At 38.1% G+C, this 144,179-nt stretch overlaps 2 protein-coding genes across 3 annotated transcripts; one reads left to right on the top strand and one right to left on the bottom strand.

Annotated features, from left to right (window-relative positions):
* The first annotated feature begins 40,253 nt into the window (after positions 1–40,253).
* trmt9b (tRNA methyltransferase 9B) lies at positions 40,254–80,243 on the top strand. Its single transcript, XM_039745770.1, has 4 exons — positions 40,254–40,536; positions 68,512–68,714; positions 68,815–68,988; positions 76,835–80,243. Exons 2-4 carry the CDS (start codon positions 68,561–68,563, stop codon positions 77,857–77,859), a joined length of 1,353 nt encoding a protein of 450 aa, XP_039601704.1. The 5' UTR covers positions 40,254–40,536; positions 68,512–68,560; the 3' UTR covers positions 77,860–80,243.
* A 7,923-nt stretch (positions 80,244–88,166) lies between these two features.
* On the bottom strand, positions 88,167–108,771 carry rfc3 (replication factor C (activator 1) 3). 2 transcript variants are annotated; one of them, XM_039745768.1, is made up of 9 exons: positions 108,535–108,771; positions 107,724–107,861; positions 104,340–104,407; positions 96,936–97,033; positions 94,099–94,280; positions 92,895–93,031; positions 91,385–91,483; positions 90,156–90,225; positions 88,167–88,732 (listed from the first exon to the last, which is right to left on the bottom strand). In XM_039745768.1, exons 1-9 carry the CDS (start codon positions 108,619–108,621, stop codon positions 88,541–88,543), a joined length of 1,071 nt encoding a protein of 356 aa, XP_039601702.1. In that variant the 5' UTR covers positions 108,622–108,771; the 3' UTR covers positions 88,167–88,540. The 2 variants fall into 2 exon arrangements, with proteins under 2 accessions (XP_039601702.1, XP_039601703.1); XM_039745769.1 differs by having other exon boundaries at positions 107,724–107,815; positions 108,535–108,620.
* Between the last annotated feature and the right edge of the window lie 35,408 nt (positions 108,772–144,179).

The following is a 144,179-nucleotide window of genomic DNA, read 5'->3' as shown; positions in this document are numbered from 1 at the left end:
AGGCATGTAGGAGGGAATATAGTTCTATGATTCACGTCTGGCTGACCTTCAGATGGTTTTCCAGGAAAGCCCCAAGCCCAGTCCAGTTATTTTTGTATCACTCCTTGTATATTAAATGAAAACCCCATAGCCTACAGAACAACAACAATCAGACAGACCTCCTCTTTCCCCTGCGGCAGGGGTCCTCAATCCCAGTCCTGGAGAGCCGCAGTGGCTGCAGGTTTTTGTTCTGACCTGGTTGCTTAATTAGAAAGCAATTCTTGCCAATAAAGCACTAACAAGCTATGAAATTAAATTAACTCTGCTATGTCAGGTCATTCTCATATCCTAGATTTTCTTTCCCTTTCTATCATGCAAATGATTTGAAGGCTAAAATGGACGAGTAATTCTCAGTCCTTCACTTTTTTCTCTTCATTTTTCTTCCAAGTATTTAATTAAACCCAATAGTGCAGATAAATACACACAGGTGTAAATGTAAATAAGCTAAATGGAGAAATGCTGCTCTCTCTTGTCATTTGCATGTTATTGATAATAAGGAGTAATTAAAATAGCTGTTTAAGACAAAATTAAGCAATAAGGGCTCAAAATCACTAAAGTGAAGCAGAAGTGTTACTTTAGCAATAAGTGCTTTTTATTGAGAAACTGGGTTGGAGCAAAAACCTGCAGCCACTGCGGCTCTCCAGGACCGTGATTGAGGACCCCTGCCCTACGGCAATACAATTGTAACGTAACAAAGACCCACAACAATAAACACTAAAGACAATGTCCTAATACAGTCCAATACAGCAAAAGCAGGTGAAATGGTGTGGTGTGACATTCCCAAGAACAGCTTCCATAGTAAATGAGTGAAACAGTCCTACAGGTAGTCCTGAGCGGCGAGGGGTGAGATTTGCAGGAGCGCTCCTTTTGAAAACGCACAACTATACAATCTATACACACGACAGGCAGGCACAAGAGAGACAGTCCATTCATCCTAATGGGAAACAATCTAGGGCACGATTAACTTTTCAGACGAGACGTTGGATGGGATACAAAAAAACACAGATCTCCTGTTGCTCCACCAGGCCCCCCTTTTCAACTTTCCCACTGGCCTCTTTCATCCCCAGCAGTCCCTTCTTCCATTGCAGTCTACCTATATGGGTAATCTCCCTTGAGCTGCTGGGAAATGGAGTTCTTCCCTTCTTTTGTAGCACTGCTACAACAATATGCAAGCTTTCTAGGCAACTCAGGCCCCTTCTTCAGGCAAGATTTAATCGAAAGCTTTCATATTGTAATCTTTCCAGTTAACCAATAAAAAGTGTCATTTTGCTTAACTTCTCACTGCATCCATAATGGCTAACATGGTACAACACCCTAGTACTAATATCTGTTAGTAATCAGTTTGAGCATAAGAGCTTAGTTTTAACAACCATTGGCACAAGTGAACAAAGCTGAAATACACCAATGACCTCAAGGCAGGAACCAACCCTGAACATGGTGCCAGCCATTCACAGGGCACATTCAGGCACACAAATCAGAGAAAGAGTCAATTTAGAGTTGCCGGTCAACTGTAAAATGGGGCAAGAAGGGCATCAGGCAAATTCATTTGTGTTTTGCATTGCATAAAATGCAGTATTTTAAAACATTCTAATTTCATATGGAGCTGGTGAGTGGCAATGTACTGCATGTTTGTTAGTCATGCCAATTAGAATTTCCCTGTATTGTGTACCTGTGACAATATGACTACTTGTACTACTACAGATGCAAACACAAAATCAAGTAGGAAGTGCAGAAACAGGAAAGAAATGCAAGTGTGCAAAAAATAGAAAATTCTGTGCGAAGAATTAATTAATGTGTGCAGAAATTGAAGTGCTTTTTTTGCACACACATAGAAGATAAGAAATTTGACAAATGACAGGAGACCATACAGTGCATCAAGCCCCTCTGTTTGGCTAACAGCTAAGCAGTCCCAAATCTAATAAAGATTCTTCTAAAAGATTGTCAAGGTTTCTCCTTTAACTCCATGTCACGGTGGTTTTTCCCAGATTCCCACATATCTTTGAAAAAAGAAGAGCTTCCTGGTTTCAGTCCTAAATGTACTTCCCCTTAATTTCCACTAATGTCCCTAAGTACTGTACATGATTCACTGTTAAGTTAAAAGAAATCTGCAGGATCGACTTTATCAACACCTTTGAGGTTTTCAAAGAACAGGTTTAGGTCCCCTCTGTGCAAGACTAAACAGGTTTAATTCTCTGAGTCTGTCAGAGTAGGACATGTCCTTAACTGCCAGGGTGCTCTTCAACTGCTGCTATGCCCTTTTTTTTTTGTAACATGGTGACCAGGATTGTGTGAAATACTCACTAGAACATGAAATAGTCTGAGCATAATGTCCCTTGATTTATATTCAATTTTACAATGACGGCACTAGTGACTGCAGGCAGAAATGTTGCAAGTATTCCAGAATATCTTTTTTGACATTTTGGCATACCATCTATTTTTATTATTAGTTTTACCATTTTGTTTTTGACTGGCACTGCTCTTTTGTATATTTGGGAGCTGGAAGTGGCCATTTTATTTATGTTTGTCACCGAGTTCATCCCCTACCTGTAAAAGATGGTGGCACAGTACTATCAGCATTTCTCCAGTTTTGATGTCACTACACTGGTTGCCTGTGTCTTTCAGGATTGACTTTAAAATTCTGCTTATGGTTTATAAAGCCTTAAATAATCTCGCGCCATCTTATATATCGGAATGCCTGACACGTTATATTCCAAATCGTAACCTTAGATCTTCAAATGAGTGTCTCCTTATAATTCCAAAAGCTAAACTTAAAAGAAGTGGTGAGGCGGCCTTCTGCTGTTATGCACATAAAATCTGGAATAGCCTGCCAATAGGAATTCGCCAGGCAAATACAGTAGAGCACTTTAAAACACTGCTGAAAACACATTACTTTAACATGGCCTTTTTATAACTTCACTTTAACTTAATACTGATACTCTGTATGTTCAATTCATCATAATAACTATTCACAGTGGCTCCAAAATCCGTACTGACCCCTACTCTCTCTTCTGTTTCTTTTTCCGGTTTCTTTGTGGTGGCCCTGCGGCACCACCACCTACTCAAAGCATCATGATGCACCAACATTGATGGACTGAAAGCCAGAAGTCTACGTGACCATCATCATCAGGGGCCTCATGTATAAACGGTGCGTACGCACAGAAATGTTGCGTAAGAACTTTTCCACGTTCAAATCGCGATGTATAAAACCTACACTTGGCGTAAAGCCACGCACTTTTCCATGGTACCTCATGCCTTGTCGTACGCAAGTTCTCCGCTCGGTTTTGCAAACTGGCGGCACCCAGCGTCAAAGCAATGGTACTGTTCTTGTGTGATTACTCATTATTTTCATGACGCGGCTTTATAAATACACAGAAACTAACCGCATATTGTTTATTAGTGTAATGCATCTGATTGTAATTAACTTCGTAACAATATAATGGTCAGGGAACAGCCATAGTATTCCAAATACCATAACTGCTTTAGCGTTGTTACTCTCACTTCTTCTTCTTCTTCTTCTTCTTCTTCTTCTTCTTCTTCTTCTTTCAGCTCCTCCCGTTAGGAGTTGCCACAGCGGATCATCTTTTTCCATATTACTCTCACTGCACGACTCGGAGTATTTATATCACTGTATCTGAGTGTGAATCACAGCAGCAGCTGATCGGAAGAAATTATCGGTATACAGCTTTAAGGACACGCTACCTCAGCCACTGCAAAATGTTTTAAAGCCTTTCCTGTACGGACCTCACGGTTCAGAAACAGTTTAATCCCAAGAACTTTAAATGCACTCAATCAATTGCTCCTTGTAGAACGGTTTGTACTTATAAGTACAATCACCCCACTGTAAACTTGCACTAGAGTTATAATATCTCACAACCTGCCACTTTATAAAGCGTATTTACATATGATGACGATATCATTTTTAAGGTGAAATGCAGCAAAATATGTTTGTTAAATTATACACATAAAACTTTAACTTCATTTAAATAATCTATATTCTTCACTGGGAGTGTCGTGAAGGATAGAATAATTAAACATGTACTACGAAGATATTTCAATGTTCTTTAAGCGTTTTGAAGAATCGGCTAAGCTTACAGATGGCTTAACGTCTATTACAGAGCTGATTGTATGGCGATCGGTTACTTGGGGAAAGAAAAGCAAGGACTCTTGGGCGCGCCAATATATATTGAATATAAAACAGAAAGAAAATAACAACACAGCTAAAAACGCAGCGACAAATTTCGACAAAAGATAAATGCTTGTCATGAGCACGAGGCTCATGAAACACATGTTTAATAATGTGCTTTAGCTCCTATCATCATGAAAATGACATCACGTATACATCTCAGTATTTTAGTTATTCAGAGAGCTGTAATATCACAAATGTAATGGACTCTGTGTCCAGTTGGAGGAAGAGAGCCAGTTTAAGAAGCAAGTAGTGATTCACACACATAGATCACATACGAGTAGAAGATCAAATACAAAACAAAGCATTTAACGTGCTACTTTAATTACGATGTAATTTTGAGAAACTGGTTAATTAAACGATTTTAAGATGAAGTTTATAATGTTCTACTAAATGACAAAATAAACTACGTGATTAAAGTGGAAAATTCGAGATTAAAGTTGACATTTCGTGCTTTTTCCCCACCGTGTGCCTTTTTTCTCTGTACCCTAATAAACTTTCATATGACACTCAGACAGTGGGCTTACAACTCTTCTTTTCACGGCAACTTTGATATGTGACTTCTTTTTTATTTCCGGCACTGTGCGATTTTGTGAATGTGAGCTTTCAAGTTTCTCCAACACGCTATGTCACTCGATCAACTTCATTTTGTTGATTATACCACGGTTTATTTGAACAAATAGTATGTTTTTCCTTTGCCTCCACTTGGTATTCGCTGAAATTCTTATATTTTTTTAAAATGTGGAAGAGAATGTGAGGAGGTGATGGAAGGAAATTCTTATATTTTCCCCGTGCTTTTCCCATTGTCTTTTCACAGAAGGCTGCGCTTAAGGGCGATTTATATTGATTTGCATATTCAAATAGGCGTAATTCTGGGAGGATTTGGGGCGTTACAAAATGCGCGTGCACGAGCGTTAGTTTTCACGCTGATCGGGATTTATGTAACGAAAGAGCGTGGAAGTTAGATGCGCACAGATTCCTGCATCTGGATTTTTCTGTGCGTAAGCACATTTCGGCTTTTGTGTTTACGCCATGTTATAGTGCGAGTTCTACGCACGGCGTTATACATGAGGCCCCAGGTCCTTCCATGAAAACCCTAAATACAAAGAGGACTGTTTGACTTATGTTAGGTAGATTGCCCAGAGGGGACTGGGCGGTCTCTTGGTCTGGAACCCCTACAGATTTTATTTTTTTCTCCAGCCTTTGGAATTTTTTTTGTTTTTTCTGTCCACCCTGGCCATCGGACCTTACTTATTCTATGTTAATTAATGTTGACTTGTGTTTATTTTTTATTGTGTCTTCTGCTTCTCTATTCATTTTGTAAAGCACTTTGAGCTACATTTTTTTTGTATGAATATGTGCTATATAAATAAATGTTGATTGATTGATTGATTGATCTGCATTTAGATTTGGAAAAATAAACCAAATGACAGCTCAAGTTTTATTTTCATATTAGAGCCTGTTTTTTAAGCAGAGCTTTTGAACTTTACTGAAGGCATTTTCAACTTTCATTTATAAATTTAATTTTTGGTTTCCCTGGTAAAAACAAAAAAGCACCAATTTACACTTCATTTAAGTGCACTTTCCATTTAAAAGTGTGCTATTTTCAAGCACTAATTTTGCACTTAGTGTGCTAATGGTATATTATCAGTGTAACTAAATATATACCTAAATACATCTAAGTGTTTTTGAATGTGCTATTTTGAGAAACCATTAGGATGTGCCTAAATATGCTTAACACACTTTTTTTATTATTTCTGTAATTTCATAAATGTACTTTGTTTCCACTTGGAATATACAGTATTTAAATCCACCTTTCACATACGTTTTAATACATTTATGACATATAAGAAATAGATTTATATTTCAATCAAAATGCAAGGATAATACATTAAAAGCAAATTTGTGATATATTTGAAATGCATTTACAACTCAAAAATCGCACACTCTGGTATATTATGGAAGCATGGTTAGTGTACTTAAATTAAGTGTACTTCATTGTATTTTTTTCCAGGTCTCTGCCAATACGTGTAAGTAAGTGCAGAAAAGTGGTCTGCAGTTTATGCTCGGAACATATGGACCAAATAAGAATCAAACCAACTGCTCTGTTATAACACTTTATTTTATGATTTGAATTACATTTCAAGCATTCAGACAGACTGTGACAAACACTTGTGTCCAAATGGACCTCAATGAAAAATTGTCATCAAAAAAACTGAAAGCTATTTGCTACATTGCAAAAAAAATGACTTATTCACACAATTTAACAATTTAGCCAACTTACTGTATCTTTTTACTTGACTCAGTTAATTTGTCTAAACCAGAATTGTAAAGTTTATGCATCATTCTATAATTTTTTGAAACAAGTAGACTTTGACTCAAACACATTGACTCAACTGTATAGTTCTAGTAATTTGGGCTTCACAGCCACTATTGTGAAAACATGTTAGTTTAAGCATTTTTTATGTTTTCCCAACATACAGTATAACACAGTTATTTTTCTTAACTTTAACCTTTAGGTTTAGCAAACATAATAAAGTGTGTATTTCCAATATGCCTTGGTAAACTTAAACTATACTACTTTAATGATTTAAACATAAAACAAAATAACTTTGGTCTGGTTTAATTGAACAAGTTTTATTTTTAAAACAAATACAATGTCTTCTTCGTCTTCTTTCAGCTGCTCCCATAAGAAGTTGCCACAGCAGATCATCTTCTTCCATATCTTTCCATCCTCTGCATCTTGTTCTGTTACACCCATCACCTGCATGACCTCTCTCGACACATCCATAAACCTTCTCTTAGGCCTTCCTCTATTCCTCTTCCCTGGCAGCTCTATCCTTAGCATCCTTCTCCCAATATACCCAGCATCTCTCCTCTGCATATGTCCAAACCAATGCAATCTCACCTCTCTGACTTTGTCTCCAAACCTGAGCTGACCCTCTAATGTACTCATTTCTAATTCGGTCCATCCTTGTCACACCCAGTGCAAATGTTAACATCTTTAAGTCAGTAACGTCCAACTCTGTCTCCTGTTTTTCGGTCAGTGCCACCGTCTCCAACTCATATAACATAGCTGGTCTCACTACCATCTTCTACACCGTCCCTTTCTCTCTTGCTTGTACCCGTTTATCACACAACACTGACACTCTTCTCCACCCATTCCCCCTTTCCTGTACTCTCTTCCTTACCTCTCTTTTACAATCCCTGTTACTCTGTACTGTTGTTCCCAAATATTTAAACTCATCCTCCTTCGTCAACTCTACTCCCTGCATCCTCACCATTCCACTGACCTCCCTCTCATTTACACACATGTATTCTGTCTTGTTCCTACTGACCTTCATTCCTCTACTCTCTAGAGCATATTTCCACCTCTCCAGGGTCTCCTCAACCTGCTCCCTACTATTGCCACAGATCACAATATCATCTGCAAACATCATAGTCCACGGGGACTCCTGTCTAATCTCGTCTGTCAACCTTTTCACCATTACAAATAAGAAAGGGCTCAGAGCCGATTCCTGATGTAATCTCACCTCTACCTTGAATGCATCTGTCACTCCTACCACAGACTTCACCACTATCACACTTCCCTCGTACATATCCTGTACAACTCTTACTTACTCCTTTGCCACTCCCGACTTCCTCATACAATACCACAACTCCTCTCGAGACACCCTGTCATATGCTTTCTCCAGGCCCACAAAGACACAATGCAACTCCTTCTGGCCTTCTCTATACTTCTCCATCAACACTCTCAGAGCAAACATTGCATCTGTGGTGCTCTTTCTCGGCATGAAACCATACTGCTGCTCACTAATCATCACCTCACTTTTTAACCTAGCTTACACTACCCTTTCCTATAACTTCATGCTGTGGCTCATCAATATTATCCCTCTGTAGTTACTACAGCTCTGCACATCCCCTTATTCATAAAATTTGGTATCATCACACTTCTCCTCTCCTCAGGCATCATCTCACTTTTCAAGATTGCATTAAACAATCTGGTTAGAAACACCGCTGCCATCTCTCCTAAACACCTCCATGCTTCCACAGGTATGTCATCTGGACCAATAACCTTTTCATTTTTCATCTTCTTCATAGCTGTCCTTACTTCCTCCTTGCACTTCCTGATTTACTATCACCACATCATCCAACCTCCTCTCTCTCTTTCATTCTCTTCATTTATCAATCTCTCAAAGTACTCTTAATAATAATTATTTGCATTTATATAGCGCTTTTCTCACTACTCAAAGCACTCAGCAATTGCTGGTTAGGGGCCTTGCTAAAAGGGCCCAACAGAGCAGAGTCCCTATTGGCATTCCATCTCCTCAACACACTCTCCTTGAAAGTGGATTCCTGTCAACTTTACTGTATACATCTCTCTGACTATCCCACTTCTTCTTAACCAACCTCTTCCTCTGTATACTCGACTGTACTTATCCATTCCACCCCCAGGTTTCTTTGTTTCTCTCTGTCCAGATGTCATGCCAAGCACCCTTCTAGCTGTCTCCCTTACCACTTCTCTTGTAGCTGCCCAGCTACCTGGTAACTCTTCACTGGCACTCAGTGCCTGTCTTACCTCCTCTCTGAAATCAACCTTTACAATCTTCCTTTTTCAACTTCCACCATTTAATCCTTGGCTCTGCATTCACTCTCCTCCTCTTCTTTATATCCAACATCATCCTACAGACCACCATCCTATGCTGCCTAACAATGTTTCTTTCCCCTGCCCCTTCTTTGCAGTCTCCAATCTCCTTCAGACTGACGCTCCTTCATAGGATATAATCTGCCTGTATGCATCTTCCTCCATTCTTGTACGTCACCCTATGTTCCTCCTTCTTCTTAAAAAAAGTATTCACCACAGCCATGTCCATCCTTTTCTCAAAATCCACTATCATCTGATCTTCTTCATTTCTCTCCTTGACACCATACCTACACATCAGCTCCTCATCCCCTTCGTTCCCTTCACCAACACGTCCATTGAAATCTGCTCCCATCACCCCTCTCTCTGTCAGTTGGGTACACTCTCCACCACTTTATTCAACTCTCGGTAAAAATCTTCTTTCTCTTCCATCGCACACCCAACTTGCACGGCATATGCGCTAACAGCATTCATCATCACACCTTTGATTTCCAGCTTCATAATCATCACTCTGTCTGACACTCTTCTCACCTCCAAAATACTTTTTACATACTGTTCCTTCAGACTAATCCCTACCCCAGTTTTCCTCCCATCCACACCATGACAGAACAATTTGAACACACTTCCAATACATTTGGCTTTACTCCACTGCCATTTGGTCTCTTGCACACACAATATGTCAACCTTCCTTCTCTCCATCATATCAGCTAACTCACACCCTTTACCAGTCATATTGTCAACATTCAATGTTCCTACCATCACTTCCACTCTCTTTATTGTCCTCTTCTCCCCCTCCCCTGGCGGCCCACAGGATTTACACAAAAATTACATTAAGACCAACTAAACTATTATAATGAAAGGATTTTAAAGTGACACCCTTAATCTAAACAAGATACGAATCCAAAGGGAATAAATACTAATCATAATTGAACTACAGGGCATGAACATTACATTGTGGATAAGCATAAACTGCTGTGCTGTAAGGTGAATTATGCCGCATACAAGCATTAGGTTACATGAGACAGTGGATGTTTGGACTCTCAAGGTGTGTTTTTGATTGCTTTTTCCAAAGTGAGTGGCATCCTCGATAATTTCAGGTTGCATATCGTTAAAACAACAACTAAGATATTATTGTAGACATATCGAACATTCAGTTTTAACTAGACATGAAAGAATATCTTAGTAAATGGACACACAGAATATAATATGGTTCTAGATCTGCATATGGATTGGTGAATGTATCTGACGACAGAATCAACATCACAAGTATTTAGTATTTTCAAAGGTGAATGACTATATAGAATTCTTAGTTAAACAATTATGGGGCTATGATTTACACAGCCCATCATGTGAAATCCAACATTTTGAAACATAACCTCCAATTACACCAAGAAGACAGCCATCTCTTCTAACAAAAATGATGTTTTTGAACTGAAACTTGCAACCTTGTCTTGAATCTGGGAGGTGGTTATTATTATAAATATGTTTTCATCCACCCCCGTGTTTTTTTTTTATTGATGGAAAATAAGTAAAAATTTGATCACAAAAGAGAGAAATCATTTAGCTTTAAAAGCTGCTATTCACTGGTAGATATTAAGCACTACCTTGATAATTAATAATTAATAATGCTGCAGGAAAATGTTATGACAGACATAATATTTTTGACATAGACATTATTTCAAAATAAATTATAAGTAATATTATGTAATTTAATAATACAGCAAATATTATATGTTTCTCGAAAAAAATACCAAAATAGCAATTTACAAAGTAAACATTCCGTGTTTGGGTTTCCTTTGGAGGTTTGTGCTGATTTAATTAAAGGAATATTCAACCCAAAAATGTTATGTATGTAGTTTGTAGAGATGTCTAAGGAATTTTTTAATGTCATATTTACATGCAACAACTGCAGCCAATATAAAAACACCCACGAAATAATTGTTTGTCACAATTGGCTCCTGTTCTATCAGAAATGTTGCATTAAATTAATATTTGTTCTCGACCGTCAGTACAGTTACATATACAAAAAATATCATTTGTGGGTGGATTGTTTCTTTTAAAGAGGTTAACCAACAGAATTGTTGACAGGTTGAAGTAGTTTAACGAGGATCAAATAAACCAGCAAGCAAGACAAAACTAAAAGAAACTGAGAAAGGGATGCTAACAGTAAAGACTTCTTGAAGGCACCATTTGGCTTTCTCTAACACTAAAGATAATGTGATTGACAGAAAACAAAGAAAAAAAAAGTCCCAGAACACTGCCTGTTTATGGATAATCTTACAATGCTGTTAAGTTAATGCAAACCATACGCCTTCATATGACTAGCAAGCATACCTTCTGAAATTATGAAGATGGTTCTCAAAAAAAAATACATTTCCACTGAAATCATGACATTTGGATTAACAGTAAGACACAACAAGGAAATGAGGGCACTGTAATGAAAGGCCAAAAAGAAAAAGAAAACCCTTTCAACCATCATACACTCCCAGCCCTGTGAATGTTACAATGGAAGAAAAAAGCTAAAATGGGAGAGGGATTCCATTGTAAATCATCAAAAGGGGACAACAGTTCATTAAAGTGCTAAAATCATGGGTGTAGTTTAAGGGGGTACTGTCCCCCACCCCCAAAAAATGCACTACTTTAATAAAATATAAAGGTTACTTTTTTCTTCCGAACTCTTTTTACTTTTTTCAGACCACAGCTAACGCAAATAGGTAATAATCCATGAATATGGTAATTAAATCCATCCTTCTCTATACAACTTTCCCTTGTGTGTTGCCTACCCCTACCCTTAAACCTTTCTACCCTTTTCTTTTTTTTACTGATCACTCATAATTTAACATTGTTTTTTATCAGTATGCTGCTGCTGGAGTATGTGGATTTCCCCTTGGTATTAATAGAGTATCTATCTATCTATCTATCTATCTAAACAGAGAAACATTCTGTATTATTTCAATTACAAAATTTAGCTTGAGAGAATTACAGTTCAACTTGTATGTTTTGTATACAGGTTTTTCCTCTTTTACATGTCTGATAGCTGCTCCTGTCAGCAAACAGATCCCCAGTAATCGGTGTGAGTTATTTAAATCGCCACAGAGTAGCATGCACATACTCACAGGTCATATTTAAATGTGCCACCTTTACAAACAGAAGTGCACCTATGTTATGCCATACACAACACTGTGACAAAATATTCAATACAAATGTCTTTTTGATGAAACAAATTAAAAATGACTCGGCTTTCCCATCAGGTTCTAAGTCTGCTTATCGAGACAGGGTTACAAAGAATCTGGAATCTCAATGAGCAAGCATTAGGTGCAATGAGAGAACAATCACTGGTCAGGGCACCAGCCCATCACAGAGTGAATACACCCACACGCATATCATTGGCAACTTTAGCATTGCCAATCCAAGTAACCTGCATGTCTTTCCAAACAGTTAAGTTAATCTTATAACGCCCTAAATGTTCCGTCATGCGTACATCTTCGAAAATAAGCAGACAACCTTAAAAATAAAAGTAATTTTCTATCATTTCAATTTCATTAATGCTACTTGTGTACTTTTTTGTCATTTCAAAGTTTTAAGTATGTTCTTGTAGGTGAGATTTAGGTTATATTGTAATTTTTTATTACAAGCAATTTATCATATTTGACTTGGGGTAAAATGTAAATCTTTAACAATACAGTTGTGACTCATAGGTAATATGTAATATAATTAGATTTAAGTACAAAATTAAAAAGAAATTAAAAAAAAAAGTATCACATTACAAAAGTTATTCATGCACACAAGATTGTCCTACATTAATTTAACATTAAATGAGTTAGTTTCAGGATGGCATGGTGGTGTAGTGGTAGCACTGCTGCCTTGCAGTAAGGAGACCTGGGTTCACTTCATGGGCGTGGAGTTTGCATGTTCTCCCCATGTCTGTGTGAGTTTCATCCCACTGTCCAAAGACATTTAGGTTAGGTGCTTTGGTCATCCTAAATTGTCCCTAGTGTGTGCTTGGTGTGTGTTCCCTGTGGTGGACTGGTGCCCTGCCTGGGGTTTGTTCCTGCTTTGAGCCCTGTGTTGGCTCCAGCAGACCCCCGCGACCCTGTGTTAGGATATAGCGAATTGGAAAATGACTGACTTATTTAGTTTTAACCATATATGTAAAGAAATGAACAATACATATTCATTGACTTAAATATATTTCTAATTTTTGTCACTTCTCAATATTATTTTGTTTTGGTAGACCATCATTTATCCACTTTTTCAGGTGTGACCCTGTAAGTTAGCAGTAGTCCATCACCATACTGACATCCCAAAGTCCCTGGTACCTTTTCTTTCCATGTTCCTGACATCCTGTTGGAATCTTTCACCCTGCTCTTCTGAGATTTACAGGGAATATTTCCAAATGAAAATCTAAAAGCAATCTTTGAGAGTCATATTGCAACCCAATTCCTTAAACTTAATTATTATGTTTGTCACAATGTCTTTATAATTTGAATCTTTATTGTTTACTAAAAAAAATTCAAAAATACTTCCTTGAATAATACCCAAGCCTTTCATTCTAGGTCATTCATTCATCACACTATCAAATTCTGTACCAGAGATCGGTTTTCTAATCTCAGGTCCAGTAAGAATGCCTCTTTCAATTCAGCATCAGACAAACCCAGAAAGATTTGGTACAAATATAATAAAACAGGCTCCATCTTGTCATAGGGTTTTGATAAACTCTTTTATGAAACCACGCTTAATTTGAAGCTCTTCTAGCAGCACTTTATCTGGATCCCCCGATGATGTTTTTGACATCAAGCTGTAGCTTTTGTTCTAACTGGCCATTCCTTCTGAATCCAATGTCAATTCTTGACCCTGCTGTTCCAGTTACAGAGAAAACTTTGGAAATTTGTATGTCCTGACTGCTGCCTGTTCATCACCATTTTAAATTCCTGCTATATTCTAACCTAACTTTCAGATAAAATAATTGTTTTGCTTTAAACATTGATTTTAATATGAGAAAATATTAAATTCAACAAATTATCATTAAGACAAAATGTTAATATTTAATTAATTATAGTGCAAAAACGATAGCAACAACTATAACAACTAAAAAATGTGTTTTGTGAAGAAATGTTACTTGAAGGAGAAAACTTTTTTTGATTTTGAATTTGGCACCCAAAAACAATAATCACATGAAATAAAACAAATTTTCAGTATATAACAGTTGTAAGAGATCAGACAGACCATAAGAAACAGTTCGGGCACTACTCTGGTGACCGTGTATATTTGAAGTTAAAACAGCTAAGAAAAACATGCAATAATTGTGGTGACGTCTTTTTAGATGCAAGTTCTCAACTGAACCGATTCCAAGATGGTGCATCGCCCGGTTGTATGTCCTTCTGGCAGGAAGAAGCGGGTCCAGGACACCAAAAGTGACATCAGTGGTGTTATAGCTGTCATTCTTCCAGTCTGCAAAGGGAGGAAGAGAAAAGGCATTGCCACACAGTGCCAACTTCTGAAGTGGTGGGGAATTACAATCAGAGCCATTAAGGAGTCCCCAGTATGCATGCACATGTCATAGTGAATTATTTTTTATGGGTCATCTCCCACTACGCCAGACCAAATGTCAATCTTTGCCCATGTCTAAAATGGAGGTAAATTTACAAAATGAGGCAGCTGAATATGAAGCAAATTTAGATCCTTTATTGATACTATCTGGACGTCCATATGTAGGTTAGAGCTGAAGGCCAAATCTTAATATTAGTACAGGAAGAACCATTAATTGTCATGGCTGAGAGTTCAAAGAGCTATAATTTATTAAAAAGAAAATTACCACAGATTTAGGGATGAAGAATCACCCACTATCCATTGAGAGGCCAGAGCCCGTTTGTCCACGAAAAAAAACATTCGGCTGGAGAAAGCAGAAAGAAAGTAAAGAGAGATCCAGGAAGATGCATATATGAGGAAAAAGTGGAATGTTCATGAGAACAGCTAAGGAAAAAGACAAATAACAGTATGGAGGAATGATAGAACAACTTCAGGCATTATAGGGTTTATGGGGTCATTATTGTCACATGTACAAAGTAGAGTGAAATTCTTACTTGCATGCAACACGTCACCACTTTCTGGTGCCATAATTAAAGAGTATAACTGCTAACATGCACTTCAGAGGAGGCCATCCACCTGAAGCTAAGCATGTTCAGGCCCGGCCAATACTTGGATAGGAGACCATCTGGGAAAAGCTTGCATTGCTGCTGGAAGAGGTGTTGGTGAGGCCAGCAGGGAGCTCTTACCCTGTGGTCTGAATGTGGATCCCAATGCGTCAGTGTAGTGATGGGGACACTGTGCTGTGAAAATGGGAGCCATCCTTCAGATAAGACATAAAACCAAGGCACTGACTTGGCAACCTTTGTAAAGAGTAGGGTGTATTCCGATGTCCAGGCTGAATTGCCCAACACAGCCTGTTCACTCCCTGTCTCTAAATGGTCATCTATCTCATCACTTCACCACCTAACAACTAATGTGTGGTAAGTATACTGGTGCAAAAATGGCTGCCATCGTATCATCCAGGTGGATGCTACACATTAGTGGTGGCTGAAGTCACTCCCCAGTCACTGAAGTTCTTTGAGTAGTGAAAAAAATGCTATATAAATGTAAATAATAATAAGAAGAAGAATTTCTGTCTTCCTTACCTTAAATAATTATGTGGCCTTGAAATATCTAAAGGTTATGTGCAAAATCTCAACATTGAAACATTAATGAACAGAATTTAAAAGTAACTATAGAGAACAAAGAAATAAGAACACAATGTTGTTTAGCATTGTAAAGTACCAGGATATAAATCTGAATGTCTGGACATTAGGAGTGCAATAGAGAAACCACAATCACTTCAAAAGCAGTTAAAGTAGCAGAGAAAATCAATGATTGGTAAATAATGAAGGATGAATACACTTCAGATAATTAAATGCAGAAAAACAATTTTAAAATGAAAGGCATAAATTAAGTAAGAAGATGCCATTATTTGATCCAGCAGATACCACAGAATCGCCTGAAAATGATCCAGACTGACGTATAGTGCAGCAATATACCATAAACATCGAAAGGACCTGACAAGAAATTAAAGCAGAGTAGAAATCACACCGGTAAAAGGAAAGAGTCCTGAGGGCACCACAGCAAGTGTGACAATCGGAATAAATCTGCAATTGTCCTTCTTTCTGGACATCACAGAGCAAGCAACTTAACTAAAATATAAAGCTCCTGACCACCCTCCCAATTTTGAAGTGGCCATTGTTATTCCAGTGGTGTAAATTGACAGCAATTCAAATCACGGGAGACTAAACTCAGATACTCAAGACTGTTTGTGCCAAAATTAAATGCAATCCAACATGTTAAATACATTGAAATGTAATGTATATTCACTGCATTTGATTTTGGCATGGTTTAATTGTGTCAGGATTAAAAAACATATCAATCAAATGATCGATTGCTTTTATGACAGCACACGGTTTTCTTGTCAGTTTAAAATAAAGAAGTGTATTGCATTTTAATTCATGTCTGTAGATTGTGTGTCCTAACTAAAAGTAAAACAGACTTATTTTGTTTCTCTTAGTGGCCACTCCAAGTGTATTGCATTTTGATTGAAGACCACGCAGTAATCATGCCAATACTGAAAGTAATCAAATGACCAATCAGGACTAAAAGGTGGGGCAAAGGGCATCAACATTTGAGGTGAGAGGCATTGCGCTCCTAAACATATCTCTCTTCTGCCAGTGAGCATAGATTTCATCTGGCTAGACTGTGGAATATTTAATGATACAGCAAAAAGTATGTTTTATTAATTATTCCATAGTCTACACTGAAAAAACCTATGCTTACCGGCAGAACAGAAAAATGTTTTAGGTCTAGCTGAAAAAGTTTACTCTTATGGTAAGTTGTCTAGAATTACTTACAGTAATTTATTATATTTCTTAAATTAAGCAGTTAGGTTAAATTTTCGAGGTGTGGGTTGTTAGTGGTTTTTATCGAAATATTGAATACTAGCTTTGTAAGCCCGTGTTGTAAAAAGCCTGGGGTCCTAGAAACTATTGAAATCGTGAGAAAAAAAAATTGAAATGAAGAGATGTCAGGTAATTGAATGGAACTACTCTGGGCATCTCTCTCCTAGGAGGTGTATTTTTGCCAACGTCCTTACATCGCTTGTGCGTTAGCGGCTAAGCAACTTTGTCTTTCTTCTGAGGCTTTGTTTTGCTGATGTGCTCACCAAGATTGTGTATTAGCACCTAAGCAAGCTCTTACCTTAACTCCACTGCTCACTTCCGGGCTGGACAGACAAACATACACACTTCCACGCGTAGATGTTTATATATAAGATACTGAAATATTTGCTAGTGTCACCAAGCTTGGATTCTTCATAGCTTTTTATGCATGCCCTTTGTGATAGCCAGATATTTTTCTGTTCTTTCAACATGCAAGATAATGAAATCTTCATTTAGATCACCAACTTCCACCTGTTCAGTGAGACTGCGGATCCCTTCCCTAATCTACTGTTGACACCCCCTTTTCATCTTTTGATGCTGATTCGTCATTTGATTACAATTAGCTCTGGAGCGATTAATGTGTGGTCTTGAATCAAAATGCAGTACACTTGGATCAACCGCTAAGCAAAAGGCAATTTGTTTGATTTGTTTTTAGTTATGACACACAATCCATGGACATGAATTGAAATGCAATACACATTTCAATTGCAATTAAAATTGTGTGCCATAGTGACAATCAATATTTTGGTCAATATGTTTCTAATTATGATATGATAAAACGGTATCAAACTTAAATGCACCACGTGGATTTAAATTAAATTGCATTTAATTTTGGCACAAATAACCTTTCATACAAATCAAGCATGCATCAAGTCAATTTTAGAATTGATTTAATTAACTACAGAGTGACAAAGTGAAGCAGAGGTCAGACAAAGTGTAGCCAGTATTGAGTCAAGCAGGACTCAGCTCTAGATGAAGTGTCATTCAGCTACATTTAAGCATACCACCACAGTCAACATGAATTAATATTTGTTACTCAGCCTTGGAATGCAGAAAGAAACCGCAGCACCAAAGAATGTCCAGAGACAAAGGAAGAATGTGAACAATCCACACAGGCAGGTCCGGAGCAGGCTATGACCCCAGGACATCGGATGCATGGAAGAGGAGCACTGACCACTGACTACACGACCAAATTTCCCCAAAAATATCTGAAATTCATCCTCCAACCTGCTATATCCTAACTACAGGGTCACAGACAATCTCAGCCAACACAGGGCGCAAAGCAGGAAACAGACCCCGGGCAGGGCACCAGCCCCCCGCAGGACGCGCACACACCAAGGACAATTTAGAATCACCAATCCACCTAACCTGCATGTCTTTGGACTGTGGGAGGAAACCCAAGCAGACACAGGGAGAACATGCAAACTCCACCCAGGGAGGACCTGGGTAGCGAACCCGGGTCTCCTAACTGCTAGGCAGCAGCACTACCCACTGCACCACCATGCCACTCCTATCTGAAATTAGCCATAGCAAAATTTTGTTTGCTTTACAGTGCTTTTATATTGATCTGTCCTCATAATTATTCTTATTTGAAACAGGGGAATCAGGTAGAAGACATGTCAAATCAGGGATGTGTAGAAATGCTTGTAAACAGAAGGTTCAGTTGCATTTTATACTTTTGTTTGATATCCATCTTTTTCTATCAAATTCCGACTATTTGAGTGTTTACCACATATGCCTTCACTGTGCCACTACTTGTGGGAGGCTGTGTACACCTACGAGATGTGCCATTGATATCACAAACCAGGACCTTGTTCAGCAATAAATACAGATGGCAGATGTACACAGGTCTAAGTGATATGCCTCTAGCAAATCATGTTTTGACCTCATTTACAACCTGTTTGACAGATAGATAGATAGATAGATAGATAGATAGATAGATAGATAGATAGATAGATAGATAGATAGATAGATAGATAGATAGATTATTTGAACTTTATTTGTCCCCAAGGGGAAATTTGGCTTTTACAGAAGCTCTTTAATAAATAAAAGCATAACTAAATAAATAATCGCACACACTTCTGTCTGAACACACACCAGATGATGATAATAATAATAATTCTTTACATTTATATAGTGCTTTTCTCACTTCTCAAAGCGCACTCCACATAGACCTAGGACGTAAACCCACAATCTCCTTATTGACTATAAAGCAAGAAAATTAAAAAGAAAGAAAAGTTCTGACTTGGCTGTCACAGTCCCAGTGAGGCAATATGCAGATGTATTGCTGCTGGTATAATGTTAGCATTAGCATGATAAAGCTGGACCTGAAAAGCATAGCTGGAAAGCCAAAACATTGTATCCTTCATATGCCATTTCATTAAAACACAAGAAGGGAATATTACAATTTTTAGGAGCAATTTGTTTTTATTTTTGTGTGCAATCATCTTCTTTAGCTACACTGTTTGTTAATTTAAGTATATAAAATGGGTGCTGATTAACTAATTAGATTCTCATTCAAAGTTATTTGTGCACACTGCAAAGTAAGAATTAAAAAGGGTCATTACTTTTTTTTTATTTTTTTTTTTTTTTTCACATAATACAAGAAAAAAAACCCTGCATTTTTGATTTTACCCTGTGAACATCTCCAAGCACTTTATGTCCTAGATTCTCTCTGGCCTAAGGACACACTGATGGCTTGTTGCCTTGGTGACTCCAGCTTTCTTAGTTGCCTTAGTAACAACAGTATAATCTGTTTTTTTCAGACTTTACCTCTCTGTAGCAGAAGTAGTAATTTTACATGACAGGCGGTAACTTTGAAGTCACTCAAAATGAGTTTCTTGGAAAAATATTGATTAGGAAGCAGCTAGAGACTGTGCTCTGTTCCATGCATTTTGAACAGCAGCACCATATCTCCATCTGGCAGAAGAACAAAGGCATGTACAAGGCAACTTTACTCATTGTGGGAAAGTGTCCATAATTTGTACTCATCAAATTTAATGTTATGTGGCTCTTTAGTGTTATTAATATGAATTTAAAATATGGGATTAAATGATAAAAATAATCACAATAATCAAATAAATAAAAATCACAATCCCTCAGGTAATAACTAATGTGAAGAAAGAGCAGGTAAGTAAACCTAAATGGCCAGCAGAAGGCAACATAAGCCTTGCACATGTTTTGTACTGCTGCATAGTAAAGACAAATACTGCAGTGTTATGGAGACATGCTGTTGTAAATTAAAATATCTTACTGAAACTTCCTCAAAAGTGCTAAACAAATACAGTAGACCCCTTCACCGCATACTTTATTTTTTACTAAAAACTTGTTTTCAAAAATGTTTGCAAGTTTATTAAAAATCAAAAACTGAAATATCTCACTCACATAAATTTTCAAATCCTTAATTCAGGACTTTGTAGAAGCCCCTCTGGTTGGCACTTCAGCATCGGATCTTCTTGGGTAAGTCTCTACAAGCTTTGCACTAATGAATTTGGGCAGGTTACCCCATTCTTCCTGGCAGATCCTTTCAAGCTCCTCTAGATAGGATGGGAAGCATCTGTAAACTGCCATCTTCATGTGTGTTCTATGGGGATTTTCACCCTGGGCTTTGTCAGAGGGGAACATTTTTTGTATAATGGGTGATTTGTTTTCTTTTTCTCTTAGGCACAAAATACATGTAGTAGGAAGTCAAGCAAAATGACAACTTTTATTGGTTAACGTAAAAGATTACCTGTGGTGGGCTGGCACCCTGCCTGGGGTTTGTTACCTGCCTTGTGCCCTGTGTTGGCTGGGATGGGGTCCAGTAGACACCCGTGACCCTGTAGTTAGGATGTAGTGGGTTGCATAATGGATGGATGGATGGAAAAAGATTACAATATGCAAGCTTTCAAAGCAACTCAGGCCTGAGAAAGGGGCCCTAGTTGCCTCGAAAGCTTGCATATTGTAATCTTTTTAGTTAGCCAATAAAAGGTGCCATTTTGCTTGACTTCTCACTACATTCATAATGGCTAAAACGGTACAACACTCTAGTACTGCAAAAAATACAAAGAATATTAAATTTAATGGCAAGTAGGTAAAAGGGCAATTGGTACCCATTGCTGGGACTGGGTTGAGAAGTTGGAAGGCAAATTTCCTGGCTAATCTGATTACTGATTATTGTTATGGCTGTCTACAGGATATAGGTATTTGCTGTCTTGCAAAAGAATCACTGCTTTGAAGTTTGAACTGTTTAAATATCCAAACAACGCAAAATTGTGATAACAGAACTGCTCCTTCTTTAGAAAATGTTTGTACTTACCTGACTTAGAAATGAACATGTCTGGGATATTGGTTTCTAATCAGCATGTGTGTACTCATTGATAGTTGGTAACAATCCGTTTTGTTAACGTGTTTACATTATTTGTTAAGCCCAGGAAATTTGGATGTGCCATTGTTTAATCCATCGTCATGTTGATCTAGGCAGGGACTGAAGGAGATTTAAACTTCTGGGCAGGAGAAGGCAGGGGTGAGGGACGGTCCACTGAGAATGCTGGCAAGACACTCACACAGACCACAGGGTCAAAAAGCCAGTCTCAGGTACGTGGCTGGTATGACGTGAGGCACAAGTACAGCAAGACTTACCTCCAGGGCGAAAGAGACAGCTCCACAAGATGATGGTGGTTGTGAGTCCAGCGAGGAGAGAGGAGAGCTGCATGAAAGGACTGAGCAAAGCTGGCGGATGAGAAGTGAGGTATGTCTAGGTCACAGCAACACAAGGAGTCCAGAGTGGGGAAAAAAAAGAATGATGAAGAGACGCTGGCAGGAATTCAATGATTTGACATAACTTCTGTTGGGAAACGAGCGTCCGGTGAGCAGAGTGCATCCGTGGATAGTTGGGCGATTAATTGTTGGGGTAACACAGTGCGCAAACTGGACTCTGTACCACTAAAGGTTGTACCCTCCACTTCATGTTTTTAATGGACTTTTAGAGTGTGGACTGTGTGCTTTCCTGTTTTGAAAATGGTTTCCATCCCTGATATCGTTGGATTTTTATGTTCATTTATCTTTTTAATGTGCTTTATATTGTCTTGTGTAATAGAAGTTACTGTTGCTTTTCCTGAAATTTCTGCTGTGTCTTTCATTGTGTGTTTACTCACCGCCCAATTTAAAGAAACCTGTACGCTATTATCGGTAAATTATCAGTTATTATCGTAGTCGGATATTTAAACGGTGTGTATGTTAGATTACCTGTAATTGTGACCTGAAACCTGTCACAGCTGGGCCACTTAAGCACAATCAGAGACGTGTCCTCACGCCACTCCAGCACTGTCTTGGGCTGTACGCTTTGGATCTTTGCCATAATGAAAGATGAATCATCTCCCCAGTCTAAAATAATGACATTCTGGATCAGGTTTTCTTCATGGATCTCTCTATTTGGACTGCATTCATCCTTCCCTCAATTCTGACCTGTCTCTCTGTCCATGCCACTGAGAAGAAGCCTCTTAGCATGATGCTGTCGTCACCATGCTTCACTGTAGGGGTGGTATTAGGCAGGTGATGTGCAATGCCTGGTCGTGGCCAGACTTGGATCTTGAAGTTCTGTTCAGCAGCAAACTACACCACGTTAGGTCAGTTTTCCTCTGGTTCAGTCCTGGGGGTCAGCTATGACTACGGGTTTTTGTTCCAACCAGTTTTACAACCATTGACTTATTTTAGGAAAAGAGTTTGTTTTATGAGTTAATGTTCAATTGGCTCCCTTAACTGCAATCTCACACCTAGGCAAACGACACTGAATGGCTGCATCTACTCATAGGTAGCATGCTCAGCAGTAAATAACAGCTAAATAATATGAATATTAGGAAGAGCTGACTGAAAATTGTGATGACGAAAATCTAAAAACCAAGATAAAGCAAACACATTAAATTATTTCTAATGCATCCTGCATACCAGTAAAAAATTAGCAAACCCAGTTGTGTTATTTGTGAATTGACAACAAAATATAGAAAAAGGGAAATAGCGTCTCACTTAATTAAAACGAGAGTTCAATTAAAAACAGAAGTTGGTTGAGATGAAAACCTGCAGCTGTAGAGGGCTCTCAGGACCGATCTTGCAAACCATCATAGCAGACTGGCTCCTTTGTCATTTGTGTCTCTTTTGTTAATTGGCAGTTGGTTAAAAAACAAGAAGCAACTAAAAACAGAGAAGTAAAAGAAGCAATGAGGTGTTTGGGTATCTTTACAAGTGAGGTCATTAAAAAAAAAGAAAGTCAAGACACTTGCTTAAGCAATAATTGGCTGTGAATTAAGGAAGTGGGTTGGAACTAAACAAGCAGTCACTGCAGTCTACGAGCAGCCTGCTGTAACAGATGGTCTGGCATGTGCCTGTAATACCAGTAAGACAGTTATTTTCAAGTTGTTATCAAGTATGATTTATTAATTTTTGTTTTGCTTTGCTCACTTAGCATTAGATTTCTGTGCTTTTGAGATATTCTGTTTGATGATTTTGAAGGCAAGATATTCAGTTCTTGCATTTATTCCTTGCAATAGTGTGTGGTTTAGAGGTTTATAATTTATATTTTATCATTTCCACTATCATTTTGGCTTTGAAGGGCATCACTGCTAGATCATGGACTACCTGACCAACAGACTGCATTTTATGAGGCGGAGGGACTGTGTGTCAGAAATGGTGGTCTGTAATATTGGAGCACATCAGGGAACTGTCCTGTCTCCCTTCCTGTTTACCCTCAACTCAACAGACTTCCAGCACAATACCAGCATTTGCCATCTACAGAAAATTTCAGATGACTCCTCCATCATAGGCTGTATTAATAATGGAGACACATCAGAGTACAGGAAGGCTGTTGAGGACTTTGTTCTGTTGTGCTGTTTCCGATAGGCGGTGATAGCTCCCTAGTTTGAATAAGTTCTTTTGTAATTGCGGGGTTTTAAGTAACCGAAAACTATATAGATATGATATTAAAAGGCAATATCCCTCCCATAGTGATACGCCGGTAAAAATCACATAAGAGAAAATAACTTAGCTTTCTTTACTGACAATTTACGCTGCATTAGAGATGGAGGAAGCCATAGCAAGACAATACTTTTATCAAGGTGGGATCTCGGTGTATACAGTCTGCCATTTTCCATTGCTGCGCTGGAAAGGTTTTTAGGACGGATGTCGATATCACCCATTCATCTGTCAGCTTCGAAGTGTTTGACTGCTGTCCAAGTCTTTTTATACTGTTTTCTTCACGTGCAGGCCCTTACTTTGTTTCCAAACAAGGGAAGGAGAGGATTCCATTTCAATCTCTAACTCACACTACCTTTCACTCTTTTTCTGAGAAGTTGAGTGAGAGATCCTTTTGAAGATAGTGGAAGAAACGTGTTGCTGGTAAGTTAAATTTAGAGTGCAATTGTTCATAGGATGCAAAAATATTGTCTATGTACAGATCTCTACAGTAAGTGATTTAATCCCGAATGTTTTCCAGGCATTAAAACTGTGTAGGTTTGAGAGGGTGGGTAAAGGTGGTTCTCGTGCAGAGGTGCCACAGATAAAAGATTCTCTATCTTAAAATACTTCCTACATTGGTTCCATATTCTGATTGAGTGAAGCACCATTGGGTTGTTAGTATATTGGCAATGACTTGCATTTATTGAGGTACAAAGCAAGGAATATAAAGAAGTACAGCAAGATTTTATTTCTATTGCGGACCAAGCCTGTGTATGTTCATTTATTTCTGTCCATGTCCAGGTTTTTATAGCTTGTATGTTTGCTGCCCAGTAATAAATCTGAAAGTTAGGTAGAGCCATGCCACCTTCCGCCTTAGGACTTTGTAGGGTCGCCCTTTGGATAGGTGGATGTTTTGAATTCCAAATAAATTAGGTTATGGTTGAATCTAATTTCTTAAAAAATTATTTATTGATGTATATTGGAATGTTTTGAAATTCATCTTAACAATGTTAATTCTTCCAGCTAAAGTGAGGTGAAGGGTACAATATATTTTATCGCAGTGTGTCTATTGGACTATACATATACTTTGTTTGTCTATGTTTTCTATTATGTCCATTTGTTGTGGTATAATGCGCACTTGTCTTATGTTCGTACATTAAGCCTGGAGACAAGCAATTTCATTCAGCTATGCACTTCTTGTTGTATGGTCTGAGTGACTATAAATAAACAAATGAATAAAATAAAATAAAATTTTAAAAAATGGTATGTTAGTTTTCAATTCTTCTGCGTGTGTGTTATGATGACAGACAATTTTGCTCTACATTAGAGTCATAGTTACGTTTGTAACTCATACTTTTTTTTATTTTAACTAAGAGGGAATGAAATGAAAAAGTATTTTAGCACATCTCATTTATTATAAATGCAATATATTACTTACTTCAGTTCAAACGGATTGGTCTCAGTCAAATTCGCTTAGACGTTTCTGATTTTTTTAGTTCTTTTTTTTACATCTGAGCCAGAGATTGAGAACATTCTCATTGTTTCTAATATCATTCCCACACAAATAAAGAAAGCCTTCAAGAAAAACCAGTTGTATTTGTGCTGAGCGTATAAAAGACAGTATCCGCTTACTCACTTTCTTTTTGTATGCCCTTAAACTGCTGTCATCTGAGGTAATGATGCTTTTTCAGTAATCCTGCTTTTTCATCCAGGATATTGTTAGACACTCCTAGATGCAGAGCACTGAAAGCATGATAAAACATTCATATGTCTGTTTTCACAAAATGATCAATAAAAGGAAACACTGCAGTAGCCCTGCTTAGGAAAATGAATTTAAATTGAGCAGAACAGGCATGCAGATAAAGTGAAAGATAAACTGAAGAGCCATTCAGGCAGCCAAAACTAGTTTGATTTATAAGACACACCACTAGTGAGGTGCTAAATCAGACTAAACCAGAGCTATCTTTGTCCCAGAAAGTAAATCTTTATTTAATAACTTTTTAAAGGGTTGACATGGTGGTGCAGTAGTAGCACAGACCTGGGTCCATGTCTTCCCTGTGTAGAGTTTGCATGTTCTCCCCTTGTCTGCGTGGGTTTCCACTGACTGCTCTGTTTTCCTCCCACTGTCCAAAGACATGCCAGTTTGGTGAACTGACTAAACTGATCCTGGTGTGTGTGTGTGTGTGCTGGGTTTGTTCCTGCCTTGTGTCTCATGCTAGCTGGGATGTGCTACACTCAAAGCAATCAAACCCATATCTGGATTAAGTAGGTTATAAAGTGAAATTACATTTTTTTTAAAGAGAATGTGTGTCAACAATATGTTTTACAGGCACCACAAATTGACATGCTTAATCCACCAGTGTGCAATTACTGTATTCAAAAATTAGCATAAGCCTAATGCACCCTTCCAGTAATTTATTTAAGTCAGATTTAGGGTAGACGGAGCCACAGCCTATCTGACAGCACTGGGCACAAGGCAAGAACAATTACAGATTGGGTGCTAGTACAACACTCATACCCAAATGGGTGAACTTAAAACTTACAATTAACCTAACATACAAGAGAAAGTAGGGTGAAATGACACCTTTTCCTTGCCTGATGAAGGGGCCTTAAGCTGCCTTGAAAGCTTGCAATTGTAATCTTTTCAGTTAGCCAATAAAAGGTGTCATTTCACCCTACTTTCTCCTGTATTAATCTATGGCTAACACGGTACAACATTCTACTTCTAACATGCAAGTCAGAGTACACTGAAAAACAACCAGACAAGCTCCACCAACAGAGGGAATCTCATCTGGAAGCAAATTAATTTGAAATAGTCCTTTCAACTCAAGAGATTAACTGAATTGACAATGAACAATAATTAGAAGTACTGAAATGCTGATCTGTCACAGTTCCAGTGTCCTAGGTTTGAATCCCGGGCTGAGCACTGTCTATGTCTAGCTTGGCTCCCTTGTTTGCACTTTTCTTTTCTCTCTGTATCTCATGACTCAAATTGATTAGATTGGCTATTCTAAATCGGCACAGTGTGGGTGAAATTATGGGTGAGAGTTTGTACGAATGTGGCCTATGCTTGACTGGTATACCAGCTGGGGTTATTTTTACATATGACAAGATGCAGATTGGAATAGCTAAGTCCCCTGTGCAAAAACCACTGCTGCGTCCTTGTCAGATGAGCGTACCCTATCTTTGTTTGTTTTTTGCACAACAACACAGAAACAGACAGATGATATGGTTCCATGCCACCAGACTTGCAGTGTTTTACCTCTTGCCTGGTAAGTTGTTAATGTATATACATACCTTTAACCTAATTTATAACTAAAAGACCCTATTTTGAAAACAATAATAATACCAATAATTGCATGAAAACAATTACACTCTCAATCAGTTTGCACTGCTCATTCAGCTTGTACCTCCACCTTCATCGCTTTTTATGTCTTAACTGCTCGGCCATGGTTATCTGATACCAATGATCATTCTGTAGCTAAGCTACTTGTATTGTTTTGCTGTTACATTTGTTGTATGAAGTTTCACAGTATTGTCTACTAGATTTGGCAGAGGTAGGAAATTTATGCATGGACCTTCTGAGTCAGAAACGTAAAAATAACAATAGAAATAATAAATCACCTGCACCAATATGTGGGTGCTAGCACAGCTGCTGCACATATGAGTGTCACCATTCTAGATATTCATTTCCTCATTGGTGATGTCAACTTGATAATGACCTGGTACAAAAAGATGTCTGACTGACAAGTGGTTGCCAGGGGATAAGACGGCAATGTGAATGTACAGGACAGCCTGTAAATGACCTCCAACAGTGATAGGGGACAACATTCATAGGCCAAGCACATGTACTGGATAACCGTGAAGTACAATAAGCAGAGATGTCATTACATGTGACAGAGAGACAAAAAGAGAAAAGAGCCATCTAAGTATAACACTGAAAAAAGTGTGATGATTCACACTTAATATTTTCAATCTGAACCAATATCATTCTTTTTAGCTTATTGATCCCACAATTTTTAAGTTGAGGCAAATCATTTAGAGTGATTGGGTGCAATTCACTTGTTTTTTTTACTGAAGTAAATCTATTTTTTAAGTTGTTCTTCTTTTTTGGCAGTTGGAAAGCCATCAAACTGGAAAGTTCGACCGAAAGAATATAAAAACGGCCCCACAAACACAGCACATGAACAACCTAAAATATTAAGTTAAATGAAATAGGATTTTTACGTTTATTCCCTCCACCATAACTTAATTTGGTACAAACAAATTTGATTGAGATCTGAAACCAAATATTTCAAGCTGCAACACTAAATGACTAATCTTAAGTTGCTTGAAAGAGAAAATTTACGTTGAATGAACAACATCAATGTTATACTTTTTTCAGTGAGTAGGATTATGCACAATTCCTTTGGGGTGCTAGAAAGAGGTGACCCAGAAGTAGCCAGAGATGTCTGTATTTTTGCCAAGTGATAGAATATGGCTAGTGATTACAGGCAAGAGGTCATAAGACCTCCTTTCTAACAGTTGTTTAGCCTGTCATTGCTAGATAACGCAGGTTTCCCAGTCAAAGGTGAGTCCAGTGAGCACCAGTCCATTACGCTCCAGCCTAGGTGATAAGGAGCAGCACACAGTCATATACTTTTAAAAATGGGCCAATGACAGGATGCATTTCAGAAATGGTCCAGTATGTCTAACCCTCACCTATTCTGTTTGTTTTCTCGGTACCCAAATGTGGCAATTGGTGCCACGGCCCACCTGCCAAGTTGTTTGCCTGCCTATGGTAAAGTCATCCCTGATGGAGGATCACAGGAATCATGGGAAAGAGGGGTCCTTTCATCGGAGCAACGTTTCAGCCGTGGCATGGCCAAATGGGGAGGCAGCTAGATGGATGAGGTCTCCAGGACTCTAAAAATATCCAAACCTAATTATGTCATATCATCTACTGTTAAACCGTACTTCTAAAATTTTTATTATTATGCTGTCTTAAGGAATTGTTCTGTTCTGTGTATTGTGTTGTATTGACCCCCTACTTTTGACACCCACTGCACGCCCAACCTACCTGGAAAGGGGTCTCTCTTTGAACTGCCTTTCCCGAGGTTTCTTCCATTTTTCCCTACAAGGTTTTATTGGGAGTTTTTCCTTGTCTTCTCAGAGAGTCAAGGCTGGGGGCTGTCAAAGGCAGGGCCTGTTAAAGCCCATTGCGGCACTTCCTGTGTGATTTTGGGCTATACAAAAATAAACTGTATTGTATTGTATTGTATTATGTTGACAAAAGAGAACAAAAGCAGGCCTGTTCCTAATCTAGCAAATGATTCTGCAGCTTGGGTGGAAATGAAGGAGGTATGAAGTCACAATACAAGAAAAACTTAATTTTAGTGTAAAGTTGGGATTCAAGAGAATGGTCGATTCAGTGCTGCTTTTAGATTGACCTATTCACCCTATCATTGTATTGCGGGGAATTTGGATATTGGGGAGGCTATGAACTGCTTAGGCAGGCCCAGAGTTGTATATGTGAGTTTTCCTAATAATTTCACTTCTGGGCAAAGAATTTCGCTGTGAATGTGCTCCTTCCTGTAACATTGGACAATACTGTTAATTACTGTAATGTGTTTATTTCTACAGTTTCCATTGCTATTCACAGTTAATTTCCTGTTGAAGCTAGTGGTGACCTATTTGTAATAAAATTACAAGTAAAATGAAGCATGATGACAAGAACCTTCAAATTTGCCTTCATTCTTTTCTTATTTCTCATTTGCTTTGATATCTTGCTATGCTGATTCAACATGATCCGACTGTATCTTATGTAATTCCATGGCATTCCCTCTGCTTGATGGCTGACATGTCTACAATAATTTTAATTGAAATTCAGATTCAAAGCAATTTACTGCCAGTAAGTCAACCATACAGGAATTGGTCTTGGCATCAGTGGTGTAATGTAAAATACTGGAGAATATAAACTACAGGCAACTACTAGCACCAGTAGTGTGTTAGGATTACAATACTAGGATCAAGTTCTCAGCATATGTCAATGACAATTAGGATGTGGTATCAAAGGTGGTGGGCTACACATATGTGTGTATAAAGGAGTTCAATGGCTAAAGGAAAACAGGAAATGTTCTGCGGTCTAAGTAACAATGAACTGGTACTGTCTATGGGATGGCAGACTAATTCCTAATTTCTGGATCTATTTAGCCAAATACAGCATTTAGTGGAGACCTACCTTATTCTAGCATCATCAGATGTAAAGCAGGAATTAATCTTAGATGGGTTGCCAATCCATTGAAGCAAAGACATTCCCAACTTCAAGGCAGTAACAAACCCTTGAGCAAATATTTTGGATGTAAGAATAAACCAGATTACCAGGGAGCATAAAAAGAAATGCTTTTTAGTTACTAAAATGTTTGTAGTGTGTCATCACTTGGAATGACAGAGACATAGCAACTGGACAGACTCATAGACAGACACTCAGGCATTTATTCTATTATTAAGGGAGAAATTTCTCTAGATCATCATTTTAAGGTGGGTTAATAATGATAATAATCTGAAATCAAGACAAGGACAGCTATTCAATTCATTTAAATATTTAAGCCCTGTTACAGTATGTATAGCCAAAGGAAGCACTCAGTTTGTTTAATTTGTGATTCCATTCTCATTTACTGCCTTTGCAGCAACACTCACCTTGTATCGAGGGGAGGAGAATCAGGGCAAAATTATCATCACAGGTTTATCCCCATTCTTACTTTTTAAAAGGGAAGTCTTTCTGTCAAACTGCAAGAGACAAAATTTTATTTTAGGAGCAGATCATTTCTTGAAATTGCTTCTTTACCAACCCCTGGGCTACGCACTAGCCGCTTCGCAGCTCTGCCGCTCGCATATGGGGAAGTGGCTGTACAATTTAAACAGCTTGTTATTTTCATAGGAATTGTTACAAATCCATAATAGAAATAACTATTTTACATTACAGCGAGAAATTAACCATAGTAAAAAAATAGTAAAACGTAATTGAAATTGAAAGAAAATTATGTTTCATGTTGCGTTAGAGGTATTCATTGCATTATACATTTTCGTTCTGTTTGGCTTTGAAATTAACACACAAATACTTTTTAAACTTTTACTATACAACTTCAGTAAAACAATATTTAGAATACATTTTACAATATCACATTGAATTTTGATTTTGTGTTTGGACTTACATCATGATAATGCATCGTAAAACTGCCAGTGAGTCAATATTGTTTCTTTCTCTCTAATAAATAAACCGACTTTTTCGATTGTTTGTCCCTGTGATTTTTTAATTGTCATAGCAAAAGCTATTCTAACGGGAAACTGTAAACGTTTTAATATGAATGGCATATCAAGATCTCTTTTGGTGTCTAATGTTATCCGCGGAAGATGTACTATATAACCTTTCTTGTCGGCAGTTAAAATTTTACATGTTAGAATTGTTCAATCAATATTGAATACAACTAATCTTGCCCTATTGGATAGCCTTTCACCCATACGTAAATTATACAATAACATTATGATACATCCTGCTTTCAACAGTAATTGGGTCGGTGGAAGACCGTACGGTATTTTTTGTAGATATTCTACGGGATATTGTAAGTTGATGTTTTCATCTTCCACACCATCACCACCAACTGTTTCAGCAGAGTCTATTGATACACATTTAACCAATTTGCAGTGTAACTGATCATCATTTGTCGCATTAATTCGTTTGACTTCATCATTTCTCGGTACTAGGATTGCCCATGTACTCATTTCTTCTTTTGATAACCCTTTGCGATGAAATTCTTCAATAAGATTTGGACATAATAAGTCCTCTTTTATTGAGAACTTAAATTGAGGAAAACGTAAAAATGTATAAGAGCTGAGAGTGCAGGAATTGTGTCTGACAAAAGCATTCACACGAATGAGAGGTGAGAGGACCATGGGCGTTGGCGTGGGCCATTAACCGGAAATGGTTGAAAGGAGGGCGGGACCCCCTCTACCAACTTGAAAACTTCTCTTGGAAATAGTCTTATCTTGTCTCAGGTTTCCCAAGCACCTTTAATGCAGTTGTCTGTAAAAAACCTTATACTTTACAAATAAAGATTGACTGGTTAAAATCTAAACGTTACAATCATCATCTTTTTACAGTTCACAGTTTCTTCTTGGTAATCTATAAATACAAACAGACTAAAAAAGTAGGAAAACCAAAATAAGAATGCAATTTCAAAAATTAAGATGATGCATACCACAACTTGACTCTAAGCAGGGTCAGAATGTGTATAGGATTTCAAAGCTCATTGAAAATTTTACAAAAAGCTAATACCCTCTTTAGATGATGACCCACCCAACTTAACAAAAAAATCATGTAATAGATGGTGTGGGGATATCAGGTCAGAGAAGTGAGTTTTCTGTCCATGTTAGCATGACTTGGGCTAAGGAGTTCCCCACTAACTAGTCTTTGGGGCTCAACATTTTCTATAATGCCTTAGAACTTTGGGATTCCAGGGACACCATGCCATGGTTATTGTTATATTAGGTGAGAGTAGAGAGTAACAGAAAGAAGTTGTTGTAACCCTGTTATTTTGAAAGTTGTTGTAACCCTGTTATTTTGAAAGTGTGTTTTTAATGCATGCATGCTTAATTTTTTTCTCAAAGTCTAAGTCATATAGAGATGGGGCTAAAATACAGTTATTCGAATTTTGAACTTGCGTAAAAAGAAGAGTCTCTGTGGTCCTATAATCTGGTCAAGACTATACATTGCATTGACTTACTTCCTTGTGATGCAAGTAGCCTCAAATTACTAATAAACAGAGAAGAATTTTCTGGAAAACAATTGGATATGTGTTATTAATCGATATGTACATTAATCATAAGAAAGTGCATCAATTAAAAATTCTGAAACATATTTTGAGAAAGTTTCTTTGAATGGCCAAGGGGAATGACTTCCAGGTGCCTTCAAATAACACCTCTAATGACATGGGAAGTGTGGTTGAACCATTAGCTATATTATTTCTGACATTCTTTTCCACTGAGGATATTATTCAGAGATGTGTAACAAGTCAAAGTAAAAAAAAACCAAAATTAATCAAAAAAGAAATTAACTGAGTGAAGTCACTATGCCTAAGTTTCTATTTTACATAAAAAATCCTCCAAACCAGGATGTCTATAAAACCATTCTGTCATTAAGTGGGTGAACGCTTGATAGGCAATGACAGGTGCAATAACATACACTCAAAATTGGACAGAGACTGTCATACTTATTAATCTTTCCCATAGGACAAGGTCCATCAGGCAGCCCCTTATTGGGTGCCACAAAAAGGGGTAATATGGTGAACAAATGTGGTGAAAGGTCGGTACCCATTAGCTAAATCTGACATGCCCAGCGATTTTCAATCATTTAAATTGACATGGTCCGGTGACATGATCAGCAACTGCAGTCAGCAAGTATGACACACCTCATGACTAAGTCACATAATGTGATATCAAGTTTAAGTGACAAGTCACATAAGTGACATTAGAAAACATGCCTCTTTGCTAACCATCTTGAGCATATACAGTACAGCTGCAAAACATGTCAACCAGCTCCCCTTTTTTAGCAAGTTAGTTTCTATCTAGCATAGTGTTATGATTTCCATCCATCCATTGTCTAACCCGCTGAATCCGAATAGGGTCATGGGGGTCTGCTGGAGCCAATCCCAGCCAACACAGGGCAGGAACCAATCCTGGGCAGGGTGCCAACCCACTGCAGGACACACACAAACACACTAGGGCCAATTTAGAATCGCCAATCCACCTAACCTGCATGTCTTTGGATTGTGGGAGGAAACCCATGCAGACACTGGGAGAACATGCAAACTCCACGCAGGGAGGACCCGGGAAGTGAACCCGGGTCTCCTAACTGCGAGGCAGCAGCGCTACCACTGCGCCACCGTGCCACCCGTGTTATGATTTGTATTTTTTAAAAACTGATTTCTCTTTGTATACATTTTTCCAAATTTGAGAAGGTGGTTGTAGGGGTTTTGTTACACAGAGAACTGAATGTATATTTACTTCTGGTTTCTATGAAGATTTACCATTTCACTAAGTCATTTTCTATTTTCATTATGTTTTTGTAGTTACTGCAATGACAGTTTGTTTCTCAAATAGGCACTGCCGCTTTGTGGGTTTGTTGCCTAGATGTGACGGTTGGTCATTGTGGGCATAGACTCAGAGGTAGAATGATTGTATCAAAATAGATAATTGACTACCACACCCAAGACTATGGATATTGTGAAAGAACTTTGGCTTTGCAACTTTTTCTGCTTATAATTTTGAGCTTTTGCTAATTTGCTTTGTTTATAAATTGATTCTTGGTTAGTGTTTTGGTTTACACCAATTTTTCACCTGGTCTGTTCAAAATATTAGCACACTTGTGGCCTGCCTTTCACAGAACATCTATGGAGTAACTGCAATAGTAACCTTCTTCTCTCTACTTTAAAATTTTGTTCTCCATCATTTGTTAATTTTGAATTTTTCTGCTAATTGCTTAAGTACTGTATATTTTATGTTTATTGATTTTTGCAGGCCAAGAAGATGTCACTTTGCTTGACCAATAACAAATGATTCGGCACATTTTAGTTTATACATTTAATTTACCTCTGAAACACATAACACCTTAATGTGATGCATTCAGGCTGCCAATTACTTTCACTAAATCTGAGTTAGAGGGAAGCAACTACCCCTATGGGCAGAGTTCAAGTACCCTAATGGAGGTCATTGTGAGATTGACAAATGAATTGTTATAGTTGCTCCGATTTTGCTAATATTGTAGAGGAATGTAATAATAAAGCAGGAAGTAAGTCCTTCAGGGTAGATCTTTCTTTACACGTTACACTTCATTCCTCTTCCTCACCAGTGGAGAGGTGTTTTTGGCAGTAACTGTCAGTAGATGCAAAGGATAGGAGATCCCTCTGTATGTTTGCTGGGCTCACACTCCTTGATAGTTGAGAATATTAACAATGAAGTGTACAATGAGTACCTCAGACTAGAACCATTGCTTCTCTGCAATATGATGGGCCAATTCAAGAGTCTGGGGCAAGAAATGAAGATGATCCCTAGACACCTCTCTTAGGAGGTACATGAGACTTGTTCTACTGGGAAAGTATCTGGGGAAAGGCCCTAAAGAAATTATATCTCTCAGCTGGTTGGGGAGCACCTGGGATTTCTCCAGAAGTAGTGGATAATGTTGCTGACAACACCATCATCTATTGTCAGATGCAGTGTCGGTCAAAGTGTCCCTCACCGGGATAAGCAAACACAGAGCAAAGAGAAGCTAAAGAGAAAGAGTAGATGAGTGTTTTTCATTATTATCAGTTAATAATCAGGGTGTTCATTAACTCATTTGATTTGGATTTTAGCTGATTTTCATCCTCTGTAATGTTTTTCACTGTGTTCTACAGTATAAAGACTGCCTTCTGTAAATCATTTGCACTTCTCTTTATCTGGCCTCTTTATTTTGTCTCAACATTGATTTATACCGGTGGCACAATACCCATTTGGTTACTAATGCTTCCTAACAGTGCTCAGGCTTGATTTTTGGCTGAATAACAATTATTACATTATTATATTATTATCACTAAGATTACAACCTGCCTGAAGAAGGGGCCTCAGTTGCCTCGAATGCCTGATATTGTAATCTTATTAGTTAGCCAATAAAAGGTGTCATTTTGCTTGACTTCTCAAAGCATCCACCGCGGCTAACATAGTACAACACCCTACTACTACAGCTGAGTAACAGTCAAATATTCAAAGATCACATAAACTCCAGCGGCTCCAAGTACCTACCAAGGACAAGCAGTTAGGATGAGTGGTAAATATAATGTGAACTGTTTTCATGTAGCAGCAGATATAAGGCAAGAAACACTTATGGATGATGTGCCAGGTCACCACAAACACACATACATGACAGGGAGGTTAAGGGCGGTTAGTAAAAGTTATAGCAGGTCCTGGCATTGTTGAAGGAAAAAACAGACTGAAAACATACAAGTGCCATCAAAAAGGTAGGTGTTTAGGAGATCAAACAGGCACTGGGAGGTGGCACTGCTACTTTTCAAGACACTTTTTTGTGAATTTAGCTTTTGAACAGTACAAGTGCAGATTATGCCTAAAATGATTCTGTGAATGTATGGTTGTTTTTGACCTCATGAATTGTTTATAAGAAGAAACTGGATCCGTAAACTTTTCACCATTCTTTTGGTTGAGAACACACTGAGGATCTTAGATAAAGTATATTGTAACTCAGTCATGCAATCAAGGAGACATACTAATGATCAGAGTTTTGGTAATTATGTTAAGTGCTTTCAGCATGTGGCCATTGGAACAATTAAGACTACTTAACTTCAAAAAAGACATAAATAATATTTGTATGGAATCCACGTGCTGCTACAGTGCTTTACTATAATGAATAAAATAAAATGAATAACTTGTAGCCTGAGGTACTCTAGCAGGTTGGGAGCATGCACTGATTACAGGTGGTTTTGAAAATCTAATTAGACTGAGGTGAATTTTACACTTGGCTTTCAATTAAATCGGCATTACAGTGACCAAGTGTTAATTTAAATCCAGATATTAATGTTATAAGACCTTATGTATATATGGACTAAAGTTTTACATGACTTGTAAGGAAACATTATTGAAGTCAGTGTAGTCTACTGGCTAAAATATTAAATCATAAAAAATAAAGCTGGCTAGCATTTAGTGTTCTAGTTAGAAACAATTATATACTTTAAGTAATTATATTTATGATTTGTAATTGACTTTCAATAAAAGCATCAGAATAATAAGAATCATAAAAGCAAATATTTGGAATTCTGAACAAATTTTTGCAAAATTCTATATAGAAACTGCATATTTATTTAATGTATAAAATGCATACGATGCAAGAAATAAAAAATACTGACCATAAATACAGGGGAAATCTTATATATAAACGTCAACGCGTGGAAGTGTGTGTGTGTCTCTATGGCCCAGAAGTGAGAGTTAGAGTCGTGCTACGGTCTCCACCTCCAAAGATACACAAGCGAGGCCAGCACATCAGCAAAATGAAACATCTGTAGAGAGAGTCACTCGCTAGAAATGTGGGGAGCACATCAGCAAAACAGTGTTCCTTTTAATTTTCCTCCCGCTGCTAAAACACAAGCGAGGCAAGCATGTTGGCAAAATGAAACCTCCAAAGAAAGACAGTCGCTTAGCCACTAATGTGCAAAAAATGCAAGCAAAACAAAACCTCCTAGGATAGAGATGCCCAGAGTAGTTCCTTTCAATTACCTCACATCTCTACATTTCCATTTTTTTTCTGATGATTTCAATAGTTTCTAGGACCCCATGCTTTTTACACCCTCTCATCTCAGGTTATTAATATAATCCTTTAGGTTAGTTGCTTTCAGTCAAGGTCCTAGAGGACCACTGTGATGTCAAGAGTTTTTCTGGGATCCCCAAAACTGAAGATGTAGTCCTGGTTCAGGTTTTTTCCAATGAATTTCTTAACTCAATGTCAATCTTGTTATTACCTGAACTACTTGTTTAATTATACATCTGGCTTTTCTTGTTTGCTGTCAAGGAAAATTAATAATGATATGACTTTTATTTTCTGAGGCTCAGAAGGTCACTTCCTGCTGCAATGACATTAAAGGTATAGGGATCTCTTAATTTCCAGTATTTTTGTCCAAATTTAAATTCACTTGGCTGCCAAGCATTTTGAGTTGTTTGTTTTTTAGACTTTTAAAATTTTTGTAACAATCCAAGATACGGCAAAGAAGGACTGACACATGGGCACAAGCAAATATATGGCTGAAATAGTTTTTATTGTCAAATAATGCAAAGAGTACCCGACACGTGTTTCGCCCTAATTCTGGGCTCATCAGGCGTACACACTCAATGCACTCCCTCTCGGAAATCGAAACTATTTCAACCATTCTATGATCTACTTCTCGCAACTGAAAGAGGGCACCGTGGCGGACTTTAGCCGACTTGCTGACCAACCACAAGCGTTACCTGGAAGGTAACCACCCACACAGTCAGATTGTGATTCAGACTACGAATGCCTTGAATATATACAGTATATATATATATAATACAGTGGTACCTCATTATACGTCCGCTTTGGAATAAGTCCAGCTTGGTATAAGTCCTGTTTGGATGCGAAAAATTTTGCTTGGTATACGACCTTTGTTTGGAATACGACTCGTGTGCTAGAACACCGCGCGCTACCCTCGTTTACCTCTCTCGAGACAAAGCCACGACTGCCCACGAGTGTCAGTACGCCAGTTGCTAGCATTCAGTGAACAACTCGCGCTATAACTCTATGTGAAGTTTCACGTGATTTTGTGTTTTTTCGCGTAAATTTGAATTGATTGTTGAAAAGTATGAAGGTGGCATGCGTATCCGGGACTTGGCTGCTGCATGCCGAGGACGACGGTATCTATGATTGTGAAAAACAAAGACGTTATTAAAAAGTAAAGTGAGGTTAAATTTTCATTTATTTCATCTTAATTGCTTTTGTATTTATGTATTTTAGTATTAAGCAGTGTTTAAATATATTTTATACAACCCCATCAATGTATAATATTCCAATAACAATAGGATTTTTTTTCATGGGAACGGATTAATCATTTTCCCTTTATTTCTTATGGGAAAGATTTGTTTGGTATACGTCCTGTTTGGTATAAGTCCAAGGATCTGGAACGGATTAAGGACGTATACCACGGTACCACTGTATTTCTTTGACTATGTTTCATCATTATGATACATTTTGTGTTTATATTGCACTAGCAAAATACTCGCTTCGCAGCGGCGAAGTACTGCCTTAAAATTTTTATTAAGAAGAAAAGTAAACCTTTTTAAACTGAGGGAAAATATACCAATAATTATTTTTTACGGATCTCTTTGTATACCACATTGTCAGTTCTGCCCTCCAGTTGTAATATGACCAAGCTGTGCGCTGAGCTTACTCTTGAGCATGCAACGTACAGTTGGCCATGTGAAAAGCAATCTTGCCTCAAATCAATGGCAACCTTTTGTAGGGTCTGTCCCTGAGACTTATTAATTGTCATTGCGAAACAGAGCCTTACTGGAAATGGGAGGCTTTTGAATTGAAATGGGAGATCAGAGGGTATAATGGGGATGCGAGGAATATAAACTCTCTCCCCTGAGCCACTGCCAGTAAAAATAGTTGCCTTAATTAGGTTCTTTTGCAGACACATGACCTGAAGTCTCGTTCTGTTACAAATTTTCGGTGGCTTTAAGTTTCTCAGTAACATTATTGGTGCCCCAGCCTTCAAAATTAGATTATGCTCAGGAGTGCTTGGAGGATTCAGAGTGTGGAGAAACTCTACCGGATAGTGCACCATATCTTCCACTTCTACAACTGAATCCACAGACTGATATGTTTTCGGTTGTGAAGGTAGTTCTTGAAGTAAACTGTGGTTTATAGTCGTAGTCATGTCATTTCTTGGTGTCAGGATAGCTCTCTCCCTCAACCATGACACGTCATTTTCATTGGAAAGTTCAATATAGTGGCTGACATTGGCATCATACCACCGAAATAAGTACGTACATCGGTTTCGGTTGCCGCAGAGAAGCCGCCTATCAAATTTCGTGAAGATGGGGCCATAAATAAGAAAGTTTAACATGGTGGACGTTGTCGACCGTTATGACTGTTATGCGTAGAATTTTCTAAATGAAACCTGCTTAACTTTTGTAAAAAAGCTGTAAGGAATGAGTCTGCCAAATTTCAGTCTTCTACCTACACGGGAAGTTGGAGTATTAGTGATGAGTGAGTCAGTGAGGGCTTTGCCTTTTATTAGTATAGATTATTTTTTTCATAGTTTATTTGCAAGTATATTTAATGGCACGCTGGGCCTCATAAATGGAATTGGGTTTTGTAAGAATAACTGAAGAAATGAAAAAAAACCGCAAAAACCTTAACTTTGGGTGACCCACTACTCTGAGTTGGGTTAGCCTAAGCATAGTTAAAACTGTTACTGTATGTTATATAGGAAAAACGTCAGCCACTGTGGTCCCCCTAATTTAGGAAGAAACAAGCTTTGAATCAATTTCGGTGTCGGGCTTGCTGTAATAATAATGTTCCAGTAAAGCTGGGCATACTGGAAAAATGATTGTATAAGAACAGTTGCAATGAAAGAAAATGTAATAACTCGTTCAAAAAAGGAAAAGTAAAATAACAAGTTGTGATCCTGCCTGGCGCTTGAACTGCCTAACCTGTCCAACAGCTCGAACTGGAAGGAATGTTCAACTTTTACATTAGGTCTGAAGCCTTCGTTCCTCACGCAGCTAGACGAGGCCATTTGCGCGTCTCCGGCGATCTGCAAGCGAGTCAAGTGGCCTCGGGGGTTTGTGCGCGCGTCACGTGACCGCGCGGCGTTGACGTTGCCCGCCTGGCGGATGCTCACTCGCTCGCAGAGACTAGTCAGCCTTCTGCGGCCACACAAAAGACACTAAGGGGGACAATGAGGGCAAAGAAATATGGTTGTTCACAGCTGCTGTACTGTAAACAAAGCGTGGAGTAGAAGTTACGGTTTTGTCTTTTTTGTTTTGATGACTTTTGAACGGCGCTAGTATTTTTTGCAAAACCCAGCAATTAATTAAAAAAAAAGATGGATGGACCCTATAATTGGACAAGCAAGCGATTAGCGACAACGACAAAGACTTTACGCAGAGAGTGGCTCGTAGTATGTACAGTAAGTGCAGAGTTTTATAACATGCAATTAAAACTGCAGAAAGTATCCTTTTTGTTCGCATATTTTTTTGGTAACAGCGCGACTGACTAATCAGGAGTTATTATGACGTGTAATTTGTGAAAAAACAAGTTATTAGAAGCCTATGTACCCCTTAAATTAATGACAGACTCGAGCTTTACGAGAAAGCAGAGTTATCTGATAAAACGATTTGTCTCTGAATACTTGAGCACATAAAAAGAATTACAAATGTACTTTTCGGTAATTCAGTCCGTTTTTTTTTATTGTGTTTTACCAGATAGGCATGTGCAAAAGTATTCTGACCTCCTCCAGTAAAGTTTCTGACGGCAGCTGTGCACTTTTGTTATGAAAAAAAAAAAATAAAAATAGAAAAGTAAAGTGTAAGGTAAAAATAAGCCAACCTGAGCGAATCCCTTCTGTGTTGTTGGGGATCGCGCTGCTCAGAAATGGTTAAAAGTGGACGCGTTTCGGGCGTCTCATAGCAACTAAGAGATAAGCGGAAAACAGGCCCGATTTACAGGGGACTCTAATTAAAAGTTATAAAAGTGTTTTCCTCCAGTGTTTATTTCTATGATTTTTGGAAAGATATCCATAAAAACTTAAAATGATCATGTTGTCATGGGCTTTTGTGGAAATACAGCCTTCTTTGCGAAGCTCCGCCCATTACACTACATCTATTCCTTGGTGTATTTGCATTTTAATGAATCACTCAATTCAGCGTATTTACTGCATTAAGAACAAGCTCAGGCTCGCACAGCTACTAACAGTTGGGTAAACAGGTTTAACTTGTATACTGTCTACGTTTTTTTTGTAATTGTTAAATACACATATTCTTCAGTTTGTGGGAAACTGACCTGTGTGTGTGTTTTCCATAATTTGGTATCCATTTCTTATTGTTACTCCCCAAAATTAAATTTTTAAAATATTACGTTTGTACTTAAGTTTAAGTACATTTCATACATCAAAGAACTAGAGTCAGAATTATAAGATATACAGTGGTGTGAAAAACTATTTGCCCCCTTCCTGATTTCTTATTCTTTTGCATGTTTGTCACACAAAATGTTTCTGATCATCAAACACATTTAACCATTAGTCAAATATAACATAAGTAAACACAGAATGCAGTTTTTAAATGATGGTTTTATTATTTAGGAGAAAAAAATCCAAACCTACATGGCCCTGTGTGAAAAAGTAATTGCCCCCTGAACCTAATAACTGGTTGGGCCACCCTTAGCAGCAATAACTGCAATCAAGCGTTTGCGATAACTTGCAATGAGTCTTTTACAGCGCTCTGGAGGAATTTTGGCCCACTCATCTTTGCAGAATTGTTGTAATTCAGCTTTATTTGAGGGTTTTCTAGCATGAACCTCCTTTTTAAGGTCATGCCATAGCATCTCAATTGGATTCAGGTCAGGACTTTGACTAGGCCACTCCAAAGTCTTCATTTTGTTTTTCTTCAGCCATTCAGAGGTGGATTTGCTGGTGTGTTTTGGGTCATTGTCCTGTTGCAGCACCCAAGATCGCTTCAGCTTGAGTTGACAAACAGATGGCCGGACATTCTCCTTCAGGATTTTTTGGTAGACAGTAGAATTCATGGTTCCATCTATCACAGCAAGCCTTCCAGGTCCTGAAGCAGCAAAACAACCCCAGACCATCACACTACCACCACCATATTTTACTGTTGGTATGATGTTCTTTTTCTGAAATGCTGTGTTCCTTTTACACCAGATGTAACGGACATTTGCCTTCCAAAAGTTCAACTTTTGTCTCATCAGTCCACAAGGTATTTTCCCAAAAGTCTTGGCAATCATTGAGATGTTTCTTAGCAAAATTGAGACGAGCCCTAATGTTCTTTTGCTTAACAGTGGTTTGCGCCTTGGAAATCTGCCATGCAGGCCGTTTTTGCCCAGTCTCTTTCTTATGGTGGAGTCGTGAACACTTACCTTAATTGAGGCAAGTGAGGCCTGCAGTTCTTTAGACGCTGTCCTGGGGTCTTTGTGACCTCTCGGATGAGTCGCCTCTGCGCTCTTGGGGTAATTTTGGTCGTCCGCCACTCCTGGGAAGGTTCACCACTGTTCCATGTTTTTGCCATTTGTGGATAATGGCTCTCACTGTGGTTCGCTGGAGTCCCAAAGCTTTAGAAATGGCTTTATAACCTTTACCAGACTGATAGATCTCAATTACTTCTGTTCTCATTTGTTCCTGAATTTCTTTGGATCTTGGCATGATGTCTATCTTTTGAGGTGCTTTTGGTCTACTTCTCTGTGTCAGGCAGCTCCTATTTAAGTGATTTCTTGATTGAAACAGGTGTGGCAGTAATCAGGCCTGGGGTGGCTATGGAAATTGAACTCGGGTGTGATACACCACAGTTAGGTTATTTTTGAACAAGGGGGCAATTACTTTTTCACACAAGGTCATGTAGGTTTGGATTTTTTTCTCCCTAAATAATAAAACACGTCATTTAAAAACTGCATTTTGTGTTTACTTGTGTTATATTTGACTAATGGTTACATGTGTTTGATGATCAGAAACATTTTGTGTGACAAACATGCAAAAGAATAAGAAATCAGGAAGGGGGCAAATAGTTTTTCACACCACTGTAAATCTATAGTGTTTTGGATTCATTTGAGCTAACACAAAGGAAGAACATCAAGAAGTATGAATAAACTAGTTTTATAAAATGAAAACAGTTGCCAGATCCGGTTACTAGGAGATAAAAACAGCAAGCTTTTGCCTTTCCTGCCCGTCCCCAGACTATAGTGGGTTTGATATTAGAACATTAGAACACTCTAGACGAGAACAGGACATTCAGCCCAACAAAGCTCGCCAGTCCTATCCACTTGTTTCCTCCAAGAAAACATCAAGTCGAGTTTTGAAAGTCCCTAACGTCTTACTGTCTACCACACTACTTGGTAACTTATTCCAAGTGTCTATCGTTCTTTGTGTAAAGAAAAACTTCCTAATGTTTGTGCGAAATTTACCCTTAACAAGTTTCCAACTGTGTCCCCGTGTTCTTGATGAACTCATTTTAAAATACAAGTCTCGATCCACTGTACTAATTCCCTTCATAATTTTAAACACTTCAATCATGTCACCTCTTAATCTTCTTTTGCTTAAACTGTAAAGGCTCAGATCTTTTAATCTTTCCTCATAATTCAACCCCTGTAGTCCTGGAATCAGCCTAGTCACTCTTCTCTGGACCTTTTCTAGCGCTGCTATGTCCTTTTTGTAGCCTGGAGACCAAAACCGCACCCAGTACTCCAGATGAGGCCTCACCAGTGCATTATAAAGTTTGAGCAGAACCTCCTTGGACTTATACTCCACACATCAGAGCGCTATATAACCTAACATCCTGTTAGCCTTCATAATGGCTTCTGAACACTGTTTGGAAGTTGATAGCTTAGAGTCCACTATGACTCCTAAATCCTTCTCATAAGGTGTACTCTCGATTTTCTGACCGCCCTTTGTGTATTCAAACCTAACATTTTTACTTCCTATGTGTAATACTTTACATTTACTGACATTAAATTTCATCTGCCACAAATCTGCCCAAGCCTGTATGCTATCCAAGTCCTTCTGTAATGATATAACGGATTCCAAATTATCTGCTAATCCACCTACCTTGGTATCATCTGCCACCTTAACCAGCTTGTTACTTATATTCCTATCTAAATCATTTATATATATATATATATATATATATATTAAGCCCTAGCACTGACCCCTGTGGATCACCACTCTTAACATCGGCCAGTTCTGATGAGGTTTCTTGCACCATCACCCTCTGCTTCCTGTGTTTCAGCCAATTCTGCACCCATCTAAAAACATCACCCTGAACTCCCACTTCTTTTAACTTGATGCCCAACCTCTCATGTGGCACCTTATCAAATGCTTTCTGAAAGTCCAGATAAATAATATCATAAGCTCCACTTTGATCGTATGCTTTTGTTGCAACCTCATAGAATTCCAACATGTTAGTAAAACACGACCTCTCTCTTCTGAACCCATGCTGACTGTTCAGAATAACTCCTGTCCTTGCCATGTGTTGTGTCTGTGAAACTTCATGAGTCAATTGAACTTATGCTTGTTTAAGCATTTCGGACATGCACCAGTATGAGGCATATTCTCTTCCTAATAGTGCTTTTGCTTGCTTTTTTAAACTTTTAAACTTTTTTTTTTATATATCTTCCAGTGAACCTTGCATTGTTGTTATCACATAAAGCACAGTGTTTGTGAATCGAGTAGCTGTTACTGTGAGGGACTTGAGACCAGTTGGGTTGGTCTTCAATTCAAATGCTTGTTTGTGTCTGAACATGTTCCATTTTTGTTCACAAGAACATTTTCTGGAAGTAGTTAATTTAACAATATTTTAGTAAAAATGCATGTGTTTGTGAACACATATTAGCATACTATTTGATGACTTTACATATGAAGTTGTGCAGGTATATGTAACGTGAGATATTTTTTCATTGATGTTTTAGTTTTGTTTGCGGTTGTCCAGGGTCGGTCATTGTATATGCCTATTCTGTCAGAAGCTTTGTTATCTCAGTCCTACATGAAGATGTGAGATTAAATGTTTTTATTAACCATAACTACAAACTACATGGGGTAAAGTAACATATTAAGAAAATAGCATTTATGGCTGGATTATTTCATTAAGGTGAACACTTTTCTTTGAGAAAAAGGGAATTTTCAAAGTTCATGAGGAATGCAGTAAGGAAAAGGTGCCGAGTACTGTAATAGTAATAGCAGGAGTAGTAGCTGAAGTAACATTGTCACCTGCACAGAGTATTGAGAAATTCATACTTGTATGTCCAGCCAACATGCAACATATTGTAACTCAATGGTTGAATGATAAATAAGAATGTACAGTATTAAAATACATAACCTTGTTTTATTCAATGGAAAACATAAACCACCTAGCTAATATAGTCTTTGTTATTAATCTTTACATATGACATTTTGAAGATGACCTTCTACTTTGAACCAAAGAAAGCAATGCATCGCCCTAAAAAATACAACTACGTAGAAATAACAAGGTGAGCCACAAGGCCTTTAGTGGATCTTTAAAAATAACTATAGCTTAGAATAAATGGGCTACAAGTAAATTATATTTTAACCCAATAGCACATAGACCAATAGACTTTAAATGCTGAAAGCACAACATTCTTTATCTGCCCTTCATCCAATACTGTTTAGTAAAAAAAGTAAAAGTAAAGTAAAAGATTGAAAAGAAACAGCCCCTGTTTAAATTTAGAGCAGTAACGAATTTGACAAATATGAAACTGCCATTTTAAAATGATCTTAGCCTTAAAAGTCTTGATGCTATGATTTTTAACAATGCATTATACAGCACAAGATTACAGACCTGTGTATCAGATCCAGAATAGTATAGTATAGAGTTGTGATCTGGTGGTCCAGCAATCTGTATATACAGGTAGTTCAGGTACATATTGAAGAGCTAATATGTATTTTTATAATTGTTTTCAGTCTTACAACTATATCCCCTTATGTATACCTCCATATACAACTGTTTTTCTGTGGATGAAAGAAAACCCTTGCAGCTGTTTGGGGAAGATTCTGCATTGAGTGCACAGTTAAAGTCCTGATGAGTGCATGTTTTAGCGATAAACATGCCCTTCTCAAAAATAAGCATCTGTTGCGATTACTTTATGCTGCTCTCTGCTGTGTCTACTGTATGTTTTGTATATTAACAGCATCTTCACTTACCCAGGTGTGTTCAGTTCTGTTCAATTCAAATTTAATTGTCTCAATTGGGCTGTTATAAAACAGCCATACATCACATACAAAACAGCTTAATATATTCTTTCAGGAGAGACATGACCCCATGTGCCACTGAATTTGATTAAGTAGGTTTGAAAATGTAATTTTATGCTATAATACATGCATAACAGATGAACATGGTTTCATATGTCAGCCAATATCAGACTGTTCTGAGTAAAACTAAAACTAATTTGGCATAAACACTTTAGGGATTGTATGAAATCTCAATATCAAACGTCTGCACACCTTCACGTCAAAGCATATCATGTCAGCCCTTTTGCAGTTTTAGAAAATCCAATATTCAGCAATTATTTAATAAACAAATTGTTAATTATTAGGAAAAAATTTAGGAAATTCATTTTTAGAATCCACTTTGCTTAGTTCTTGTTGGTTTTTATTCTTTCGTTATTTATTTGGTCTGTCCTGTATAGTAACATTTCCTGCTCTTTTTTAGTTTCCTTGCTCCCATCATGGATCCAACTTGAAAACCATGGTATTAGCAGAAAAAGGATGTTCAGGCCTTAATACTCTTTTAGTGACATGCAGCTGATAATGTACTATGCAGTTCAGTGGCAAAATAATTATTTTCCTGGTGTTAGACTTTGCTAGCATCAAAGGTAAAGAAATAATACATTTAAAAAATATTCCTAGGACATACCTATCATTTATGTTACACACAGTCCAATATAGATGACATTGGGTGAAAGGCAACAAATAACTTTTCATACAAAAAACTCATATCATAGAGTAAACTCTTTTTAAAGGGACTTAACAGACAGACACCCTGTCATGGTTCCTGCCTTGTGCTGAGTGCTGCGTGAAAAGGCTATAGCTCATCATTGGACTGTTACGGAAAAATATGATTTACTTAGGATAGACGTTTAGGCAAGGCAACTTACTGGAAGCATTATCGTTGTTTATTGTCCTCTTAAACACAATAGGATCTTTTAAAGTGATGTAACTGAATTATTAACTAAATTAAGCTCTCTTTTCCTAACAATCTGATGTCTTAGTGATTGTAACATCTACATTGACATTCCTACCTGTCAGTGAATTTCTGTCTTTGCTTAACACTTTTGACTATGTTCAGTGTGGTAATTTTCCTAACCACTCACATGGTCATATATTTTTCTGGTGTGCTAAATTTTCTTGTATGCTAAATGGAAACACAATAATAAACTGGAGCTTCAGTTTCCTGCAAACCATAGCTCCTCCTCCTCTTACATCTTCTCTCAATTACCCCCTCTGTTTAGATCCTTATGATAGTACTTTGTTCCTCAAACTATATTTTTGTTTATTATCTTCTAGTACCTGCAGTGGGCTGGCGCCCTGCCTGGGGTGTGTTTCCTGCCTTGTGCCCTGTGTTCGCTGGGATTGGCTCCAGCAGACCCCCGTGACCCTGTAGTTAGGATATAGCGGGTTGGATATGATGGATCTTCTAGTATTTTGTATTGTATTCATTTATTCATTTCTTATTCTATTGAAAATTTTTTTTTGTTTTTAATGTTTTGATACTAGTTTCTATCCAGCATTATTTCCAGCATTATTTATTCAGCTTTTTTGCGCTTCTCTTCCTACAGGGTCCTTTTGAATGTGTGTGAAGCACCTTTAGCATGGGATAGGCAATTTATTAATACTAGGTATTATTGTTATTATTCATAGATCAAAAAAGATATTTTGTGTGAAATAATGTTTAGAAAAGGCATTTTGTAAAGTTAGAGCAACCCAGTGGTACTGGGGTTAGTGCTGCTGTATCCCATCTCAAGGGTGCCAAGTTCAGTTCCGATCTTGTCCTTGAATTTACCCTTTCATAGTCTAAACACATACGAATTAGCTTGGCACTTCATATTAGCCCAGTGAGTGGGAATGTGGCCATTTGTGCCCTATGGTGTGCAGCTAAGAGCAAGTGACTGTTAAGAAGAGAAAAAGTAATCATACACTTTGAAAAGTTTAAAATAAATACACTAGTCAAGATATGTAAATAGATAGATAGATAGAGTAGTGCAGCAGGACAGTGACAAAAGCCTGTCACTGAAGCTACTCCTCTGCCTGAAAATGACACTGTTCAGTGGATGCAGTGGATTCTTCATGATTGACAGGAGTTTGCTTAGTGCCCGTCGCTCTGCCACAGATGTTAAACTGTCCAACTTTACTGCTACAATAGAAACCTGCCTCTTAACAAGTTTGTCCAGGTGTGAGGCATCCCTTTTCTTTATGCTGCCTCCCCAGCACATCACCGCGTAGAAGAGGGCACTTGCCACAACCGTCTGGTAGAACATCTGCAGCATCTTATTGCAGATGTTGAAGGATGCCAACCTTCTCAGAAAGTATAGTCGGCTCTGACCTTTCTTACATAGAGCATCAGTATTGGCAGTCCAGTCCAATTTGTCATCCAGCTGCACTCCCAGATATTTATAGGTCTGCACCCTCTGCACACAGTCACCTCTGATGATCACAGGGTCCATGAGGGGCCTGGGCCTCCTAAAATCCACCACCAGCTCCTTGGTTTTGCTGGTGTTAAGATGTAAGTGGTTTGAGTCGCACCATTTAACAAAGTCTTTGATTAGCTTCCTGTACTCCTCCTCCTGCCCACTCCTGATGCAGCCCACAATAGCAGTGTCATCAGCGAACTTTTGCACGTGGCAGGACTCCGAGTCATATTGGAAGTCTGATGTATATAGATTGAACAGGACCGGAGAAAGTACAGTCCCCTGGCGCCCTGTATTGCTGAACACAATGTCAGACCTGCAGTTCCCAAGACGCACATATTGAGGTCTGTCTGTAAGATAGTCCACAATCCATGCCACCAGGTGTGAGTCTACTCCCATCTCAGTCAGCTTGTCTCTAAGGAGCAGAGGTTGGATGGTGTTGAAGGCGCTAGAGAAGTCCAAAACATAATTCTTACAGCACCACTGCCTCTGTCCAGTGGGAGAGGGATCGTGTAGCATATAGATGATGGCATCCTCCGCTCCCACCTTCTCCTGGTATGCGAACTGCAGAGGGTCGAGGGTGGCGGACCTGTGGCCTCAGGTGGTGAAGCAGCAGCCGCTCCATGGTCTTCATCAGATGTGACGTCAGAGCAACAGGCCGGAAGTCATTCAGCTCACTAGGACGTGATACCTTTGGGACAGGGGTGATACAAGATGTTTTCCAAAGCCTTGGGACTCTCCCTGTTCCAGGCTCAGGTTGAAGATGCGCTGTAGAGGACTCCCCAGTTCCAACGCACAGGCCTTCAGCAGTCGTGGCGATACACCATCTGGACCCGCTGCTTTGCTGGCACGAAGTCTTCTCAGCTCTCTGCTCACATGGGCTGCTGTAATTGTGGGTGGGGATGTCTCACCTATGCTGGTATCAGCAGAAGGATGGTTGGAGGATGCAGTACTCTGAGGTGAGAGTGGGTTAGGGTGATCAAACCTATTAAAGAATTTGTTCATTTGGTTTGCTCTCTCAACGTCTGTCTCGATGGTGGCACCCCGCTTCGAGCTGCAGCCAGTGATAATCTTCATCCCATCCCATCCCACACTTCCTTCATGCTGTTGTTCTGCAACTTCTGCTCCAGCTTTCTCCTGTACTGCTCTTTCGCCGCCCTGAGCTGGACTCGGAGTTCCTTCTGCACACTCTTGAGCTCATGCTGATCACCGCCTTTGAAAGCCCTTTTGTTCTGGTTCAAAATGCCTTTGATGCCACTTGTAATCCATGGCTTGTTGTTAGCATAGCAGCGTACTGTTCTTAGTGGAACTACAATGTCCATACAGAAGTTGATGTAATCAGTTGTGGAGATCTTTGTCACATTTTGTTAAGAGCATATTTTTGTAAGTAGGAATTTGAATTGTGATTCATTGTTGAAAGTTATGTTGATGTTTCTGTTCCAAGTTTAAAGAACACACTACAGCGAGAAAAAAATATATACAGAAGGTTTGTCAGTGAACAGTACCAAAATATATATTTTTTGTGTTTATTTGTTTTAGTCTGTACTTTGCTTATATGCTTTGCATGTCAATATTCCCCTTTTACAGCTTTTAACATTACTTGTAAATAGATTTGGCTAACTGGTGTAGCAAGATGTGCATGCTTGCTCCTCTGTATCCTGTGTTTTTAAAATAATAAGAATAATAATGTTAATAATAATAATGTTTTATTTGTATAGAGCCTTTCCCATAAAGTGCTTTATTAATATTTGAACAAGAAAAACAGAATAATAGCACAGAAAAATTAATAACACTGGATAAAAAATGATATAAAATGTTAAACACAAAATAATAGATTAATACATGAATCACAAAGTTCTGAATAAGGATTAGAAGCAAAAAGGAAAAAAATACAAATATACTAAATGCTTGAAAAGAACTATAAGTAAATAGCACAATTTCTGTAAATTTACATGTAGGAATATCAAAGCAGATGTTAAAGAGGACTTCCATTACTGAGTTCGCAGTTCAGTCAAATTAGATCACTTAAAAACGAAACGTTATGGAGAGAAATAAATAATGTTGAGTAGAATAGAACTACAGTAGATTCTGTTATCAGCTTAGTGCCAAATACTTAATGGACAATGGGCATTCAATTGGTATTGTTTTGATGTAACGGTTGTAACCAGATCTCCTTCCTGACCCTAGCAGTGAGCTGCTACAAAATAAGCAAACCAGTCAGTCGCTTTGTTAAGCATAACATACAAAAGGCTGCAGTCCATAATGAATTTATATAGTTCAAGTGCTTCAACCATTGTGTTGTGCAAAGCAATATCTAGGGTTTATTTTATTTGTAGCATATGTTTGATTAAATAGCACTCTTTTATGATTGACAGTGTTTTGCCTTTTTTTGAGTACAAGTTGGAGGCATGCTATGTAACTAAAAAAATCGACAAGTTCAGAAAAATAAGATTAGAAAATAAATCATTTGAAATGATTAATCAGTCTGTCCATCCTTATTCTGTACTTCCTTTCCTGGTCAGTGTCACTGGGAATCAGAGGTTATACAGACAGCTTGGGCCACAAAACAAGAATGTTCTTTAATCCATTTTTCTTTTATAACGGCTAAATACTTTTTATTGTCATTAATCATATGGTACTAGGAGATCCAAATCTGTTTCTGTGTTAAATATGTAGAATGAGAGGTCATTTCTCACATAAGCTATTCAGATCTAAGCCTAGGCAAGAGCCCTGTATCACCCTTAGCACAAAGCTTTCGAACAAAGGAATGCCTGGTGAAAACTGTAAAAAGCCAGTGTGTTTCTTTGTGCCGGTCCCAAGCCCAGATAAATTAAAATAAAATTTTGGCAAATCAATATGCGGACAATAATACAAATTTCCATACCAGATTGGTCAAGTCCCGGGTTAACAACGACCGCCAACAGGGTGCTGGCGGAAATTGGGCTACTGTTGGCCGAAGAAGAGGGGGGAGATGTGTCTGGAGGCAGGAGGAGAGAAGGAAAGTAAAGAGAGTGGAACTGAGGGTAGGAACTTTGAATGTTGGCAGTATGACTGGTAAGGGAAGAGAGTTAGCAGATATGATGGAGAGAAGGAAGTTTGATATATTGTGCGTGCAAGAGACTAAATGGAAGGGGAGTAAGGCCAGATGGATTGGAGGTGGATCCAAATTGTTCTATCATGGTGTGGATGGGAGGAGAAATGGGGTAGGAGTTATTCTGAAGGAATAGCATGTCAAAAGTGTTTTTTAGGTGAAAAGAGTGTCAGGCAGAGTAATGATTATGAAGCTGGAAATTGGAGGTTGTTAGTGGTTATGCACCGCAAGTTGAGTGTGCAATGGGCGAGAAAGAAGATTTTTGGAGTGAGTTGGATGAAGTGATGAATAGTGTACCCAAGGGACAGAAAGTGGTGATTGGAGCGGATTTCAATGGGCATGTTGGTGAAGGGAACAGTGGAGATGAGGAGGTGATGGGTAGGTATGGTGTCAAGGAAAGGAATGAAGAAGGTCAGGGGATAGTGGATTTTGCCAAAAGGATGGACATGGCGGTGGTGAATACGTATTTTAAGAAGAGGGAGGAACATATGGTTACGTACAAGAGTGGAGGAAAATGCACACAAGTAGATTATATCCTATGCAGAAGAGTTGATTTGAAGGGGATTGAAGACTGCAAAGTGGTGACAGGGGAAAGTATAGTTAAGCAGCATAGGATGGTGGTCTGTAGGATGACGATGGAGATCAAGAAGAGGAAGAGAGTGAGAGCAGAGCCAAGGATCAAATGGTGGAAGTTGAAAAAGGAAGACTGCAAGGTTGAGTTTAAGGAGGAGGTGAGGCAGGCACTGGGTGGCAGTGAAGAGTTACCAGACTGCTGGGAAACTACAGTAAGGGTGAAAGCAAGAAGGGTGCTTGGCGTGACATCTGGACAGGGGAAGGAGGAAAAGGAAACCTGGTGGTGGAATGAGGAAATACAGGAGAGTATACAGAGGAAGAGGATGGCAAAGAAGAAGTGGGATAGTCAGAGAGATGCATAAAGTAGACAAAAGTACAAGGAGATAAGGCGCAAGGTGAAGAGAGAGTTGGCGAAGGCTAAAGAAAAGGCGTATGATGACTTGTATGAGAAGCTGGACACTAAGGAGGGAGAAAAGGACCTTTACCAATTGGCTAGACAAAGGGACCGAGCTGGGGAAGATGTGCAGCAGGTTAGGTTAATAAAGGATAAAGATGGAAACATACTCACAAGAGAGGAGAGTGTGTTGAGCAGATGGAAAGAACACTTTGAGAGGCTGATGAATGAAGAGAACGACAGAGAGAAGATGTTGGATGATGTAGAGATAGTGAATGAGAAAGTGCAACGGATATTACCACCTTTTTGTATAGTGTTGGTATAATTCATATTATTTATTATATTGTTTTATTGTTTTAAATGTTTACTGTGATGACTCTGAAAAAGCTCTGCACAAGAATTCCAATGTGCCTAGACCGTTAGTTTAATGCACAAATGGCAAATAAAGAAATCTTGGATTAGCAAGGAGGAAGGACAGCTATGAAGAGGATGAAAAATGGAAAGGCCGTTGGTCCAGATGACATACCTATGGAAGCATGAAGGTGTTTAGGAGAGATGGCAATGGAGTTTTTAACCAGATTGTTTAATGGAATCTTGGAAAGTGAGAGGGTGCCTGAGGATTGGAGAAGAAGTGTACTGGTGTCAATATTTAAGAATAAGGGGGGTGTTCAGGACTGCCGTAACTACAGGGGAATAAAATTGATGAGCCATAGCATGAAGTTATGGGAGAGAGTAGTGCAAGCTAGGTTAAGAAGTGAGGGGATGATTTCATGAGGAGTATGGTTTCATGCCAAGAAAGAGCATCATAGATGCAGTGTTTGCTCTGAGGATGTTGATGGAGAAGTTTAGAGAAGGCCAGAAGGAGTTGTATTGTGTCTTTGTGGACCTGGAGAAAGCATATAACAGGGTGCCTTGAGTGGAGCTGTGGTATTGTATGAGGAAGTCGGGAGTGGCAGAGAAGTACGTAAGAGTTGTACAGGATATGTACAAGGGATGTGGGCTAGTGGTGAGGTCTGCGGTAGGAGTGATGGATGCATTCAAGTTGGAGGTGGGATTATATCAGGGATCGGCTCTGAGCCCTTTCTTATTTGCAATGGTGAATGACTGGTTGACAGATGAGATTAGACAGGAGTCCCAGTGGACTATGATGTTTGCTGATGACATTGTGATCTTTAGTGAGAGTAGGGAGCAGGCTGAGGAGACCCTGGAGAGGTGGAGATATGCTTTAGAGAGGAGAGGAATGAAGGTCAATAGGAACAAGACAGAATACATGTGTGTAAATGAGAGGGAGGTCAGTGGAATGGTGAGGATGCAGGGAGTAGAGTTGGTGAAGGTGGATGAGTTTAAATACTTGGGATCAGCAGTACAGAGTAATGGTGATTGTGGAAGAGAGGTGAAATACAGAGTGCAGGCATTGTGGAATGGGTAGAGAAGAGTGCCAGGAGTAATTTGTGACAGACGGGTATCAGCAAGAGTGAAAGAGAAGGTCTACAGGATGGTAGTGAGACAAGCTATGTTATATGGGTTGGAGATGGTGGCACTGCCCAGAAAGCAGGAGACAGAGCTGGAGGTGGCAGAGTTAAAGATGTTAAGATTTGCATTGGGTGTGACGAGGATGGATAGGATTTGAAATGAGTACATTAGAGGATCAGCTCAAGTTGGATGGTTGGGAGACAAAGTCAGAGAGGCGAGATTGTGTTGGTTGGACATGTGCAGAGGAGAGATGCTTGGTATATTGGGAGAAGAATGCTAAAGATAGAGCTGCCAGGGAAGAGGAAAAGAGGAAGGCCTAAGCAAAGGTTTATGGATGTGGTGAGAGAGGACATGCAGGTGATGGGTGTAACAGAACAAGATGCAGAGGACAGAAAGATATGGAAGAAGTTGATCCACTGTGGCAGTCCCTAATGGGAGCAGCTGAAAGAAGAAGAAGAGAGAAAGAGAGTATTCAGATAATTATTGAAACTGCCACAATAGCTAGCTAAATAAAAGATGCACTTTACACACACACACCTCAAATTTTTTTCCTCAGTTTGCAAAAATATTTTTGTACCCACAACATCAATCAAAACAGTCTGTATGCCTACAGCCACATAGTCACAGGTAATGTAAATAGACTGCCAAACTACAATGTAAACAATCAACGATAGTGAAACCACATTCTAACCATTCCACACAGTCACACAAGGAAGCTTCATTAGCATTGCTATCACAAACTAAAAGGAGTCAACACATGAGCAAACTACAGCACCACTATGAAGTGAGAGGTTATTACTAAAAAGACTAAAGGTTGTTTCACACTTTGTTTGCTCAAGTCTAAATTCAATCCTAAATATCCTGCTGTTCCGCTGCACAGTTGCTTTCGTTGAATTAAACTCTGCTAAATTTGTATAACACTTTTTTATTATCAGCTTGTGCACTACTCAAGTCATTATAGTCCAGTGGTGGACACACAACATGAGATATTTGACAATGAAATTTATACCACCATGTAAAAAGCCACATGAGGTAATACAGAGAAAGTTGCATTTTGTGGTATTGGTGTGCAGTGGAAATGTTGAATCAAAGAAACCAGTGAAATAACTTGTGATTGGTCAAACATATTTCACATAGAGTAGGTGTTAACCAAAATACTGCTGCATCGTTCTAGGTGTTGTTGAAGGTTAGAACATGAGATGGCAATGCTAGTCTTTTGTTTTAAATATTAAAAGCATGAGCAGTCTCAAGATCCTTTGTGAACAAGTGTGTGTTCAAGACTGACTCCACTTCTTACATTCATCTTAGAGCTGCAGTGTTTATATTATCCTTGAACACTAAAAGCTTTACACTGTAGTTGGCCCCAACCTAAAGAGCTATAGTTTCTTGTAACATGTGCAAGAAAAATGTAAACAAAAAAATAAATAAGTCTTTCAAAAAAGAGTCCACATCATAGCATTATTATTTTGTTTATTTTTTGGCTAATTAATATAAATCTTTTATTGGTACTAATAATCAAAATCTGTACTTCAAACCTTTAAATTCAGGATGCTTGACCAATACTCTACCCATTATTGCAATGTTAATTATTGGTTCAGATGACAGTACTCTGGCTCTATGGGCTTCAAACCTTTCAGTTAATAATATACACAAATAAGCTCAAAACATTATAGAAATCATTGTTTTCATCCATCTAATATGATACCTACCTCTGTCAATACCCCTTTTGTAAATATATGCGCTATGAGTCTCATTGAAAACTCTTCATATGTATTAATTTACCCCTTTTGCAGCATTCTCACATGGGGAATATGAGTTACCGCGATTGTGAGCTTAGCTGCAGAGTAAGCTGTGCTAATGTGTAGTCTTGACTGTCCAAGAAGAGGTAGCTGTTGTTTTAGAAGATCATTATGCATAAAGTGCCATACCTGTATGTATTGCATAACTTCTTAAATTCTTTGGTGGTTGTAGAATGACCACTTCCTTCATTCTGTCTTCAGTCATCTGCTTGTTTATCGGGACAAAATTTTGCTGACATAAACATTCTTTAATCCTTACATCCATGCTCCAAAATGTTCAAGGTGATATTCATGAATAAATTAATGGCTTCTTCTGTTCCCAGTTTGAAGACATTTGTTTCACCACTCATTGTAAACTATTTGATTTTTATGTAGATTTTCTCATATTGTATGTTACCTGTTCAAGGTTACTTAAGACTTTGAAGTTATCAGCTGTTCTCAGATAGCTGAATGAGATTCCGTAGCTATTTAGTAATTCAAAAGAATAACCCGACCCCTCATAGATTCAATATTTGTACATCTCTGTGAGAATAGTAATCATCTTTGACATTTATTTTCTTCATCCTGGACACAACAGATAAGGAATGTGCTCCCACTATCGATTTTCTGCTCCTGTTTGCCAAATGAAGCTTTCCATTATCTCTGCTGCTTTACTTGATAGATTAATTTGGTTTTCTGTGTTTGTTAACTCAGCTTCAATATCTAAGATGATTGCTTTCAACTGACTGCGGAAGTTAATTCAGTAATACAACATTGAAAACATGCAATGCAATTGTTTGGCCGTACAGAGTGACAGTTACATTGCATTTTCAGCATGACAAGACCAGCTTAAATCATTAAAACAACATGGGGAAAAAGCATGCAATGATTCAAAGAAAACCCCTAAACTAAAGCATTATGTGAAACGTGAATTAATGCAATGGTAATGTAACTGTCTACTTACTTGTTCTATTCATAAAACCTTCTTCATTTTATTCTGACCTTTAGGGTCTTCATACTGCTGTCCTGATTTCTGGTGTTTATAAAATGTAGTATCATTTTGTGCTATACAGATACAGAAGCTGAATGGTAATATTCCAACAAAAAGTCAGAAAGATTATTTTTTTCTTATTTGCAAAATAAATAAACAGAATGTTGTACTACTGCAAAATAGTTGACCTTGTTGTCCATATTTAATCTATTGAAAAAAATTTAAAAAGGGCGGGGGTTGATTTGTTTCAAACCTAGTTTTGTAAAACTTGACTTGCTTGCATGGAATGTTATTTGATTTTAATAAATTCAATACAATTAAAAAAATAACAATCAAACAACACTGGCAGAGTTCATTTCATTCTAGACAACATCATCCTTTTAAAATATATGTATTGAGAGAGCAGCATTAATATTTTTTAACATTTTATTTTATTTAGTAGGGTGGAGCAGTAAATAGCAATCCTTCCTCACAAGAGTCTGATTTGAATCCTGCACCCTGTCACTGTCTGTTTGGATTTAGCATGTTCTCCCTGTGTCTGTTTCAGTTTTTCCAGGCATACCTCAAATACATTTGTGTTAAGATTTTTTTTTGTTCTAAATAGGCCTTTTTGTGAGTAAGTATGTTGTGAGACTAGTGACCCATTGATGATCGGTTTTGTGATGCACCTGTGTTTTTGTTGGGATTTAGGCATTCAGTGTTCTGTGATGCTGATCAGAAATGTGTATAAAACAGAAATTAGATGTACTGGTACAAATTCCTACTATAATGTCTGAGTATAATGGTTCTTTTTTTAAATATCTCTGTAAAGTCATAGTCAGAACTGGCAAATTACTTAACCCCTTTGTACAAAGATGTCAGCCCGTTGTTCCATGCTAAAACCTATCTCTGCATTATCCCTCCTGGTTCTGAGGTTCATCTCTCATAGTCTCCATTCAAAAACCCTGAAATATCTTTCCCAAGGAGACCAATTAATTTAATATTGTTTAAGAGATTACAGGGATTTGTGGCTGCTGCTGCATGTCTTGCACATCCTATATGAGTTGTGTTTGGATACTTGGCATTGAGTCATGTGTATGACTCTGCTAAGAGTGGGTGTTGTTTACTGTGCTGTTCATGAATTTCAGACTATGACCACTCAACTGACATTTTGGAAGCTGCCAGTTTGGGGATCTCAGGGTTGAATTTTCACTTTTTGTGACTGATTTTCTCCTTTAGGCCTCCCATAACCGTGATTTCCAGTCTGTACTTAGCTGGATCACAATCAAGTGTGATGTATTTGGGAAAAGAATCTGCACCTTGAAATCCAAATTAATGGATTTCTTCCTCAGAATCTATCATACTCTCTACAGATAAGGGTTAAGCAACTGTACAATAGTGGGGATTGTAAGATTTTTTTATTGAAAAAGGTTTGCCAGATTGTGTTGAAAAAGTACAAGCACATCAAAGAAAGTAGCTTTCAGTTTTTCTGTTCATCTACGTCACAGTAGATGCTGAGCTTCAGGTAATGATGAAAATAATGACAGTACAAGAGATTAAAATCAGCTTCTGTCATGAGGCCATTCTGCCTAATCTCTGTAGTATGGTGTGGATCTCAATTTCTAGATCTGGAAGTGGTTTAGGATTATAGTAATACTGTATGTCTCAGAAAACCCTGGGTGTGTCTAGAAATGTAGGAGCTGCAGACTGTAGCAGGAGGAAGAGTAATATGGTCTATGCAGTTTGGGGCATTGCCACAATAGATATTACTAAGACAAGCTGATTAAAGGTTTAATGAAGTGAGGCTACAGAGTGGAGTAAGAGACTCTATGTATCTGTCTTCTACTTAAAAAAATAATAATGAATAATAATTCATCGCTTCTTAAATTATTAAGGAACATAATTCTGTATATTGCAGTAATTTTAGAGGTTTTACCAGTGCACAATTTAGCCTGTGCACCAATACACAGAGTAGTTCCTGTGTTTGAATGGAGGTTTTGTTGCTGATCTGCAAAAACTATGTAATTAAGTTGTTTCCTCCTTTAGAAGGAGAAACTCATCAAACTTTTAATGCACAATTCATGTTTTCAGATTTTGCAGCCATCACATTTTTGCTGTTCAGCACAACAGTTCTTTACTGTCCCATCCTACCTCTGTGTGTGCTTTGTAGACTTATCTAGGAGGCTTTGATCTTTTAATTAAGGATCATTTGCTTATCCTAACTTCCTGTTTGCAAACAGAAACAAAGACAGTAAGGGAAGTAAGGAAGCAGGTGTATTCATTTGCTGGACAATGAAACTGCCACCAACAGAAGTCATGTTGCTGCCAATCCTATTGGTACTGAGGAAACTTGGTAGCACCGCATGATTCTTTTCACAAAAAAATAGCTGCAATCACACATAAAACATCTGGCAATTGCATTGAAAAGGCTTGCAGTGCTGCTCTTCCTTTATACAGTAAGTATTTTTATGTTGTTTTTGTTTTTAAGTATATCGTGAGACTGTGTGTGACTAACAGAAGGTTGCCAGGGTCAGAGGCAGGACCAGGATACCACAAGACAAGAAGAAGACCTCTACATCTGTGTGAGAGCTCAGAATTTGCTAGGGTGCAGAATGCTTTGTTTGTGTCTGGAATGAATATGAGAAGAAGGGTGTGTGAGTAAGAAAGATAGGACAGAAACAATTATCCGTCTACTAAGTTAATGAACCTTCTGAATCCAATACAGGGTTTTTTTGTTAGCTGAAGCCAACATAGGCTGTAAAGCAGGACCCAGCTCTACACAAGGCAGCTTGTCCATTGATGGGCAGCTGGCAACTCACTCAGCCAGTCGAGCCAATTCATAAAGAGTATAGTCATTTATTATGTATTTCAGATTGATCCACCTTTTATATAATTAATCTCAAGTTACTTACAAGAGAGATGTTTAATGCTTTTAATCTTTTCTCTTCGTTATGTCACCTGCTTGTGACTGAAATTATGTCACACTGTCACTAGCATCCTGTAAATTAGTTTAATAAAAAATAGTAGTCTCTTTTGTTATTACCCTTGGTAAAGAACACACAGGAAGATTGCTAAGCTAGGAGAAAGTTTTTTTTTTTTTTACTTTTCCTAATTTTTTACTCTTTAAGAAGGCGATGAGTGTTTGGCTGCTGGTTGTTGTACTTCAGAAGAAAATTACTTAAGAGTAATCCTTTACATATTCTAACTCACGGATGTCCAAATCTGATCCTGGAGGACCACACTGACTGCAGGTTTTCCTTCCTGCTATCTTCTAAATCAGTGACCAATTTCTGCAGTTAATTGACTACTTTCCCCTTTATTTGCCTTGTTTTTTTAGACTCAGTCCTCTGAATTGCTTCTTTTTTCCTTCAATGGCAGTCAAACAAAAATGAGATGTGAGGTGAGCCAACAGATGACCAGCAAAGTCGAGGCCTCAAACTCCAACCAATTTCATTCCAACTAGTTCCTTAAGTAGAAGCCGATTCATGTTGTTAATTAATCCTTTTATTTAATTCGATAGCTTGTTGGTGTTCGCATTCTGCCACTGAAGAAATTTTTCAGAACTGTTCATTTTCTTTTTGCTAAGAGCATGGTGGATTTGAAGCTAGAAATTTGTGCTGGCAATCAGAAGGTTGCTGGTTGAAATCTCGTAAATGCCAGAAGTGGCTCTGTTGGGCCCTTGAGCAAGGCTCTTAACCTGCAATTGCTTTGTCCTGGGTAGGACGCTAATCTGCATTCAGCCCTGTAAGCAGGTCCTCGAACTTTCAAGGAAAATGTAGGGGTTAGTGGCAGGATTGGCACTCCAGTCACCATAGAATAAACCTCACACTGTTCAGTGTCATCAGTTTAATGGATGTACTTGGGTCCCAATCCTGGTGGTTTTGTGGACCTGAGCAGATGAACATTATGGACACCTTTCTTTATTTTTTGATATTATTTGATGGACAGAGGTTAGCTGGACATGTATTGGTTCATTTTGTATCACATTATTGGTTCGCAGCTAATTAAGGAGAAGAAAAACAACTAAGGAGCCTGGTTCTTAAACAGCAAGTTAATTAAAATTAAGGCAAAAGAAGTTTTTTATCATCAAAAACAGGTCACTTTTTAAGAAATTGTTTAGAATGAAAACCTATAGCCACAGCGACCTGCAGGACCAGAGTTGGACACCCCTATTTTAAGTGATACTACAGAGTATTACATTTTCTTAATAAAAGTTAGTATGTGTAGCTAAAGCTGCCTTCTTCATTGTACCCTCTAAAAGACACAGGTACACATTATTAGATTCTCATAATTAAATGACAAAAGCAAAGGTGAATCCCACTCCTCAAACGGTATTGATATCAGCACTGTAAGAGCACAGGATGGAGCAGGCTTTAGACATACATGAATAATATTGTACTGGGTAATGTAAAAGCTATTGATGACATGGGTAATACAGTTAATGAAAGGACAGCTACAATTGTGCCATAAATTAGAGAAAAGGAAACAGTATGTGAAAACAATTTGGTTTATGTAGGGAATCCAAATTGCTTTTCTGTTTTACATTTGTTCCTTATCTGGTCATTTAATGAGAGCTCTGTGATATGCAGCTGATTTATTTAGTCAGTCGATGCCATTTACTGTGTCTCATGCTTTATAAATTCCCTATTGGTTGGTAGAGGAAGCATGTAAAAAGAAGCATTCTTGTCATCTTCTGAAAGCACAGTGTACATAGTTTATACAAGTAAATCATTTGTTGGAAAAACGCTTTTTGCTAAACTCATTCGGTCAAAGAAGGTGAGCTAAATTAATGATAAGCCCTTAGGGTTCCATCAGCTTTACCGCTGTTCCAGTTTGACCTGTTCAGCCTTATACTCAAAAGACGTATACTAGAGAATGAGTGCAGTACTCGGGGGACTGTGTATCTCTCAGAGCTGCACCGACAAGAAATAAATGAGCTGTCCACAGCACAAATCATTAATGCTGACGAGCATCAGACCCAAGGCCCTGGCATTTATCCAGTAAATAAAACAACACTTTGTGTGCTGCATTAGCTTATGCGTTTCAGTTTTAGCATTCACTCTTTCTGTGCAGAGGAAGTTTTGATGTGCAAGCCATTCATTACTCATAAGGATGCTTTTTGAGAACTGTTGTTTTTTTTATTGTGCGTACATTTGGGTCTTCACCAAATTACTCTAAATGTCATTAAACTGTGTTACTGAAATTTTTAATATTTAATGCTAAGTATCTTCACAAGTATTTTAAATATTCTTTTTAAGCTGTAATGGTAATAGTTGTTAATTAGTTACTTGATTTTCCATAATTGCCTTGCAGAATACAACGGCAGCTATTTGGCAAGCACCTGACAGTTAACTGAATAAAATACATCATTCTAGGAATTATTGTTAAAAATAACTATGCTTTCTAAATATGTAATAAAACACTCTGTACAAGCAAGCAAGCAACAAAAATTTTAATGAGAAGAGGCTTTTCACTGCATTATAGATTGTTGGTTTATATAATTCAACATGTTTTCATCATAAAGCCTGTCAGTGCTGACTGTCTGGAAAAACTATGTCATTATATTTTTTAATAATTACATTTTTATGCATTCAAATATTGCCTTTCTTTTGTTTGCATAGTGTTATTTATTAATTTTTATTTGTGTCTAAAACTTTAACATAAGCAAGCCATTCAGCCCAATACATCTTGCCAATCCTTATGTACCTAACTTCACCTAAACAATGCAAGATTTGAATGTCCCTGAACCCCTGCCATCTGTTGCACTTCTGGTTAACTGATACTCTAACTTGCCTTTAACCTGCTAACATCTATGACCCCATGTTCTGGTCAGAGCTAGCCTTATTTTACAGTAACAGCTACCATCTGCTCTACTAATTTCCTTCACAATTTCTAACGTAATTTTGCCACATAATCTCCATTTCCAAGTCAAAAAATGCAACTCCTTAAGTCTTTCCTCATAGCTCAAACCCCCAGTCTAGCAGCACTTCTGTAGACAATATATATTTAGCAAATAAGACAAAAAGTGCAGATCAGGTTTCATTAGTACATTACACTATACTCTTGTGTTTAAGGTAGTTTTGTTCACAACACACACAGTATCTTGAATTACAAGTTTGTTAAATTTGATCACTTGTTCCTTATGATGTTCTTTATCAAACATTTCTAGGAAATCAAGATATGTAATATTAAATGTTATTCTGATTAAATGCCTTTGTTGCTTCCTAATAGAATTCTACCATTTGAAACATGATTTCCCTGTCTAAAACCTTGTGACTATTAGCTAAATAATCTTGTATTTGTGTTACTTGATCTGTCTTTAATAATCGCTTCCATGAAATTCTGCCAATACAGTATAGGCTAATTGCAGTGTAGATACCTATGTCAACCAGATCACTTGTCTTATGCAATGTTATTTCCTCTTTATGCAGCACGCAGTTTTGCAGAGAAAAAATGATTCCTGAATGCTGACCGTAAAACACTTTTCCAGTTTTCTTCCATCTAATATCTGTTCCTTTGCCCATTTAACTTTTTCTTTGTATTTGCCAGTTTCAGTTTGGCTTTTCTTCAAAACTCTCCCTGTAAGGTTAGCATCTTGAAGTCATCTTTTCTGTCCTGGTGAGATCCAGTTTGTCCTCTTCTCACAAGGCAGTGATAGATACCTTTATAAGAAATCTTCAATTTCTTGGCAATGTGTCAAATGGAATCACTGTCATTCTGCACAAAAACAACAGACCGACATGTTTCTTGAGAATGATGTTTCATTTTGGCCTTTTTTGAAATCAGAACTGAACTTTAGGAATGTCAGTACTTTGCAAACCATGTGAACAGAATAACAAGTTTCAGTGATGCTAATGCAATTACAAAGTTTTCTCTAATAAGCAATTAGCATTTTTACATGACTAATTAAGGATAACCTAAAGGAGATAACCTTTATAAAACTGAAGGAATGGCTGCTGAGAATGAGGCTTTGCAGTTATATGTGAATAGTACATTTAAAATGTGTCATTTCAAGCAATAATAGGAATTAGCAAGACTAGTAATGTATAGGCTGTATTTTTAAGCAAGTTTAATGGTATTATGGTAAAAAAGGGATCTACTTCTTTCAGAAATATTAACATTTGTGGGTGTGTCCAAATTTCACTAATCACTAGTTTCACTGTTGTTCTGCACTTTTAAAATGTATTTCTATTAAAAGGCATTTAGCAAAAGACTCAGCAACCCAGCAAAAGATTCCAATAAATGCCTCAAGACTCCTAAACAACAGATATCTTGCTCTTACATTACTTTATTTTATTGTCTCTTGGGTGATTCATGTTAATGGATTTTCCACAACATTTTTGGGCAGGGTGCTTTATAAATATCATACTATCAAAGTTCACAGTTTTTCTGCAAGAAAGGACATTATCGAGACTGGAATGTGACAGGTTTCACCAAGTATGATGAACTGACTAAAATGAAGTTTAAAGGCTTCTCTCCAGACCTCGACTACACATCTCAAAGTTTTCAAAAGAGTTGGGAACCCATATACTACTGTATATAAGAAAGACAATAATTGCAAGAAGTGCAGAAAGTACATTACCTTATAAACAATAGTATTTGCTTCTAAATGATTACCCTCTGTTGCTTTCCCTGTCCTTTTTGTATAAAAAGAGTTTAGTAGCAAACAGGGGGACTGATGCTATAACTGGATGCTCATAAAACTCAAAATAGAAATGCAAGACTCTTCATACAAGACAAGGTCCGGTACCTGCATTGTGGTAACTTGGATTTTTAAGAAATAGGTTTGATTTCCAAGGAGTGCACAGTCCTGTGAACCAGTTGCATCCATTGTCACACCATGTGGATACATTTATATTGCCTTTCTAAAGTGACAGGGTAGACTAAGCTCCAGTGACAAATCATTTTTATAAATGGACTTTTTATGTATTTAATAAAATTGCAAAATTACTTCAAAGACATATATTTTTTGCCTTCAATTAAAAAAAGCCTGATTTCCTTTCAAGTTAATGCTCATGCATAAATAAATTACAATCTTACAAGTGTTAAATCTATGTTTAGATGTTTGCCATTTATATATTGGCATTTTTAAAAAATAAAAAAACAGTAGTTCAGTTCCTAGTATTAAAACAATTTTTAAATCTCATTTAACTGAGCTGTTTTGTCATAATAAAAATTCTTGATAAAAAGGTCTGGAAACAGAATCCAGTCAGACTGCTCTGTGCACAATGTGTTCTTACTGTACTGTTTCAGCAGCTGTAGGTTGTATTTCCAGTCTTTTATTTACTGAACCTGCTTAATGGCAAGTCTAGGGTCGCAGGAAGCCATATCTCATCTTCATAGAATTAGGGTATAAAGCTTCCTTGGGTGGAGCGCTGTATCATTGCATGCCACACTAAATTAAATATCCACATGCAAACACATTAGGCTAATTTAGACTCCCTAGCCAACTTGACATGCATGTTTTTCGGGTTTGAAACTGAAGAATCTGGAGAAACCTACGCAGTCCAAGCCAAGTGGATTTTGCCAAAAGGACCGACATGGCTGTGGTGAATACATATTTTAAGAAGAGGGAGGAACATAGGGTTACATACAAGAATGGAGGAAGATGCACACGGGTAGATTACATCCTATGCTGAAGAGTTGATCTGAAGGAGATTGAAGACTGCAAGTGATGGCAGGCGAAAGTGTCATTAAGCAGCATAGGATGGTGGTCTGTAAGATGACGTTGGAGATCAAGAAGAGGAAGAGAGTGAGGGCAGAGTCAAGGATCAAATGGTGGAAGTTGAAAAAGGAAGACTGCAATGTTGAGTTTAAGGAGGAGGTGAGACAAGCAGTGGGTGGCAGTGAAAAGTTACCAGACAGCTGAGAAACTACAGCAAATGTAGTAAGGGTGACAGCAAGAAGGTTGCTTGGCGTGTCATCTGGACAGAGGAAGGGGGAAAAGAAAACCTGGTGGCATAATGAGGAAATACAGGAGAAGTACACAGAAGAAGAGGATGGCAAAGAAGAAGTGGGATAGTCAGAGAGATGCAGAAAGTAGACAAGAGTACAAGGAGATAAGGTGCAAGGTGAAGAGAGAGGTGGCGAAGGCTAAAGAAAAGGCGAATGATGAGTTCTATTAGAGGCTAGACTCTAAAGAGGGAGAAAAGGACCTGTACCGACTGGCTAGACAGAGGGACCGAACTGGGAAAGATGTGCAGCAGGTTAGGGTGATAAAGGATAAAGATGGAAACGTACTCACAAGCGAGGAGAGTGTGTTGAGCAGATGGAAAGAGTACTTTGAGAGGCTGATGAATGAAGAGAATAAGAGAGAGAGAGAAGGCTGGATGATGTGGAGAAAGTGAATCAGGAAGTGCAACTGATTAGCAAGGAGGAAGTAAGGACAACTATGAAGAGGATAAAAAATGGAAAGGCCGTTAGTCAAGATGACATACCTATGGAAGCATGAAGGTGTTTAGGAGAGAGATTGTTTAATGGAATCTTGTAAAGTGAGAGGATGCCTGAGGATTGGAGAAGAAGTGTGCCGATATTTAAGAATAAGGGGGATGTGCAGGACCACAACACAAACCACAAGGGAATAAAATTGATGAAGATTGATGATGACTACAAAATGGAGAAGTGCTGATTACATTTATTGTAATGCTGTTATGTTGCAGTTGAATCAGTACTTTACAGTTTTTTAATTGGTGGTGTAAGTTTGTCTTCCATTTTGCTTTAGTGACTTGAGAGGCAGAGTTTCAGAAGTACTAATATGGAAGTAATAGTGCCATGTGTATAGAGTACGACAGGGGTGTCCATACTTTTTCAGCTTGCGAGCTACTTTTAAAATGAACAGGTCAAATAGTATATATTTACTGAGTATCATAGGTGGGTAGTAACAAGTTACATTTACTCCGTTACATTTACTTGAGTAACTTTTTAAAAAATTTGTACTTCTAAGAGTAGTTTTACTGCACCATACATTTTACTTTTGCTTGAGTACATTTGTGAAGAAGAAACGCTACTCTTACTCCGCTACATTGGGCAACACTCGAATCGTTACTATTTTTCCATTAGATAAAGTCGGACAGACAATTTTGAATCTGCTCTGTGTGGCGTATGCTGTCAAGTTGTGCACACAGCTTTCATTGCGTCTCCAGCTCTGACGCAAGGTTTTGAATGTTCCCCAAATGAAGGTTTGAGGACAGATGTTGCATTTTTCATTTGAAAGCATTAACTGAGCTAATCATATTGACCATGGTTTTCTCTTTTCCTTGCAGCTGTAAATTAAGCTCATTCAACATGTTGGTCAGATCGGAAAAAAATGCCAAGTCTAGCGGCCATTGATCGTTATTAAGCTGCTTGTATTCTGCATGTTTAATGACAAGGAGAAACTCTTTTTTCTCCGGCCAGGGGTCTTGAAATCTCAGCAGGAATTTCTCCCTAGCCATCTGCCTCAACGAAGACATCTTTTGTCATCTCTCCATCTTGAAAGGACTTCTTATTCTTAATGATCGAGTGACTCACCTGGAACGATGCTTCGGTGTGTCTGCCTTTGCTTTTGAATTCAGCCGAGTGAAAAATGACGGCTGTCCGATTAACTGCGATTTTAGTTCCCTCTCCTTTCTCTTTCTCAGATTGCTTTTTGGAAGGAAGTCGGTTTCGTAGTTTTTATGAACAGTTCGAAAGTGCCTTTCCACATGTTCCTTCTTTGTTATAGCAATGATAGATTGACAAATGCACTTCGATTGTGACATTGTGAGAGAAAAAAATCCTCTTCCAATTCTACATCCAGCCCATAACCAAAAAATTTTTTTTAAATCCCTTCTTTAGTCGATATAAATTAGAAGGCTAACTAGTTCACTTAGATAGCCAGAGTTTTGCAGTAGCTCGCACGCTTGATCATGCATGCAGGATGACCAGTGTGTTAGAAGAAAAGAGATCTCAGACTGGCCGCCCTGTATGTCAATCAAGTGGCAAATGCCATAGGGAGGATATACGATAGACTAACATTTAAAAAAAATTTTTTTTGAATGCAATGCAATCTACCTGCACTACCTTTCCCATCTACCGATTGATCACGATCGACAGTGAAATTTTTATTTGCATGTCCAGCAAGCATGCAATGTAACCCATGAGAAACAAGAATGCAATCAAAATACAGGTTTCTGTTTTATTTAATAGAAAATGTAACCCACGTTACTTAACAAACTCCTAACACAGTTTTCCATACCTCTTGTTCAATATATTAGTAAATGTCTTCAAGAAAAAAAGAATAAACAGTAGATGCTACTTAAAAAGATTAACATATGTGCCTCAGAAAGTATTACAATGATTTTCAGATAGGACTCTTGTTTTTAACACTTTGCCACTTTTGCATTAGCCTTATGGAAGCAATACATTTATAATAAAAATTATTAGATGATTGCTACAATGGTTGTAATTAAATCCTGCACATTAAACATTTTTCTTTATCTTTTAAGCCATGAAATGGTTTAGGTGAGCCGTTACTCCACCAGAGTAGGCTTCAGAATGGAGAAGGAGGCCAGCCAACTGGAGAGAGACCATGTCCACAATGTGTATGAAAAAATTGCCCCATATTTCAATGACATTCGCTACAAAGCTTGGCCCAAAGTGCGTCAGTTTCTTCTTGACCAAGAACCAGGCAGTTTAATTGCTGACATTGGTGAGTTTGTTACATGTTGTTTGTGTGTTTAGCACCTCATTTGTTAGCTCTTTGTTAGTGGAAATCAATGGTTTATCTCTTGATTGTATTGTTTTTATAGGTTGTGGCAATGGAAAGTACCTTCATATTAACAAGAAAAGCTTTACTATAGGCAGTGACTGCTGTCTGCCACTGGTGGATCTTGCCAGGAACCATGGGCATGAGGTGCAGATATGCAGTACCCTGAAATTACCATACCGTAATGGTTGCTTTGATGCCATCTTGTCAATTGCAGGTATATCATTTTATTTCCATACTTCCATTTTCTTCTGTACTAGATCATTCAAGGTCTACTTAATGGGGGGTTAAGTGTGGCATATTGGCTTTTTTGAGTTATTGTATGCTTATATTAAATTGTGAGCTGTACTAAATAATTCTTAGCTTCTAAAAGCCACCAGAATTCTGTTATGAAAAATTTCTATTTCATTATCAGTTGGCTAATATGGAGACACTTACACTGTGTTGGATGCACATCAGATGTTGACATATTAAAAAGAATTAACACATTTGATTACCAAATCAAAATGTTTGCATTAACGATGTCCTTTTCCACATCCTCCCTCATGAGTTGTAGTGGTTTTGCATATGGACTTTTGCATAGGTGCTGTAATTATTTGTACTTCAAGAAAGGTGCTAAGGTAAGTGTTAGAAATATCAAAATGACTAAACCTGACCAGGCCAAATCTAAAAGTGAACCTGGTCCTGATATGAGTGCATGGTGAGGCACACAGACTCGGCAAGAGTGTGATTACACAAAAGCACATATTCATAAAGTTCAAATAAGTATCCTGAATTCCTGCTAGTGTGTATATACCTGTACATATAATGGGGTGGATTTTTTTGCATTTGCATATAAAGCAAACTTTCCTCCAGTGGAGTTAGGAGGTTTTCTTTATAGGAGATAATGTGTTTTTAAAATTTTGACTGTGGCTACATCTGTTCTTTAACCAAAGCTTTAAATGAAATAACTTCTGTTAAAACACAAAGTAAAATATGAAACTGCTGTGTGTAGTATGCAGATTGTTAAAATAGAGACATAATCTGTTTTCAAGGTGTAGAGCTTTGCTAAGTTATAAACACACTTAATTATATTTTAGATGTAAATAAATGATGTTGTTGATATTAAAACAATATTTTGTCTCCTGTAAATGAAACAATAACCAAGACTTAATTATATTTGATCTTCTGTTGTCTCTGCCACTGAATGTACAGATTAAATTTAGAACAGTGCAAAATATACATTAAAGTAATGTGGCAAACTTAATTTGTAAAGTACCCAAATTTTAGCACTAAGACCATCCATCCATTTTCCAACCCGCTATATCCTATATACCCACACACCAAGCACACACTAGGGACAATTTAGAATGGCCAGTGCACCTATCCTGCATGTCGTTGGACTGCACCACCGTGCCACCCGCACTAATCACATCTGACTACACCTTCAATAAGTGAGGCTTTAAATTAAATATCTTCTGTCAAAGCAAAGTGCTTTTAAGTCAAAATGCTGAAAACTGGAGTGCAGAAAGAAAAAAAATCTAAATGATATGTTGACTGAAAATATTACAAAATAAAACAAATTGTTTTTATATGGTATGCTCTGATGAATATTTAAAATCAATGGATTACAAAATACTGTATGTAAAACTTGTAACCCAAATACTGTGTAGAGGTATAGAGCTACTTTTTAGCTGATTAAAATCTGAACCTGAAGTTGTAATCTTATTGCCTGCTCACAGTTACCTGTTTCATTTTACAAATAGAGGTCTTGGACTCTGTCTTGGCAGTGTCTACAGATTTTTCATTCCAAATGCTTTCTTAATGAGAGCCTGTTTTATGCCTTTATATGAAAAACTTTGTAAAGTTACTTAGTTGTGACGGGAAATTCAAAACGAAGTAACATTTATATTTTAGAGATCAGTTTGGAAAAATAGGCTTTTCCTAAAAATTGGCCAAAGTCAGAAATGGACAAGAATATAATGAGGTAATGTCATCCTAATGGATATTAGATTATATATAAATACAGATACAAATAATACAAAAATAACTGCATCCCAGGCTCATCGTTTGTGAGTAGCAATACTACTTTTTATAGATGTTCAAGTGATCAAAGGTGTTAGAAAAGTGAATCCAACAGATGTAAATGTTAAAGGGTAGTGAGATACCAGAACAAAGTTTCCAGTCATACTGGCAAGTTGACAGCATTTTAGAAAGTCACCCAATGATATACATAGTTGGTAGACTTTCTTAAGGTTGTAAATTCATACACGAGTCTTTAATCAAGGTTTAGTTCCAGGCTGATTGGAAACACCATCACATTCTGTCTGAACATTTTTGAGAAACACTGTCAACTGCTAAACAGGTGATACAGTGGCATAATCTATAGTGCTGCTTCCTCCATGGCATCAGAATTCAAAACTCACCCCAGTCACTGTGCGTTTTCATATTGTCGTTTTTCTATGTGAATATTCTCTTGATACTCAGTGTTTCCTTTCACAAACCAAAGGTGTGCCTGACCAGAGAAGTTATGTTATTCCTGTGTACGTGTATGAGTGAGACTTCGTGTTTGACTGGCACCTTGCTTATTGTCTTGCACCCAATAGAGCTCAGAGGGGCTCCATGCCTCCCAGGCCCATATTACAATAAGCAAATTCTAAAAGTGATAGGAGATTGCTACATGAGTATGTGGAGGCCTTCTTATAAATACTTCATCATGTTTTTCTTCTGTGAAGCCATTTCTTATCAAGTCATGTTAAAACATTATATGCAAATTTTAGTTCCTGTAGTGATGCACATCTTCAACAATGCAGAATGTTGCAAAATATGCACTCGTAGGAATGCCAATAAAAACATTACAAAAATAAAAATAAGTGATTACATTGTCATTAAAAGCTTTGGTGCCAGCATTAAATTATGATGGAATTTTATATGACTGTCTTTATAATTCAGTTAATTATCCATCCATCCATTATCCAACCCGCTGAATCCATACACAGGGGTCTGCTGGAGCCAATCCCAACCAACACAGGGCACAAGGCAGGAATAAATCCTGGGCAGGGTGCCAACCCACCGCAGACACACTCACACACCAAGCCCAATTTAGAATCACCAATCCACCTAACCAGCATGTCTTTGGACTGTGGGAGGAAACCCACGCAGACACGGGGAGAACATGCAAACTCCACAGCAGGGAGGACCCGGGAAGCGAACCCGGGTCTCCTAACTGCGAGGCAGCAGCGCTACCACTGCGCCACTGTGCCGCCCAATTCAGTTAATTACATGTAATTAAATTATTTATATAGTTATCTTTATATAGTTAATTATTCTAAAATTGCATTTTCCTGTTAATGATTTTACAGCAAGGTGGAGCCTATTGGAGCAGATTGGGGTTCTGTATAATTTTTTTGTAGACGTTTTCTATAGTAAAGCCTATTCTGAGGCAATTTACAAGTATAGAACTACAGCCATACCTTTTTAAATACATTTTTTCACAGCTGGAGTACAGTCACCTTTAGTAAGTCAGAGACAGAGATATACTGTAAATGGTAATCCTGTGGTTACCATGGCCAAATCTTAGGTTCTAGGTCATACTGTACTGTATTGTAACATGCCCATCATTCAAATAAGGGAGCCATCTCACGCAGACACTAAGAGAACAAGAAAAATCCACACAGTGTCCCTGCAGTGAATCATATTAAGGTCTATATAGCTGTGTGGCGACAGCAGTAAGAGCCCTGCCACTGACTTTTTCATTCTTTGTTGTGGTAAGATTCCTAGTATAATCCGAGGGACGTTCAAAATGTTTCTGCACTTTTATATTTTCGTTGGAAACGGTGAAATTTGGAGGAGTAGTAACTGGTCGTGTCTGAGAGTGTCGTGTGACTAGTTCTGTCTGGCAAGCTAGCTGCCCTTGCAGTTTAGTACAAGAATTGTCATCCTGTGGTGAAGATGGCTGCGAAACTTATAAATTGCACCAAAGAGGAACAGCGTTCTGTCATATGCTTTTTGTGGACAGAAGGTGTGCCGGGAGCACAAATTCATCTCCGCATATGTGCTCAGTATGGGGATAAACTTCTCTCTCGTCTATGAGTGGATTGAAATGTTCAAAAATGGCCATACTAGTGTCACGGATGCAGAGCTCTCCAGATGTTCAGCTACAGCGACGAAAACGGTGAATGAAAAAAGAACCCTGATGTGAAAGCAGCGGTGCATCAGTGGCTACGTGCTCAACCAAAAACATTTTTTGCTGATGGCATTAAAAAGTTGGTAAACACTGGAATAATTGGATCTCAAAGGTTGATGACTATGTACAAAAGTGATGTCATTTGTTTCTGAATAGAGTTAAACAAAAAGTGTGAAACTTTTTGAACGTTCCTTCTATATAGGATTTTTAAAGTTATTTTAAAACTTTACAAACAAGATGGTGCTAACTGATAAGATATGTATCAGGATGTACTATAAGCTGGCTTTAAATGCATTACAAAGGAAATCTCAATAATTGCCTTAATTTAAACAGCTTTTTAGATATGTAAGTTGTAGACACGTAAGACTTTTTTGTATTATAATGTAACATATCCTGTTACTCCAATTCAGCATAAAATATGATGAAGCCTTACCTGGGTGCCCATGCCATGGGAGCTCTACTTGGACAGTAAACCAGCCCATCACATGGCTGACTTAAAAAGCACATACATGTGCACACCAGGTTCATTTGGAATTACCAAACAATCTAGCTTGCATGTCTTCAGTTATATGAAGGGCAAACCAGAATACCCTGAGACAAACCCAAAGCAGGCACTTGCTGGATCCATGAGAAGGCTGGGGCTATGACTAAGTGCCACGGGTATATATGCATTTATCTAGTGCTGCTGTTTTGGTTTTTTTATTGTATTCTTTAATATCTTTAGTACCACCTACCATCAAGCTAGACTGAAGGAATTTTCATAGTACAGTTCACAGTTGCTCTGATCTCACTATTACAATGTAATAGATATTCAGGCAGCTAAACTCCTCACTTTGTCAATTTAGCGACTAGGAGACTGGCTTGACATGAGGTGTACAAATCTCCAGTTTGTTAACAAAGAGCGGGTGTGAAGTGGCTCTGCTACCAAAGGCTAAAACAGGAAGCATGAACTTCACTGCATGTATTTGAAGCAGATACACTACCTACATTGGGAACGCTCCACTGTAAGGCAGCTCAGGAAGAACAAATATCACCAAAGCAAGCATATTGGAACGTGACAATAGTTTACAAAAATCGAAATGATTAATACTTAAGCATTTTGCCCATCTTAACAAATGGGACAAAAGTCATAAAACTGAACAATTTCGAATAATCAAAAAAACAAAAACAATTGTGCCCAAAGTCCCTTGAGAACTTGAGTCACAAAGAAAAAGGAACTGGTCAAGGAAGTGTAGGGCTTACAACCTCTACTCCTGGACAATAGAAAGCTCTTGTTTATTAAAAAAACAGACTGTTTGCATTGAAGGATGTGAAAGAAATTTCCTGATAGTGTTATTTGGCTTGTATGCTTGAACATGTTAAATAATTTTTACTTCTCTTTTCAAAAACAGTAATATAATTTTAAAAATGAAATTAGTGAATTTCCCTTTGGAGATAAATAAAGTTCTGTCTATCAGTCTATTTATCTATCTATACTCTTTCCCCACCAACAGATTAGATTCAGTTTGCAGATCTGGGATCCTCTGTTTGTTACCAGGTTACACATTAAATGTGACCTAAGGAATCGTCCTGGGAAATTTATATGTCACCTAGCAACAGGTTGTAAAAACGGCTCAGCTTATCTGGAATTAATTGGCTTTGTACATTGAGTAGCATGAGAGTGGTGAATTGCCAAGCAATGGAAATAAGGCCTGTTTGATGAGACATTAATCCTTACTGTATGATGTATGGTTAAGAAACGCGGATGCAAATCATCAACTACACCTGAATTAAATGATAGTCAGTTGAACTGTGTAAACACACTGCCACTGGGCCAAATGAGCGTTGACAGGTTATCCAGCACCATGAATTTCAACCTTGGTAGGAAAGATAAGTAAACACTAGGGTTTAAACTTTATTTGTAGGTAGGCATCTTTTGCAGGGTGATGTAGTGTTCAGCACTGTTGGTCAATAGCGCCTGAGTCTTGGACTCAAATCCTAAAACAGACTGCCTGTATCTGGATTTTCCTTTTAGGTACTCAAAGATGTGTAGGGTAGTTGTATTAACAACGCTGAATTTAGTGTGTGGGTATATGCTTGAGTGTACCCTGCAATGGAGTTCTGCCCCATTCAGGGTTGGTTTCCTCCATGCCACCATTGCTGATGGGAAAAGCATATGTCCCTGTGCCCCTGAAGTGGAAAAACAGGTTAGAAGGTGTGTTTGCAATTTGTTTATGGCTTGTCTTTAAATATTCAAATCATCTTAATGCCACATTTCAGAATATGTGTAGAAGGTATGAAAGCTGCAAAGGGACCTCATGATGCTATGCTGGACATTTTTGTGTTTTTTGATTGTGATAAATTACACTTTTGATGAAATAAAAGTTAAAGCAAAATTCTCAGTATGGAATAAATGTCTCAATTCCATTTCAGTAATTTTTTGTGATAATAAGAATTACTGATGAACGCTTTCAAATCACTTCAGCTTTTGGTCATCTGGCACCTCTGGATGAATGAAAAAAAAAAACCACATATGAAAAAAACCCACACATTCCACTCCTCTTGATGTCAAGTTATGCAAGATGTCGAGCTTTTTGGGGTTCCCCTTAGTTTTAGACCTTTAGCTTCAAAAAAGAAACTCATTTTAATGATATTTTCAACCATATTTTGTGCAGGAAAAACCTCCACATATGATATACTATTCTACTTGTCATGATGCCTAGTTATGCAAGATGTTGAGCTTTTTGGCCCTCTAAATCCAAAAACACTTTCAACCATATTTTGTGTACAAAATTATGCCCTTATGATAAAGAGTAATCCAATAGGTGTCTTCAGCAAAAATGATCAGAAGGACTTGAGGTTGTTTGTGCCACATCAGCTGACCCCAGGGATTCACCCACTAATGGAACACGAGGGGTCAAAATTACTCGGTTTCACAAAACTTTGAAAAACTGGATTGGTAATATATATAGACGTGTGGAATGTCGCTTTATGACATTTCAAAGTTGCTTATTATGAATATGATAATACAATTGCTATTTGATTATTTACTGGTGGTCCTCTCCCTCTAAAAGCCACTCCCAGAAGATTTAACAATGACAAAACTGCAAAATTAATAATAAAGGGTATCATTTTTGACTATTTCAAGGTCAGTGATTATTAATATGATGATGTAATTTTTTTTTCATTTTTTACTAGGGATTTAACCCTCTGTGAGCCTCAACAGAGAATGAAAAATGACAAATTTCTTTTACAATCTAGAGTATAGCGGCTTTTTTGCTGAAAGCTCAACATCTCAACATTCTCCAAAGTGAAACTGTCAATACGCCGTTACTGTACATAACAAAAAAGATTCCAGCTTTGTTAATGAACCTAAAGATGAAGGGAAAGTCAATTGGAAATTGCCATTGCATTTTTTACAATCTCTCTAAGCTGATTTGTTGGACATGGAAGTTGAAAGCAAGTGAATTATTTACTGAGATCACTGCATTATTACATCAGTTAGTGAAAATACTGAAGTAAAATGTTAAGGCTTTGTAGTAGACTCCTGTCTTGTGACATTTTTACAGTGATTTTGGGCTTATTGATTTTTGATTTTCCTCCTGTTGTTACTTTGATTGGCCAAAGGGAGCCATACTGGATGGCGACAAAACAAGTGATTGTAGGTAAAAGGTTAGCATAGATGTGAGCATGGTGGTATTATAAGCACAGTTTTACAATTTCATAGATGAGCTGCCAATATGCTTGCTTTTTTTTTCTTTGGATTCTTTAGTAAATCTCCTACTGTTATGTCCAAAGTATACCAAGTTTGGTGGGAAACAAAAACTTAACTCTCTAGCTGGAATGACTAACTTCTGCGGAATACTGGAATTAGCTTTCATTACTATTATTATTATGTATTCTGTTTCTCTTTTTGCAGTCATTCATCATTTCTCAACAAAGGAACGGCGGATCCGGGCACTGAAGGAAATGGCAAGAACCCTTAGAGTTGGGGGTCGTATAATGATTTATGTGTGGGCAATGGAACAAAAGAGAAGAAAATTTGAAAAACAGGATATCTTTGTACCCTGGAATCCAGAACCTCCGTCTCAGAAGGCAAGTCAATATAAACTGAGGAAAAGACCACAAAATACTTTTGCCGCAGATTGTTCCAGCAGCAGTGACATCAGTCAGGCTTACAGGAAGACAAAAAGCACTTCTTCAGTGGGGAACGACGAAGTACATACACTTTACAGTTCCTTTGAAAAATCTCTCAAAATATGGCTTTTTTCAAGGTCACTGGATTCCATTTTAGAATTAGGGGGCAGTAGTAGCTCAGCCACCACTAAACGACTAAACCCCTTCAAAAATGCAGGCCACCTATTAAATGATACAAGCAGATTTGAACTTTTTAAAAGCAACAAAGCTAGCCAGCTAATGGAGCAAGTATCTAATCTCTTTGTTTTAAGACAAGACTCAGATGAAGATGTTTTTAGCATAGAAGAATTTCAGAATCATAGACCGTCAGAAAGCATACGTTCTCACCTGCCAAAAAATGATTTGGGAACAAAGGAAAAAAATAAGTTGCTATGTGGGGAAACATGTGCTAAAATAGCTTTGCCTGACCTTGTGCCACATCCAGATCCTTTGATTAGGGAAGCAAATACCTGGAATAATCCTGACTGTAACATGTCAATTTGTCCTGATTCAAAAACTGGCTTACTTAGAGATTTTGAAAAGTTGCTAAAAATGGAAAGCCCTTCCCATGAAGAAAGAGTCCAAGATAAAAACACAAAAGAAACTAAATCTGAAGCATCTCTATTTCGTTATTATCATGTCTTTAAGGAAGGAGAGCTGCAGGATCTCATTGAAACATATGTAGACGAGCTTCACGTCATTCAAACGTATTTTGATCATGCAAATTGGTGTGTTGTTGCAGAAAAGATTCAAGTTTGGAAAATTTAAGCCAATACTGTAACCAATACAGGGGTTTTATTTAAACATAATTTAATCTAATATTATTTTAGAAACAAAGTAATAATGTCTGTGTGTAAACTGCAGCTTATTTGTTAGTATTGTGAACAGGCGGGGGCAATCTGAAGCAGACCTTGTAACAAGAAAAGTAATAGGAAGTCATTTATTAACAAAGTCAAGCAGACAAGCAGTGAGCACAATGCAAAATAATAAGTATATGCCCCCCGAGCCATCCTGTACTTTTTAGGGTATACAAGATACATTTTTCCATCCTAAGCCCCCTACCCAAAATGAGGAGGTTGAGGTCTATATAATTTTAGATCTGGGTGCTGCCCCCGTCCTAACTGTTAGGACCTCCGTGTCATTCCTAATCCTGCAGACACTCTTGCTATAACTACATAATCCAGGAGCTTTTGACTGAGCTTGTACTATAGCAACAGCCTGGGGAGTTCATGACGACTTATTGTCCATTCCAACCAAGGATCAATTACCGTATACTGCATGGGATGTGTGTCACCTTGCAGCTCTCACAGCCGCCCAGTTTGCCTCCGTGCTATCTATTAGATTATGTTTGCTAGAATGTGTGCTGTACAGTGGACACCAGTCATTATATTGGGTGTGTTATGGCAGCACCAGCTCCTTTACAGTCCAGAAAGCGCTTGATCAGTAAAAGCAAATGCAAAATACTTTCAGTGGTCATTATAGTACTAGGGTGTTGTACCGTGTTAGCCATTATGAATGTAGAGAAAAGCCAAGCAAAATGACACCTTTTATTGGCTAACTAAAAAGATTACAATATGCAAGCTTTTGAAGCAACTCAGGCCCCTTGACGCAGCACATTTTGGACATGTGAGAGTGGCAGGCAGTAAGACAAGTAACAATGTGTAGCCTGCACATTGGACTTAAGGGAGACAAAAGGAAATCACAGCCATGTATAGGCAGTATATAAAGAGTCATAGAACAGGCATTGCAGAAAAGCAATATACCATACTGTAGTATAAAACTGTGCGGAGAGATGCATTGACTGATCTGTATTCAAAGTAATTTCAAATGTGAATCAAGTACCTCCACATTAGACTGTTGTGAGCTAGCTAATACCTAAGAAATGTCCTGCATTTAGCAGAGCGAAACAGCATTTATTGTAAAACGACACAACCATCTTCGTTATCTCGTCTATCAGTCCACATTATGTTTTAAATGAAAAGGGGACCGTTCATGCAGCAGCATAATGGATGATAGGGCCAAGCCCCATTTTACATAAGTAACATGAAGTTACCATCAAACCGACGTGTCTTTAGATAAACCAAAGATACACCAAGCTCAAAATACTGACACGTATGTCTGTAAAATGAAAGACTTAAAGGCTTTGTTTCAGTTATCCGTGTGGAAGTTGGGACATATAGGGAAAACAGACAGGCAAGTCAGACAATCTGGTCCACTTTTCATTTAATCGGACAGACAGGCAGATACTTCATTAATCCCAAATGAATTTGCAAAACGTGCAGCACCATTCATACAACACAAAAACAGGTTGTCAGGATAACATGCAAGTGACACCTCTTTATTCTTCACACAGACTTAGACCAACATCACATCAACAGGAGGAGGGACACATTATAAAGTATAATGGTTGCTTGTAAGGTGACCTCTTATAGCACTCCCTCTATAGTCAGTCTTTTGTTGACATTAAATATTAACAAACCTGATTCTGATGTCCACCATGTTTGGGGAGGTCTGAGGTCTGAGGTTTGATGTGACACTACGGCTGCAGTACATTCAATAGGTTAAAGGCCCAGGTGCAAGTACACCTTTTTAATTGTAAAGTTAATGGAGGATTGCACCACACTGAAAATAACTCCATGTGTTCTAAAGCAAAAACAAACCTTGAGAACTGATAACTTGCAATATGCTGTGATGTAGTGCCATGGCTTGTTTATCTCCATTTTAAATATTTTGTCCCAGAAAGAATATTGCACTTTTTAATGTTCTATGTTGTAACGCAGGATTAATGCCTCTGATGAAAACCACATCGAAAAATGTACAAATGATAATAATGACCCTAAAATCACTGTGTAAAGTCATGTGAAATGTATTTTTAATTTCAACATTAACAATTGTCAACAAATATATAAATATTTATCTAATTGCTATTGCACAGTAAGTTACATTCAGATAAACAATAAAGATGATGCCAGTAATCATTTTTCTCAATTGTTTAGGTGATACAAATCAGTGTTGTATTCAGCACTGTTTAGTCAGTCATCTTCTAACCCATGTTGCCCAGAACAGGATCACAGGGTGTGCTGGAGCCTATCCCAGCTATCCCATCACACACACACACACACACACACACCACTCACCCCAGCCACACACTAGGGCCCAGTTTAGTATCACCAATCCACCTACACTTCATGTCTTTGGTCTGTGGGAGGAAACCGGAGCACCCAGAAGAAACCCACTCAGACACAGAGAGAACATGCAAACTCCACACAGGCAGGACTCAGGATACAAACCCTGGTCTCCTTACTGCTAGCACTGCGCCACCATGTTGCTCTCAACGTTGTTTAGTGTTACTAAATTATTGTGAGCTCTACGTAACTGCTGGACATCATTTTGAACCTCTACACAGGACACAGCCTGATGTATCGTTAGTCGACACCTTAGCATCAGTAACTGAAGACCACAGGCCATGCTGGCCCTTAGATACAGGTTTACTGAGTGCAGCCAGCGTCATAAATGAATGTCATCAAAAGCAGAGGCAAGTTTTGTGGAAAGAGTTGCCTTCTGTGCTCACTTCACAGATCTGCCAAAGAGCCCAATTGAGTGGCTGCCAGCTAGTAGCAGAATTGGCACTGCCAGTTGTATTCTCATTCATTTTCTTTTTTTTTTTTATTTTATTGATTTTATTTTTATGATTTTTCTATCATTCCATACAAATAGGATTGAAAACAAATCAACCCCCCACCCCTGAGAAAGAGATCATGGCCAACGGAGTAACGCTTAAAGCTTGTAAAAATACATAAGCTGATGAGTTTAATAGGCGGATAAAGATAAATGGAGAAGAAAAAGAAATGCAAAAAGAATTACTTCCTCAGTGCTTTAAGAGCTTATTCTAAAATATTATTGACTAGATCCTGCCAGGTTTTGAAAAAGTTCTGCACAGATCCTCTTACTGAGAATTAGATTTTTTCCAATTTCAAATAATTTAAAACATCAGTTACTCACCAGGAACCCCAAACAGCTGTTAATGGGTTAGGAAGGATTGTGACAACAAGGCCGTCTGAAAGGCACTTCAAGATTTTGGTTCAGATTGATGTTAATTTCGCGCAGGCCCAAAACATGTGACCCAGTGAAGCTGGGACTTGATTGCAGCGTTTGCAGGTTGGATGTTGACCTGGAAACATTTTGGACAGTTTTAAGCTGAGAGAGATGTGCTCGATATATTATTTTAAGTTGAATGATTGTATGCTTTGTGCATATGGAGCTTGAGTGAACTCTCTGCATTGCTACCTTCCATTTCTTTTCTGATATATTAAGAGATCCTTTTCCCGGTGTCCTCTTGGACCTTTGAAAGGGAGGGACTGTACAATAATTTGATATATTGCAGAAATGCTGTCTGAGTCTTCCAAACTGAGCAATATTTTTTCTTTCATGGAGGAAGGTGCAAGACGAGGGAAATCGAGCAGGTTCTGTTTGACAATTTGAAGATAGTGAAAGAAATGTGTTGCTGTTAAGTTACATTTGGAGTGTAACTGTTTGTAGGATGCAAAGATGTTGTCTATATAAAGATCTCTAAGCAATTTAATCCAAAATGTTTTCCAGATATTAAAAAACTACATATGTTTATGAGGGTTGAAAAAGGTGGTTCTCATGCAGAGGTGCCACAGATAAAAGCTTCTCCATCTTAAAATGCTTTCTACATTGGTCCCATATTCTGAGTGAGTGAAGCACAATTGGGTTACAGTATTAGTATAGCGGCGATAACTTGCATTTATTTTGGCACAGAGCAGGGAATATAGACAAGTACTTCAGGATTTTATTTCTATTGCGGACCAGGCCTGTGTATGTTCATCTATTTGTGTCCAGGTTTTTATAGCTTGTATGTTTGCTGCCCAGTAATAAAACTGAAAGTTAGGTAGAGCCATGCCACCTTCTGTCTTAGGTCTTTGTAGGGTCGCACTTTGGATATGTGGATGTTTTGAGTTCCAGGTAAATGAGGTTATGGTTGAATCTAATTGCTTAAAAAATGATTTATTGATGTATATTGGAATGTGTTGAAATAAAAAAAGAGAAGCTTACTTAACAACATTAATTCTTCCACCAAGACTGAGGTGAAGGGTCTCATTCATTTTCAAGGTGCTCAGCCTGTTGCCACTCAGTGTAAAGCATCACTCATTTGAGAAAGGACACTGCTATAATAATCACAAATAAGCCTTCTTTGAAAAATGCAAAGAATTGTTCTGCTCATTCTATGATGAGAATCCTTCAAACCCCTTTCCTGGTATTAATTTTATTTTATTTTTTTTCAGAAAGTGCTTCCCAGGAATTGACTTCTTTCCCAATATTGAATTATGCACTGCACAATCATTTTTACATTATCTATTTACCTGTTAAATTTGTTATTTAACAAGTGTTGCAGCAACAGGTTTATATTAATTTCAACTTTACGTGACAAAGCTTAAATACTATATGCAGTTTGCTCTTTTTTTCTTATTTTAGTAATATGGCCAAAATTTGTCTTACTTATGACTGTGGTCCAAAAAGTGTGCAAAAACAAATAAAAGAGCAAGCTAATGTAGTTTAATGTTACTTGTAATACTCTTAGCACAGTCAATACCATTCCAACTGAATGGAGCTTTAGGCCTACTGACGCGTAGATAAGCTGGAAAAGGGGACATGTGAATGGTAAGCTGGACTGAGAAGAAAGTTAAACTGTGATGACTCTGCTTGACAGCTTGAAGTTGATTTAATAAACAGTCGGAGCCAAAGCCATAACATATCGCGTACCACTAGTCAATTGCCAAAGCACAGCACCTCCGTATTGGGAACATCCCACCTCAGGGCGTTAGTGAGTGAAAATAAATGAATGACAGGGAAACAATTCCTGCTCAAAAATCTAGAAAGGCCAAACTACTCTACAACAGAAGTATGTCATTCGAAATTGTTAGAAAGGTAATGGCTCTGCAGGTCACTTTACAGCCTGAACTTTGTTAACTGTTCATTTTGCAATCATTTTTATTTTGTAGAAATGATTATATTTACAGTATCCAGACTAAAACAATGTGCATTTTTAATCCAACGGAAGAGGTTTAATTAAACGCAAATTTGGACCTCCAGTGCCATCTAGCCACACAGATTGATTATAGAGGACTACAATTTCAAAATGTCTTATTTCATAACATCTGTGAATCTGAAAACACACCGTCGGCCCCCCTGCAGATTCACGGAAGGGCTTTAAGTACTGCTGCTAGCACATCTGCTCGGTTTGTGAGGTTGTCATTTTGGCAAGAGGTAGGTTAGCATACATAATTGACTCACTCACACCTCATGTGTTTATCTCGCTGGGAGTGTTCCTGTGATGGACCCTCACCCCACCCAAGGTCCATTACTGCCCTGTGCTCAATGATAGATGCCGCCTGTCTAAATGTCACCTTCAACTCGCAGGCCTTTAGTTAGCGTATATGGTGTGCATCAACAGTCAGTAAGGATTCCCAAATATTTAATGACTGAGACCCTTACTGTGTATTTCACTTCCACACTTGCCTAATAGCACATTGAAAGTGTTCATCTCAATTCATCTTTAAACTACGAGGGCAGACTGGAACGTTTACAGAACACACCTGTCATTCTGCATCTGAGGGCGGTTTAGTGTTGGCGACCTTCAACTTTTAAAGTGCCTTCCTTCACACTGTACTCCAAAGATCTCACACAACTGTGAATTATTTGATCTTGTGTTTAAAACAGCGATTTTAATGCTATTTAGCTCTCCCTCAAATTAAAGTTACCTTCCTTTTCATCTTTTCAACACTTCCACCACCCAAATGTCATTGTCCTGCTCATTGTCTGTTGTTATTCCACCAACTTTTTGCTGCAGTTCAAACATCCCTCAAGTGCTTTGGTCAAAATTGATTTGCACATTTCTGACATAGTTGAAGAAACGTCATTGTCAAAATTGGAGTTAAACTATTGGGTGTGACCACTCAGAGTCTTAACAGACAAGACTTGCTGGCACAAGGTACACACAAGTTCAGCCATTCTCTCATTGAACTCTCACCCTAGTTTCCACTACCTTGTCACAACTTGTGGATTTATTAACAGCTATCAGTTATCGCCTGGTAAAACATGAACAAGTGCTAAATGACATTAAAAATAAAAATCACCAGGTCTAAGGTAAGTCCAAGTCCTGGTCCGAGGGGGCCACAGTGGTCAAGGCTCCTGACGGAAAACCTTGTTATGCTTTTATCATCTTCAAAGTGTTTCTTGTTGTTTGGTGGAAATTGCACATTTTTAACACTTTAACAGTCCTTTTCTAGTTTAAAAATTGATCTGGACATTACTGTGCACATCCAGTCGAGTGTTAGGAGAATACGGAAACACAGTAGAAGTTAACATACTGTACACGAGTAGAATATGACAGCAGCCAAATGTGAGTAAACACATAGAACTCTACGTTTGTATACTTGTGTGATTCCGAGTAAAACACGATGACATACTTTATACGCAAAATGACCGAGTATGTAAGTGTTGATGTGTATTTGTGCATTTCCTCAATGAGATCTTCACACTGCCTACATGTACTGTTACTTCCATATTCCTATTCAAAGTCTGCCTGGTCAAAGGTACGAGTTAAATTTATTGCATAAGCTTTGTTGAAATTTGACGTCACTTGTCATGCACTGACCGCTGAGCTAATCAATGAATCTGAAACACCAGTACTGATCAAAGACTAAGGGCAGGGTTGTATTTGAACAAATCACTGCATTCATCCATCCATCCATTTTATTCAACTGCTCAGTCACTTGCTTGATGTTATTCCTGCATACTTTTAGGTAAATTACCATGTTTTGCTCCTTGGGCTAATTTATGAATATTCATGAAGACTTCAGTTCAGTGGAGGCAACCATCTTATGTATGACAATGCATTTAACACATAGCCTCAAGTGGACAAAACCTTAGAAGCACTGATTTTAGCCATTTAATCAATGAAACTGTATTCAATACTTGAACTTTATGTGACATTTAAAAGGTGTCTTTAACAATTTAGTCATCACTCCTTAATCCAGTATACAATACAGTTTATTTTTGTATAGCCCAAAATCACACAGGAAGTGCCGCAATGGGCTTTAACAGGCCCTGCCTCTTGACAGCCCCCCAGCCTTGACTCTCTGAGAAGACAAGGAAAAACTCCCAATAAAAACCTTGTAGGGAAAAATGGGAGAAACCTCGGGAAAGGCAGTTCAAAGAGAGACCCCTTTCCAGGTAGGTTGGGCGTGCAGTGGGTGTCAAAAGTAGGGGGTCAATACAATACAATATACAGAACAGAACAATTCCTTAAGACAGCATAATAATAAAGATTTTAGAAGTACGAGAGTACGAGTATGAGATCACCGCTGCCTTTGACTACATTGAAGCAGACGTAACTACAAGGATGCTTGCTTGGCCCATCCTGGCTCAGTAAAATGTTAGTTTGTTGTTAAAAGTCGCAACAGCCTTGGGTGCTCTTGAGGTACACGTGTGCCACTCGTGTCATGCACTTTACAATATGCCTATTACAGATTATTTTTAACTCTAGTTTTATCGTCTCCATTCCTAAATAGTGGACACAAGTTGAACTGTTTCTCTAAATACAAACTGATGTGCTGACATCTCCCATTTTATTTCTTTTATCAGTTATTGATAATTTCCTCTCAATCCTTACTTGCCTGACTTATTCAAGGGTTGACTTGTAGGTTGCCTTTTTTTCCTTTTTAATTCTAAGTTGAATGCTGCTGGATCATAACATTTCAAAACTTGAATAAATTATTTAAATATGTTCTTGGGGAGAAAAGGATGATTTGTCCTAAGAGATGTGTGTTGGAATGGGGATTGTGAATACAGTATTTGTATGATGTGCATTTTACGTTGGTTATCTCAGCTTGTGACTTTAGAAAACTGAATAAATATTTTTGTCATTTTTATAACCATTGTTTATGTGTCACATTTTAAAAATGTCATGCATTCTTGTGTTGTTGATAATTTTCCAAAGTATCAATGAAGTTTTTTCACAAAAATAAATGTATGTTAAAATTTCCTGTTTGCTTTTTTCCTCCCCTACAACTCACATACAAAGTCTTTCTCACATAATTAATTTTTTAAATAGAAATATAACATATTATAGGCAAGTTCAAACATAATATAAATATTAAAGCATCTGTATATTGCATTTTGTTTTAAAACATTATTTAATGCAGGAAAACAGTAAATTTCCCTCCTTTGCACATTGGCTAAACCAAATATATAGTCTTTTTCAGTTATTATACATTTGGAGAGAAGTTTGTTAAACTGGATAAACATATAAAAAAAATGAAAATCTCCCAGGTAGAGAGGGTAACAGAGTATAAAACCCTAAACAAGAGGCCTATTTGTTACAAGGTATCAATGGCAGCTGCGTTCAATGGCGAACATAAAAACAGACGTGTGCACTACAGGGTTAGCATATCAAAGATACATCAAAATTGTAGATCAAGAGAACTTGTTGTGCAGTGCTTATATTTAGCAAACCTGTACCCCCACAATGATGCGGATGTTGCACTGGTTTGGACATTTTCAGCTAATGTCCATCTGTATTACTTGTCATTACTCTTACCACTACAGTGGAATCTCGGTTCACGAACGTCTCTGAACACGTACAGATTGGGTTCCGACCAAAAAGTTTGCCAAACTTTTGCATCTGCTCACGACCACACACTTTAATGACGAACAAGCCAGTTTCCCTTCTGGTTCGTGCACGCCGATAATTTCCGCACGTGTTCAGTCTCTCCCTGTGCAGCGGGCGAGTGAGAGAGAGAGCGAGAAGGCAGTTAAAGAATGCACCAGGCTTGTTTTTAAAGAGACTGCTTCGAGCATTGTTTTAATCTCATTGTATTTAATGAAGTCTTTTTTCTATTGGACTTTAACCTCCACTTCACTTGTTTTTATGGGATCATTTATTTATTGAAGGATTCTGAAAGCACTGCACTTTATTTAATTTGGACTTTGTTTTTGATTGTTGTTTTGTTGATTTAAATAAAAGCACTTGGCACTTTTTGCACCATCCGATTGCTCCACTGTTGTGCCTCACTGTCGTGCTCATCGGTAACATTTACCGACGGTGACGGGTTTAAGGGCTCCCTGAAGTGAGATGGGAGCATGCAGCAATCCCGCATCATCACAGACTTTACCTCAAAGCTGTAATCTCCTCTCCACCCAGTTCCTTCTCACTTCCTTCATGCCAGAACTCAACTCATGCAAGGTTAGTTTTCTTGGTTGTTTATGGTTAATTTTTGTATAAATTACAATTTTTCAAATGTTCATTTTTTTCCCTGTGCTTAAAACTCATTAAAAAAAGTGTTTACAGAGAGCAGTTCATAAGGCTGTAGTGTGAATGTGCAATGTTAGTTTTCTCTGTATTATTCAATGTTTTTCCATTTACTTTACTATTACGCTGTGCATTCTATGGTATACTTAACTATTTTTGTGCTTAAAAATCTTTGAAAAAAACTATACATTTACATACAGCTCGTACAGTCCTGAACGGATTAATTGTATTTACATACAATCCTATGGGGGAAATTACTTCAGGTCACGACCAAATCGGGTTGCGACCAGAGTTTTGGAACGAATTACAGTCGTGACCCGAGGTTTCACTGTACATCATTGAGCCTGCAGTCCAGAGAGTTGGGGATCACGGGGTGGACCTCTTCCTCCTTCCACAGTTTACAAGGCTCTGTTGAGCACAGTTAATAAAAATGGGTGACTATAATAACCAAAGACTGCAGAAAATACCAAAAAGAAAGAGATTGTTTAAATTATTAACGTATCAAATTCATATTAATACTGAGGTTTTAAAGTAAAACACAGTAACACTCTGATGCTTGTTAACATTGCACTCACTTTTCTGAACATTACTGAAGTCGGTGACTTGAGTTTAATTTGAATTAACATTCAAAAATATGCTTTGTGTAATTTAATGTTTTCACCAGTAAATGTATGGAAGGCGCACCATAGATAACATGGAACATAAGCTGAAAAGCATGGAATAAAAAGAACACATGCATCAGTTTTGCTAGATGAGGCCCAATAGGAAAGTGTTTATTATTTCCAAGGGTTTCTTGGACAAGTGAGTTTACAAATGACAGAAAAAATACAAAATGTGTACTTTACTAGTCCCAAATGTAAATTTCCATGTAATTCTTCCTCTAACTGGCTACATATTGCTACCAGCCGTGACTCAGTCCCTTACCTTACGGGTCACTATACGCTAACAGGTGACACTCCATTATTGCAGGTGGTGTACTTAAAAGGCAAAGTGTTTACACTTGGATTGGCAGTAACAGTTTACTTCTTATGCAGAAAACATAAAAATATAAAGAAAAAGCAATACAACACAATATGCTAATATTTCTACTTAAAGTGTGCAGTAGTGGGCATTTTTTTAAAACATCATAGCTTCCAATCCATCCTCCATAAACCTCTTGTACACCGCCATAAATTTTGCAACAAATGCCTCCAGGTGATAAATTGCTTTGCTGCCCAGTTGTAGCCGATGTTCATAATATGCAGCCATTTGTGAAACTTCTCCTTTTAAATGTCCATCACAGTTGTTCAGAAGTTCAGACAACAAGCCCTGTAGAAGAAACAGTTTAATTATAACACTGTATTATCAAAATACACTAAATAAAATTCAGGATTGTCTGTTTTAATAAACTGTTAGGCCTCCACATTACATCAAATACAAACCAAAGTCATTTTTAGCAGAAATTATCAAAGAGATCCGTTTATTAATAACCAAACCAGGGCAAAAAGGTGGCACAGTAGTTAGCACTACTGCTTCACAGCTTCTGAGGCCTAGGTTCATATCACAGCCTGGGTACTGCCTATGTGGCACTAGCTTATTCCCCCACATCTGGGTGACCCAAAATCTACAAACTTCCCTCTGCGAAACACATGGTACATTGGTCTCATATCCAGCATGTGCCTCAGAATGCCCTATGATGGACAGGCACCTCATCCTTGACGGTCTCCTGCCCTGAGCCCAGTACTGTCATCATAATCTTATATACCAACAACCATGAACCTGATTAAGGAGCTTTGTGAGTGGATGCTTGAATGAGCAAATTATGATTGAAACAAACATTCAGCTTATTCAATGACAAATAGGAAAAATGAAGAGAGCCAGAAGCTTTAATTAAGAGACACATTTAAAGCCACATGTGCATATACATGCATTTGCAAATGTGTTTATTATATCTTTGAGATGGGTTCAACAATCATTTTTAACAATAACAAATGCCTAGACCATATTTTTCATAATATTTGAGTATTGGGAAAACCTGCAAAAGAAGTCAAGGCAGCTCATTTTAAATGATCCTAACTTTTTTTTAGAACGGTAATTTGTCATATACAATTTCTTGCATTAGTAATTCGTCATGCCTCACATACACCCAACTTACTCTCCGGCAACACACAGAGAGAAGCTTGTGGTCATAACTTCTTGACGGCACTTCAAAGCAACCAACATTATGGAGTTACTTAATAAGAATAAGCAGTGAGGGCCTTACATAAAAATATTGGGACGACCAGGGTGGGACTCGAGCCCCTCCCTTAATTCAACTCCTGCTGATCCGTGCAGTCTGTGGATACTGGCGGTAAAGGAAGCTGCTAAGTTAATATGTTATTTCACAAAGCAATAAAAAGCAAATAAATGTTTTCCAGCTAGATGTCTCATAAATAATTAAATCCAAATTCCATCCTCTGACAACTTTATGCTAATAAAGAACTGTAAAATTAATTTTAGCAATCAATTTATTACAAGCACAACCTACAGACATTTTCTGACACGATTAAATACTGTATTATGATGCAAATAAATCTTACAGCAGAGTTACAAAGAAATTCCAAAGAGCCGTTGCACAACCAGTTGAGTAACAAACTAGAATTGATTCTGTTAGATCTTAAGTAGGTTATTGAACAAAGGAAACAACACTGAGAATCAAGGATTTACAAGATATTTTCCCAAATAACAGTATTAGGCAGGTAAATGCAGATACCTTCATTATGATTTCTGGTGGAATGCAGTGTGTCAGAAGTTCATAAAGTCTTCCACGAACTTCAAGTAACCTGAAATAAAACAATACAATATTAGCCTTTAAAAATGTACACTGTATAATAATGTATAAATTAGACTGTGTATTATTACTTTGACAAGGTACAAGTAAATGAACCAAATAAAATTTTTGCAGACACTGAAAATTCAGCAAAATGGCTGACTTCAGTAATAAAGATGTTTTTCCATATCTTACAATTCAAAAATGGTAACACACCAAGTAGATAAGCGTGTAACACTGCATATAAAAGCCAGTAGTATTTCAGTGATTTGATTACTCTTTAAAGACTGTTCCTTCACGGTTTTGAGATCTGCAATAAAAATTCACTTCAATCTTGCCTCTAAAGCACACCAGAGGACAGTGTTCAGCTCACAAGCAGGAAATCATGTCTCCTGTTTCATACACATTTGAATAAACACTGTAAAATGAAAGTCTTACTCAAGCATATAATTTTGTATTAGAGAATTATTTTAAAAATGAATGATTAAATGCAAAGAAACCAGAAAACACAACAGGTGTTTTAGGACGAGGTGAATAATAAACAAAGAAAGGCAATGGACACAGTCCCTTACCTGCCGTCACTGTTTGAATACCTGGAAGTTATCCTCAGGAGGCGCTGGCTCTGACTGATGTCGGTGACAACAATGGCAGACACGCAGCAAGAACTGGCTGACCTGACACTGTATGCCAGATTAATATTTACTACTTAAAAAACCTTTATATAGGACATGGCACTTACTTAAATCTTTCTGACAAAATAAACATCACTATTCCAAATATTGTTCAGCAATGTTTTTTGAGCGGAGTTTATTGTTGAGCACTGAATTTGTATACACATTTTGACAGGAGATGGAAGTATTAAAACTTTATCCTTTTCAGTCAGCTTGTAGATTGCTACATGACTGCACCAAAAATATTCAGTTAATCAAAATAATCTGAATTTGTTGATGGATGTCTCTTCTATTCTGCTAAGTCAGAGGCCATACATAATCAGGGTAGAAATGCTCTTATGAGGCAAAGAGAACATGGCGCTCCTTGTCATATTTTAGTGGTAACAAGTTGAACATGTGCCTCAACCAAATTATTTACACTATTAGGTAACTACAGTATGTAGTTCACTCACTGTACCAGCTTCAGATGCTATCTTGTTATAGCGACTTGAAATGCAGTACCTCTGTGGAGACTGCTGGCTGACAATAGCATTTGCTGTCTCTCGAAGATACACTTCCCAGTCTGTTTCTGGTATATCTTGGTCAGCAGAAAATGGCAACCTAAAACAAATAAGCATTTATAAGACCAAGATCAAAATGAACCATTTACAGAAACAGTCTACACTTGCCATTTGTCTGGCAACATAATATCATACCACACCAAGTATTATGATTAGACATGAAAATATAATACAGGGAAATACAGTATTAGATCTAAGAACAGACAGCTAAAATTTAACAGTGTTTTAAAATATTGTAGTATGTATCATAGTAAATTGTGGGAATGATATGTTAAACAAGCAAGAAGACTTTAGCAAAGCCATGTGTAATACCTTGTGATGGCATCCAACTTTAGGCACACTATTAGCCCAAAACACAGCTAATTCTAAACAATATAACTGCTTATCATCAAGTGTGCAGCTAAGAAAAAAAATCAATGTTAACCATTCTGTAGTTTGCCTTAAAAATAAGATCAAGGAAAAGTACAGGCCAGTTTAGTTGTGCAGTGGTTACTTCTATGTGTAGGCCCGACCTGAATTTCACTATGTATAAATGACAGTACTACTACTGCCACCACCTCACAACTCTGTAGCTTTAATGGTAATTTGATGATTATTTATGCGCGCCAGAATTTTCTGCCATATCCCAAAATCTGTCTTTAATGTTATTTGGCAACTCTAAACAAGCCTAGCATAAAATGTGTAGCTGTGTGCCCTGTGATGGACTGGCACCTCATCCAGGGCCAGTTCTTGTCAACTCTGGATGATTCCTGGGTAAGAATTTGCTTCCCATCATCCTGAATTAGATAAGCAATTAGGGAAATTAATAGATGGATGGATATGCTTTCATTCCTTTATTAACTTTCTTTATAAAAATCACCAGTAAATGTACATGTTTTTTTTGCTGCTGGCTCACTGAGGTAGGGGTTTACTATGTGTGACAATGCTGGATACAGGTGCAAAACTGAATTCATAAAGTAGCACTCAATAACAACAGGGGTTTGAATGTTAAACACACTATCCCAATATTTTGCTTAAATAAAGCTGAATGAAGATTTCAGTTTGAACTTGGCAGTTTTGTCCCCTACTACACATTAATTCATCTTGAAAAATGAAATCATTCTGGTTTCCTATTGCTCACTACCAAGAAAATTCAGCATTCATTTAATACGCATTATTTCTGATGACACATGCATAGATTTTAAATTGTAGAACTTTACAAATAATAACAATTATAAAGCATGACAACTGCTTATTTATTTCTCTCTTAATTATTTTGTACATATTTCTCATTTGAATTTATATTAAAACAAGCTCCAAAGATTGATTCAACAATGAAAATACTTTTTTTTTTTTAACCAGAGCACAGCTGGACTGAAGGTTTTTATATTTGAATTGTAGAATGAAGATTTATAAACCAATTTACACAAAATAAGACACTGTCAAAGAGATTAACATTTTTAACAACTCACTGCTGCACTCTGCAGGCCTCACACATTAGTAAAGCTTTACGAAGGTTTCTTCCAGATTTCTCTGCGATTTTTTTTGCCAGCTCTGCTGGAAGACTTAGACCTTCCTTCTTGCATACATTGATGAGCACAGTACAGATCTTGAAAAGAAAAAAAAAGTAAAACACCTGTAAAAACTCTCACGTTCCTATTAGTTGAAAAGTACTAACCTGCACATTTTTAAAAGTAATTTTACTACTCTTTAGATTAGGTACTATCTATAACAGTCACATACTATCTTAACAACAACATTTATTTCTATAGCACATTTTCATACAAACAATGTAGCTCAAAGTGTTTTACATGATGAAGAAAAGAGAAAAAAAAGACAAAATAAATAAGAAAATAGAATCAGGGAACACTTATTGACATAGAATAAAAGTAAGGTCCGATGGCCAGGGGGGACAGAAAAAAAAAAACTCCAGACGGCTGGAGAAAAAAAATAAAATTTGCAGGTTGTATGTGTGTGTGTGTGTGTGTGTGTGTGTTCCAGCATCACATCCGAACAGCTGGAGCGATTTTCATGAAACTTGGTACACATGTTCCTCATTGGTCGACTAAAAATACTATAGGGTGAAATTAACTCTAACCCACCCCTTTCTGAGTAGGGCGGGGGTGATCTTGAGGTCTTGTATGCATGTTATCATCCAGTTATCACTCAGAAAGACCAACAGAGGGTGAACGGTAGGTGACTGCCAGTATTTTTTATGTTTGAGCACCACCGCACTCCTGTTGCTTTTCAAATTAAATAGAGTTGGCCGGTTCCGGGGGTCAATTATGTGATAACATGCATACAAGACTGCAAGGCAAGCACATTAGTGACTTTATTTTTCAAGTTGTGTTTTTTTAATTATATTTTTCTCAAACAATTAAAAAAAAAAAAAACACTTTATTTTCAGCTATGTTAGCTAGTACTTCATAAGATCTAATGAAGTTCTCATATTCTCAAAAAACTAAGTGTGAACAATTGAAAATTAAAAGTAAAATAGATTTGTTTGCATTTGTATTTTTCTAGTAAGAGCTGTATTACAATGATACCAAGACTCAAAAATTAATGTAATTGAAAAATATTTGAAATAAATAAAATAATTCAGTTGAAATAAAAATAGCAAACAAGATGATACAACATGGATTTGTAAAATTAATCATTAAGTAATAATGAAATTACCTCTTCCACACTTGGCAAAGGCACACGAACTGCCAGGCACCGACTTCTAATTGGAGGAATCACTTTAGATGTGGAGTTGCAACATAAAATGAGCCTGCAGTTAGCCATATACTTTTCCATTGTTCTCCTCAGTGCATGCTGGGCATCTTTGGTAAGCTTGTCAACTTCGGTCAAAATTACAACTTTAAAAAAAAAAAATCGAATGCTAAAGCCATTTCATATTTTAATATGAAGCTCTGCAAGATACCCTTATTGTACAGGATACCCAATGACAAAAGAACTGTGGCCAATCAATATTTTTCTCAGTTTGTATATGAACTACTTTATAATTTTTTTTTCTCACAGCGACAACAAATCATGGAAAAAAAAAAAAAATCTTGAAATGCTAACACAACATTCATTATACCATACTGCACAAACTATTGTATTTATCATTCTTTGTGAAGACACAGTGAGCATTTTTTGCCATGTCAGAAAAGTACATCCATAAAATCAAACCAATAATACATGTAAGATGCACTACAGAGCAATGGATAACACAACCCTTCATTCCACAGGCATATTTAATAAAATCTTAATAAAAAGTCATTGTCATAATTAATATTCAAGAAATCTAGCAATGATCAGCATTGCTGTTTACCAATAATGAAAAAAACAAAGAACATAATATGAGAAGCACCCTGGTACTGGTTATGCTATAAAGTCAGTATGTCAGTGAGCCTTTTTTCTCTGCAGCCTCTTCAATGATTCATTCACTGGAACGTTTATATGGCAAAAGCATTTGATATAACAGATCTCATTGTTAAGGTGGTAATAATTAGTTTACTTATATAAATAATCTTAGAAGGTAATATTTATTTATATATTTTCCAAACTTTTTTCTGGACATCCTGTGGGACCATAAACGCTATAAGAAACCTTCCTGGTTCATGATCTGGTTATTACTCTTTTAAGATAAGATTTGCAAATTTAGCTGTAACAGTTCTAAAAATACTACAGTTTAAATAAATAGATGAGGCAATTGCATCCTTTCATCTAATTATTTACATGTACTCTGGCAGTGCTCCTCCTGTTCCTCCTCACACAAAGGAGGAGATACCGGTCCAGCTGCTGGGCTGATGCTCTTCTATGGCCATGTCCAGCTTTCCTCATATAACTGACCTTCTCCTGGCATGTTCTCCATGCTCTTGGATTGTGCTGGGAGACACATCAAACCTGACTGCAATGACACATATGGGTGTGCCATCCGGAAAGAGCTGGACTACCTGTGTAACCTGAATCAGCTGCAGGTACCACCTCATGCTACCAGTAGTGATAAGGACACTAGCCAAACACAAAACTGGAGAATAATCATTCAGGCAGGATACGGAGAGAGCAATTGTCATTGGCCACCACATGCAAAACCAAACCCCTCTTTGTGGGTGCCTTGCCGTTGCCTTTCTATTGCACCTGCTGTCACTTTCATTTGCACCAAAGCAGGTGAAGCTGCTTCATAATCGCCAATGATTCCTAACTGCACAGACTGATATCCTGAAGCATAACTGACTTGGTGTTAAGATGTGATGATTAAATGTTCCCTTAATTTTTAGCAGTTTATATCTCAATCAATGAATTGTTTAGAAAAAGTGAGAAACGTATTTGCCTAAGTAAAACTTTGCTAACATATTTACTTTGTCCACTTAACTGGAACTTACAAAAATCAAAACCAGTAAAAGGCTGATCTAGGAATATATTTCCCTCCCTTTAATAACACCAGAGCTGATCACATTTAAAATCCTGACCATTTTGATTCTTTCCTGTTATCTTAAAATAACCTCCTGTGCAATTCAGTGTCCTGAAATGAATGAGGTAGGCAATTTTACAGGAAGGCATTTTAAGACATCTTAAATTACATTTCTGAAACCCCAAAATGGGCAGAGGTATATTAAGATATCTCAAAATATGTCTTAAGATATCACAAATCAAGAATCTTACAAAATCTGAATCTGAAAATACAATACATGGATTTCAAGGTATCGCTAACTCTAATTTAAAGATAACAGTATATTTAAAAGAATTTTAAGATATCTCTAAATGTTCATTCAACTTAATATAAGTTTTGTTATTGGCATCTTAAAAAGTATTTGCTGCCAAATGGTTTATTTTTCCAACCACTTATTTAATATGCCTTTGTAGAATTGTTTAAAAAAAAAATGACAGATTACAATTAAGTGGCATTAGAGTAAACGTCTTTGTGTGACTTTGGTATAAACTTGTGAGTCATGTTGTTGAAACAAAAAAACATTTAGGACATAGAAAAATTCCATTTTGCTTGCATAGGCCTAAATATTAACAGCTTTATTTTGATTTATTGTTTTCATATAAATGATCATCAGATGTCCTATGGTTCCTGGGACAGTCCTATACATCAGTCCCCAAAAATGTTATTTGTTCTGTAACTCCACTTTCAAAAAAAATTTATGCAGTGTGCATATTGCATACATAGTTCATTGCTAGCTCTATATTTGCTTACTAGGTTTAATTGTTAATAACATCCAATTCTTTTCTAAACAGACATAAGATCTGACTATTCAGATATTGTAACATTGTGAAGCTCTAATGCATGGCTCATTGGTCTTTTTTACTTTGTCTTTATTCCCCTAATCAGAATCAAAGTTTAAATTAACGCTTTATGGAATGTCAGTCCTTCACATGCACACAAAAACCTCAGCACAGACGTAATGATTCAATAGCCAAAACACTTTAAAACAAAACTCTGTTTAAATGAAAGTATTTCATCCTTATGCTTTCATAAAAGACTATAAAGATATTTTTAGATAATTAATGATAATGTTTACCTTTAAAATCCCTCTGAGTACTAGTCTGGATCTGCTGTGACTGAGCTACAGTTTTTAGGAGTTCCTGAATAACCACACGATCATTATTTCCAGCATCACTGTAAACAACAACAACAACATTTTTTTATATAGCACATTTTCATACAGATAATGTAGCTCAAAGTGCTTTACATGATGAAGAAAACAGAAAGTAAAAATGAAAAAAAAAAGTAAAGTAAAAAAGTAAAGAAAAAGTAGTTTAATATGTGATATTAATATAGTCCATAAATTAATCATTAATACTATATAGTGTTTCTAGTGATTCATTCAGCAATATTCTAACTTGTACATTCATATTTCACTGGAGTCATTCAGTATTACGCTCAAATTATTTGATAGATGTGCTTAATTAAGTTCTTTACATTGGCATATCATCAGTGGACTTCTACTAGAAAGTCGTTCTGGCTGAAGGAGTCGTCTAGGTTAACCTTGCATCCTTGCCTGAGAAATTAAACAGTATCCTAGACAATAAAGTTCACACTCATACAAAGAAAATATTTGAAGCAGTACTAACAAACACCTGAACAAAACCTGTGACGGCCCATTTTATAAAAGATTTGGACAAACTCTTCATGTGTCAGCCTGTAGTTTAGGGTTGTTAAATAACTCAGTTCAATGATGATATACAATGCGATTCTGGATAAAAATAAAAGACATCAGTATAACTAAAACAGTATTAAAATATACTTGCAACCCAAAAACAGTTAGTCTACATTATAAGAAATGAAAGCCAGTAGACATCGCAAGATGAATCATCCTTCCATCAATTTTCATACCTCTACAAAACAATTAGTTACTGCCAGAGATGGCATTAAATCAATTAACAACATGGCATCCATTTCCAGACACCCTAAATGATTCAAGAATGTTTCACCTTCTCTTATAAAAACTGCATCTTCATTGATACAAAACCCTTTGAAAAATTCCTCTCCTCCCTGTAACTTAAAACAAAACTGAACCCTTTCTCTGAACTCTAGGGTGAGAACTCATGCCTGTCTGTGGTGGGTTATACTGTCAAATGCCATCCACTCATCTCTGATTTCTTAGAGGCAGAAGAAAAGATCTTACTGCCTCGAGCTCCCCAGTATACAGTTGATATAAAAAGTATCCACACCCCAGCAAAAATGAAAGATTCTGTGTGATAAAAAAATGACACCAAGATAAATCCTGTCAGAACGTATTCCACCTTTACTGCAAGTTTGCAAACTCTACAAAAGAGGTGAAACATATCAGAAACTGTTCAGTGAAAAAAGGAAAAATAAATCATAACTTTTACCAGGTTTTTATATGATTTTCTTCTCCTTTTTCACCATTTCACCTTCTTTGTATAGATTGCAATTTTATAATAAAGATGGAGTAAGGTTCAGCAGGATTTATCTTGGTTTCTTTTTAATTACACAAAATCTGCAATTTTGGCAGGGGTGTGTAAACATTTTATATCCACTGTACACACAATAATGCCTTACCAGTGTAGGAATCATTTTATTAACCACTTGGAGATTAAATCTTAAAATCCCTCTAGGCTTTCATCTGACACTGATGATCATCATTTTCCTAAATGACTTCTTACTAGCATGAATTTAAATGGGGGAAAAAAAAAAGAAAATTAACTCATAATTTGCTGTCACAACCTGCTCATCGCAGATATCAGTATGTGATATTCTGTGCTATTAATTTATTCAATTTAACCAGTCACCTCAAGACATTTCTACATAATAAAAGTTTTGCTCCAATTAGGAAACACTGAAATAAAGATTTTAGAAAAAGGAGTGGCTGGTCTGTTTTGTTTTATTTTGCTTACTTGCTTGTTGATTTTCTGAGTTGTTAAAGGATTTGTTTAACCACTTATAAATTCAAAATAAAACTGATTTGTAAAAGGAGAAAACAAAGTCAAGGAAGCACCAATGCACTTGCATGTATTTATCAGATAATAAATACTAGAATAAAATATTAAGAAGTTAAAAAGAAAATGTTTAGAGCAGAGCAGAGGTATTTTTATTTCTATCTAAAAAATATAAAGAGATCTTTATAATATATAAAAAACCTAAAAGTGGTAAAATGAAACAACTTTATGACCTTCTAATGAAAAATCTGATATGTTTGAACTTTTTGAGCAACACCCATACCCAAATTCTTTGCAAAGACCTTGCTACTCTGTTATCTCAATTCACTGCTAAGGCAAGAAAATAATTCTTAATTGGAAAAGCTGGAAGACTAGCTTAGATGTGCTTATAGTGTATTCATATATAAATGGAGATTTTGCAGAGAAAACCTTGGAAAGTACTAATGTTTGAATTTCACAATTGCTCAGGTGCCCTAATGGCTGCAGCCGTAGCTCACTGGGGAAGATTATATTCCAACAAAATAAGCAAAAATAAACAAACAAAAAAAAAACTTCACTAAATATTGCAAATTATGGGACAAATAAATGTATGCCATGATTGTGAAAATACTGCTTTAACTTTACAAAAATAATGAATTGCTCCTTTAATGTCTATAACCATCTCTTTCAATTTCCTCACATTTACCTTTAGTAAGTTATTAGAGCACCATATAATAAAATTGAATATCTTCCTGCAATTAAGTGTCTGAAAATTTTGCCAGGGTAATATCACCATAAAACCAGACACAAAGTTTTTGGGGAGGGAGAGATTTTGTTGAGCTTGGAAATAGTTCACAGTTTAGTCATGGTTTTTTTCAATAACATGTCTTATTTTAACTAGCATTTTGTTTTATTTAGACCAAAATAAAAATACAAAATTGCTCACAAGATACATGCTACATATTCCATATCTTATTAATAATAACAATTGTACTTATAATTTACTATGACACATTTTACTCCAACTTAAAGTGCCAATGCATATTCCGGACAAATTAATACAATACTCAAGTCACAGTCCTTCTTTGGCCCTTTTAGTGTAAACAACATTTATGATTTAAAATACAAATTGCCCTGGGAGATGAGGGTGTTGACTTGCAAACTGAACCATGCTCTTTAAATACAAATATCAACTGACTGTCTGCATAATATCATATTTAACTTAAATATATTTAATGACTACCGTAGATAAAAAAACGCATGACAAAAATCTCTATGGAATAAAGACGGTTTACAGTTTTAGACTTAAGGCTTGCCTAGTGGCAAGTTACAACATTGCCTATTGTACTAAATACTCTCTGTCGGAGCCCTCATTGCGGAAATGCAGTGTAATTTTTTGGCAAGATCACTTAGTCAGGTGAAGTTTGCTTCATGGAGTTACCACCATTGATAAGGGTCTGTTTCAGGATCCTTGTCAGAGGAACTCAGGTAGGCTGTCAACTCAACCTTGACTTTTTAGTGGACAGCTGAAGCACTGCCTTTTTTCTCTTTGGCAGAACTTCTTGCCTTACTTCCCTCATTTTCTTCCACTTAATGCACTTGACCAGTTGTGGAAGCTGAATTTTGTTAGGCATGCTTAAGTATATGGCTGCTCTGTTATAGTGGCATAAAATGTAATTTTCTCCAGCTTCTCCACTACTCTGTCTTGTATTTTATTGTACAGATGCAGCAATGCTTCCCATGCAATATACTTTTGCAGCTTGGAAAAAATATACCTTGGATCAATAATGTGCAGCATCTTAGCAAACCCCTCCTTCTCCACATTGTAAATGGGAACCATATACTGTATTATGCAATGTTATATGAAACTGCCCCTGTGATTACTTTATATTTGGGCAGTGATTTATCATATTGTGATTACAAGAAATTAATAATTAGGGATGTTGGATCAAATATCACTATTCTACTATAACTAGAATGTATTAACAAAAAAAATAATCTTAAGTAGCACAAAAACACACACACACACACACACAAACTCAAACTGTAAAAGAGCAGTTATTGGTTTTACCTTGCACTAACTTCATTGCTGAGTTACTTTAGACATGCTGAGCAACATAATGGAATTCTACAGATGTTTCTTTTTTTGCATGTAACTTTTAGGATTAGCCAATACGCATTTCTTTTTTTTTTATTAATTTTATTACAATCTATACAAAGCAATCAAGTTTTTACAATAAGAAGAATTGAGTTAAGAACAGATCGATCCCCACCCCGAGAGAGAGAGAGAGCAAGCCAAACGGCGTAAAATTTAAGGCTTGTAAACATACCTAAATTAATAAATTCTCTATGCTTTATAAACTTATTTTAAAATATTACTGATTAGATCCTGCCATGTTTTGAAAAAAGTCTGTACAGATCCTATAACTGAGTATTTGATTTTTTCCAATTTCAAATAATATAACACATCGGTTTCCCACTGACTTAAAAGAGGAGAGTTTGGGTTCTTCCAGTTTATCAGAATCAGTCTGCGTGCCAACAGTGTAGTGAATGCAATCACAATTTGTTTGTCTTTCTCCACTTTAAGCCCCTCTGGAAGAACCCCAAACACAGCTGTTAATGGGTTAGGAGGGATTGTGAGTCCAAGGCTGTCTGAAAGGTAATTAAATTTTCTTGTCCAGAATAATGTTCATTTGGTGCAGGCCCAGAACATGTGACCCAGTGAGGCTGGGACTTGGTTGCAATGCTCGCAGGTTGGATCATGCCCTGGAAACATTTCGGAGAGTTTTAGTCGAGACAGATGTGCTCGATATATAATTTTAAGTTGTATAATTGTATGCTTTGCGCATATGGAGCTCGAGTGAATTCTCTGCATTGCTACTTTCCACTCCTTTTCGGATATATTAATTGAGAGATCTTTTTCCCAGTGTCCTCTTGGATCTTTGAAAGGAAGGGATTGTAAAATGATTTTATATATTGTCGAGATGGAGTCTAATTCCTTGAGATTGAGCAATATTTTTTCCAGCGTGGATGAGGGTGCAAGATGAGGAAAATCTGGAAGGTTCTGTTTAACAAAGTTCCTGATTTGAAGATAGTGAAAGAAATGTGTAGCTGGAATGTTAAATTTGGAATGTAATTGTTCATAGGATGCAAAGACGTTGTCTATATAAAGATCTCTAAGCAAGTTAATTCCAAATTTTTTCCAGATATTAAAAACTGCATATGTTTGTGAAGGTTGAAAGAGGTGGTTCTCTTGTAGGGGTGCGCATTTCTAAATTGCTAACCTGCATTGTTATTAGTCATTAAATGGTCAGCACTCTCTGTGTTAATTTTCATCTAGTGACTGAGCTAACTATAACTTGGCCTTCTTTGCTTTAAAATTTTGTTTAGTGTATATTAATTTAAATTATTACTTTCCTAATAAATACTTCAAAAATTATTTTACAGATTGCTTTGAATAATGCTGTCTGCTGAATAATTACAAAGCATAAACATACTTATAGATCACATGAAAGGAACATTTAATACATTTTGTTTAACTTGAAAACACGTAAAGGCTCACCGCAAGATATGTTGCTTTTTGGGGGAATCAGTCACGTTCATTAAAGTCACCTATTCATGTGGGAAAGGCGCTAGATAAATAAACCGTATTATTATTATTAATATGTGGGTATCTGAAGCAATAATGTGCAACTCATAAGAGCATCAGACTTTACAGCAGAAATATTAATTATTAATTAAAATATTAATAAAATATTACTCAAGATCAGCATTCACAGACAAAGCACTCAGTGTGCACTTTCATGGCATCTCCCTGATGCTTCATCCCTTTGCCCGCCCCTCTCTGCCTCAGGGGCAACTCGTATGCCTCCATCCACTAGTTCTGAGAGACACACTAGTGAACACACTCAGGCAGATGCACACTAGAAGCCAAGAGATGTATCCAAAGTGCTCTACATGCTTTGTCTGCAACACAGTGATCACCTGAAGAGCTTGTCCCTCTTAGGTTCAGACCCAGGTGCACTACACTATTATTTCCACAGCAGACCTGGGTAGTTCTCTGGGTGCATCACTGTGCTGTGGCACACTGGTTGAAAAGCACTGTGTTAGATATGAAAGATGGTATTGTATATAATGCTGTGTACATCAGCATGTTTAATTATTTTGCGGCTGCAGGGAATTTTGTGAAAAGCACCAATCCCATCCACACAGCAGCAAGACCACTATCTGCTCCTTTGTATTGCAGAACGGGAGGAGCACTGCCAGAGCCTTACTAAATGATCTCCAGCCGTCTATGTTTCTGACCAAACTGTCAGAAACAGACTGCATAAGGGTGGCATTATGTTCGACATTCTCTAGTGGGACCTGTATTAACAGCCCATCACTGTACAGCTCGATTGGCATTCACCGGAGAATACACAATTGGCAGCTCTGCCATTGGCACCCCATTCTCTTCACAGATAACAGCAGGTTCAGCAGAGTCTGGAGATGCCGTGGCGAACGTTATGCTACCTGCAACATCATCCAGCAAGACGGGTCTGGCAGTGGGTCAGTGATGGTCTGGGGAAGGCATATCCTTGGAAGGGTCTCACGGACTTCTATGTGCTAGGTAAAAGTACCCTGACTGCTGTTGGGTACCAGAATGAAATCCTTAGACCCACTATCTGAAGCAGTGAGCCTGGGGTTCCTCCTGGTGAAGGACAATGCCCAGGCTCATGTGGCCTGAGTGTGTAGGCAGTTCCTGGATGACAAAGGCATAAATGCCATTGACTGGACCACACGTGCCCCAGACCTGATTCCAACTGAAAATTTCTGGGATGTTATCTATCGGTGCATTCAACACAACCAAATAGTGTCACAGACTGTGCAGCTCACTGACGCCCTGATCCAGGTCTGGGAGGGGATCTCCAAGGACGTCACCCGCTGCCTCATCAGGAGCATGCCCAGACATTGTTGGGAGTGCATAAAGGCACAAGGTGGTCATACTCACTACTGAGTCACATTATGAGCTGCCATGATGAAATTCACACAACCTGGAATAGCCTGCGATTTCAATTATTGACTTTGATTTTCGTGTTGAATCCAGCCCTCAATAAAGTGGTGATTTTGGTTTCCATTGACTCTTGTTACATCATTTTGTTTTCAATGAATTACAAAGTATTACTTAGTAAAGATTTTCCACCTAAATGTTTCATTCATCGTGACCCGATGTGTGATTTAAGGGTTCCCTTAATTTTTTAGGCACTGTATCTTTCTCTCTATCTATATATATCTATATACATCTATATCTATACAGTATATATACAGTAGATAGATAGATAGATAGATAGATAGATAGATAGATAGATAGATAGATAGATAGATAGAGCTACAACACAGTATGAAGGCAGACCTTGATGTTACTCAAAAACAGAAACTATATATATAAAAAAAAAAACTAAGCCACAAGGAATTCTAAAGATGGTAAATTGGTTAAGGACAGATCTGTAGAGTATTTCATTTGTAGCAAATTAACTCTTACAAAAGCTTTTAAATCAATTTACCTGGGATTGACTTCTAGGTGGTAGTTGCTTGCTATAGTGCTGATTTCAATTTTCTTTTTTGACGGAGCCTGTAATAAAACAAAAAACTATATATATTAAACTACTACATCAAAAGAGCGACCCTACAAAGACAAAAGGCAGAAGGCGGCATGGCTCTACCTAACTTCCAGTTTTATTACTGGGCGGCAAATATACAGTCGATAAGAACCTGGACACAAATAGAAGAACATACACAGGCATGGACCGCAATAGAAGTAAAATCCTGCAGTACTTCTTTGTATTCCTTGCTTTGTGCTCCAATAAACACACGTTATCGGCAATACACTAATAACCCAATTGTGCTCCACTCACTTAAAATCTGGAACCAATGTAGAAAGCATTTTAAGACGGAGAAGCTTCTTTCTGTGGCACCCCTGCAAAAGAACCACCTCTTTCAACCCTCACAAACATATGCAGTTTTTAATATCTGGAAAAAATTTGGAATTAACTTGCTTAGAGACCTTTATATAGACAACGTCTTTGCATCCTATGAACAATTACGTTCCAAATTTAACATTCCAGCTACAAATTTCTTTCACTATCTTCAAATCAGGAACTTTGTTAAACAGAACCTTCCAGATTTTCCTCATCTTGCACCCTCATCCACGCTGGAAAAATTATTGCTCAATTTCAAGGAGTTAGACTCCATCTCTACAATATATAAAATCCTTTTACAATCCCTTCCTTTCAAAGATCCAAGAGGACACTGGGAAAATGACCTCTCAATTAATATATCAGAAAAGGAGTGGAAAGTAGCAATGCAGAGAATTCACTCAAGCTCCATATGCAAAGCATACAATTATACAACTCAAAATTATATATCGAGCACATCTGTCTCGACTAAAACTCTCCAAAATGTTTCCAGGGCATGATCCAACCTGCGAGCGTTGCAACCAAGCCCCAGCCTCACTAGGTCACATGTTCTGGGCCTGCTCCAAATTAACATTATTCTGGACAAAAATTTTAATTACCTCTCAGACAGTCTTGGACTCACAATCCCTCCTAACCCATTAACAGCTGTGTTTGGGGTTCTTCCAGAGGGTCTTAAAGTGGAGAAAGACAAACAAACTGTGATTGCATTCACTACACTGTTGGCACGCAGACTGATTCTGATAAACTGGAAGAACCCAAACTCTCCTCTTTTAAGTCAGTGGGAAACTGATGTGTTATATTATTTAAAATTGGAAAAAATCAAATACTCAGTTAGAGGATCTGTGCAGACTTTTTTCAAAACATGGCAGGATCTAATCAGTAATATTTTGAAATGATTTTATAAAGCACAGAGAATTTGTTGATTTAGGTATTTTTAAAAGCCTTAAATTTTACACCGTTTGGCTTGCTCTCTCTCTCAAGGGTGGGGATCGATCTGTTCTTAGCATAATTTTTTTTGTTTTGTAAAAACTTGATTGCTATGTATTGATTGTAATAAAATTAATAAATAAAAAAAAAACTACTACAAACAAAAAAAAAAAATTGGGAGTGGTCTCCCCTAGACTTTCTTGTATACTCAGATATGGGGATGGAATCAAATCAAATTAATAATATATTGAACAATTATTATAAAAGTAAAGTTGAATAAATCGAACTTTGCAGCTGCATGAATAAAAGGTTTCCATTTCCGGTTAGTGGAAATAGCTCAAAAGTTGATAGAAATCTACATTTTGTAACTAATACTTGTGTACTCAAGTTATTGTGTTTACATACATACACACACACACACAATTCCAAAAATTGTATTTTTGGACTCGAAATCTAATTTTTGGATGATTACATTACTTTCTCTATACTTTGTATACAAGAAAGCAAAAATTCTGATAATTTGCACTCAGGTCAGTCTACTGACTTGTTATATTAATTTAGGAGTATACTTAACATAAAAACAGCAAACATTTATATTGTACACATTTCCCAAACAACAACCCAACTGAAACCAAATTTGAAAAAAAACATTCAGAAGTTTTTGCACCCCACTATCAATGACAAGAAACATGACAGGTGAACCAAGTGCAAGTCTATAATATAAAAGGCATCAGTTTCAAGTCTTGCTTTCCTACTTTTTACAGTTCAATGAGAGTCACTATGGGTGACAGTGAACTCAATGGAATAAGAAAATGAGGTATCTTCTAAAGTAGAACAAAATCTCCAGGTAATACAAGACATCTGGACCAAAATAAATGCATCTGATTGACTACCTGATTGACTACCTTCAACTCACACTATTGGTCTAAGTAATGAAACTACTAAATGTATGTTTTGCTTTTGTATCCACGTGAAATTGGGCATTGAGGAAAAACACACAGACACACTTGATTGAATTACTACAAGCTAATACCATACATTACACTGCATTATATTATTATTATTTTTATTATTATTATTAATAATGGTGGATTTCATTCCTAATGTGTAACAATAAACTGGGGAATGCATTGGTTTGAGAGACATTTCAGCATGATGTTTACAAAGAATGCTAAAATTATGATGGACTATTGCATTTAACTTTGTTTGGATGTTCAACAAGACAAATCAAGTCAAGTTGGGGAGCATGCACTGTTGCCACACCCACCACATGACGAAACAGCATGGAATCCATGCGGTCCAGTCCCACCCTCCAGAAATGACTTTCTATCTACCGCAGCCAGGTGTTATGCGGGCGACCCCTTGGCCTGGTCCCCACTCGGGTCCCCAACAATGAGGATCATATGAGCTGGGTCACCCTCGGGGAATCGCGCACATGGCTGTAACTGACACTCTCTCACAATGCAGGTAATGTACATCATTCAGGACTCCAAGAGCAATCGCTCATTTGACACAAAGTCAGACCAAGGTTACCCAAGGATTTTACAGTGAGACACAGTACCAAAGGAGTCCAGTCTTCATCTCTGGTCACTAGATAGTGTCCATGTCTCGCATCCATATAGCAAGACAGGAAGCACCAGGACTCTAAGGACTTGGACCTTCGTCCTTTTGCATTGATATCGAGAGCGCCACACACCCTTTTCCAGTGACCTCATGACCCCCCATGCTCTCCTAAATCGTCTACCGACTTCCTAGGAAGAGTCACCAGAGATATGAATATCACTGCCAAGGTAAGTAAGTCTCTCAACAAGGTCTACACTCTCTCCGCAGACAGACACACTGCTGATGGCTGTGCCCAAGAGATCATTAAAGGCCTGGATCTTGGTTTTTATCCAGGACACTCACAAGCCCATACACTCAGACTCCTCACAGAATCTCTTGGAGAGCCCTGACCAGAGCCTCCATTGATGTTCTACAACGATACAAAAAATTCCTAAGCTATCATGTATCAAAAACTGCAAATAACTACGAGATGTAAATACTTACGGTTATGGTTTGATGTTCAATTCTGAGTTTTTCTACACCGGCACCATACAGTTCCCGCAGCAAACACATTATTCGAGTCTTCTTACCAGCACCTGATGGACCATATACAAGCAAATGAGGAAAGTCGCCATGCTGTACCTAGACAGAATAAATTGGAATAACCATTATGTAATATATCTGCTTATTAAAGAATATCACATTAATATTTCACATAACTTTTGAATGCAAACTTTATTATTACTCTGAATACCTGACACTGAAAACACACACTTAGCACTTTAGTAAATATAACAAATTTACATTTTTTTAAACAAAACGTATGATTACCCCGTTTTTTTTTTTTTTAACAATAATCATAAACCATCACTATTCCTTGGCGATAGGCGATCACGTTTGGCAAGTATTGCTCTTTTATTCTGGTATTTAAAAATAATTAGATTCCCAATATTTGGGGTCATTAAATATTTAACGTATGCGACACATTTAAAAGAACTAGACATTTATATGGCTCTTTGAAAAGTGGACAGAAATGAATTACAAGCCGAACATGCTACATGTGTCACTCTGTTGCACCGTTTTAAAAAGCACTGCCATCGGCAAACACGTCAAATGCAAACTTCACTCTCTATAAACCCATCCTATTCTCGGAATCCGCTTTTCCAGTACATATTCACAATTAGCCCTTCCATACAGAATCATGGGTACTAATCTACTAAAAGTGACATGATGACATACATTCATTCATATTCATATTCTCTCTCTCTGTAAACATATTCATATTTGCAAAACTGATAAACAAGACTCTTCTTACCAGATTTTTCAGCTGGGAGGCTTGCTCCTTGTGATAGTCTAGTTTGTTAAGTGAAGAGGGTCGATATTTATCAAGCCATAGGCTCATTGTTAAAAACAAAAAGTATATGTAAAGGCTTAAACCAAAAATAATAATAAGCTAAACGTCCGCAGTACACAGCTTTGCCGCGAATTGAAAGCAACCCGCGAAACCCGAGCAGGAAGGAAAACGCATGCGCACTCACAGGAAACGACGGAAGGTTGTAGAGGACAAACGTTGTTCAAACTTAAGCGCTCCTGTCACTTGGTGTCCGTTGTCAAATTCAGAGTTGTGACTAGCAATATGTATGTAAGAGCACCTAACGGTAGACATGTTCAAAGATTGTTGTGGGCATAGTACGATTTAAATAATATTTAATTGTATTATAGTGCTCTGCGAGAGGAGAAAATAAGCCAGGCAACGTTTTCTTGATACAGGAAAATGAAATTTGGCACTTTATCGAACGCGAAACACTACATATACAACTGTCGCACCTCTCACCTCATCACCCCGCTTCCTCCCACTGTGCAGTGAATGTGAATTATGTTTTTACAGTGGCGCAGCACCTCCAGCCACTACAGTATAACCAAATAAAAATCTAATATCAAGGTAGGTTGAACAAACTTGATTTTTTCAAGCTAAACCTAATATTTTAAAAAGTATGATTCGACTATTTATTATAATCACTTGATTACCAAATTTTGTTGAGATATAGACTGATATAATTGAAATCCAAACTGAATTAACAAAACATGACATTTACTGACTACAAGGCAGGAACCAGCCTTTCTAGAATTGGTATCAAGGTCTTGGCCACCTTAAAGAACGCATCCTTCTCCTTACTCTTGCACTCTCCTTTAACCTCAAAACACATCTTAATCAGTGCTTGAAGTGTAACTAAATGACTACTGGTACACTAAGTTTTGTCGGCATCGTGTTCCTCCTTGCGATGCTAAATGTTAAATCTTTTTGTTTCGATAGTATACTTATAAAGTAGAAGAGGGTTTGGGCTGAAGGTAATTACATTAAAAAAATATAAACATAACGGAAGAAAAGATCAGGGGCTTTAGACAATATTTTAGGGGCTTAGCCTCTGAAATCCCTTCTTCTCCTCATCTCTCGGCTACACGGGCAAAAACCAGCCACACATGGGGCACCGTGCAATCCTTTATGGTTTAAAATGATTTATTTGGTTTGCTCTTCCTGACAGATATATTTTTGCAAACATATTTTGGAATTATTATGCACACTGCAATTTTTGATAATTGGGGTGTGTTTTCAAGCTGCCTTTAACCCCAGTAATAGTTACCTTTGAATTAGATAACTTAAAAAAGTAACATTACAACCAGGGAATGTGGACATATTTGTGAAAGTATCAATTTAAATTGAATCTGTTTGGCCATTCTACTGTACTGTTTCAAATAAAACGATGCTTATTGTCATTATCATAATTGTCACTGATTGATCGATCAGCTGTATTATCTGTCCTGTGAGTGTGTATCTTTGTTTTTTATGTTTCTGCTGCTGTATGCATCTGAATTTCCCCATTTTATTAATAAAGCTTATCTAATCTAATTAAGTTTCCAATATTCAAGTGCTGATATTCTCTGTTTTCACAAAACTTTGCTGCTTGTGTTTTAACAATTTATGCATTAATTTTAAAAATCCAACTTTTTTAGTAATTTTCTAATTCTGTCTTAAAATGTGTTATTGTGTCTTGAGGCAGTGCTTTACTCTATGTGTAAAACCACTGCGTTGGGTGATGCTTCAGCTAAAGGAATCGTGTCATATTTACTAAGCCAGGTCACAGTTAGATGACTCAAAACATATTTTGTACTCAATTTAGTATTTACCAAAGCAATTTTATTTCTAATAGAGTGAATATTTGTTAAGCAGAATTTTAAACTGCAGCTGAGTTTCTGTACTGGTGTTTCTTTCATGTTTTAATTTGAATTAAATTGCTTTTATGTGCACACCTGGTTTCTGTCCAATAGTGAAGGGAATGCAGTCTGCTATAAATCACATTCTGTCTATATAATCATAGTAAGGGGTGAGACACAATTAAATTTTGACATTTTATTTTAGCTTTGGTGCATAAAGATATGAAGTTCCTCTTTAATACCTCAGATTTCTCCAAATAGATAATAATTTGTGCTGACAAGCAACAATAACATAAGACACTTCATTATTGGCCAGAAGGTCCAATTCAACCTTAATGCAGGATACCTTCTCCCTGAGAGGCATTTAACTTTAACTGCTGAATAAGCATAGTTTGGAATTCTAACATTCTGCTTTATGGAGTCAACAGTTATGAGTCCTTTATTATTCTCAGCCTCTGCAGGCATGTTGCTGAGTTCTGAGAATCTGCTGTAATTCAGAATTGGTGACCTGGGTGCTATGGGGCTAAATATTTTACTCATTCACCATGTGGCTAAAATGGTGCTGCTGAGACTGAGTCATAAATGGCTGAAATGCCTAAACCAGGGGTCTTCATCTCCAGTCTTGGAGCACTACTGTGGATACAGGTTTTCTTTTTAGCACTTTTCTTATTTAGTGACCAGTTTCTAGTGTTAATTATCTTATTTACCCTTCATTTTAATTGACTTGTTTTTTTAAGATTCAATCCTCTGTATTGCTACATTTGTTTCTTAAACAACACCAAACAAGAAATGATGTATGAAATCAGCCAACAGATGACTAGTTAAATCAGGACCTCAAAATACACCCAATTTCACTCTATTCAGCTTCTTAATTAGAAGCCAATTCTTGGTGACAATTAAACCCATTATTTAATTCCATGATTTGTTGGTGCTCTCATTCTGCCACAGCAGGCATTTACAAAGAACAATGTTAAAGCATTTTGTGGTGGTTGACTTACTTGTACTGTATCTCACACACACACATACATATATATACACACATATGTACTGTCATGTGAAAACATCTAAATGTAAGTACTGTATGTTGCTTGCATAAAGATCTACTATTTTCCTGTTCAAATATTTTGAACATATGGTGTACTTACTATTTCAATGCACTTGCTATTTATTGCCTCTGTAGTCAATAAACAGCATCCACACTTAAATGGTGGATGCCTCACCATTTAAGGTGTTCAACAGCAAACTATAGAGCTTTATCCCCTGACCTGTTGGTCTTCACTGTCATTTTCATAGCTGCAGCTGTGGCCGTGTGTAACTGTACATTCTTGAATCAAACAGGGTAAATGGAAGGATGGAAATGTTTGTGAAAACTTGGTATAACTTATCTGTGATGGTTGTAAGAGCATGGAGTGAAGCATTGTGCGTTCCAAATGTTCTGCATGATTTTCCTTATATCCTTCACTGAAATGCTGTACAAAGTTTCACGGTTCACAGTTGCCAGCCACAATGTTACTTAGTTAAAATGTTCGCATTATTAGCTTATAGGATGCAAAATTTTTGAGCTCATCTGAAAGCCAGGTGTAACCTGACAATGATTTCAGAGGCATTCAGTTATAGCTGTTGGTATCCTGGAGACCATTCCACTTAAACTATGAATTAACACATTCTGTATTTCCAGTTTCTTCCACTTCTTCCTCTTAAATAATCTTTGCACAGTTTGATGACATGCAAAGTTAAATGTAATAATACCGTTTTTTCATTTTGATGAGAATTTAATTTTTGGTCCAAAGTATTTTTATTTAGAAATAAGTAGATCCTTCTACTAGTTAACAAAAGAGTATTTTACTTAACTTGGGACATGACTGGCTCTTTAGTAAAGAAATCTTTAGATTCATTTCAGTTAAACAGTGAATCATGCACTTGAGGATTTCAAGAAGAAGTACAATTAACCCTTAGAAATAGAGTGAGAAACACAAACATCTGGGAGAGGCTCAGGTTAAAGCTGCTAACCTTCCACATCAACAGGAACCAACTGAGGTGGTCCAGCCATCTGATACAGATGCCTCCCAGGCACCTCCCTGTGGTGGTTTTACAGGCGTGACCAGCTGGGAGGAGACCCCAAGGAAAACCCGGTGCTCACTGGGAGGATTGCATCTCCCAGATGGCCTGAGTATACCTTGAGATCTCACAGTATGAGCTAATAACTGTGGACAATTCCTGGGGAAATGAATGTCTGAGCGTCATTGCTAAGACTGTTGCACCTGTGACCTGGTCTCAGATAAATTGTAGAAAATGAATGAATTCAAGATGAAAGCTAGGCGTTACTTCATAGTAGAAAATGTAATGGAAATCTTAAACAAACTACTATATAATTTTTTGGATGCAGAAACTTTTATAACTTTGAAAATGTTTGTGAATAAAATATTGGGATAATTTAAGTATTATCTCTCATTTAAATTTAGTGAACAAATTGGTGTCCATTTGTTTGTCAAACTTCTATCTTCAACAGTTCATCCTTTCAAAACAGTTTATAACATCTTGTTAAATCACATACAGTATGTACAGGTGAAAATCTTCTGTCCAGTTTTTGTTTTTTAGGAGATACAACACATAGCGAGAGATAGTAGCAGAATTGTTGTTTTAATGGTATGATTTGTAAATTTAATGATGGACAAGTATCTATATATAAAAGGCATTGACTCATCACTAAATCTCCCACTTTCCATATAGGTGGGAATCTGAAATTTCGTTTGCTCATTCCTTGCAGTGTACTTACAAAAGCTAGATATGTTTCATGTCCTATTGCAACACCCAAGGTAGGGAAACAAGTGTACCCCCTAAACTGTATATACAGTATAGATATCGGAACCCCTCCTCACTGTTTCTGCCACTTCCAATATATGTAGAAAACCCAAATTTCCTATACTCATCCTTTACACTGTACTTACAAACGTTAAGTATGTTTCATTTCACGCTCCGTAACAGTCTTTCAAAAATAACGTCTTCTTTTTGGAGGTTCTCATCATTATGCTGTAAGGAACTTTTGGAACTGTCCTCTCCTTTTTCCTTATTTCCGTTAACAGACAATTTATTTCATGGCAGAACCCACAAGGGCCGCCCCCAGTCCCCCTTCCTTTTTCCTCACGGCTGCTGTCTGCATACCTACCACATGGTTGGCTCCCTGCCTATATACAGTAATCCCTCGCTATATCGCGCTTTGACTTTCGCGGTTTCACTCTATCGCGGATTTTAAATGTAAGCACATCTAAACATATATCACAGATTTTTCACTGGTTCGCCGCTTTCTGCGGACAATGGGTCTTTTAATTTAGGTTACATGCTTCCTCAGTTTGATTGCCCAGTTGATTTCATACAAGGGACGCTATTGGCGGATGGCTTAGAAGCTACCCAATCAGAGCATGTATTGCATATTAACTAAAACTCCTCAATGCTAAAAGATATGCTTCTCGCGCTGTGCTTGTTTGCTTCTCTCTATCTTTCTCGCTCTCTCTGCCTGACGGAGGGGGTGTGAGCAGAGGGGCTGTGTTTGCACAGAGGACACGGACGCTCCTCTACAAAATGCCGCTTTATCGCGGTGCTTCTGTATACTTAAAATATGTATTGATTTTTTGATTGTTTGCTTTTCTTTGCGAGCGCTCTTTCTGACATTCTCTGCTCCTGACGCGCTCCTTTATGACGGCGCTCCTTTGAAGATAAGATATGTTTGCTTTCTTTTAATTGTGAGAAAGAACTGTCATCTCTGTCTTGTCATGGAGCACAGTTTAAACGTTTGACTAAAGGGTGTTATTTCATGTCTAGAGGGCTCTAATAATGTTAACAGGGTGGGAGAGTTTATAAGGGCTTAAAATATATAAAAATAACCACACAAACATATGGTTTCTACTTCGCGGATTTTCACCTATCGCGGGGAGGTCTGGAACGCAACCCCCGCGATCGAGGAGGGATTACTGTACATTAACGACATCCCACGCTCATGTGCCTGCTCACTCCCTTCCTTACTTTCCTCAGCTGTTCGTCGTGCTCACTGCTCCCTTCTTCTTTACTCCACTGCTTCAAGCCTGTTATTGTTCGCCTTCCTTCATGTCTTCCTGCTGGTGACTCCTGCCTTTTAATTTACTCCACCGATTCAGCGCTGACATTGTTGGGTTTCCTTACTTCCTCACGTTTCCCTCCTAATGACTGTTGCCTTTTGTTTTACTCCACTGCTTCAAGGCTGTCATTGTTGGGCTTCTTTACTTGCTCACATACATCTTCCTAGTGCTGACTTCTGCTTTTCATTCCCTGCTCTACCGCTTCTTGCCTTCCATCGTACTTTCTTTCTCAACGGGTGCAAAGTTTACTACGAATAACCTGTCTATTCCGGTGATCACCATCGATCACAATTTCACCGACCCGTACCCAGTGGTTTCCATGCCCCAACATTCCATTCTCTCTCTTACTTATTGCAAGGCCATATAATTTTCAGCCTTGATATCCGCAGAGACATTGTATCTTATGTACTGAATGACTGGGACAGGTTCAAGGTGTGGACTGATGACGGTACAGGAGACAATTATACTACACAGGACCACTATAGCAGTGAAATGCTTAAGCTTTCAACCTATGGTTCTGCATGTGAAGTGATAGCTGCCACGGAATTGTTTCATTGTCGCTTTCAAGTGTATAGAAATGGGGATTATTTCACACCTTTGGACAACCAGGAATGCCTGTTAAACATCTTAGATTCACGGGCAGCGATTTGGGTAGTGTACACTTCGATGTTTATGAATGTTTCAACTCTGACAACATGGACACAAAGTTATCAATGAAACCTGTTGTATCTTTACAACGGTTGACATCTAAAAAAGGTTGACATTGACTTGACACAAGATTGCTTCTCACATGGCCAACTCTACGTTGTACACACAAGAGTAAGCTCAGCAGACAGCTTGGTCATTTTATAGCCCAAGGGCAGAACTGCAAACGTCGTTTACAAAGAGATCCTTACATCTTAAAAATGTGCATTTCTCATACACAACATTTACAATCATAAATGAAACTCTTTACAATCATCAGATTCACTCTCAATACTAAAATAAGCCTACAACAATTACATTGACAATCATGTTACGTTATTTTTAAAATGTTTCCTTTTCTTTTTCAGAACTTCTTTAACACACTACTTCTCTGCTGCGAAGCGCGGGTATTTTGTTAGTCTTTAATAAAACACTGATCTGCCTATCACTCTCATTCATTGGTCAAGAGCCTTGTCTTTAATTAAAAAATGTTCATTATTATGAGGCTGCATCTTTCTTGTTTATCTTCTACACTGAGTTTTCCGCAAGTATTATTAATAGTTTTGTAAAAAATGCACGTATTGTGCCCATTTTGAGCAAACAAACAGACAACAGACATGGATTATGTTACACAAGACTTTTTTTCTTTTTTCCATCATTTTCCACTGGACAGAATGGGCCACCATTACGTTCCATTACATCATAAACTGATTCATCCTGTTCTGCATGAAAACCACTGCAAACTAACTAGAGTTAGTAACATAGGAAAAAACCTTTTTTCATGGAGTAGTCCTTTAAGTCTCTTGTGCTTTTAAAGATTCTCATTGAAAATAGTGCTATTAAGGTTATGTCATGGTATTTACCAGGAAAGATGAAGGTTGTTTGTCATTTTATCTAAAGTTATCTTTTATTAAAACATCGTCTGTTCACTTGACATTTAGCAACAATGTTTACAGTGAAAATTAGCATTAAAAAATTCATCACTAATGAATTTATTAAAACCAAAATTTACCAATAAATGTACTTTATGTAGGATATTCAGTTTGTAAAGTATTAGAATGCTGGGCTAGAGTTACACGTCTTAAGATGGCCATTTGCAGAAAGGAAAACATTTTTTTTTTCTGATTTGCCCAAGGTTGTTGGTTTAGATACGCTTATCATTCTTCAGATAGTTTCAGCATTATATCACTCTGGCAGCCTGTGAGTGTTACATCTGTTAGAGCAAGCTTCTGAGATTCTACAGCTCCCATCATGATTCAGTTATGTAAAGGATGTGGAACAAAGGATTGTTGTTAAAGAAAGCTGAAACGCAGCTGCAGAGTTACACTATTCAGAATGTGTCACACTAATTGAAAAGAATTCACACGACTAGTTTAACAGAGCAATCTAAAGTGGAATTCCCAGAACAATAGCTGTGTCAACTGTTACAACCCAGCTGTCTGTACATCTAAAGCTTTGGATAAGATATCACATTTGATACCAGTTTATAGGCACAGAGGTTCACATGAATTTATTATAGACGTTCAGTTAGGTCCGTAGGCATGTGAACAGTGGCACAATTTTCAAAATTTGGGCTTTGTACACCACCACAATGAATTATAAATAAAACAATCACTATGTGATTGAAATGTAGACATTTAGCTTTAATTTATGGGGTCTACCAAAAATATTGTATGAAATGACATACATGGTCCCCCTCTTTTTAGGTGCTCGAAAGTACAGTATATTGATATTTGACTGAGAAGCTGTTCCCCAGCCAGGTGGGAGCAGGACCCTTTTTATTTCATTAACTATTAAGCAGGTAAAATGTCTGGAATTGATTCCAAGTTTGGAATTTGCATTTGGAAGTTGGCACTGTGAACTTTCAATATGAGATCCAAAGGGCTACCCATGCAAGTAAAAACAGTTTATCATTAGGCTGAGAAAACAAAACAAACCATTTGGAGAGATAGCAGAAACACCAGGACTGGTCAAATCAAGCATTTGTACATTCTTAAAAAGAAGGAACACACGGGTGAGCTCAGCAGCACCAAAAGGTCTGGGAAACCACAGAAGACAACTGTTCTGGATGATTACAGAATCCCATCCTTGGTGAAGAAGAACCCCTTCACAACATTTAGCCAAACCAAGAACACTCTCCAAAAAGTAGACCTATCATTGCCCAAGTCTTCAATCAAGAGAAGACTTATGAAATTAAAGACAGGGGGTTTACTACAAGTTGCAAACCACTGGTAAACCTCAAGCCTAGGAAGGGCATATTAGACTTTGCCAGAAAATGTTTTTTAAAAATCTGTCCAGTTCTGGAACAGTTTTCTTTGGACAAAGGAAACTCATCAAGATCAAAATACAGTATACCAGAATATATACCAGAAGGCTGGAAAGAGAAGAGTATGGAGAGGAGCTAATGATCCAATGAATACCACATCATCTGTGAAACATGGTGGAGGCTGTTTTATGGCATGATCATGCATGACTGTGAATGTCAGTCACTAGTGTTTATTAATGGTATGACTGCTGGCAGAAGTAGCAGGATGAATTCTGAAATGTCCAGGGCTATACTGTCTGCGCATAATCAGCCAAATGCTGCATAACTGATTGGACAATGCTTCACAGTAGAGATGTAGAATGAACCAAAATATACTGTGAAAGCAGTGGAAGATTCTTCAATGGCCAAATCAGTCCAGAGATCTCAATCCATTTGGACATGCATTTCACTTGCTGAAGACAAAATTGATGGCAGAAAGACAAATGGACAAGCAGCAACTAAAGACAGCTGCAGTAAAGGCCTGGCAGAGCATCCGTAGGGTGGAAACCTGGCACTTGGAGATGGCCATGGGTTCCATACTTAAGGTAGCCATTAACCGTAAAGGATTTTCAACCAAATATTGAAAGTGACCATTATATTTATGATTATGTTAGTTTGTCCAAATACTTTTGAGCCCCTGAAAATGGGGAGGCTATGTAGAAAAACGTCTGTCATTCCTAAATAGCTCATACAATATTTTTGGTAAACCCCTTAAATTAAAGCTGAAAGTCTGCACTTCATTCACTTAATGATTGCTCAATTTCAAATCCACTGTGGTGGCATACAGAGTCAAAATTATGAAAATTGTTTCACTATCCAAATACTGTTCCTAATCATAATATTGCTTTATATCATCTGTCACAAAGTGGTAAAAATAACTGCTCTTGGAATTTGTGACAAATTTTAGCACACGGATACTCATATGTTGAAGGCTAGTAAGGATCATTAGCAGCATTGTATGACAGTTGGGTCAGCAGAGGGTATCGTACTATTTTTAATACTCCACACCAGTCTTCAGGCCAGCCTAAAATTCATCGGTTATTATACATAGTAGAGAAGGATTAAAACGAGGTAAAAAGTATCATGCATATTACTGGTGAGCAGGCAGCTGAATAGGTTAATCTACCGCCTTGCACTTTCAATTGAGCCGGCTGATAAGGGGAGTTTATCATGGCTTGGGCTACTAGATTATTCAATGGAATTTAGAATTGAGAACTTTCTACAAAGGATATTAAACCCTTCACTGAGTGCAAGAAGCCGTGTAGAAGAGATTTCAACAGGGATGCCACAAGAGCATGCTGTGATACATTGTATACATTTTCTCAATCATCTCATTCCTTGATTTGTTATGATTAATTCCCAAAATTGTAAAAAAAACACATCTAAACTCAAAAAAATTCTAATTGATTTATAAAAATTGCATTTATTATAGAATACTTAAACCAAAAATAGGGCAGCAAGGTGGCACAATTGGTAGCGCTCCTGCCTCGCAATATGGAGACCTGGGTTAGTTTCCCGGGTCCTCCCTGCGTGGACTTTGCATGTTCTCCCTGTGTCTGTGTGGGTTTCCTCCCACAGTCCAACGACATGTAGTTTAGGTGCATTGGCGATCCTAAATTGTCCTTGGTGTGTGGGTGTGTGTGTCCTGCAGTGGGCTGGTGCCCTGCCTGGGATTTGTTCCTGTGTTGGCTGGGATTGGCTCCAGCAGACACCCATGACCCTGTGTTAGGATATAGCGGGTTGGAAAATGACTGACTGACTAAACTAAAAATCAAACAGCAAATTTTCACTAATTAATAAATCTAAAGAAGTAAAACTAAACAATCAAAAGAAAACCAGTCAATAAAGAATGAAAATAAATAAAATGCAAAGGTGTTCCAAAATTGGATAAGATGGCCTGGATAGAACAAGTCCTTAATCTCCAACTGTTGTGATCCTCTGGGTTATTCGGCATTATTTTTCCTTTGATTTTTGATGAATTACTATTTCTCATTTACCTCAAAACCATTTTGATTTTTACTATACTCTAAAACTGAATGGATGCAAACAGAGGATACGCACTCTGTTCTGTTTATAGTACAATCATGTGTGTGCAGCACTGTGCTGATGCAGAATCGATCCATACATCAACACTTTTCTTCACTTCAAGCACATCCATGTTTTGTTGTTTAGCGCCTACACAGTTGAAGTGCTAAAATTCTGGAGGCAAGTAGTCACAGACACACACATTTGCCCAACACGACCGGTAAAATGTATGTCACGCAGACCCCTGCTGCAATGCAGACACACAAGGCATAAATGGGACTAAGGGTGCCATCATATGTTTACAGTTGCATGTCATGTAACTTACAGCATGAAATTTGTAATGTCACAACACCAGTATATAACATGGTGGTGCATTACAATCAACATCCAAGTTTTTAGATTTTTAAAGCAATTTTCACCACCTGACACTTTGCTTGCCTTTTAAAACTCCTGCTGACGTTATTTTGAGTCTGCGATTTCTCTCTTGTGCTTTGATTTTGGTGCATGGTCTTTTTTTTTACTGTTAATAACCTTGTGCCTCTTTTTTCACAATCCTTTTATCTCCTGATTCTTTACTGTCTTTTCAACAACAAGCCTATTACTAACTCACAAGCTCAGTAACAACAAACCAACTAGAAGGATTTTATGGTCCCCCCAAGGTAACTGCGGCCCTAATTACCACAGCACCTGAAAGTTCTGTTTCAAGACAATGCCCTAGTAGACTCACAACATAACTTTGTGTGAAGGAAAAGGCCTTAGGAAAAATACAACAGCATAAACACAGAGGACTTTGTGTATAAATGGTGTGTATGCACAAAAATATTTTGTACGCCTGTTTCCATGCTCACATCAAGATGTATAAAAACTAAACTTGGTGTAAAGCTACGTACATTTTCATGGTAGTCTCAGACCATTGTGAGACTTGCCCGGACACCACCAGTCGGAGACCACATCTTTATAAAACTCGTTTATTAAGCACCACTATTTACAGGTTTCAGTCCCAAACACCACACAAAGCACTCAGCAGTAATCCCCACAATAAACTTCTTTATATCTCAGTCCTTAGCCACCTCTACTCTCCTCCTGGGAGCTTTTCCTGCTCCCACTCCCGACTCAAGGTCTTCGATTTGGTCGGAAAGACGGCGCCTTTTATTCCCACCCAGATGTGCTCCAGGTGACTGATGACAATCTTCTGGCAGCAATTCCTGGTGTGGCGGAAGTGCTACCCTTTGCACCGGAAGCACTCCGGACGTCCCTGGCAGGTTCATTCGCCATCTTGCCTGGTGTGGCGGAAGTGACAGTTCTCCAGGCTCTACGAGGCTTGAGGCACCCCCTGGCGGTGGTAACGGTTCCCAACAGGCCAGAACCTCTTTGTTCCTTTCCCGTGGTCCTCTCCTAGTCCAGGGTGGTTGCCCCTTTGTGACCCGGAAGCCATTAATGTCCCTTTCCAGTACCTACAGGCATCCCGGCCAGGTAAGAACCCCAGAATACCTCAGAATAAATTAATCACTGGTTGACCCAGGCCACTGAGCTATAATGTTTGTCAGCCTCATCTTGGTATCTCAGGTGACTTGTGCATTAATGAAATGTAACTGCTTACATTGAATAAAGTAGCTTCATTCTTCATAAATGCCCCAATTGCCATGTAAGTGCAAATAAATGCTCCAATTATGTTAGGAGAACTGGACACTGCTGCAAATTGCTGTTTTGTGCTGGCAAAAACATGTTATGTTTTATGTATGCACACCCACATTATACGAAAACTGGATGTAGAGCCTTTCCAGTCAGTTAATGGCTTCCAGGACAGGAGGCATGATGGAGTGAAGCTTGGCTGAGATATTCTTGACCTGATGGCCAATTCCCTGAGAAGTGACAATTGATAGCTGTAATAATAACAAGAGGACACAATAGGAAGGATGTGGGAAGACCCCATATGATTGAATTTCAAAAATAAACAAAACATAGTTCAAGAACATTAAAGTAACGTCTTTTCAGATGCAAATCTCATATTGAACTGACTCAAAGATGGCAGAGCTTCCAGTTTCCTGCAGGAAGGTGATGTCGATGGTGAAAAAGCCATCAGTTTTACAGTCTGCAGAGGGAGGAAAAAAGATAGTCTTATAATACAGTGCCAACCCCTGGAGTGGAAGGGAAATACCATTACTAGAGCCATTAAAATGTCCCCAAAGTGAAAGTGCATAACTTATCTTACATAACATAACTAAAAACCAAAAAGTTCTTCAGAGCAAATGAGTAGCATTGGCCCTCTTCAAAGGGAACTAAAATACAATACATAAATCATAATTATCACTTTAGAGATCTAATGTGTTTGTCACATCAACCCAAATTCTAATAAAGGCTCAGTGATATAAATTATACACGTGACACATTATTTAGCTGGTTCGACTGCAATTCCATACTTGGGCAAGGGTGTCGTCATTTCCCCGTATCATAAATGTTGCATATGAATGGGTCAGAGTTGCCATAAACATATCCACGTTTTCACATTAATTTTTCTTTTATAAATTTAGACATTTGTGTGAAAGCTGCTTACTCACAATACAAGGCTCTTTTTGTGCCAATGTAAGTTTTGTAAATCAGACCCTGGTGTTTCCATGAGTCATAGCAATCCCCAGAGATTTTTTCACACAACCAAGGGAGGAACAGATCAGTGAAAGAGTATAAAACTATTTATTGGGCTTTAAGTGTTCCCAGGAGTATGGCAGCCTCAATAATTGTGAAATGGAAAAGGTTAGGAAACCTCAGGACTCTTCCTAGACTTTAGCCACACTGCATAACTGGGCAAGAAGGGTCTTGGGCAGGGAGGTGATCAAGAATCCAATGGTCACTCTAACAGATCTTCAGAAGTCCTTTGCTGAGATGGGATAACTTGTTGGAAGGACAACCATCTTAGCAGTACTCCTTTAATCAGGAGTTTAAGGTGGATTGGCTAGGTGGAAGTTACTTTTTAATAAAAGGATATGACAGTTTAAATGACTAAGAGAACAGGAGGATAAAGACTCTGGGGTCTGATGAGACAAAAATTGAACTCTTTGGGCAGCATCCCAAGCACTATGTGTGTGAAGACCAGACAATGCTCTTTTCCTGCCTAACACCATTCCTACAGTTAAACATAGATAGATAGATAGATAGATAGATAGATAGATAGATAGATAGATAGATAGATAGATAGATAGATAGATAGATAGATAGATAGATAGATAGATAGATAGATAGATAGATAGATAGATAGATACTTTATTAATCCCAAGGGGAAATTCATATAATCCAGCAGTAGTATACTGATACAAAAAACATGATGGTGGCAGCACCATGCTGTGGGATGCTTCTCAGCAGCAGGGACAGGGTGACAGGCAGGAATTGAGGGAAGGATTAATGCAGCCAATTGCATAGACGTACCTGAAGAAAACCTGCTCCAGAATGCACTTGACCTTAGACTGTGGTGAGTGTTCACCTTTCAGCATGACTGTGATCTGAGGCATACAGTCAGGACAATACTGAAGTGGCTTTGGGACAAGTCTCTGAGTGGTTCAGCCAAAGCCCAGACTTAAACCCCATGAAACATGTGTGGAGAGACCTGAAGAGGGCAGTTTACAGACAATTTCCATCCAATCTGGTGGATCTTGAGAGGACCTGCCAGGAAGATTGAGATAAACTGGCCAAATACAGGTAAAGACTTAACCAAGAAGACTCAGAGTTGAAATTGCCTGCAAAGGGGCTTCTACAAAGTGTTGAATTAAGGGCCTGAACATTTCATTGAATGAGAGATTTCAGTTTTTGACTTTTAGTACATTTGTAAACCTTTCCAAAAACATGTTTTCACTTTATAATTTATGGATTATTGGGTACAGATTGAAGAGCAAAAATGGCACATGTATCTGTTTAAAATTAAATCTGTAATACAAGGGTGTTGTACCGTGTTAGCCATTATGAATGTAGAGGGAAGCCAAGCAAAATGACACCTTTTATTGGCTAACTAAAGATTACAATATGCAAGCTTTCGAGGAGCTTGCATATTGTTATCTTTTTAGTTAGCCAATAAAAGGTGTCATTTTGCTTGGCTTTTGTCTACATCTATAATACAATAAAGAGTGCAGAAATAGAGTGCAAGGGTCTTAATATTTCTGAATCCACTGTGTATTCTAGGTTCTGGCGTACACAATGTTTTTTTCCAATAGCAAGTGTAAATGAGACTTTTGTAAGGTGATACCTTTAAAAAATGGAAAATGGCTTGCAGATGACGTAAATTAGAGCCTTATCTACTGTCATGTGAGAAGCATGCTTGACTGGTGCCTTGGTGTCTGCAATTGTATTAATGTACTGGATATATACAGTAATTAAATAGCTGCATGGCATTTATTTTATTTTTACTTGAAATATCCTCCTTCCACATCAAGAAATTCCTGGTGATAAAGAAAAATCTTAAATCTTAATCTTTATCAAGTTAACTTGTGTAAAGGAGTCCAAATTTCTTCAGTTATATCTCCAAAATTATTATTACTCATGCTCTATTAATTGAATTTAGCCCTTTAAAAATACAGTATATCCATCCATCCATCCAAGACTCTGGTCTTCATACCAGATTGACTTTAATTTGGCCCCATATGAGTGGTTTAGTATGGGTGAGTGAGTATGGGTGCATGAGTGTGCACCGTGGTGAACTGGCACATCATATTGGGTTCATTCCAGCCTTGCACTTGGGATAGGTTCAGGGCTGCACAACCCTGTTAGTGGATATAACAAGTTTGAAAATGGATACATGGACTTAATAATGTGAAAAAATGAAATTATTTTTATGGATTGCATCATAAGAACACGAAAGGTAAGAGAAGATCATTCAGCCTTTGCAGTAACATCTACATTAACTCACTCACTGACTCGTCACTAATTCTCCAACTTCCCATGTAGGTAGAAAGCTGAAATTTGGCAGGCTTATTCCTTACAGCTTACTTACAAAAGTTAAGCAGGTTTCATTTCGAAATTCTACATGTAATGGTCATAACGGTCAACAACGTCCGCCATGTTGAACTTTCTTATTTATGGCCCGATCTTCTCGAAATGTGATAGGCGGCTTCCCTGCACTAACCGAAACCAATGTACGTACTTATTTTGGTGGTATGATGCCACTGTCGGCCGCCATATTGAACTTTTCAACAGTCTTTGTTACTTATGGGCCCATATTCAAGAAATTTGGCACGCGGGTTCCCAACGCTAACTGAATCCTACTTACGTATATATATACGTCCATAGCCTGCAGCTCGGTCACCGTGTGAGGTGGCGTTGGGTCCCCCATCCCAATGCCTCCCACATTGTTGGCTGCCTGCCTATATAAGGCTGTCCGTCGCTCCAGTCTCTTCATTCATGTCTCCCTGCTGATAACTACAGCCTTTTTATTTAATCCACAGCTTCTCCGCTGTTTTATTGTTCATTTATTATAATTATAGTTATTGTGTAGGTATTTTAGACTTAATTTACATTGTTCAGGTACCCATTTCCTTTTATCATTCCAACCGTACCCGCATTAACATGTCTATCAAGGTGATCACCATCGATCAAAGAACTGTCACTTACTGAGTGGTTTCCATGCCCGGAGATGGCACCTATCTTTTCCATTCTCTGTGTTACATATTGCACGGCCATATCAGGCTCACTCTTGATATCTGGAGAAACATTGTGTCTTATGTATTGAATGACTGGGACAGGTTCAAGGTGTGGACTGATGACGGTACAGGAGATAATTATACTACACAGGAGCACTAGAAGATTGAAATGCTTAAGCCCTTCACCTATGGTTCTGCATGTGAGTTGATGGCTGCCGCTGAATTGTTCGGTTGTCGCTTTCAAGTGTACCGAAATGGCCAAATATTTTACACCTTTGGACAACCGCCAATGCCTCTTAAACATCTTAGATTCACAGGTGACGATTTCAGTAGTGGAGACTTTGATGTTTATGAATGTTTAAACTCTCAAAAGCTGGATATGAAGTTGTCGATGAAACTGGTTGTATACTTACAACGCTTGACAGATGCCGAATGTCACTTCAACACAGGTCCTACAAATATTGTAGTAATTGAAACAAACCATGAAACTCAAACAGATTATGACAGCAGCAATCCAAGCTGTGAGATATGAAACAAGATTACTGTACGTTGCATGCTTAAGAGTTAGCTCAGTGCACAGCTTGGTCATATTACAACCGGAGGGCTGAACTTGCAATGTGGTATACAAAGAGATCCTTAACAAATAATTATTGGTATATTTTCCCTCAGTTTAAAAAGGTTTAATTTTCTTCTTAATAAAACTTTTAAGGCAGTACTTCGCCGCCGGGTATTTTGCTATATATATATATAGATATAGATATAATGTGTGTGTGTGTAAGTATATATATATATATATATAGATAGATAGATAGATAGATAGATAGATAGATAGATAGATATAATGTATGTGTGTATATATATATATAGATATACAGATAGATAGATAGATAGATATAGATATATATATAATGTGTGTGTATGTATGTATGTGTATATATATATATATATATATATATATATGACAGCAACACTCATAACAGTGACAAAACAATTACATTGACAATCATGTTACGTTATTTTCAAAATGTTTCCTTTAATTTTTCATTACTTCTTTAACATACTACTTCTCCACTGCGAAGTGCGGGTATTTTGCTAGTTGTATTATAAAAGTGAAAGTCACCTTGGATAAAGGTATTAGCCAAAAAAGTAATTTTATATATGACTTAAATCTATTGAGCAATAAGATACAGGAATCACAATAAAAACTGTAATTTGCAATAAAATATTAATGATAAGACATATCTTATACTGAAGTAAATTCCTGGGAATAAAAATAGGTTTTAAGCTGAAAATTTAAATTTGCCAATGTTGAGGCTGATCTAACATGAAGGGGCAGGGAATGTCAAAGTCTATGGGCGACCACTGAAAAAGCACAGTGCCCCCTATGCTTCAGTCTAGACCTTGGTATGTCCAGAAGAAACTAGTATGAGGATCTAAGTAATGTGGATGGCCTAAGAAAGTGTACAAGATCAGTGAGACATGGTGCTGCTTACCTAGATTTGAAAACACATAAAAGAATCTTATGCTCCATTCTAAACTTAACTGGAAGCCAACAGAGAGAAGCCAGTATTGTTATATATGATCATACCTGCTTTTCCAGTTTACAGCTAGGAAGTAACATTTTGGACCATCTTAAAATGGGAATGAGATGTCTGGTGTGGGAGGTGGCCAGAACCCTTTACGGCCAGAATGCCCAGAGTGTGGAAGGACCGGAGGATAGAGTATTTTCAGGACAGTTTCTCACCTGGACTGACAGAGGGCAGTCCCCTTGGTTTCCAGCAGGGCCACACATCATGAGCATGGGAGCTCAGCCCTGTTGGAACCTGTGGCCGCCTCCAGGGGGCGCATGGACTTTTCTAGGGCCTTATTTAGCCACACGTCTGCCACACCCAGAAGTGTGGCCAGAAGAAGCTCATTGGGCACCTGCAGTCCTTTCCGGGCACCCTATATAAAGGGAGGAAGAGGACAAAGCCTGAGGAGGAGTGGAGGTGGATGGACTGGCAGCAAAGAAGGGACTGAATTGTGTGTTGTGTTGTGTGGTGATTGGTGCACTGTGCTGTGGGGAGCAGGGTGAAACACTCCTCAATTGTAAATAAATGTGTGCAGTGTGCCAAAATCTGTCTCCTGTCCTGTCTGTGTCCGGGTTGGCTTCAGACTGGCTAACTCCTGCGTAAAGCACATTGCAGTAGTCAATCGAGATGATATAAAAGCATATATTACTCTATCAAAATTGTTAAAAGAAAATTTAGTCAGCAAGAAACCAGAGAGCCAAGACCCATATAAGAGTCAATGAGATTAAATAATAGGATTTAATTTTTCTCCTCATTAAGATTCAGAACATTTAAGGACATCCAAGTCTTGATGTCCTTCATACAGTTTAATAGTAAGTTTTTTTTATAGAACTACTATTTTATGTTTTAGGGGCATACAAATGTCTGTATCATCTGCATAGTAACAATACAAAATGCCATATTTGTTAAAGATAGCCCGTAAAGATAGTAAATATAAAGAAAATATGATTTACCTGAGAATGGACTTCTGAGAGACCCCGGTTGAGAGAGAGACTGTAGACGATGATAACTCACTATGATTAGCTGAAAAGGTCCTAAGATATGGTGTAAACCAATCAAGAGTGCTACCTTTAATACCTGTAAGCTGCTCAAGGTGACAAATAATGATGTTATGACCAGTTGTATCAAACGCTGTACTAAGATCTAAAAGCACGAGAAAGGCTGAATTTCCAGAATCTGCTATTCATAGTAGGTCATTATATAGTTTTAGTAGGGTGGATTCATGGTTATGAAGGGTTGTAAAGCCAAACTGAAACACCACACCAGTCCAAAAATGCCTGCAATGTTTTCCATTACTTTAGAGAGAAAGGAAAATTTAGACATTGATTCTAAACTAAAAAGATTGGAGGGATTCAAATGTGTTTTTTAAGCAGTGGCTGCAGTACACCTTGATTAAAAACACTTGGAACATGCCCTGAAGAAAGACTACTAGCTAAACTACTAGGAAGATTAAAAATCCCTAATGATTTAATGTTGTTAACTTAGTTATGGGGCACAGGACCTTATCCAGGTAGTGATAGATGTAAAGTACGAACCAATCCCAGATGTGATGCCACTCCATTAAGAGGCACACTGGGCCAGTATAAAATTGCTACTCAACCCAACCACACCTTTTCAGTTTAAACAGATGAAGATCAAGAGGTGACATGGCTGCAATTTTGAAGGAAATTAATACAGAGGACTCCAGCTTCATTGTCACTATATGAGTTCTTCAACGTTAATGCAAATGGAAACTAGTTAAGAAAAAATTTCACACAAGTGTTCGGAAGTTCATTTTTTATTTTTTTATTTTTCCACACAGAGAGTTATAGACATATGGAATACGATTTTAGAGACCATTAAAACTCAACTGGATGTTATTTTGGAGAACAGAGGTGAATAGGGTTGACGTTTTTTGTTGTGCTGAATGGTGTGTTGTAATGTCCATAGAGCTGTCAAGTAGAGCAGTCTTACTCAAACTAGGCCAATTTGAAGTCATCAATTAACCTTACATGCACAACTTTGAAAGGAAACAAGTTTCTGTATGTGTGGAGTTTGTATGTTCTCCCCATAACTGTATGGATTGTGTTTTTCTTTCAACATCCCCCTGAAAATCATAGCTTTGCTTGTGAGTGGACCATATTAAGGATTGGTGCTCCATTCACAGGCTGGATGCTGAAAGTCTAAGATCCATCATCCTGACTTAGATTAAATGGGTATGAGAATGTTATATTGAGTATAGTTGTCCTTTATGTGATATCTTGATCCTTTCTTAAAATTCGTTATAACAATCAAAATAATCTTATTGCTTATCATATCATCCATCCATCCATCCATTTTCTAACCCGCTGAATCATTTTACAGGGTAAGGGGTCTATTGAAGCCATATCCCAGCCAACACTGGGCACTGCAAAAACCAAATCCTAAGAAAGTGAAAACCCTTATATCATGACATTACACAAACACACTTATTGTAATACTAGGGCGACTGTATGAAACAATGTACCTAACCTACATGTTATTGTGGGAGGAAACCGAGCGCTTTAAACCCACGCAACACGGGAGAACTTGCAAACTCACGCAGGGAGGACCGGAAAACCGGTCTCCTTGCTTACACTTATCATATAATTTCTGATTACATTTTTCCTCATTTTAAATAAGTTATTGAATCATATTTTTTTAAACTGTATGCACTGCAAAAAATGAAATCTAAGAAAGTGAAAAGTACTTATATCATGACATTAAATCTTTTTTCCTTATTGTAATAATTATCGACTTATGAAACAATGTATATTTACAGTTATTTAGCTCACTTTAAGCAATCTTGTCAAGCAAATTTTGCTTACCCGATTGCCAGATTTTTTTGCTAAATAAAAGCAAAACAACTGCAATTTAAAATTTATTTTGTCTAGTTTATGCATATGCATTTTTTGTAGTGTGACCCACATTTAACTTTACTGTGCATTTCTGTCCTTCATTTGATTCAATTTAGTAATAGATGTTGTTACTTAAAACAAACAGTAGGAGGAGCTGTTGTCTATACTAGGGATATTCTTAAAGCCAAGGACCACGGAATGCTGAGATGAAATGAACATTGCAGTTTTTTTACACATTTTACTTCAAAAGTATACAGCTGGAAATAATTTGCTGTCTCATTGAAATATAAACAGCCAAAGAACTTTTACGCTAATTCAAATGACAAGTGACTTGGTTCATAATTGACCCAAAGAGACCCGATTTATTGCCAAATCATAAAAAAAAAAATGAATGGAAGGGTTAGAGGAATGCCATTTGGAACAACAAGATCAAGAAAGCCAAGACAAATTTTGTTTATAATAATGCAATATTTTTCAATCAACAAGTGAAAATGTGTATGAGTTATGGATTATTTCTTCATCTTAGATATAACAGCTTTTTTTTCTATGCATGATATTTTGACCTTCATTAGCACAAATGAACTAGCTTTATTTTCTGCAGGATACTAATGCAAACACAGTAGACATTGTGATTGTGTGTCATCGCAGCACAGGAAGGTGAAGTGAGCCACTCAGGGTCACACAGTAAGTTAGGGGCAGGGACTGAACGGGAAACCTGTTGTGTTAAATCCAACACCTTTGCCACTACTCCATGTTAGCACCCCCAGCTTAATTGATCTTACATATTTTTGTAAAGTGAAAAATACTAGGTATGATTGGCCTTGAGTGAAGATATTTTTTATATAACTTCATGTTGTCTTATACATTTAAAGTGTTATATTTTTATTTTTAGAGTAGGAGCTTTATTTTCTCTCAAATGCACTACAAAAATATTTTATCATTTACTCATATGTCCATTTACTTTAAACATTCATTCATCCATCTATCCATGAGCAGTATCATGTGCAAAGATGGACCCAAAGCAGATTTTGGTATTTCAACATCAAGATTAATTCTAATATGCTAGATTGATATGATGACATATCAAATATACACCACAAAAGCAGGAGTGCTTACTAAATATTGTGGTTTCCTGGGAAAAAAAACAAAAAAAACAAACAAAAATCCATCTGATTGCTGCATTCTTTTGACTTTGAGATCTTGTAATGTATTGAATGACACATCTAAGCTCTTTTTTAACTTCAAGTAAAATTTGTTGTTATTCTGGCAGAGATCCTTATGTTATGATTAAACCCTTACTGTTCCAGTGACTTATACACTTTCTTGGAATTTGTGACCTTATTCTTCTTTTTTTATTTCAGCTACAATTTGTTGTTATTCTGGCTAAGATTCTAATGTTATAATTAAACTGTTACTGTTCCGGTGACTTCTATACTTTTTTGGAATTTGCATTTCTGAGCTTATTTTTTTGTTTAGTTTGTGCTTACTATAAGCATGACATTATCTTTAGAAGTTTGATAGTTTAGCTGGAGAGTTTATATTCCTGAGTAAAATGCCTGTTGTGAGGTCTTTTCTTAACTAGAATGCCAGTGGTATAAATATCAGTATGCAGAAGTTGTTCTGTTTAGTTGGAATGAGGTCAAATTAAACTCTGCTGCCTCTGTTATATTCTACTCTACTCTGCTCTGCTATCCGCATTAATACAAAACTTCTAATATTAACAACAACTCTAATTAGACACCTTATTTGATTTCAAAATGCATTTTGTGGAAATAATTTCAACCAACAATTTTAAGTGGAATTAAGATTGAAGTGCGGGTATGGATCCCGTTTCCGCAGTCCTGTGGCAGCCTACACCCCAATTTTATTTGCACATTAAACACTTCCACAAAAAACATTCCACACAAATGCACACTTAGGGCCTTGGAAGTGGGCACACTCAACGGCATCCGGTGGGGGGAAATTTCAGCCTCACTCCGAGTGCCGGTGTCCACTTCCAATTTTAAACTGCACCTAGTCACGGAGAGTTTTGGGGGGGAGGTGGGGCTGTGTGTTGGCATCAGCTGGTGTAGGCCACATGGTGCCGGCACTGCCTGCCCCCCCAACCACAAAATGCACCTTATCAGCACACACCAACACTACATTAGAGCAGGCGGAGGGAGACTAGAGGTCTTATTACACCTCTGTTCTCAGTTAGCTGACCGGGGCTGGAGGCTAGGAGTGGGAGCTGGCCGTCTGCCTGTGGTCTGGAGTGGTGGGTTGCTTTGCTCTACGTTGGATGGGGGTGCCTGCTCACTATTACCCCTGCGGAACGGGGCTAACTCTGACGTCCAGGAATGGCTGTACCTCAGGTACGGCAGCACCGGGACCAGAGTTAGGTAGGGTGTGTGTGGGGAGTGTGAATGGGTGTCTGGCGTACATCCTTGTAAGTCTTGGGTTGTATGTGTATGTGAGAGCATGAGGGAGGGAGTGTATGACTGTGTTTGTGTGTGACTGTATATGTCAGGTGGGGTTTTGGACTCCTCCCCTCTCCTGGGACATCTGGCAATACTACAACATCTTTGCCTACCCTCCCCCTGCCTTAAGCATCTGTCTGGTCGCTCCCGGTGGCTGCCTGGTGGGATCTGGTTCCCTGGGCTCTGTTGGCTCTTGGTCGCCCTCGGGTCCCGGGCTGCTGGGTTCCGGGCCCGGCCGACTCGGGGGAGAGCGGCTGGGGGGCCTGAGGGCTTGCCTTTGATATCTCCGGGACTCTGCCGGCTGCTGGTTGTGACCCCGGGTGATCCTCTGCGCCTCTCGGGTGGGGTTGGGGCTTCTCTGGTGACGGCCTCCCTGGGGTCTCCAGCTCTGGGGTGACCTCTGGATCTCTGGGCTTGGAACTCCTCCATCTTCCGCACGTTTTTGGGGGCAGGTCTGTGGCCCTTCACACTCACTATTGGATGCTCCTATAGAGAAACCTTACACATACAAGCGTGCGTACACACAGGTGCTCACATGGTGATTTCATAAGTATGACTTGGACATCTTCAGCACATGATCTAAGGTTGTGGTGGCCTTAAATGCCTCAGTAATAATTACTGTATGATTGTCAGCAAACATTTTTATATATCTTCATGTAGCTGATGCAGCAATGTTTTTGTCTTGTGGTTTGTTTGTTCCCCCTCTCTTTCTGCAGGTCTAGAAGCGGATTCTGGTTCATTTATTGTTTATTCTATACGAAACCCCCCCTCCCCCTTTACCTCCATCTCTTCCTTCTCTCTCTTCTTTTTCTTTCACTTTTGTCTCCGTGTCCGGTTCGAATCTTAAAACATCTAAAATATTTTTAATAAAGTTTTGGTATCAGGCGTGACGTCAGCAGAAGCTGTAACGCTCCACCTGAGAGAAAAACTGTAAGGCTAGTCGCCAGCATTCAGACATCAATTCTGATTGCTTCACAGCCGAACAGGACACGGTAAAAAAAAAAAAAAGATTGAAGTGCAATAACAAAAAGCTGACTTTTTCCTATGCTGCTATGTTATAACGAATGTGCACTGAGATTTTTCAGTTAAGGAAGAAAGAAATACAGAGGTAAAATACAGTGTCTCTGAAAAGTATTCAGACTCTTTCACTTTTTACACATTGTTTTATATTACAGCCTTATGCTAAAATCATTTCAATTCATTTTTTCCCATTGTCAAATAACACTCAATACCCAACACTCTTAAAAATATGGGGTCTTTAGTGGCACTTCATGATTCTTTACTGGGTTGTGTGGTTCCTTGTAGACCCCTTACTTTACAAAGAACCACTTCATTGTCTGAGGCTAGGGATCTGCACTGGCAATCGGAAGGTTGCCGGTTCGAATCCCGTAAATGCCAAAAGGGACTCTGCTCTGTTGGGCCCTTGAACAAGGTCCTTAACCTGCAATTGTTGAGTGCTTTGAGTAGTGAGAAAAGTGCCCTATAAATGCAAAGAATTATTCTGGGAGAGGTTCTGTGCACATGAAGTTGGTTTTTTCAGCTTTGAAAAGGTTCCTAATATGTGGACAAAACAGAAATATTTAATGTTTAGTACACTACAAAAATAGTAGGATAGTAACAGATCAAGAAAATCTAAACTTAGCCGGTGTTATTATTCAGCAAAAAAACCTTTTTAAAATCAGCAGCCCAATAGTGTATCACAGACTTGTGTTTATGGCCATTTAGGAGGTCTGTTATGAATCAAAGTAAATAAGGGCTCCTTCTGGAACCTTCAAGTGGATGGCTCTTTTGGAAACCAAAATGGTTCCTCTATGGCATCACTCTGAAGAACCAGTCTGGCACCTTTACGTGCAGAATGACAAACTGAAATGAAGATTTTAGAAATGTTTACAAGTTTAATAAAAGTTAAAAACCCGAACCAGTCTGGCACCTTTATGTACAGAATGACAAACTGAAATGAAGATTTTAGAAATTTTTACAAGATTAATAAAAGTTAAAAACTGAAATATCACACTGACACAATTATTTAAACCCTTTGTTAAGGCAATTATTGTTATTTGGCTCAGTTGCCTCCCATTATATTGATCCTTGTTGAGATGTTTCTACACCTTGTTTTAGAGTCCATGTTTGATCAATTGAATTGATTGGACATGATTAGGAAAGGTACACACCTGTCTAGAGTCCCTTGGTTGACAAAAGAGGGAAAAAAAAGAAGCCATTAGGTCAAAGGAATTTCCTGCCAAGCTTAGAGACGTGATTGTGTTGAGGTACAGATCTGGGGAAGGCTACAAAAATGTCTACACCATTGATGGTTCCCAAACGCACCATGACTCAGCCTCCATAATTCTTAAATGGAATAAGTTTGTAGCAACCATGATTCGAGAGTTGGCTGCCTGGCCAAATTTGGGAGAAGGGCCTTGATGAGACAGGTGATCAAGAACTCAGTGGTCACTCTGGCTGAGTTCCAGAGAACCAGAAATAGAAGACACTTCCAGTAGGACAATCACCACTGCAGTACTCTTAATGGCAGAGTGGCCATACAACATATGAAAGCCCATATGGAATGTGCAAAAAGGCACCTAAAGGACTTTCAGACAATAATAAATAAAATTCTGTGGTCTGATAAAGCAAGACTGAACTCTTTGGCCTCAATTGCTGTATAAACATCATGTCTTTATGAAACTAAGCACCACTCATCACCTGCACAATACTATATCATTGGTGAAGCACTGTAGTGGTAGCATCATGGTCTGGAGGTTTTTCTTCATCAGCAGGACCTGACAGACTTGTCATGGTTGAGGCAAAGTTGAACAGTGTAAAGTACTGAGATATTCTTAATGAAAAACTGTCCCAGCGCACCATGGATGCCAGAGAAAACTTAAGGTTCACCTTCATAAAGGACAATGGTCCTAAGCACAAAGCAAAGTACCAAAACATCCTCCGACTGCAACTTTTCCCAACAATCCAAGAACAGTTTGGTGACCCACAATGCCTTTCCAGCATGAGGCAAAAGTGACAACTAAGTGGCTCGGGGAACAAAACATCGAAATGTTGGGCCCATGGCCAGGAAACTCCCCAGATTGTAATCCCATTGAGAACTTGTGGTCAATCCACAAGAGGCAAATGGACAAACACAAACCCACAAATTCTGACAAACGCCAAGCACTGATTATGCAAGAATGGGCTGCCATCAGTCAGGATTTGGCACAGAAGTTGATTGACAGCATGCCAGGGCGAATTCTTGAAAAAGAAAGGCCTGCGCAGAAAAATATTGACTTTTTTCATAAACTTTAATGTAATTGTCAATAAAAGCCGTTGAAACTTATGAAATGCTTGTAATTATACTTCAGTATGCCACAGAATCATCTGACAAAAAGATCTAAAAACACTGAAACAGCAAACTTTGTGAAAACCAACACTTGTGTCATTCTCAAAACTTTTGGCCACGACTGTATATTTGAGTACTGATTGATATTCACCCAGAATTTTATATCAGTGAACCCTTGTTTTCTATGTCGGCTTTATTGTAATTCCAATGTCATGTGTTAGATCAGTGGTTCCCAAACTCAGTCTTTTGACCCCCTGGGGCTGCAGGTTTTTGTTCCAACCAACTTCTGTTCTTAATTGGACTCCTAACCTAATTAAGTGTTATTTCCCAGTTTCTGTGTTCTGGGGTTAATGAAGACATTGCACAAGTAAGCGTGTTAATACATTTTCATTAAAATTAAGCAGCTATATGTGGATAATGTTTTTTTTTTAATTTTATTTATGTTCATCCTGATTTCCATTCTGCCTTTTTATTATTGACTAATTAGAGGGTCTGACGCTGAAGCAGTTGCAGCCTTTCATCATTTAGTTTTGTTCGCCCGGGTGTCTGCTTTGCTGGTTTTTAATTGTCACTACTAGGATACAATGAAGGGAGCAGACTACACAGAATAAGGGGAAAATAATAAGAAAAAAATGATTTAAGCATTTAAAACTGTAGCAAAAAATAGACATATTTCTAAATATTTTATAAGGTGTAAAAGAAGCACACAATAACTAAGTTAAAGGGTTGGGGAACCGTCCCCGTATACTGTAGGTCAAGATGTGGTCTGGCAAAGTTGTTACAAGCAACCATAAAAACATAGATTCAAAACAGTCTTTAGGTGGAAAGATGGCATATTTTTTGGAGAAGGAGATGGTGCAAGGGTGCAAAATCCTGGGAAGATCATGATGTCATCAGGAAGGGAACGACACATGGCTAGGGAATGCGTAAGTGGCCTGACTGTCCAAACGAGGAACTGGAGGTGTCAGGCTCTTTAGTGGATCGTCCTTCCTGTGAGAGAACAGAGAGATGGGTTAGTACACTGGTTTTCTCCCCCGTCTTGCAGGTTCACACGGCACATTGGGTCCTTTGGTTGCCCCTAGTCGCATGTGTGTGACAAAGGTAAAGGTTATACTCCTGTAGTTTTACAAAGGCAGAAATTAGAGAAGAGAAAAAAGAACAGCCAGCTAAATTAGATCAATTATTATCAGTTCTTGCCCCTTACTGTGAATCTGGTTGGAACAAAAACCTGCAGCCACGGGGGACCCAGGAACGACTTTTGAAGCCACTGTGTTAGAAGAACAAAGTAACTAATTTATGATTGTCCCTCGGGTTAATTTCATGTATTCCAAGGGCTCCCAAGTTCAGTCCTTGAGTACAAATGTGGCTACAAGCTTTCATTCCACCTAGTTTCAGAAATCAATGGGTCACTATTATGTCCCATCAGTCTAGTTATTTAGCTGACCTTTAGTCTTGTCGTATTGTGCATTAAGAACAGTGTTCTAGTATGAAATCAGTATTTAGAAAAAAATCAGAAATGTGTTTTTGTTGGCATAGCTTTAAACACACCTGCCACGATTAGGGCTGAACTTTGAGGTCATATAGCCTGTTCCTATTATGAAATCCATCTTGCGTACTGTTGTCTCGGTTGCGTCCCGTGTTTCTAAGGGCGTGTTCTCTGGGATGGTGACCTCGAATTAATTAGCAGACAGGATAAATGGTCAGTGTTTTCATTGAGCCTTATCTGACCTGCTGCTGCTAAACCTTTTTTGAATTCACTTTGTGATTATTTTCATGTCTTGCCTGGTTTTCAACTTCTTGCCCAAATATTGACTGTGATTTTTGCTTCTCGTTTGGGTTCCAGTCGCTTTGTTTTATTTTATTTTCATTAGTTTTGCCTTTTGCACACATCTCCTGGTTTAACTCTAGAAATCAGTTATCTGTTTTACTGCTGAATCAGAAAAAAAAATCTTTTACCATTTTTATTTCAATTCACTTTATTTCTGTAGCAGTCAGTCTGTCATTGTCCAACCCACTATATCCTAACACAGGGTCACAGGGGTCTGCTGGAGCCAATCCCAACCAACACAGGGCACTAGGCAGGAACAAGGGCAAAGGCACCAGCCCACCCAAGGGCACACACACGGGACAATTTTAGGATCGCCAATGCACCTAACCTGCATGTGTTTGGACTGTGGGAGGAAACCCACGCAGTCACGGGGAGAACATGCAAATTCCACACAGGGAGGACTCGGGAAGCAAACCCAGGTCTCCTTACTGTGAGATAGCAGCGCTACCACTGCGCCACTGTGCCACCCCTTTCTGTAGCATTCGTTCTTTAATTTGTAACCAAAACTGACAATTAGTGTGAGCAGCGCAGACATGGAGGCAAATGACTCTGAATATTAAAACAGAGATGCTACTTCAATGTTACATTCATTAGTGTGCCAATTCCTAATAAAAGGCTTAAGTAACTGGTCCTCACATTCAGTCCTGTGGACCACCTTGATAGCAGGTGTTCAACCACTGCCTGCTTTTCACTGGATTCCTGCCTTTATTAAACAAACTGTTTATATCCAGTTTCTTACTTTTTTGTGTCAATACAGAAATAAACGGGTTTGTTATATTTTAGGGAAAGGTAGCAAAAATGTGTGTGTGTACTATTAATTATTGTTCTTTTTCTTGCTTTTTAAGAATTTTCTGTATTCCGGCCATTTAAGCCTTTTCTTATTAATTAGCTCACAAGTAAACTTTATACTGAAGTAACGGCTTCCCTTTAGTGTTCAATGTCTTTTGTACTCACGTCTGCACTAATCAGTACTATATGGAAACAATTAAGGGAGTAAACTCTACAGGAAAAGGTAAATTAAAAAGAATATGGTAAAAGAAAGTTAAAATTTAACCTCCTTGGCATTTACCCGGGCGGCACGGTGGCGCAGTGGTAGCGCTGCTGCCTCGCAGTTAGGAGACCCGGGTTCGCTTCCCGGGTCCTTCCTGTGTGGAATTTGCATGTTCTCCCGTGACTGCGTGGGTTTCCTCCGGGCGCTCCGGTTTCCTCCCACAATCCAAAGACGTGCAGGTTAGGTGGACTGGCGATTCTAAATTGGCCCTAGTGTGTGTTTGTGTGTGTCCTGCGGTGGGTTGGCACCCTGCCCAGGATTGGTTCCTGTGTTGGCTGGGATTGGCTCCAGCAGACCCCCGTGACCCTGTATTCGGATTCAGCGGGTTAGACAATGGATGGATGGATGGCATTTACCCCGAGTGTGACTGGGCCTTGGAATTCTATGTAATTACGGTGAAGCCCGGGTTACAGTAGAGATCCTATTTGGCAGTATTAAGCCTGAATAACTCTCGGTATAGTATTCTGCTACTATTTGGTGGACAAAAAACATTAGGCTACAAATAAAATGAATTTTTTCTATGTATTTTGCACACAATATTCATGAGTGGGGCAGAGTCTTCAACCAAAACAGCATGGCATGTAAGTAAAAAGTTGTAAAGCAGGAGGGCCACAGTGGCTGCAGGTTTTCATTCCAACGCAATTGCTTAAATAGAAATCAGTCCTTGCCAATTTCAGACCTTATTTAATTTTATGGCTGGTTAATCTACAGTACAATGTTAGGTTCTTATATCATAGATTTTTCCACTCCAGGGATATCATCCAAATGATTTAAAGCATAAAACAGATTATTTTCAGTCTGCCACATTTTTCTCTTCAGTGTTTTATTAAACCAAATAGTGCCTGATGAATCCATACAGGTGTAAAGGAAACAAGTTAGTTGGAGAACTGCTGGCTCTTTTGTCTTATTGCTAATAAGGAGCTATTAAAAACAGCGAATGCAGCTATTTAACACTGAAATAAGCAATTAGGGGTGAGGAACCTTTACAAGTGAGACCACTTAAATGAAGCATTAAAATGTCACTTGAGCAATAAGTGCTTCATCAGCAATAATTGACTTCTCATTAAGGAACTGGATTGGAACAAAAACCTTTAGGCACTGTGACCCTCCAGAACAGATTTTGCCTACCCCTGCTGTAGAGCCAGTTTTAGAACAAACTGAGACTGAACAGTTAGTTAAATCCAGCGACAGTGATAAATTGGTCAGATGCTGATACGGATAGTACAACTGATACATTCAGCACTGTATGTCCAAACCACTGTGATACGCCTGGTGAATCTGATCATCTGAAGGCTCACTGAGGTGCGAGTAGTGTTTGGCAAAAAGGCAAAATGATTGCAATCAAGGAGAAAGACAAGAAAGACATTAACCCCCTAAGCATTGTCCACAATGTAGCAACTGTCATTTGTGTCATTTGAAATGTGGAAGTCAATAAGCCTTGTACTGTGGTAACCTACAATAACACAAGGGGTGCATTGATCATGCAGATCAGGCACTGACATTCTACCCTCTCATGTACAAGCAGCAGAAAAAATATTCAAAGAAATGTGTGCACAGAAACACATTTTACTGTCCTGATTGCAACATTGGGCTTTACGTTGGTCACTATTTCAACATATGACACAAAGCAGTGGACAATAGACATTGTGGTATAGCGGGTCCACAGCGTTCTCAGTAAGGGCCTATTTTAAATAAATAATCACCGCTCTCGCGGCAGCTTAGCGAGGAGTCGTTGGGCCATAGCAAGCCATGGGGCGTTTCTGCGGTGTGGGAGTTTCTCACTGAGTGCACAGGTGAGGAACTGCCCACATCTGTGATTCGTTCCCGTGGCAAATTTGTTACAGCTGCTATGGCCCCTCATCATTTAAAAGAAGAGCGAGTCGGTCGGGAAGAGAGATGGAAGGAAAGAGGAAAAGAAAGAAAGAGAAGGAAACGGAGGTTGGAAGCAGGAAGGAGAGAGAAGAGAGAGCGCGAGCAAATCCATGCAGCAGGAAGGAGGCAAGCAAACCCTCGCAGGCAGCTGAAGGTGGCCAACACCTGGGAGAAGTGGTTGTGGTCACGCCCGCAGAAGTTTGTTTTTGCAGGGCGGGAGTGACCGGGAAGGTGCGGGACTCTCCGCAGACGGTAGCGGGAGTCGGGACTTGGGATGTAGTGTTCCCTGTGTGAGAGCCTTGGTCACAGTGGAATTCCCAAGTCACTGTCAGGGGTGAGCCGACCGGAGCCAAGAATCGGGAAGGCGACTGGCAGTGGTAGTAGCAGCAGGATTAGGCAGAAGGTCAGCTGCATTGAGAGCATCTCGCCTGTTGCAGGGCCCATTTGGGAGAAGCAGGTGAGACGCTAACGCTAACAGAAGAAGCAGCGGGCTTGTTGCTGTTGTTTTAAAGACTGCTTCCCGTAGGAACATTTTAACCTCTGGTTTTAAGGATTGTTTTTTCTATTTGTGTGTTTTAACCTCCACGTTTTCATTTTATGGATTATTTATTTATTGAAGAACTGAAGCACTGCACTTTATTTATTGAACACTGTTTAGTTGGATTTTTAATAAAAGCACTGTTGCACTTTTTTTGAACCATCCCCTTGCTCAGTTATTGCCTTCACTGACTAGCTCACTCGGTTTCATTATCGACGGTGTTGGGTTTAGGGCTTCCAAATAGCAATGGGAGTGTGGAGCCAGAACCTACATTGTTGCACCTTCCTTGCTGTATTTATGTTGACATTTTGACCTTTCCATGTTTCTGTCACACATAATATTTTTTTTTCTTGTTGGAAAAAAAAAATATTTTTATAATTTTTCCAAAGGTAAACATAACTCTATGGAGGCTACAGATATTGAAATAATGCAAATTTCTGAGTTCTGTTTACATGTAAATATACCAGCATTTATTTATGAATGCAAAATAAGAGAAGACAAATCCTAATTAAGAAGTTAAATCATTTAGCAGTAAGACTGAACCATTTATTTGTAAAACTGGTTGGAATGAAAATCCAGAGCCACACTCGTACCCCAAGGATGAAGTTAGGAAGCCCTGATGTGTTCCATCCTCATGACTGACACCTGGGAACAAGACTCACATTCTCAAATACCTGAACCTGGCTAGCACCACCTAGTGGCAGTGAGAAAAAGACACAATGACTTCATTGTGTGTTGTGTCAATGACATTAAACCCTGTGTGTCATAATATACTGCATAATGAATTGTGAGGGAGGTAGTGTCACTAACTCTCCCTGGATAGGATGCCCATCTATCGCACAGCCGTTCCCGCACACGGGAAGGTCAATTTAGAGTTACCAGTAATCCTTACACACACCCTATTGGAATGTGGGAGGATCTGCAAAACACGATCAACATGAAAACTCCAATCGGACAACCAGCTAGCAAAGGGTGTGAAGCCAGACTGTGGGATCCATGAGACCTGTAGGGGGCATGCCTGTACCCCAAGCACCCATAGACAACCAAACCACACAGTCACAGGATTTTTATTCAAACACTGGCTTTTATCACCTGGTACATCAGTCACAATCTATTTTTATTTATCAATCCATTCCTTTTGTTTTCCGCCTCCATTCTCCTCCCAACTCTGACTGCTTTTCAACACAAACCCTGGAGTACTTCCAGTGCAACAGCATTGCCACCTATAAGCACCTCTGGATCCAATGGAACCTCTCTGTAATAGCAGAACCCCAACAGGGCTGCCCAGCAAAACTACATCTCACATGCAGCCCTGCGGATGCCCAAAGTGGAGCCACACAAGAGGGACACTGTCATCCGGTATACTGGGGGGACACAAAGCCTCGGGAGGCAGTCACCCTCTGTCCTTTCCTCATAATGGCCTCCCAACTAAGAGATATATCACTAACCAGTCTAGTCGGGATGCCTGTCTGTTCATATCCTTCCTTTATCATTGTGGCAGGGGTGCCAGTCAACCCATGTCTTGAATGACAAGCGCTAAGCACTGCACTGCATCTTAGTGAGTAAAAAAAAACTTTATGATTTGATTTTTTTTATCTGATCATGTTTACTTTGTTACAGCATGTGTTCATTGGTGTCACTATACAAGAAACTTATTCAGGTTGGATCTCTTACATTACACTTATATCTGGAACATCAAGTAAGCTTCACGAATAGCAGAATAGAAAATCAATATTCCTTTTTTTTAGTCTCTTTTTATCTCTAAGACATGAGATGGCAAACCAAATGTGCCTCTTGCCATTTTTAAATCTATAATTGAATAATTAATGAGTCCTTTTACAGCATCACAAGCTCATGGGAGAAAACAGCCTGGCTAGTGCATTTCTGTCACATAAATGCAATGCCTGTCAGCTAGTAGAAGGATTAACTGAAGGCAAATGGGAGAGCCTTCTGTGTCAGCTGGTAGAGAAAAATGCAGAGGAGCAGCTGGCCTCAGGTGTTCAAGGCCGAATGTTAATTATGGATATGTTATCGGAAAAAATAATCACACATTTGAAGGGCACAGCCAGCAGCTGGAAAGTGTAATGCTGTCACTGTGAATTGTGCATAGGATTATTAGCACTATACAAAAAAAACATAAATGAATGTTAAAGAATCAGTATGCTTTCAGTGGGCTGTCTCAGGATAGACAAGTTCAGAAAATAGTTTTTATCAATGTAATGAAACAAACTCTGTTTTTCATTTTCCTTTTGATATTACATTCTGTATGGTTTTTTAAATGAAGTTCATCAGGACTCTGATCATTTGGATTTAATAATGGGGAATACAATTAAGGGGGAAACAGAAAGGGGCCGTAGTGGTACCAGGATATGACACATTTAACTGTTTTATTCCACAGTCTAGATGTCATTGACCAAAAAGAAGAACTATGACCTCTGGCCAGATGTACCTACTGACGAACCCTATAGACAGTTCATGGAAACTCCATAATAAGTCCATAATGCCACGTCAGAGGTGAAAATATGCACCTATTTTTGCTCCACTTTGCACAATGATGGGGGCTGTGCAAACACGTCATTAAGGATATCAAGTGCTTACCATCCTCAGCATTTCACTGATTTGGCCCACAACATTTCAGGCAGGCTCAGCAGTGAGATCTGGCATCCCAGAAACACCCTGCTGTCTTTTTGCATTGCCCATTCACTTTTGGGATTATTTCACTTCAACCGCAGTCACTGGCTACTCTGTTTTGTAACCTCTGATATTCCAATATAGAGCTTGGTAACTGATCCCTAAGTTCTTTAGCAGTTGCACTGTAGATGTTGCCACAATGCCCCTGCAACCAATCTCCGCAGAGTAGATCTTTACTCTCCAGCCTTACTGTTGTACCTCTCTTGCTAGCCTGCTATATCGCAGATTATTCCACACAAAGGCTTCCTCCACAGCATCTTCCCAAGGGACTGTGAGTTCCAGAAAAGTAGACAGTGTAATATAAGATGACAGACAATGCCAAAGTGTTGGGGCAACTTGTGGCAAACCCCGTATAGCTGGCAGATGAAAAATCTAAATAAACTTATGTAAAACATTAAACAAGTCTTCCTCCGACTTTCATCCTCTCAGATAGTGGTTGTTCAGGGTACAAGGAATTCTGGGAAGAAGAGGCAGGTCCAGATGGACACACCCAGGAAGTGACATTAAAGGTGGAAAGCTGTCAATCTTCCTTTCTGCAGAGGGAGGAAACGAGAGTCCATTATTACACAGCACCATCCCCTGGCTCAGTGGAGAATTACCATCACCCAAGTCTTTAAACTGTCCCCGATGCACATGCGTGTGGCAACAGTTTATCCACAGATTGGATAAAAATCAGTGCAAACAGCTGACCTTTTATCCTATCTGCTGATTAATTCAAGGTCATGACCCCGGAGACCACGCCTTTAGAAATGCAGGACATGACTCTAATAACGGTACTCCAGAATGGCTTCCAAACCTGGAAAAGGCATG

This window comes from Polypterus senegalus, chromosome 2 (assembly GCF_016835505.1).
Source record: "Polypterus senegalus isolate Bchr_013 chromosome 2, ASM1683550v1, whole genome shotgun sequence".
Taxonomy (NCBI): Eukaryota; Metazoa; Chordata; class Cladistia; order Polypteriformes; family Polypteridae; genus Polypterus; species Polypterus senegalus.
Note: the sequence above shows the minus strand (reverse complement) of the source record. Positions and strands in the feature narration are given on the sequence as shown.

Excerpts from the sequence above, each read along its gene's own strand:
- trmt9b (XM_039745770.1), top strand. The coding sequence starts at position 68,561 with ATGGAGAAGGAGGCCAGCCAACTGGAGAGAGACCATGTCCACAATGTG. Across the intron at positions 68,715-68,814 it reads CAGTTTAATTGCTGACATTG|GTTGTGGCAATGGAAAGTAC; the intron begins GTGAGTTTGTTA and ends TTGTTTTTATAG. Across the intron at positions 68,989-76,834 it reads TGCCATCTTGTCAATTGCAG|TCATTCATCATTTCTCAACA; the intron begins GTATATCATTTT and ends CTCTTTTTGCAG.
- rfc3 (XM_039745768.1), bottom strand. The coding sequence starts at position 108,621 with ATGAGCCTATGGCTTGATAAATATCGACCCTCTTCACTTAACAAACTA. Across the intron at positions 91,484-92,894 it reads GAGGCCTGCAGAGTGCAGCA|GTTGCCATTTTCTGCTGACC; the intron begins GTGAGTTGTTAA and ends TATTTGTTTTAG. Across the intron at positions 88,733-90,155 it reads CACCAGAAATCATAATGAAG|GGCTTGTTGTCTGAACTTCT; the intron begins GTATCTGCATTT and ends TTTCTTCTACAG.